The sequence below is a fragment of the Triturus cristatus genome, chromosome 7, assembly GCF_964204655.1.
Source record: "Triturus cristatus chromosome 7, aTriCri1.1, whole genome shotgun sequence".
Taxonomy (NCBI): domain Eukaryota; kingdom Metazoa; phylum Chordata; class Amphibia; order Caudata; family Salamandridae; genus Triturus; species Triturus cristatus.
In genome coordinates this window covers 381,624,864-381,769,042 of record NC_140590.1, presented here as the reverse complement: position 1 = coordinate 381,769,042, position 144,179 = coordinate 381,624,864, and the positions used below count along the sequence as shown (strand labels likewise).

Here is a 144,179-nt window from a genome sequence, read left to right as displayed (position 1 = left end):
AGCCGGTGCAGCATGCAAGCCCGACCGGCATAAGGGAGGTTTGAAGGGATTCTTTCCTTGAAAACATTCTGAAAAAAGAGTGGGCGAAATCTCTTTCTTTCTGTCTATCTGACTGCTGTTCCTGCCATTTGCCTGTTTTTGATCCTGTTATGTTTCATGTAGGTAACCTAATATAGGCCCAGGTAACATCATACCCTTTCACCTACATCACCTCCCCTACATTAAACAGTAACAAGCCTTTTAAGGATTGAACGCGTTTTATGGACTGAACCTTTTACCTAGTTCTAGGCCTGGGTGTAGAAGAAGGGCTTCTCTGAACAATAATGTTCTATGATCTTTAGATAACACATGATGAATGAATATTCATAAGGCTACTTGGAAAACAGGCAGGGGCTATACACCACTTTCCTAATATCTACGCACAAGGTTCATCACATACATCATCCTCATACCCAACAATGGCTAACACAAGAACAAGGGACAAAGGAACTCTATATACTTTTCTGCATAAATAGAGCACCTCTTGCTAACAGTAGCTCGAAGGAACCGAGACTTCCCGGCCGACACACTGACTAGAGATGCTGAGGCTCCTATATGCAAACGCTCCAGCTGACAGTGGTCTGAACTTCCCATGCGGGGTATCCAAATCAGGACCAAGAAGAGCTTCTACATTCTCACACTTCAGGTAATGGGGTTCGACTAAACCTAGAGGAATTCTTGGCTTTCACACCTACTCACATGCTAGGTACACTTAGGTACATCTAGATAGGCATCGTAGGAGTACGCGCACTTTTATCATGCATTTTATATTCATGTATTTATTAATGCTTATTGCAAGATGGTAGAACTGTACTATCCTTTTATATTCATAATACTGCTAATCATATATCTCTGCTACTGTCTAATGGTTGTTACAGCTCATATATTCTACACGAGAATAACAACTGTTCAATAAACCTTTATTGAAACGCCCAGACTGTTTATTCTGTGTATCTCTGAGATGAACTAAATGTGCACGAGTGACTGAGCGAAAAATAGGTAATTGTTTCCACGATCTTGAGGGATCAGGGATGTCATTTTCTGAGGCTGCCAGAAACTAAACTCTCCCCGATAAGAGGAGACACTAGTGGCACTGTGAGCTAACTTATATGCAAACAGGCTAACATTTCTTGGTGGGGGTGTACGGAACCAGTCTGTCACCAATCCCACAGTTTATGTATCCAAAACGCGACGGTCCTGCATGGGTGCTATAGGAACTACACAACAATCCTTCCATCTGCCTTTCGATCCTCTCAAGTCTACTTTTCTTCAACTTAGTTGTAGCATGTTATACTCTTTTCAAAATTATCTGTAATGACTAAATAAGACTTACCATGTAACACTGAGGCCCCTGCTCTCAGCCAATCCAGAGGCTGCTCCTGTGCAGTGTAAAGCACCAGGATTGGCTTGAGTGTGCCATACTCACTGCGAATTAGGAGACTGGTGTTTGCAACTTTGATCAACTCTCTTAATGTGCAGGTGGAGGGAGACCTTAGTGTGCATGTCAGGCTGGCTGGAGAAAGGCAGCCGTCCAACCCCACATGCGCACTTTGTAACCCTAGGCTAGGTGTTGTGCGCTGCGTACTGCGCTGTATACTGGTGTTAGCCCATCCCCCTTCAGAGCGAACGCCACAAACAGAAACCGCCCTCGGCTAAAGGCTGACTGCAGCAGGCACAGGCACAAAAATGTTATAAAGTACTTGGAAATGTAATAGTTTATGATTGACATGTAATGGGGGGGTAATATGAGTAGGGAGATGCCCCAGTGCCCTAATGCAGGAACCGCCCCTGCAAGAAACAATTGGCATCAAAGCCACAAGGCTCACTGTAAAGAGATGGATTACACCTGGAGTTGTATTGAAAGAAAAGCCCAGGACAGAGATAGCTGGAGAGTCCTGGTTGATGGCCTATGCCCTAGTAGGGGTAAGTAAGTGAATTACAGAAAGAGCAAGTGGCAGCATTAAAGTCTGAGGCAGAGGAGTTGTATTATGAACAGACTGCCATGGAGAGTGATTGTGTTGTTGTGATCTAATTTCCATTGGAGTAGGTGGTTGTCAACATCTGTGTGTGGATGAGTGATTTGAAGGTAGTGGATGTAGCATTCAGACTGAAGAGTTGGAGTGTCATGATGCTGTATGTGAACATGATGACATACTTTAGATCACAGGCATGGGTGAGGAGACTAGAGGTAATCAATGAATTGAAACTTCAGGCAATTCAAGACTTCTAGAAGGCAAAGTGGAAAACGATATTTTAACTGCAGTGTAGAAGTTTTATTTTTATCTTATGTTTCTGGTACACACACTTTGTGGCGGCCTTGGAATTCCAAGTTAGATTTAGTCTGTCGGAAAGTGAAAGTCACGTGTCTTTGTGAGCTCCATTCTTTCTGCAATAAACTCTCACTGTTACTCTCCAGAAGATCCTCTCCACGTGCAGTATGTTTGATATATGTTTTATACACTGCCAGAGCACCGCTAAGCTGAGACAATGAAAAGCCTTAGGCACCACAAACCTCACTTTACAAAGCTGCAGTGTGACTGCCTAACACCCCCAACTGCTTTGATGTTGGCAACAACTCGGAATTCTCATTCAGTATCTCATGTATTTTAATAAAATGGGATCAAAGTTTGGGAAATGAAAGGATTTCCCAGAAGGGACGCCTCTAATTTGCTTTTCACCACTTGAACAAGGGCGTCCTGCTTATTGTTGCTTTAAATGTCTTATCAGTCTACAAGAAGAGTGTGATAGGGAGTGTTCTGAAGGAAGACCTTTTGCTCTCCTGTGTTTTTGTGAGACTGGTTTATTGTAAAGTATCACCTTCTTTTTCTTCAATAGGGGATGAGATGTGGCCTAACTGCCAGACCTGAAGTCTTTGGAGCTGGGGAACCAGGTTTGAGTCCTCAACATCCTGTGATTTTAGGCGAATCACTGTGCCTACAAAAAAGGAATCTAACCTTGTTTGATGTAATCTGGTAGTCATGTAAGACGTTCCAATGGCCTTGGGCCACGTTTGTGCTCTATAAAACGACAAGAAAGATGGCGTCGCTCTGTCTTTGTAACATCTGAGCAACAACTGCAGCAGTGGCAGGCGCCATCTTGTGGGAGTAAGAAGTGAATTTCAGAAGCTGATTCCCTTCGCCATCTAGAGTCCTGTACTGAGGATTGGGGAAAACATACAAGTGACAACAACGCCCTGGGGAAAGGCAAAGTGGAAAAAGCACGAGGATGGCGTCCCAGGGTCCCCTCAAGGTAACTGCGTCAATCCATGATAATAGAGATGTTTTCAGTGCTCTAGGTTTGTAATGTGTCTACAAAAAACAAGTATAATAGATGTTTTGGGCCTTCACCTCTAATACATGATTAACTCAAAAATAGCTTCATCTCTTACCTAAAACTTGCCACTCGCATCTAGCGGCAGGAATCCAATGAATGCCGTGTAATCCTAAGAGAAGGAAGTAATATAGGATACTAAGTTAAGGTGAGTACCAAGCATTCTAATTCCAGGAAACCCTCAATATTGCCTAGTATTGCCTAAATGCTTCAAAGGATGGAACTTTAAGGGAGCAACATAGGACCGCAATTACTTCATTTCTTCAACGTCTCTCAAAAATAACCCTAAATCGCGTCAGTGACTGAGAACGTTCTCAGAAATGGCCCAGGAAAAGAGTCTCAGCAAACAATTAATCATGGTATTCAGCAAAAAAAGAAATTGATTAGCAGTCTTTTCCTTAGAAGATCGGTCAGCTATTGGCAAACGCTTTTGTGCTCTTGTCACCACAGGTTTATGGAGAGCAAGAAAACTTACCAAAAACAACAGATACTCAAAACCAGCAACAGCCCAGGAGCAGGCAGCGAAGAGAATGAAGGTAAACCTCCACAGCTGTCAGGACAAGCAGCAGAGTAACTGGAGCTAAAAAGAAGTCAGCAGTAGCAAGGCGGTTGAGAAAACAAGGTAAGTATGGCATAGCAAAAAACAATTGCAGGAACAAATGGATTCCTGAGTGCTGCTTTTATGCCACCATACCCAGAAACCTGACCTCGACTAGCGTGGCTTCTGTCAGGTGGACCGACGACAGAAGTGTGTTAAACCCTGAAGTAACTTGTGCACAAATAATCAAGTGATCAGTTAGATAAATAACATAAAAATAACAACTATTTTAAAAACCATTTGTTACTAATTGTGACCTCAAAAATTGAGTCCTCATTGTATCTTTCTAGAGCACTGACCATCAACAAAAAAACTAATTTCTAAAGGAAATGTTTTCGGTCGTACAGCTTTGATTCAATCAAGATGGCTTCAGGTGTGTTACACTTTTCATAAATAAGAATGTTAGATCTCTGGTTGTTCATTACAACACTGTGAGAGGCTGCAGAAAAACAATGGGAATCAACTGGCAGGCTGTTGCTTCTTTTGATGGCACATGTTTTACTCAACATGTCAGACTTTTTTCTCACATTGCTGACAAAGGTATTGTGAATTTGAAGACCATATGCTCTTTTTTTCATTTCTGGAGCATTTCCATAACCCCATAAGAAAACTATGGGGCATAATATCAAGGACGGCGTTAACATTATCACCGGTTTAGCGGCAGAAAACTGCCGCTAAACCGGCGATAATGGGCTTGATAATATGCCCTGGAGAATTCCCATAGAAGCCCATGTTCACACCAGAACATAGGCTTCTATGGGAATTATATAGAGCATATTATCAAGCTCATTATCGCCGGTTTTGCCGCTAAACCGGCGATAATTTTTAACGCCGTCCTTGATAATATGCCCCCATGAGAGAAAAAAGGTTTTCTCTCAACCATGGTTCATCGAATCCTAGCAGAGGATTAGCATTATAAGCAGCATAAAATGATTTTAGAATACACCACAATTCTTAAAATTAGTATGGAACAACAAATGATTTATATTGTGCCTAAAATATGTCATCGTCCTTTATATGTGCTAATTTTTGTGACTCTCAATAACAGGCTTTCATTACAATGCATTTCAATGGGGGCTATGTTTCAGAGTCCTTTAATATTGTTCATGTTGTGGCCAGCCAGCCCCTGACCCCCACATACGCCTTGCAGTCAGGATGAGCTCACACTGCCCCTTTATATTTTTTACTTCATTTTCAGGATGCAGGAACCATGTCCCTGTGTCCTGTAATTGCTGCCAGAACATACTGTTCAGGTCATTACCTTTCAACCACATACATGCCAACAGACTAGATTTAGGAGGGAGACTCATGATTTTCTAACAATAAAATTGGTTTATTTTAGCAATGTTCTGCCTAAAATTGCATCTGCTCCCATGCAAAATCTCCTTTTTTGCAGCTTGAAAATGGCATGGATGCAGCTAGGATATATTAGTCCCAAATCAGAGCATATTTGATATCACTATAATTTGAATGCTAATTTCTCAAAAACAGCTGAAGGGATTTACACCACACCACAAAAAGCACACTTTTTGAGAAAAGATCTAGCTTTCTGCCAAATTTGATGTAATTCTATTTAGCCATTTTTCCTTTATCACTTTCATGCTTGGCTATGATTTTACCTTAAAAAATTAAAAGACAAGAGGTGTTTGGCAAAACAAGAATCAGATGGTTTAATTAACCGCTGCGGCCGGTCGAGCCTGGACAAAGTGCGTCCGATCAAAATCTCTACCGGCATCAGCATTTAATTGAACCCACTTATTCCTGTTTTGCCAAACGCCTCTGCTCTTTTCATTTAATTAAGGTACAATACTATTTATTTGCAAAATTTTATATAGCGCTGGCTAGACCCGGAGGTATCAGAGCACTTAACATGAGGATCAGCGAGTTAAAGGTTACATAATTACATCAATTAAAGGATCCAAGTATAGACATAGGAGAAAACAAAAAGCATGAGATTACACAATAATACGAGGTATTAGCACATAGAGTAGCCAAGATGCACGTCTTATGGGGAAAGGAAGGTAAGGTAGAGGGGGAACGATAAACGGGTAAGGAATGCAGATAGAGTCAGCCAGACCAGCAAGGGGGAAAGGTACAACAGGGAGAACAAAGCAGTTAAGGCAGTCAAAATGAAAGACAGTATACGAGGAGAGGGGTGTGGAAGGCCAAAGGTGGGGGGGGGGGGTAGACTAGAAGAAAAGGACAAACAGGTGATAGGTTAAAACCGCCAAGATGGAGGATCCACAGACGCCGATAGCCATTATCCCAGAGTGGAAGGATATACAAAATCAAATCAAGGTAGCTGACTCCACAGCTCCACGCAGGGCTGGAAAAGAGGAGGCAGCCAAAGAATCATGGTGGGAGGAGGCGGGGAAGGGAAGGAAACACAACAGGGGAAGAGGAGAACAATGTCAGATGTCCGGCTGGGTAGGTGACGGCTGCGGGGGTGAACCAGCACCAAATTCCTCTATTGCTGCATAGGACAGCTTCACTGGGCATCGGCCAAGGTTGCTCGGGCAGTAAGTACAAAACAGTTATGATAACCGCCCAGTAGGCCTCGTCATAGTTCCATCGAAAAGAAAACTAGTAACAGTGAATAGGAAGGCTCCAGCTTGTCTGTAATGCTCTGCTCCTGCTGCGAGCTGCAGCGAGGGCGGAGCAGCCCAGGCTGAAAGCAGCTCGAAGACCCGGAGGAGCACTTCATGTTCTAGATTCCGCGGTCATCATGGCAGTCTTTGGCGGCCCCCTTCATTCCAGTCTCCTTGCGTCCAGGCGGCGGGCATCTATTGCGGCGTCTCTCATCCCCTGGGCCTCACCGGATAATCAGGGGAGTGAAGTGGAACAGTATCTTCAGGGCTGCCTGATTGTGACCCTTCTTGTGGGTATTTCTGCGTCTGGACCTCCTGCAAGAGAAAATACAGAACCACAGCTAAAGAATCAGACGCTCTAGTAATGGCGGTAACGCGCTTGCGCTGGCATGCACATCTATTTGTTTAAATGAAGCTATACTTATCTGATAAAGTCCCCACAGCATTCTGGAAAGTATCCATATCCTTTCTGGACATTGATAAGACTGTAACACCATCAGTAGAAGCCCATTAATAGTTTCCTGCATGTAAGGAGACACATGATTAGCCTGCATAGTTTTGCATCTTTTATGTTACATAAATTTGAATATACATATATTGTTCTGGTTATTGGTTTTATGTATAAGACCTATTTTTTGGGCTTTACTTTACCTTTTCTTTTTATCTACATTGATGGTGAGAGATTTACCATGTATTCTTAATTAAATAGGTATTCTATACCCACAATGGCCTATCTCTATCCTTGTCTTTGTTTTCCTTGATTATAGAAATATTCTGATTCCTTGGGGAATTCTTTTTGGATTAAAGTGGAAGAGGGGAGTGAAACAGGTAGTGAAGATAGCTACTTACCTTATTGATATACACACCATTCTACACTCTCACCCCTATTGATTCTCAATCTTGTTCTCTAATTCCAGGGACACACACATCTTACGTTGATGATTACCTGCTGCACTGGTCATGCAGAGGGACATTTCTTCAGTTTCTTTCCCTTGTTTACCCTCTCCCCCCTATACACCAGTTTTGCTTTGAGTACGTTGGGCATACTTGGTGGTTAAGGGAAGGGGGGACCTGCTCTTCAGCCTCTTTCATCTCGTTCCTGCGGAAACTTCAGGGGAGCCCTGATACAGCAGCTCTGAGTCCGACAGCAAAGGCGAAAGCCTAGAATGGGGCCTACCAACTCAGGGGGCAGATAGGGAGCACTTGCCAAAGACCACCTAGGCACGTAAGAACATGCTCAACCCCCTTGCAGCCCCAGACAGCCTTGAGGAGGGCCGTTGGTCACAATGCTCATAACAAAACACCATACCACTTATTGGTGGATACAAGGGTGGCTAGGTCATGCCTATGGGAAGGAGCAGCCCCTATATCAAAGGCCACAATACAGGGCATTTCAAGCTGGAAATAGGAGGTAGCAAGATCAGGGAACAGTTGTTGTACTATCCGTCCTCCCCAATCAATATATTGGGACCGGACCTATTGTCCAAATTGAGAATGTCTATCCAGTTCACTGAGAATGAATCTATAGCCTGCTCCTCCCCTGGACTCTCCCCGCTCGACTGCTGACCAACAACACCCACCCACTACTCGGGGATGCTAGCCAGAGCAACCCCAGACCATTGAGCGCTCCTCATAGGAGCAGCCTGGATTTTTTTGGAAATTTTTTAGAATTGTATGCCTAGCATGACAGTGGACTGGCTGCGCACACCATCGCTTGGTAGAAACAGCCAAAGCAATAGTATGTAGGGAACGCAAGGACCGGGGACCCCGGATTACGACATGCACAGGACCATCACATCCCCCAAGGCTAAGGAGGACGCAGTCTCAGGGCTACCCCATTCAGCCTCTGCCACAACCTGGCGCCTTTTTGAAGGAGGAGGCGGCCTAGAGGAAGCGGCAACCAGCCATAGGGTGCCTTGACTGCATTGGGGGCCCTCTTTCTGTCACCCGATACAGGGCCGAGACAAATTACTGCGGCAGGGAAGGTAACATGTCCAACCATCAGGACATCGTCTCAAGGAATTGTTCTTGCCGTTCGCATGGGAGAAATCCCTGGCCTTAGAGTGGCCAGACTACCTCCTACATCCCCCACCCTTGGTTCCATTGGAGTAACCAAGAAACTGGCATAAGCAACCCCAAAGGAGTTGGTGTTACCACAAACATACAGGTGGTGCCTGACTGGGAGAGAACTCAGCCACAGGACCCCAGGGGAATCCAACTGAGTGCTCGCACCGGAGAGCCAAAAGGCAGGTGGCCTCAAACTGTGATAGAGTGCCACTGCTGTCTCCAAAGAAACCACAAGGCTACCTATTGTCACATAAAAGTATACCACGAGTGGAATTGGATATCATCAGGGCCGCCCCCACAGAACTCCTATATACAGAGCCAGCTACAGAACACGTTGAATATACAGGGAATCCAGAACATCAGCACAAGTATACCTCTTAAACCCTGCAGGAAGCCCCCCCACAAAAGTAATAAGGAAACATCACAACAGTAAGGATAATTCAATACCTTTAATTTAACAACAACAATAGGGCTCACTCAAAACCTTTAATTTAACAACAACAGTAGGGATAGCCCAAAACCTTTAATTTAACACCAGTCAGCCGGGATAAATCAAAACCTTTAAGTTCACAGAGGAAACCCTCAGGGCGGCTGTACTATGTCGTTTGGGAATCCACGCTAGAGTCCTCCATCTGGATGCCCACAGGAGGCCCAGGGCCTCCTTGGCTTTTGATCCCCTGAGGCGGATTGGCTGACCACACCCCCAGAGAGCAGGACAGCCCCCACTGGTGCATGAAAGCAGGCACCCAGATCCTTGTGCCCATACCACCAGGGTATGCCGCAGACCAAAAGGACCCCACTTTCCAATGTCTTTCAGGTTGCATCCAAATGGAGGCGCACCTATAGTTCCAAAACTGGGCGAATGCTCCTATGGTGGAAGCCAGACCTTCAAGGCATTTGGAGAAGGGGGTTGAAAAAATCCTAGAGCTCTAAGAGCCTCAGACTAATATAGCACTGAGTCAGTAGATAAATCCACCAGTAAGCTGCCATTTCAGTTTGGCTACCCACCATGCAATAAGCTCCCACCTTCACACCTGACCCCTCCCTCTGGGGGCAGAGCATTCGGCTCCATCCTCTTCTCCCCCAAAATGCTTCCAAAAACTTCTAAGGTCGACCCATTGGCTCCCACCTCACGAAAAGCAATACATCCAGAACATCCAGTGTCTGGGAAAGAGGGGAGTGGCGGGAGGTAGAGGGTCTCCTTACATAACCATCTCAGCCTGCATCCGGGGTATGGGGAAGGGCACGTCAACCATGACTAGCTGGTTAAAATGACACTCACGGGCCCCATTAGGCAGCATTAAAAGAAATGGATGGCCTGATCCCAGCCATAGTCGCATTCAAGACACAGCGTCCACTGTACAAAGTCCCAGCGACAGATCCTTAAAGGCCCGGAAAAAAAAAACAGCTCAAGTTCCACCAAGTTTATTTATGCCACCTCCATCAGGTCCCCATGGGACCCTTGACTCTTGCTGAGAAAACACTGCAAGCAAGCATAGTCCCAGACATTTTGCAACTGCAGGTCCCCAACAAAGGGTCCATACATTACCTTCCAACCACCTCTAGTATTCTTTGTTAGTAGTGGCAACGCCCAAGAACAGGGAACTGCCCATTGGGACCCACACAAAAGAGCCCAAAGGCTCTTGACTCTTCCAGAAAAAGGGCAGCACTTGGGAATTCAGCTTAAATTTGAGAAACCTCATTCCATGACATGTGCTAAGACTCAAGGGGCACGCACGTTTCAACGGAAACTTAAACCTAAAAACTAAACATCCGCCTCTCCTCACAATTGCACACAGCCCAGATAGGTCAAAAGAACCCTCAGCACCTGATAAAACATTGCACTCTGAAGAGAATAGCCTGCAGAGAAATACTGTCCCTGCTGAAGCAAGGATAGCGGGAAATACCCATAATACGAATTGCATTCAAATTAGTTTTAAAAATCCCCTGTCATTCCCAAAATTCTTACGTTCACTGAAATGTGCTTAAAACTCTCATCTTTGCCATTAGGTAACTGCTTATTCAGTATAACCGCAGAGCTTCATAACAGACTTTGAGATACAATAAATTTCTGAGTACCTCACTCACAGATGTTTTTTATTTAACACACAACTAAACTGGTCACAAAGTAGCAGCATTCAACATTTTTACTTTTTGTAAATTAAATCAGCACGTCTCTCTTTAAGAGCAGCAAACTTGTCAATAACTTTAATGTTAAAGTCCGGGATTTTCTGAACTAGCTTGCTCTCTACAGAGAGCATTGCCAAAGCATTGAGTCTTTCCTCAAGCATGGTGTTCCTGAGGAATGTCTTAATCCTCTTTAAGGCTAAAAAAACATCGTTAAGACTTGGATGTTGTCATAGGAGTGGTTATGACAATTTTGAGTAAAGTCACTGTCTCTGTAAGTGACTTTTCCATATGAAGTTTATGTATTAAAGCCAGCAAAGTAAAGGCACTTGTGGCCTTCCGGTACACAGGCATTGCGTACAGTACAGTCAACTCAGTTCTCAGCTGCTCTTTTTTGAGCATAGGATAAGCTTCCACAGCCTCATTCAGAGCACGCTCCGGGAAGGATTCATCATATTTTGCAAACTCTTCAGTTTGCAATAATGTGGCACTCACCAAATGTTTAGTGAAAGAAAAACTTTCTTGTGCCTGCACAATTACAATGTCACATATCTCCTTTGCAATTCGGACCAGAGTGGTGCTGTTTTGCCTGTGGTTTGAAAAAGTAGAATGCTCTGGCAGTTTGCGGTCTAAATTGTCAACCCCATCTCTCACTTTTCTTATGCGTTGTACAAACATAGCGGTACATACTCGCACTTTGACAGTATCTATCTCTCGTGCTTGTAACTGATGGTATAACAGGTCGACAGCAACCATTATATCATGAAATAAAAACAGTAAGAACTAAAACTCTCTGTCTTGTAGTGTTCTAGCAAAGCCACGGGCTTCAGTCTGACTTTTGTAATCAAACTCAATATTCTATGGCGGCAAAACATTTCTCAAGGTCCTCCCTATGTTCATATATTAGGTTGACTGTACGGATGTTCAAGTTCCAACGAGTTGAGGTTCCCCTTGGAACGCTTTTGTCCACAATGTCATGAAGTGCTTCTGTTCTTTTGGGGGAACGTGAGAAGAATGCAGCCATGCCTCCTACATCCTGAAAGAAAATTTGTGTCTCTGTGATCTTTGATACTGCCTGTTGCATTATAAGATTAAGTTGGTGGGCGTAACAGTGCACATAATGAGCATTAGGGTCCACATCTCAAATTCTTTTCTGTACTCCACTAAGGCTTCCACTCATTACGGACGCACCATCATAGCTTTGTGCGATAAGTTTTTGTTTTTGAGGCAGCTCTGGAAAAATTAAGTTCAGTTGACACAGTATAGCTGCAGTAATGGTTTCTGCACTAGAATCTCTTAAATGTGTGAAACCATAGAACCTCTCCACAACTTCTCTGTCATTGTCAATGTACCAAAACACTAATACGGACTGTGTTTTAGTGGCTACATCAGTGGTGTCATCAGCCTGAATAGCCACAAAGTCCGTGGGCCCGATTCACAGAATTACCTTAAGACAAAATCCTAAACTTACTACTTTTGGTATTCACAGAATGCACTTACTACTTTTGGTATTCACAGAATGCACTTACTACTTTTGGTATTCACAGAATGGATTTACAACTACTAACTTTACGTCCGCACTCGGGCCGGAAATTCCGGAGGCGGAGCTTCCGGCCCGGAGGCGGAGGCGGGGCTTCTGGCCCGGAGGCAGGGCTTCCGGCCCAGAGGCGGAGCTTCCAGCCCGGAGGTGGAGATTTTGGCCATGGCTAAATCTCTGCCACCGGCTGAAATCCCCACCTCTGGGCCAGAAGCTCCGCCTCTGGGCCAGAAGCTCCGCCTCTGGGCCAGAAGCTCCGCCTCCGGGCCAGAAGCTCCGCCTCCGGGCCAGAAGCTCCGCCTCCGGGCCAGAAGCTCCGCCTCCGGGCCGGAATTTCCGGCCCGAGTGCGGACGTAAAGTTAGTAGTCGTAAATCCATTCTGTGAATACCAAAAGTAGTAAGTGCATTCTGTGAATACCAAAAGTAGTAAGTGTCTTCTGTGAATACCAAAATGGTAGTAAGTTTAGGATTTTGTCTTAAGTTAGTTCTGTGAATCGGGCCCGTGTTTTGCAACTCTTGCACAATATGGCTTCTCATAATTTCGAGCATACACTCAAGGAGTTCATTTTGTATTGTTTTAGAGGTGCCCTTAAACACTGTAGCACTTGCTAAATGTGTTTCCAATTCCTTGTCTATGCTTGCCATTAAATCCACTAGGCCTCTGAAGATCCCAGGTTTTGAGGAACTTTCTGATTCATCATGGCCTCGCAATGCCAGTTCAAAAGCACCACAGAAACGAATGCAATCAATTATTTTGGATAGAATCTGTCTGTTCCTATCAACGGCTTCATTGTGTTTCTGTATTGTTTTGTGGTATGCATCGTTTATCTGCTGCTGAATCGGTGCGTCTTCCCCCAACATTCCCAGTCTCGTCAGGTTTTCCATATGCTTTCTTGTGTAGGCATGCCTCTTTATTTTTTCTGACAAATGCTACAAGTCTGTTATTCCTTGATTTGTCCAAGAAAACTCACCACCAAACAGCATGCAGGGGAAGCAGAACAGAGAATTTCTTAAAGGGCACCCTGTAAGCCAATCAGCTGTTGTGTACCAGGCGTTTGAGAATGTACGTTTGGACATTTTTCCTCTGTCCTGGGAAGTTTTCTGTAGGTTTATGTCAGGCTGATGTGGTCCTAATTGCTTTAAATGTAGTTTCTCTTCAAGTGGCCGTGCCTGGAATGACCTTGTAATCAGCTCTTGTACTGTATTCATGATGCCGATGCGGACCTTACCAATATATATTAAAGAAACCTGTCAATAATCAAAGTACAATGTATAAGGTGCGGTGCAATAATATCAAATTTCAGTATAAATACATATATCTTGTGCAGTACCGCAATAAATCTCCAACAGCTCCCCTTTGCACAACATGACTGCTAAAAATACAGCCTTACTGCCTGCTGCCTCTCTGTGCCATAGTGGTTGCTGGAGGCACTGAAACAGACACTGCTTGAAAGCCTTGAGAGTGACCACATACATAGCCCTAACTCCCATGTAAAAAAATATAGCATCAGTTTCCTTACCTTTAACACTGGTGTTTGCTGGGTCGTAGCCAGGGGGAAAGAGAAGCAAAGGAGGTTGGGGCCTCTTGTTCTTCGCCGAAAAATTACCCCAAAATTTGGTGATGTTTCAGGTTGTCAGGCTTTACCAGGTGCTGAAAATAAAAAGACAACAATTTATTTTTGAAACACTAGGGTAATCTGAGACTGGGGGAAAAAACATAACGCTCCAATTTTTTCCTTGTAGTTTGCATGCAGCTCTTAGATGACAGTTAATAGCTCACTGTTGTATGTTAGGATTTTAACTTACAAACTGCAAGTAACAAAAGGATCTCTCTGACAAAAGCAATGACTCACTGATGTATTTACATCATGTGCATTTTGTGATCAGGTGCATGTTCTTTGCAGCAGGCACATTAACCTTCTGCGCTACCTTTCCATGAGTCAAAACTTCCACTAGACAAAACTCTGATCTCTCTCTAGGAAGAACATTAACCATCAGCATTAACATAACATTTTTATTGTCTCTCACTAGGAGGTCGCTTGCTAAAACGCTTTGCTTCCCTCAGCCCCACGCTGTTTAACACCACATGGCATCTCTCGCTAACATCACCCAGATCCAAAGAAGCAACATCATCTCCTATGCCAATGAAACTTAGCTCATACTTTCCCTCTCTAACAAAACATCCAGCATCCGGACCACCCTCACTGGTAGCTGGGGTAAAGACCCGACCGGCTTAACTTGGGAGAGGGGAAAGGAGAGGGGAGAGGGAAAGGGGTGAGGGAGAGGGGAAGCTGAAAGAGAGAGGGGAAGGAAAAGGGGGAATGGAGAGGGGGTTCAGAGGGAGAGAGGTGGAGGGAGAGGGGAAAGGGTGAGGAAAAGGGAGACTGAGGGTGAGAGGGAGAGGGGAAGAGAGAGGGTGAGGGAATGGATGAGGGTGAGGGTGAGGGAGAGGGGAAGGGAGAGGGAAAGGGTGAGGGTGAGGGTGAGGGAAAGGGAAGGGAGAGGTTTAGGATGAAGGGGAGGGAGAGTAAGAGGGCAAGGGTAAGGATGAGGGAGTTAGTTAGAAGGGAAGGTGGAGGGGGATGGGAGATTGGAAGGTGGAGGGTCGAGGGAGAGGGGAACGAGGAGGCTGAGGTAGAGAGGGAAGGGGAAGAGAGGTTAGGGGAAGGGTGGGGGTAAGGGAAGGGTGAGGGGAAAATGGGAGGAGGGGGTGAGGGGAAGAAGGCAGAGGGAAGGGGGAAGAGAAGGGGAGGGGAAAGAGAGCAGGGAGGCGGGAAGGGATGGAAGATGAGGAGGGAGAGGTGAGAAGGGAAGGGTAGGCTAGGGTAGGGGAGAAGATCGGGGAAGAAAAGGAAGAGGGATGGAAGCGAAGGGAACGGAACGGAAGTTGATCGGAAGTGAAGGAAGTGAAGGGAAGGAAAATTGAGTTTCAAGCCAATTTCAAGTTCGGTTTTCGTTTGGTTTATAACTCGCCGTGTCCCTTTAGACCCATCCCCACCCACTTCTTTTTTGGAGCCTGATAGGCCCCTGCTGCTTCCGCCTCACGCGGGCCTCAGCTCCAGCCGCCAGCAGTGGTCCTCTCTGTCCGGTGCTCATGAGTGCAGTGCTGCGGCTGCCTGGCAGCCTTTTATACCAAGGACACGTCACTTTCATTCAGCAAGTGAGGAGGAGCGAGACAGAGACAGAAGAGAGGGACGAAGAGGAAGAATGATGGGGGCAGTTCACAGCGGCAGATGAGGAGAAGTGGACACTGTGCTTGTCAGAGCAGAAGGCGGAAGTGCATCTTTCTGGCCAGACATGCCCAGGCATGGTCTGTGTGTTGACCGGTGCGTAAGTCCGACCTTCACAATAGAGACTTTTCAACGTGCCATGTGGAAGTGTGTAATGCATATGTATGATTTTCATCATATCAGTGATTTTCATATAATATGATTATGACAGTCCAGACTCAGTATAACACGTTTTGTACGATTACATTATTAATAAAATAATACACGATTATTGTGTATAATACAATATATAATCAAATAATTCCATAAAATCATACATACATATGAAAATATCATACATATGTTCAGTGATTCCAAGAGATCGTGTATTATGCCAGGTCTGATACTCTGCTCGCTCTGCCTCTTACGCATTAAAGTGTGTTTGTGTGAATTAATTCAGCAGCTCTGTGCGGGCTGCATTCACTGTGGAATTAAATCTCGTGTGTGCAGGTGCAACAAATCGCAGCCTTCAAGGGAGATGGCTGTGGTGAAAAGTGCAGCAATGCCACGTGCACTTAGCACCTTATGTGTGCAGTGTTCATGTGAGTGCCGTATGCACACCTCACCCTATGTTGGCAGTGTTCAACACCTAACTAGATGCATTCCTGTAAATACCACTGCACAGACGTGCAGTGGTAATTCACAAATTACGTTCAGCCAATTCTAGGATATAGAAAATGTTCATTAAACATAAGGAAAGCGTGTGGTAAAAAGGTTTCACCTTTGTTTGCATCATGGCATCTTTGCTTATTCTGGCTACCTCCAACTGCCAATGATCATCCCTGGAGATTACGTAACGTGTCACAGTAATTTATTGACAATGTAATAATTGAGCAAAGTGGTAAGGCTCGCTGGTTGCCTGATTTAGGGAACCGAAAAGGTTCTGGCAGTGCTAATTGCGTGCCTCTTTGGGACCCGTGTGCATAGAACCCTACAGGTACGCAGAGCTGCGAAGAGCCGCGGGATGTGACATCACATTAGAGGGCCTGGCCTGTCATAGGTGTTCGGAACACTTATGACAGGCCAGGCCCTCCAATGTGATGTCACAAGGTCAGAGACGTTTTAAGGCATGGGCAAAGTGGGCTCTGGCCCCAGGCCCCAGACTTTCAGGGGGGCCCCCTTATGGAGCCAGCTATGTTCTGCAGAGAGCAATACCTTGGTGACCATGGGTAATTTTTAAACAAATTCTTTCAAATACTGTTTTACTTTAACTTATTTTTAATGTGGGTGATGTGAGAGAGTGTATAAGGGGCATTTTGAAGAGAAATGCTGTGTTTACCTTTTGTGCAACATCCATAAAAAGGTTATTTTAGCTGAAAACTGGACCTCACATATTCGAATTGGGAGGGCGTCACAGAGATTATTTGCAGTTATATTAGTGAGCTGCTGCTGTGTTAAATATTGAAAACACGTCACTATCCCTAAATATTAGATGTAAACACATTTGAAAACTTGGACGAGTGTGCTTGCGCTCAGTGACCTGGCTAAAGAGATCATGAAAAATCTGAAATTGGATCTTAAATTCAAAGTTGTTCTGAACAGGGGCCACCAAAATTCGTTTGGCCCAGGGCCCCCAAGATCCTTAAGATGTCCCTGCACAAGGTCCGCGCTATCCCCAACTACAGAATCCTGTGAATGGAACACTGTGTTCTATTCACAGGATTCTGCAGTTGGGGCTAGTGCGGACCTCGTGACATCACATTGGAGGGCACGGCCTGTCACAGCAGAAGCACAGTGGAATTTAGAATCCTGCCGCTAATTGGAGACAAGAGGAGGGGATAAAAGGAGGCCCTGTTTTGAGTTGTTTTACACCCTCTTGTTTTACAAGTTTTAAAACATAGCTATAAGCATCGGCACAATTTGATGCAATATATATGTATATTCATATATTCAACGTTATCCAAATTCGTAGGATCTCATATCCACTGGTACACAGCAAATCGTGAGTGCAGTGTAACATAAACCATCACTCTCACAGAAGAATGCCTATTTTTTATTTCACATTCCATCCATTCCCTTCATCTCATTGTAAGTCATGTTACCAACAATTCAATATGCGGCTTCTCAACAATGGATTTTGTTACCGAAGAGTGAAAGGGTATCCGAGGCTGGTATCTGTATTCCTGTCATTTTTTTCGCCTGCCGAATTAATATGTAAAGATGACTTCAGGGTTCTGCAGCTGGTGCTAGCGCGGACCTCGTGCCATCACATTGGAGGACCTTGCCTGTCTCAGGGATTCCATTCACAGGATTCTGCAGCTGGTGCTAGCGCGGACCTCGTGACATCACATTGGAGGGCCTGGCCGAACACCTATGACAGGCCAGGCCCTCCAATGTGATGTCACGAGGTCCGCGCTAGCCCCAACTACAGAATCAGTGAATGGAACACCGTGTTCCATGCTAGCGCCGCGCGGACCTCGTGACATCACATTGGAGGGCCCCGCCTGTCACAGGGGTTCCATTCACAGGCGCGGACCTTGTGAGTCGTGACATGACATGCTCAAACTCCCCTGGTTCCCCGTGGTAGCTGGGGTAAAGGACCCGACCCGACCGGCTTAACTTGGGACAGACTGGGGATGGGGACAGGCCTGGTCTGATGGGGAACAAGTTACAACATGAACTTAACTTTATTATAAAAGGTTTGCGGGACTAAAAACACAGCAACAACAGATTACCTGCTAGGCTGCAGTGGCCTGTCATAGGTTCGGAACACCTAGGCTATGACAGGCCAGGCCCGCCAATGTGATGTTACGAGGTCCGCGCTAGCCCCAACTACAGAATCCTGTGAATGGAACACTGTGTTCCATGCTAGTGCGGACCTCGTGACATCACATTGGAGGGCCCCGCCTGTCACAGGGGTTCCATTCACCGGCGAGGACCACGTGACATCACATGCTCAACTCCCCCGGTCCCACCTGGTAGCTGGGGTAAAAGACCCTACCCGACCGGCTTAACTTGGGGCAGACTGGGGATGGGGACAGGCCTGGATGGGAACAAGTTACAACATGAACTGTTAACTTTATTATAAAAAGTTTGCGGGACTAAAAACACAGCAACAACAGATTACCTGTTAGGCTGCTATATGAGCATAGGTCCGACTCGAGGAGACACAAGCTGGCTGGAAATCCGAGATTGAGATTCAGAGGCAACAAGTAGTAGGGCTTCAATCACGAATTGTCGACGTTGCGCTGCGAGCCTCAGCCTGGATGTGACGTCACCACCCGAAAATGGCCAATCCCTGCATGGCTTCACATGAAGTCACACAGTGATTGGCCATACATAAGTTCGGCTGCGGCAGTGCCACCACCCCGCGGCGCGGCACCCAATAAATGCATTGCCTCATTTTGCCTGCCCTTCTGCGCGGTGGACCAGCCAATACTGCCGCTGTATGCAGCGCCAGGATTGGCTAGGGGGGCACAGTTACTATTCGCCCAAATGAGACCCGGGGGCTGCTGTATGAAGCAGCACCCCCTGTGGTCCCTGACTCCCTGATAATGGAAAATTGTTGCGCGCATATTCGGGCTGGTCCTAGCCCAAAAATGCACATGCGCACTGTCTCTACTGCTGCAGGCAGCTGAGTCTGGACTGTCACTGAGGCTCAGCTGCTGCGCAGTGCAGCCCAGCCCCTGCCCCATCCCCTGGCTTCAGCAGGCGCAACACATTTTCAGTCGGGCGTGTCCCGGTACAACTAGGTACCGGGACACGCGTATAATATAATAATAATCAGCTACAGCGAGATTGCGGGTCATTGACGGTGCATCCATGTGGCTTAGTGGGGCTACGCCCCAACGCCCCGATGGACGCACCGCGCCTGGTGAAACCATATAGCAGGATCATCTTACAGATGAAACAGGAATGTTCCAATAAATTGCCTAACAACTGTATTCCAAGTTAATCTACGACCCACAGCTCTTACCCTACAACTCAGTGATCGAACTGTAAGTGCACCAATGATGCCGCAGCCTGCCATTCCCTTAATCAGGAATCTCAAAAGACTTTCAAAAGACTAGTTGCTCAAGTACTTCAGAGTTCAACTGAATTTGTAACTTCATTTTTAAGAGACATTCTTTCTGCACTGCACCAAGATGAAAACACCCCTGGGTGACCAGACAACAGCCACCACACACCAGAGCACAAACAACTGATACCGGACCAAAGACAATGAACAACAAAAGACGGACTCATATGACAGTCATCTCTCTTGAAGACGGTCCTACGTTTTACAAATGCTTTCTAAGTTATGTACACATATTTGTGTACACGCTCTCCATAGTTGGGGTGCTTTCGAGCCCCTTCGGAACCACAAATGTACATGATATTGTAAGCTCTACTGCTACATTATTGCAACGCATGCGCAGAGACTTCTCTCACCTCACATACACCTACGCTGAATCAATCTTTAGTATTCCTTCCGCAATACACAGCGCACTACTGTACAACACCTGGTATCAACATATGTCTGATGTAGGCATACAAACTGAAAAAATCATGATACATCTCTTAATTGATACCTCAACCCATAGGGGCAGACAGAGGTTTTTTTAGCGCAGGAGATAGTCCCTGAAAAAGCAAAAATGCCTCATCCATCTGTGCCTATGTAGGATCAGGGCAAAAATCCAACCCAATAGAGTAGAACACCGTAGGACACTAGTAAACATCGCCCGGTATAAGACCAACCTTAGTGCACTATATCTCTTCACTGAGCTGAGTGACATCCAATCTGGAGGAGACAGGATGCGCAGAAAGGGTACCATAGGGGAGGACACTGTTAGGCCCCGGGACTTCGTAGAAAAAAGGTTCTTGGAGGTAGCACAACCACTACGCCAGTGCACTAATATGTCCACTCCCACCTCCGTCTGCAGTCCCAGGGCAGCCTTTAACATCTTTGGTGCCACCTTCTTTAGCGATCAATTGACCCCAGACATGGAATTCCAGTGCAGGGCCGCTTATCTCAATAACTTGGGGGAAATGAGTCGCATAGGATTGGGTGCAAAGCAAACCCCAGCATAGACACCCCATGCCAGGAAATATGGGATAGCAAGATCAATAGGTACACATGGTACAGTGTACAGGGGTCTGTAATGGGTCTTTTAGGATGGTGAATGGGCTCCAGGGACGGTTTCAGAGGCACTCTCCAGAGGGTAGCGGGTGGCATAGCCTATATTTTTACTTTCTACCGGGTCATATATGGTCTTAGGTGTGCCATGCCTTGTATATGCTTTGTCTATATATCATGTGAGATTCTTGTATCTGAAGCTTGTTTTGATTTAATAAAAAAGAATTATAAAAAAAATTGGTACACATGGTTGGAGGGCAACCCCTAATTGTACGGAAACGTATGCTGTACTCTTTATGTTTCACATGCAAAAGAATCATACCATTGGGCAGCAACGAGAATTGCGGCATGATACTGCAAGTACCAGACCTTCAATGGTGCACCTCCACATTGATGGATTTCTACTGGCATTGCGGTGACCTTGCCTACACCCAGCTCATCCCTGGATGGTGGTGCTACTGTGCCCTCATGACCATACACTTCCCAACACTGGTCATCCCTGGAGAAGATCTATCAGAGTTGTCTCAACATCCGTTACAGAAGAAAACAACTCTGTTGCATCAGGCTCGAAGGAAAAGAACTGCTGATTATTTCAGCTGGGCTCAGTACAAGGACATTCTAGAAGAATTCAGACTGTTCACAGAAGCTCAAGTAAACACCGGAAGGTCAATACCTTTTTCACCTTGCAAACAAAAGCAAACGCCTGCTGGTTACTAATAACCAGATGGGAGCTGATGCGAATGATTAACAATACTGAGCTCGGCCTAAACGCTATCAATGAAGAACTGCGACCCATCCCCCTTATGGTGATGCAACATCGGCACGTATTGGATTTGATTACTTCGATGGAGGGTGGAGTGTGTGCCAAGATTGGTGCTTCCTGTTGTACTTGTATTTCCAGAATTACATGAACAATGGGACATTAGCCCCCCGTGCTATCCAAGATCTGCATAATCTACAAGCCGATATGAAGAAGGAGGGAGGTTCCCCAGGCCAGGACTGTTTGCATACTATCTTTTTGTGGATCCCCTTATGGGTGTCTAAGTTACTGACATCCATGATGTCAAATATCCTTGCTGTACTTCTGTTATGTGGTTTCCTACAAGTCAGGGTTTTTTGCTGTAAAAAAGCAGTCCTTAAATTAAGGCAGTATGCACTTAGCTAGGGAAAAAGCTACCAACACTACATACATACACACATTTTCAAATAACATACCTGTCATGACATACAGGAGGATAGAGTAGTTGATGAATCAACCAGAGGGGGGAATGTTGGAATGGGTGAACAAGATGTTGAGGAATGTCATTGTTTGTGCTGCCCGACAACAGTAATGTCAGTAAATGCAATATGAATGTATACCATAGCCTGTGCCCGTATAACCACATCAATGCCCGTCAATGCAATGTTTATGTATACCGTAACTCGTGTCCACACAGCAGCAATAATGATACCAATGTATGTCATAATCCATGCTCGTACAATAATATTATTGTTGCCAAAAAGAACAATGTCAGTGGGAGTTCAGACCAAAGCAAACATAACTTTGTCAATACAAGTAAGAACTATGTCAATGTACAAGATGACAACTGTATGCGCAATGTTGATAATGTCAACAAAAATGATACTAGTGGATGCCATATTATTCTTAGGAGTTAGAAATGAACTCACATCATTGCTGTCAGATTCACCCAAGGTGACCTCCCCGTCAACCTCGAGTCAGAGATATGTGGCCAGGCAGGTCCTGCATCCCATGCCTATCGAGCAACAGGTCACAGGTGGGGGTCCTCCATAAACTAAAGGCAAACGCATCCAGGGAAAACCCTGATTGAGTCCACAGATAGATAGTTGCACCACAGACAAGTCTGAAGTAATTGGCCCCAATAAAACACTTTTGGCCAAAGGCTCGCGTTCCCCAGAAATACCACAAAGCTAGATACCACATATAGTATAGGTACACTCAACCATTCAGGACACGACATGCACACCACATGTATTGATCACATGCTCCTCATACCCTCATACCGGACATCTGGACACATACACACTGGCCCACATTATCTCACCCCGATGTCGAGAGCCTTCTGTGTCCTTATCAGATGCACATATTTCATTGATTTACGACTAAGATGCACTTTAGGAATGTAGAGATCATTTTATTGTTCTTCATGAAGTGTATAAATTTACGCCCAAAACTTTGTACATCGAGAGATTGAGCAACAGCAAAGCCATAGGTCAATTGCAGCAGTTTTAAGATCTTCTTAAAGTTTTTCATTGCTCAAGTGGGTGCGATTTCTGATATTTATATGCTTCTCTCATCTTCATTGCTTGATTTTGTTCGCGAGAAAGTGCCACTCATAATTTCACTGACATTATGAACATCACACATAAGCAATCTGAAACCTTGGCAGCTATACACTCTGTCTCTGAGCGCGAGTTCGGTTCAGTGGTGGCCAGTAATATGCGCAGGCAGCAGCGCACTTATTATGCCGTGTCGCCAGGACGCGGACAGCACTCAGCACACCACTCCAGTCGCGTCCCCTGCCGCTTCTTGAATCCGACCTCCCTTCCTGACAGCCGTGGCACGGGTGGGAATTTCTAAGGCCAGAGGCAACAGGGCTAAAAGAAGTAACATTGTAGCAGGCAGCAGTGTTGAAGATTAGTAACTGTTTACTGAGCCTGCTGGCAAGTCTCTGCAGGGAGCAGCAGAGCCGGCACGCGTTAGCAGCCTGGCCTAACCAGTTTTAGTGCTGGTACAGCAGAGTGAGACAGTGGCATTTAATTGCGTGACAATGCATTTCAGTGCGATGATGCGGAACACCACACTGAAATGCGTTAGAGTCACGTCTGATGCTTGATACTTGGCAGGCCTGTGCCAAGGGTCACTCGGCAGGGGCTAAACTAATGCATCTTTAGTATCGTTATGGCATTCGCTCAATAAAATATTTTGTCACGCAATTCAGAGGGCCAGTACTGTGCCGGTAATGTGCTTTGTACGGATACTAACGCAGTGTGTTTCTGTTCTTCTGAGGCTCTGTGAGCATGCACAGGGCCCAGGAGAGGTCAGGGGTTATAATCAGCCGTTTACAAGTCACAGACGTTCGTGGCTGGCAAGTTTTTAAAAGCCTCATTCTGTCTAGAGCACTGCCAGTCAGGATTAGTTCTGAGTCCTGACACACGGCACTTGTCAGCTTGCAGTGAATGACCTAAGAGCATCGCAGAGTGACTTGGTTGTTTACATTCACCCCTGATTCAGGGGCTACCACTGATAGCTCTTGCTGAGGAACCACCAACACGTCGGACCCTGGGACTGAAGCTGCTGTCTGAAAGGGGATCCACTTTTTTATGCAGTAGGTGGGCAGGCAGTATGTGTTTTTCCAGCTTCCCCTTTCTGCAAAGGGCCCGTTTATGAATGAAATATGTCTCAACTATAGGATTTCAGGAAGCTGGTCAATATAAATTATTCTTATGAACATTTGCAGCACTTTAAAATGTTTTTGTTTTTCTGCATGCATTATTGTAAATGATGCTAGACGTTTTACATACCAGAGGCCTGCAAAACGATATTGGTGTATTGCTCATGGGAACTTTTCACAAATGGCAATGCTAGCATTGCATCAGAAATAAAGAGGGAGTGAGAGAATGAGTTGGGTCCGTCCTCCACACACCCCCACTCCTAGATTATCCTTTTTGTCATTGCATAGGCACTCAAACTGCTCCTGCGTAACCCATAGGTCGCTGCACGCCCTGTTTCGACCCAATGATGAAGCAAGGACTCTAAACAGGCAGTTCTGCATTTTGTGTCATCGCCATGCTGGAACTTGGAAATCCATGCTTTGAATGGAAAAACAAAGCTGAGTGACCACTCCTATGCACAAAGGGGTGCAAAGGGTGCAGGATGCCGTATGAACTCAGGGTACTTTGCAGGATATGGTTGAAAATATTGTTGATTCTAACATTGTACTCTCTGCCGATCGTACTAGAGTGCAGGATAATAAATGTGTTCAAAGTATGCAGCAAGTTACTGTAGTAACAAGTGTTGATTCTAACACTGACCTTTTTTCCAATATTTCCAGAATACGAGATAGAAAAGGTTCCCAGGAATGCAGCATGATATTGTCGAAAAGGTTATTGGTTCCAATGTTCCATCTGTTACCAAGTTCTTGCAGGAGCGTGCTTCTGTGAAAATAAGGAGTATCCAAAATACTTGTATGTTTAGAGATTTTGCTTTAGCTTAATTAATTTTTTCTTTAAGGCGGAAGGTGTTGTATAATTCTATGTCAGGACCGGAGGCTCCGATTATGCTTCTCATTTTCTTTACTGAAAATTCTCAGCAGCCAATCAAATGAAAGTAAAATAAATAAACACTACAATACCCATGAACACTCACTGGGTATCACATGACAACCATAGAGTAACCCCTATATAAAGAGTGCAAGAGAATACCATATCCTCTTTCTTTGCTGCTCCGCAGCCAGTTAAGTGCTTTTGACTTACATGTATTCCTCTTGCATATTGTTTGCTTTATTGTGATTGTGCGTTTCTAGCTTACTGCTGGTGCGCTTAATTTTGCTATTGCATACTTATTATTGTTCCCGTCTGTTCGGACGCCTCTATTGCTGTCTGCCGTGCGCGCGTGTCGCGCCTCTCTTGTTCTCCGTGTGTGCGTCTTTCCCAACATTAATGTGCACGCAGGGGGCTTGGGAGCGCTGACAGCCTCCCCGGACCGGGCGCTCGGTGCCCGCCTCTTTGATTGTGGAGCGGGAGATATGGGGTGAGGACGCGCGTCGTTTCGACGTGCAGTCCTCTTTCTGGCTTTACGGGCGGCTCGTACAGCGCATGCGCGGCGGCCATTTTACCCGTTTGTTGTGTTTTTACCGGGTTTGAGTGAGCGCGGGAGCAGCGCTGAACCTGCTCGTTACCCACTAGCCTGTGCCAGTCCCCAGCGACGCCCAATTCTTGCATTTTGGTGAATTTGGGCTGTACAATATTAGCATAGGCATTGCCTAGAGTGGTTATTTCTGGGCAAGCCCTCCCTCCACGTTTTATTTCTTTTGCACACACTGTGCCTTCAGTACTTGTTGTGCATAGGCTTGTCTGGGGTTCACCACTCCCCCCTATTGCATCACTGTCATTCTCCTCACGTATTTCCTGTGGTTTTCAACACAGACAGTGCATATTGGCTCCACGTTCTCCTTCAGTGTGGATAACTGTCACTTTTCCAGTGTCGCCATGTCTGAATTTTATTATGATGAGGAGTATTTTGATGAAGGCCCTTCTGGGTCACTGGAGCATGAGCTTGTCGAAGCTCTTGATGTAGGGGTTCAACACTCCATTAATAAAGCCATGGTCAGGGCTATTGAACCTTTGAATCACCATTTATGTAATTACGCCCTACAGCAAGGATGGCATCCAGGTTCTACACACCGTTCTACCTCTGGCGGGAAGGGTTCTGAAAATCCTCATTCTTCTGACTTTGCCAAGTTAGCCCAAGCCTTGTCTAATGACCATTCTTATGGTTCTTCGTCTAAGAACGTTAATTCTGGTTCACCTCAAGGGCATGATGCTGATACCTCTTCTGATACTGCTTCTGAACCGGAGACTTCTCCTCCGCCTGCTAAAAAACAGCATAAGGAGCGTTATGTAGATGCACCCTCCCATCCTAACTTACTCACCTTTGACCCCACAGATTGTTCACCCTAATTCCTCATCATGGCTTCCCCCTCCTGAGGTTGCTGACTATGTGCAGTCCCATCTTCGCCAGGCATTTGATAAAGATGTAAGGGCGCGTTTGCGCTCGGAATGTCCTACGCCGGACTTGGCTGACAAGGTGGCAGACACACCGGAGGTGGATCCCTCCAAGCTCACTTACCTCAAAAAATACTCTAAAGACCCTAAGAAAGGAATTGATCGAGCATGGAGGTCTTGTCAGGATAAGTTACTTGATTTGACAGCTCCCCTTATGAAAATATTGGACCTGGGTTTCAGAGCAAAGAAATCGGCATCCGTAGTTGATCCTGATGAACTGATGGGATGAGCTCAACAGGCCATTTGTCAATTGGGCAACGCAAACTGCGCCATGTCTTGCGAGTGCCGTCGCTCTGTTCTTTTGAAGCTCAACCCAAAATTAGCGGAGTAATCTACATCTGAATCTGGTCCTTTGGCTCAGGGTCTGCTTTTCGGTCAGCCTTTTCTAAAGGAACTGACAAAGTTTGTTGCCCCTTTCAGTGGTCTCGACAAAGTGCAGGGTTCCCTCAAGCAGGCTTTTCGTCCGGTTTTTGGCCGGGCCGGACGATATCGTGGGCGGTCATTCGGCCGTGGTTTCCAGCAAGGCGCCCAGCATGGCTATAACTCCCAGCGTGGAGGATATCAGGATTCCAACTCTAACTCCTCCTACTCCTTTTATCCAACACGTAGAGCTAGGAACAAGTTCAGGAAAGGCCGTTATGGTGGTAACCAGGGAGGTCAACAGGATGCCGCATCTTCAGGTGAGCTTGATTTCCTTTTCGGAAGTGATATTGGGGGGTAGGATAAAATATTTTCTCCACAATTGGCAAACAATCTCGCAGGATGCATGCATCCTGGACACAGTGCAGGGTTCCAAAATAGAGGTTTACCATTCTCCCTCTCAAACTCTCCCTCCACGACCAATGCTTTTTTCCCTTCAAGATCAGACCTTCATTTCCAGTGAGATAGAATCTCCACTTCAAAAAGGGGCCTTAGTGCGGACATTGCATCCCCCCAGGGTTTCGTCAGCAACATCTTCCTCGTACAGAAGAAGGGGGGTGGATCCAGGCTAGTTTTAAATCTCAAGGAGTTCAATGGATGGGTTGTATATCAACACTTCAAGATGGAGGGGATTCATCTTCTTCACGATCTTCTTCAGGAAGGGGACTGGATGGTCCGCCTGGATCTGAAAGATGCGTATCTGTCTGTGCCCATTTACAAACCTCATCGTCGTTTTCTTCAATTCCAATGGCAGGGAGTCTGGTACGAGTACAAAGTCCTTCCCTTCGGCTTCTCGTCAGCACCTTGGTGCTTCACTAAAATTCTGAGGCCTGTGGTAGAATCTCTTCGAGCCCGGGGCATTCGCCTCATTACTTACTTGGACGACATTCTCATCATGGGTCATTGTGCTCGCCTGGTAATGCAACATCTATCTTGGACCATAGATTTTTTGCACACTCTAGGTTTTCTGGTCAATCCACAGAAGTCTGTCTTGATTCCATCTCCATCGGTCGAGTTCCTGGGGTTTCTGATCAACTCCCTCACTTGTCAGCTCCTCTTACCAAATCAGAAAATCAGATCTATCAAGAGAGAGTTGAGATTGATTTTGCACAAGCAGATTGTATCGTCGAGATCTGTAGACCGGATCGTCGGCTTGTTAGCTTCCTCCATCCAAGCGATGTTCCTGGGTCCCCTTCATTACCGAGCGCTTCAACAGCTCAAAATCCGACATCTCCAAAAAAGGCCTCAAGTATTCTGATCAGATTCCTCTCACGGAGGAGGCGAGGTGGGAGATGTTGTGGTGGTTAGAGCACAAGGAGTCTTGGAATGGTCGAGCCCTCTTCGGATCCACTCCGGAAGTGGTGATAGAATCCGATGCCAGTCGGTGGGGTTGGGGAGCCCGTTGCGGTCAAAAATCTAAAGGCGGCCGTTAGTCTCAGGAGGAATTGAATCTCCACATCAATTGCCTCGAACTTCTGGTGGGCTCCTTTGCCATTGGCTGCCTATCACCCCGCCAGGCGAATTGTTGCATTCTTCTCCGCATGGACAACGTGTCAGCGGTTCGTTATGTGAACAAATTGGGTGGGACAAGGTCCCAAATTCTAGCGGAAATTACCAAGGATTTCTGGCACTTTTGCCTTCAACACAAACTGTTTGTGGTGGCGGAATATCTTCCGGGGTGCAACAACCAGATTGCCGATTGGCATTCCTGTCATCTCCGGGATTTCAGCGACTGAAGACTTCACCCTCGAGTGTTCCGGTCGCTGAATCAGATATGGGGTCCTTGTCAGATCGATCTGTTTGCCTCTCGACTCAACAAGCAAATTCCAGCATTTTCCAGCTGGCGTCCGGATCCGGAGGCTCTGGCCATGGATGCCTTTCTTCAGGAGTGGCCGCCAACTCTGTGTCATGCCTTTCCTCCGTTTGTAATGATTCCCAGGGTCCTGGCCCGGACCAAAAGTTATCAGTCAGAATTGCTTCTGATCACTCCTCTTTGGAGGGCTCAGGCGTGGTTCCCAGTACTTCTGGAAATTCTGTGTGCAGTACCGATCCTTCTACCCCAGCAGTGGAATTTGTTGCTGGACACTCTCAAATCTCCACATCCTTTGATAGCCTCAGGTCAACTCATGCTGGTTGCTTGGCGAATTTCGGGGATCGCTGGCAAAATCCCAGACCTTTTGCCATACGCTTCCAGATTTATCAGCGAGGCTTGGTCTCCCAACACACACAAGCGTTATTCTGCAGCCTGGAAACGATGGTGTGGTTGGTGCTCTCAATGGGAGGTGGATCCCGCTACAGCGGATGTCTCCTTGATGGTGAATTTTCTTGCGTCCATCGCCTCTTCAGGTCTTGCCTATCGCACAATCAATCATTTTCGGTCAGCCATCTCTGCGTGTCACGTGGCGGTTGATGGCAAACCGGCTGGTGAACATCCTTTGATATGCAAAGTGCTCAGAGGTATCCGGTTGATAAAACCACCTTGTCCTAAATATTCTGAGTTATTGGGATGTTTCCACTGTCTTACGGTTCTTGGACGCCTGGCCTTCCAATACGTTTCTGTCCCATAAGCAACTTTCTGCAAAGCTGGCTATGCTACTTTGTCTAGTGTCTTGTAAGCGGGTTTCAGATATCTGTGCGCTAGATCTAGCGGGTCGTCGCTTTTCTCCAGAGGGTGTTACTTTCGTAATCACCAGACGCATTAAATGTAACACCACTACTATTACTTATCCTGTTTTTCCTGATAATCCTAAACTATGTGTGGTACAATGTATCCGGGATTATGAGGTAAGTACTGCGGAATTTCGGCAGGATATGGGAGGTCAATTATTGATTGCTCTACAGAAACCATTTCGCCCAGTGACCCTGCTGGAGCGGGTTATGCAAAAATGTGTATACCCACCCCATTTTGCATGATATTTTATTAATTAGATTAATTAATTAATAATTATCGAACTAACGGATTGGAGTGATGTGGAAAATATTTACCAACCTTACTAATATATGAATTACACGTGGGATCTGCATCTGCATGGCTTAATTAAAACGTGAACTAAATTTCGTACGCATACTAATGATAAACAATTAGAATAATGCATGATATATGTTGCTTCTGTGATGTAATTGTGATTCGTGCTTTATTTAGTAAGTATAAACCGCATTGAGTGTTGCTTTTGGCTAGATACATATACACACATATGGGTATTAGTGAGGGAATAACATTTGCATAGCCATTTTTATGTATTAATTACGTTTTGTGTTTCTTTGCTTAAGTTGTCCATTTTGGCCTATCGAACGATGGCTGCCTTTGGTGCCTAACCCAACTGCCAACGCTGAACAAGGCTTGGGTGAAGTGCGCCTGCGCTAAGATGAGCAACAATGGCCTCGTCCTGACCCCAGGCAAGCTGTACTTATCAAGGTCGCACTGGGAATAGTGCCAACATTACAGACAAAAGACTTTCTTAAAGAACCGGAACCAGCAAGTATGATGACACCTTATGAGAACTTTGTAGGACGACCCCTGACCAGCCAATCAGAACAGTTTAAAACTCATTTTTGTTACATTTTGTTATTGAAATTATTATAAAAACCCATAGAATAGAGAGGTTGAGAGCCACTCCTTCGATTTCCTGATGATATGCTGACGGAGAGGACGGTGACACTGCAGGACAGCTGTTAGCCTGAATCTTTGACGGACTGAATTAATGCCCAAACTCCTGATGAACTGAACCTACTAAAATTGATGGGCATAGATTTGCGAGACTGCCAGATTTGACATAGAGGACGACTTTGGCCAGAATAGGTAAATATGAATGGCAACTTGATCAAATGAATGATTTGATTTGCAATATTAATATAAATTTGGATTTGAACATCTACAGAAATGAGTTGGGTGGTTTATTCATTGAAATGTGTTAATGAAAAGGTTAATTAGAGTATTAGAAATTCACTTAAACCTACAACTAACTGATCCATCCCGTTTATGAGGGGAATACCAAAGGTGAAATTCAGGGCCTAATGAGTATAAGAAGGTTGTGTAGATTTGTTACTCATTTGGGTAAAAGTGGTATTTTCCCCCTCATTTCCAGAACTTGGAAGGATAATCGCCTCTCGCACGGACTGATGGTGAGTGAATGTTGGTGTTATGGGCCCCACCAGTGAATGTATGGATACCGTGTGTATGTGAGATCTTTTGGTCCGTGACGGTAGGGAGGGATTTTGCACTCCGCGCTGGAGCAACCCCAGCTACCTTAGCAAGATGGGTGCGCTGGCTCATGGACGAGGCAGGAATTAATGTTTCAAAATTTGGTGCACATTCAGCTCGTGGGGCTATGGCCTCTAAAGCTTTTTCTGTGGGAGTCAGTTTAATCGATACTATGAATGCAGCTGATTGGTCTTCTGACTCTACGTTTAAGTCTTTTTATTATAACCCTATTGTGAATATTGCATCTGTTGTGGTGGCACAGCTTTAAACAAGCATAATCGGAGCCTCCAGTCCTGACATAGAATTCAAAATTTGCGAACATACATGACAAGAATTTTCAATTCTATTAAGGACACGGAGGCGAGGATTATCCCACCCATGATTCTGTATTGTGATTTATGCTTTGCCTTAACTGCCTTGAGTATATATTTTATACTGTGTATATCTTCTGTTTTTTACCCTTCCCTTTCTGATGTATGACACTCTTGGAGGGAGTAAGGTATTACGACTCTGTCTATGCCTTTCAGGCTTAGATCTCAAATAAGGTTAGCTGATCTTCGTCTTTGGAGAATTCTTTATGGTCTCTACATGATTGAAGAGTTTCGTTGGAGCAAGTTTCAAATCTACTGTTTGCTGCCCGTTGGCCTGATGGTTTTCATTCAGAAGACTTGTTTTTAATTTCAAGTTGGTTCACAGCTGTCGGACTGTGTTTCATGGACTTAACTGTTTCTTTAAAACAAACAATACGCAAGAGGAATACATGTAAGTCAAAAGCACTTAACTGGCTGAAGAGCAGCAAAGAAAGAGGATATGGTCTTCTCTTGCACTCTTTATATAGGGGTGACTCTATGGTTGTCATGTGATATCCAGTGAGTGTTCATGGGTATTGTAGTGTTTATTTATTTTACTTTCATTTGATTGGCTGCTGAGAATTTTCAGTAAAGAAAATGAGAAGTGGTGGAGCAGGTAAAACGAAATTTTGTATACCTTCTCTATTTTGCATGCAAATATTAATTACGTAACCATCATTCTAATTACTAACCTGTACTAATTGAGTGGAGTGTCGGTACTAACCAACATTACACCTTAATAAACACGAATTACACGTGGGACTAAATTGCTAATTGCATGGCTGATAATTCCTATTAATAACTGTGGTACGCAAATTAACTGTCGAATGTGTTAAAATAGAGAATTGCATGATTTATGTTGCTTTTGTGATGGTTTGTGCTCCTGGTATAGCGGAATGGTGAGTATTATTGCTTTAAATGTTGCTATGGCCTAGGAAAATACTACAAATATTGGGATTAGTGTGGGTTTAAACCTTAGAATCTTCATTTCTGTGTATTAATTATCTTTTGTGTTTGTTTTGCTTCAGTTGGCATTCGGGCCTACTAGACCGTAATATCCAAAATGGAGTTCGGAAGTGGCCACCGTCGTGTGAGCGTGATGTCTAGTGCGCAGACTCGGATGGCTCTGAAGATCTCCAGGCGACCTCCAAAAGCGGGCACTGTGTTCCTTGTCAAGGATAGGACTGTGGAGGACTGCCAGAATTCAGCGAGTGTGAATGACAGAAAGACAATGGCAACCTGTATCGAGGGGTCTACATGTTGATACTTCGGAACTCTTCGCATGAGAACTGCATAAACTAAAAGATGACATATTCAATTCCCTGGGAACCAAGGGAAGCTGGGAACAGAGTCCAATATTTCAAATTTTAGGGGTCCAGCCAATCAGGACCCTTCAGCTCTTGGAAAATGTTACGTATTATCCTAGAATTTACTATATATGGTGAACTTTAGAAGAGGGTGGGGAGATGTGCATTCCGAATTTCCGTGGGTGACTGCTAGTGAGGAGGATCGATTTCCTAGCTGATTTCATGGTCCTTTGGATATTGTTGGGACTGTGTTGAGCCGATCGAAAGAACTTTTCCTGAATGTTTGGGTCTTAACCTGCATGTGACTGAAAGAGATTATTGATCCTTGCAGGGCTGATGAGTTTTCGGGAAATGGTCGCCGATGTAAGAATTTAGGTAAATATAATTGTATCCAAATTTAAGCCAAAATTATTAATTGAAGTTGTGATTTGATTGACCATGCCAATGAACGTGAATTAATTAGATAAACTAAACATTGATTTACAAATGAGTCTGTAATTCTTTAATGAGGCATTGATTGATCAAAGGTTCTAAAGCTTTAATGTGTTTTAGCTGGTTCTAAAGAACCATCAACCAGTCCAACTAATTGGTCCATCGACCAAGTGGTAGATTGCCTTGATGTTAAAGTGAGGATCCTTGAGGTGCAGAGATATATGTATATATAGTGTACAAAATGTATATAATTTAAAGAATCTTCTTCCTATAGGTAATAAGGTACCCCCACATGTCCAGCGCTTCTCTTCCTCCTGTGTGCAGATTCGAGTGAGACGTATGAGTGTTGGTGCTATGGGCCCCACCAATGAATGCATGAGTGAATGAGTAAGTGTGATGACGGGTCTGTGACGCAGGGAGGATAGGTACATTTGCCCTTTTCCGCTGGAGCAGTTTTTCTGGTAGCAGATTGGTGGTTTTATTGTATTGGTTTGGTGATTATTGATTATTGATGATTGATTGATTGATTGATTGATTGTTGATGTCGTGTTGCGTTCTATGTTGGTTTGAAGACTTCCGGGATGTAGGAAGTTGGATGCCCTGTAGGTACACGGGGAAAACGTGTGGCAAGTGAAGTTGCAAGGTGTATTGTCTGGTTGCCCTGTAGGTACACGGCAAAAACGTGTGGCGATTGGAGTCGCACGACGCATTGTCTGGTTTCGAGTTGGTAACATTGTAGTGTTTTGCCGTTAGGGACATTTCTGGGTGAAAATGCAACAGGTTCTCTTGTGAAACTCTGGCCTTAATTCTCAGGAGCATTGTAGTCTCCACATGTGTTTTATCCCCAGAGAAACGGTTACCCTTTTTGCTTGGTAGAAGGGTAAGGTAGAGGGACGTGCTACTTTATCGGTGAAATGAAATAATTCTGTGGTAGGGTAGAGGTAAGCGCTGCCTACTGGAAATACAGAATTCTTGTGTAAATGATTAAAACTAGATCTTTGGTTTAGCGAAACAGGCAATGATGGCTTTTTTATGTCGTTACTAACAGATGTTTGATTGAAGAGAACGTAAGAGAAAGATTGCCGATAAATGTTTGTAAAGGAGGGGTGAGAAGAAGCCGGAGTAGCGAGAAAAGCTGACGTCAGAGAGACTGCGCTAGGATTGGCCAGCGGTAGAGAAACAAGGCGTTCACAGATTAGCGCAGAGGTCGGAGCCGCGCTAGGAGTGGAGAATTGCCAGTGTGACGTAGACGCACAGGATTGGTGCATTAGTGTGAGTCGCGCTGGGATTGGAGAATTTTAGAGTGACGTAGACGCTCCGTATTGGTGTGTTAGTGTGAGCCGCGCTGGGATTGGACAACAAACAGAATAGTCATAGAAAAAGCGATTTGGGATGTCTAGTATGGGACTAAGAGAAAGAAAATGATGTATTACGATCCACCAGAGAAGGAGAAAAAGTCATGGTTTGGGAAAATTAAAAGCTTATTCAAAAAAGATAAACCAATTGTGACTAGGGAAGGACAGATACTTCCTCCACCACAATTACCTGCATCCTTCCTGGTAGCAAAATATGGATACCATACGTGTATTTGGCTAGATAATTGGGTGAAGTATACAAAAGAGGATGGAGTCTTAGCGTTTCCAGAAAGTGGTTAATTCAGCTTGGCTGTATTGAGGAATTTAAGAGAAAGAATGATGAGGTTAGAACCAAGACCTAGGCCCACTCAGTTTGAGGCTTTGACGGAATGGGAATAAGAGATGTATGAAAGAGAACGACATCGGAGTGGCAGAAGGTATAAATATATGTTTGGTAGACCATGTGGGCAGGAAAGTCATGAGGACAGGATGAGGAGATGGCGGAGTGCAAACATGACGGATGGGATGTTTCCATTGAGGAATACTGAAGAGACAAGTGGTAGAAAATGTACAGAGAAGAACAATCATAGAGGGTCAGAAAGCTACAAGTATGGAGTGAATGAGTCGGTGGATGATGTGCTAGAGGACATGTTTTATAAAAATCCTCCCCCGTATCAACCAAATTCTCCGTTGTTGACGCCGAGTGCGCCAGTAAAAGAAACCTTGCAAAATAAAAGTGTTGAGCGGACGCCACCTGATTTAGGGAAAAATAATCCATTTAGAGACTCTGAGATAGCCCAGCCTGTCAGGATTGAAAATGAAAATTTGGCTGAATTAGCTAGGACTACCCTGGAACTAACTGAGACAATTAGGGAGTTAACTAAAAACATGGAAGCCGTAACTGTACCCGTAACAATAGGGCCAGTGATGCTTGTTTTTGATAAACAGAAAGATAGTGAACATTGTTTAACAGTTCCCTCCCATAGCAATAAACAATTTGAGACAGAAAGAAGCGGACCTGGAGAGAATCCATGGGGAAAATTGGTAGGTGCATCGGTTTTAAGTACACCTAAAAATTTGACGATAAATCGAAGTTCAGTAATTAAGACGCTGATGACAACTGAATCAGCACCAGAGACCCCAGAAAGAAATGTGGAGCGAGTTAGAAATGAAACAATCCCTGTAGGTCCCACTTCCGATTAACTGAGTGATTGGTTAAGGGGTTTACAGCGAAAAGATACAGAACCTCAACCTCTAGATGTGGCAAAATTAAAGATAACATTGGCGGAATTAATAGTAGGGACTATTCCAACTGAAAAATTAAAGGCATATCAGGATGAAGAGCTAATGTTTCTTTGCAAAAGTATAACATGGAGAGCGAGGAGTTTGCATGAGAAACTTGAAGAAACAGCGGGAGAAATGGGCATTGATGTTGAGAAAATAAAATCATTACAGAAGCCATATAGAGTAGATTTTTCTGAAAAAGATATTGAAAATCTGAATACTGCAGGAAGATTCACCCAAATTAAAGAATTAATTGCCTTATTGAGGAAAAGGGGTGACGTAGACAGATGGAATAGTAGGTGGTTTCGGAAGAGAGAGGACACAACAGATAAGACCTTTTCGGCATTTCCAGTAAGAGAAAAGGAGACAGTAGTCACGGAATGCCCTATGAGGGAGATTCCAGGAGGAAGTTATGTACATGTTCCATGGACTAGACAGGACATTCTATCATTTACAAATGACTTTCCCAGGCTTAGGGAAAAGCCTGTGGAATGGTATCGACAGGTAGAAAGGTTTGTTAAATTATCAAAAGTATTGTGGATTGATTTGAATGGTCTTTTTGAGATAATTGTACCGGCAGATCTATGGGCAGAACGTAAAATTACCGTAGGTTGGCCCACTCAAGAATATCCTAGGGATCCCAAGACAGGGGTCCCTGATCCAGAAGTAATGAGAAAGTATGAACAGTTAATTACTTTTCTGAAAAACAAGGTGCCACCAAAAGAAACTGATTGGGTAAAAATAGATAGAACTCACCAAGAAATTAAGGAATCTGTCCATGCCTATTATGAAAGATTGCTGTTGGCTTTTAAACAATACAGTGGTGATGAGAAATTGAGTGAGAAGGATCTAAGTCACTTTGTGTATCGATTTGTTTACGGTCTATGGCCTGAAGTACGTGAAATGATTAAACAGCATACAGTTGATTGGCAAAATAAAAAGATAGATGAAGTATTGAGACATGCAAAATATTTTAGTGATGAAATTGAGGCAAAACAACGTAAGCTGAAAGAAAAGGCCATGTGGGCACAGGTTAAGGTAGCAGAGAGGCAAGAGGCTCAGCTGATTGAACAGGCAAATGGCATGGGCCAGGTGAGACCAAAACCTAATATTTTAAAGGGAAAAGGACAAATTAGTTTAGACGAAGCCAAGAAGAAATGGCCATGTCATAATTGTGGAAAATTAGGACATTGGAAATCCGAGTGTATATTGCCCCCGAGTGCTAATGGTGATAATGCATCATTGAATCCCCAGGTGCAGAATGAGGTGAGTTGTCAACCGCCGCAACAGCAGCAGGTTGTTACCCAACAGTGTCAGGTGCCAAAGCCACCTTTTCCACAGAACGTAAATCAGACAGGATTCTACACCGAGAAACAGGTAACCAAGCTACTGCATGCTAGTGCTGTTTCGCAGTATTGGCTGCAGCGCGAAGAGAGTGAGACAGAGGAGAGTTATTGACGGGGCCCAAGAGAGGAAGGGGAGTGCATACTTGGCGCAATTCTAGAAGTAGACCAGACAGGACCTTTTGTGGACGGAAGGGTAAATGATGAAAACATTACTTTCCTGGTAGATACTGGTGCTACTCGTTCAACTGTTAGATCAGCTGATGTCAAAAATCTTCCTCTCTTGGGTGACACAGTCCAAGTAGTTGGAGTTTCGAATAGACAGATAAAGACCTATCTTACTGATCCTGTAAAGGTTAAAATAGGGAAATTCATCGATATGCATCGATTTGTGGTGTGCGGCACTAGTCCTGTGAATCTATTGGGGAGAGACTTATTGTGTAAGATGAATTGCACGATTTTCTGCACCCTAGACGGCATAGCTTTTGAAACCCCTGATGAGGATGTACTGTATAGAATGACAATGGCTAATATGGAACCCGAAATCACTGAGGTATTTGCTGTATTTGACCCAGAAGAATTGCCTCGGGAATTAAACAGTGAGACCTGAAGTGTGGGATTTCACAGGAGAAGACATGGGATTGATGAAAAGAGTAGATCCTGTGAAAATAACCGTAAAAGAAGGAGTAAGCTACCCCAACATTCCCCAGTATAAATTAACACCGGAGATAATCGCAGGAATGACTCCGGTGATAGACAGAATGATTGAACAGGGAATTTTGAGGGAAATAATGAGCAGTCCATGTAATTCACCAATTATGGGTTTGAAGAAGCCTAACGGGACTTTCAGAATAGTACAAGATTTGAGAAAAGAGAATAAAATTGTTGTATCTCGTTGTCCCATTGTACCAAATCATTCAGTGATCCTATATCAAATTCCCCATGATGCAGAATGGTAAACATTTATTGACTTGTGTCATGCTTTCTTTTCTATCCCATTACACCCTGACAGCCAACAGATTTTTGCGTTCAGGTTCGGTGAACGTACCTTGGCAGGGTGCCGAATCCCACAGGGGTATACGGAGAGCCCCTCGATATTTAATCAGATTCTAAAGAAATCTTTGGAAGATTTAAAAATGCCCGAAAGGTCAGTACTGGTGCAATACATCGATGACCTATTGGTGGCTTCGAAGATGCGAGAAGCATGTGTGGTGGACACAGTTGCATTGTTGAATCATTTGGCGGATGGCAGACTTAAAGTATCCCCATCGAAATTACAATTTTGTAAGAAAGAAGTACAATACTTAGGTCATAAGATTGAGAAAGGCCTGAGGAAAGTGACTGCAGACAGAATCAGAATAATCAAGGGAATGAGAGCACCAATGACTCAGAGAGAAGCGAGAATGTTTCTTGGAATGGTGGGATATTGTCGTCAATGGATCAGCAATTTTTCGCTGATTGCAAAACCTCTGGTACGCTTTACAAAGAGTGATGTGAAAGACCCCCTTGAACTGAACAAAGAGGAGATGAAGGCATTTAGACAATTGAGAGACAGTTTGTGTGAAGCACCAGCACTAGGAATGCCTGACTATGAGAAGGAGTTTGAGCTCTATTGCAGCGAAAGAGATGGGTGTGCACTTTCTCTGTTAGTACAAAAGCATGGAAAACTGAGACGACCGATTGCATGCTTTCTGCGGTGTTGGACCCTGTAGCTGTAGCATTCCCTGGTTGTTTGAAAGCAGTGGCTGCTACTTGCAAGAGTTTGGAACAGAGTGAGGGAATTGTGATGGGATACCCTGTGAGAGTGTTTGTACCTCATGACGTTGCGATCCTTTTAACAAGGAGCCGCACGCAGTTTTTGACGCATAGTCGTCTAACGAAATATGAGAAAGTCATTCTGGGTGCTACGAATGTGTCTTGTGAGGTGCCTTAATGTAAATCTCTCAACATTGCTACCTGATGCTGTGAATGTGGAAGTGAGGGATGAAGTAGATCATGATTGTCTGGAAGTACTTGATTTTTGTACTAAGCCCTGACCAGATATAAACGACGTGCCTCTGAAAGAAATTGATTATGTGATGTTTGTGGATGGGTCGTGTCTGAGAACAGAAGAAGGAATTTTGAGTGCAGCATATGCGGTCTGTACTGTAGCGGCTGCATTGGAGGCGTCTTGCCTGAAAGAAGTGAGATCGGCTCAAGTTTCTGAATTGTTTGCATTAACGAGAGCATGCAAGTTGGGAAAGAATCTGCAATTAACTGTGATTACTGATCGTCAGTCTGGATTTGGGGTGGTGCATGATTTCTGGCAAACATGGTCCCAAAGAGGGTTCCTGACGTCAAGTGGAACTCCTATAAGGAATGCGGAAGTGGTTGGAAAATTGCTTGAGGCGATACAGCTGCCTAAACGGATTGCTGTTGTGAAATGCGCAGCCCACTCGAAGGGGGGTGATTATGTGTCGTCTGGGAATGCATTTGCAAATGACATGGCGCAGTACTGTGCGCAAAACCAAAATTCAGTAAATCGGAACAGGGAAAAGTAATTGAACTCATGTCCCTTACTTTTTACTAACACTGTGAATACTTGGGAGAAAGTGAGACAGTTGCAGGAAGAGGCAGGAGAAGAGGAAAGGAAACAGTGGATAAAGTCAGGATATGCACCACGAGAGGCAGACAGAGTTTGGGTTTATCGGGATGGAAGACCAGTAATGCCTGATAGCATGATCTCTACCATGGCACGGATGTACCATGGACAAGCACATGTGGGTAGGGATGCTATGATCAGACTTTTCAAACAGACCTGGTATAATGCAAAATTCCGGCTTGTAGCTCAGAGCCTTTGTCAGAGATGCCTTATATGTCAACAATACAATCCGGGAAGGACAACAGTGGTGAGTTTGGGAACCATAGGATGAGAGGGAGGTCCTTTCACCTGAATGCAGATTGATTTCATTGAGATGCCCCCATGTAATCGGTTAAGGTATGTTCTAGTAGTTGTTTGCTTGTTCTCACGCTGGGTGGAGGCGTACCCGACCAGAAGGAGTGACGGGGTTACAGTAGCAAAAACTCCTATTGAGAGAATTCATTCCTAGGTTTGGTTTCCCAGTTACGATTGAGTTAGATAGAGGAAAGCATTTTGAGAATGAAATCATAAAATTGATTTGTGAAGCATTGACTGTACAACAGAAACTACATTGTGCCTATCGCCCAGAGGCTTCTGGAGTGGTGGAACAAATGAATGGCACCATTAAAAACAGAGTGGGAAAAATGTGTTTAGCCACCGGGTTAAAATGGCCTGATGTCTTGCCTCTAGTGCTCATGACTATTAGATTGATTCCTGATAGGAACGCTGACCTGAGTTCCCATGAAATTGTTATGGGTAGAGCAATGAGACATGTTTTAATTCCTGTCAACAAACTACTGCTTATATCTGATGACTTTGTGTTGGATTATTGCAAGGGGTTGGCTGATTCCGTTCATTTTGTATTTCATCAGGTTGGATCAGATGCAATCACCCTTGAAAAGAAGCCAGCTCATGATTTAAGTCCAGGAGACTGGGTAAGGATTAAAGTACATAGAAGAAGAAATTGCCTGGTCCCACGGTGGGGAAACCACGTCAAGTGATTCTGACCACGACGACTGCTGTAAAATGTGCCAGAGTAAAGAATTAGATTTATGCTAGCCATACTCTTCGAATCCCTAGTCCTGTAAACATACCTGAGGAAGAATTTGGGAGAATCGGATACCAGTTATAGTCAGTATCAGAAGAAACAAGAGCGAGACAAACTTCAAGAAGAGGAGAATTGGAGTCGAATCAGATTTCTGAGCCAGAGAATTTACCATTGAGTAGACGGCTCGAAATCTCTGATACTAGCTCCGAATCAGATACTGAGCAGGTGTGATTACAAGAGACGGTAAAGGAGAATATTGAGGAAACTGACGAAGAGACTCTTGATAAAGAAGCACCTCATGCGAGCACGAGAGAAAACTGTAGCTAGGGAACCTGAAGTCCTACAGTAGAAAACCACCGAAGAGAAAGATCATCCAAAGCTGAACAAGTGAACGAAGTGTCCAGTCAAGAGAGATCAGAAGATACTGATCAGACACATTTGAAGAAAGAAAAGATAGTCAAGAAAACCAACCAGAAGTACAAGTCGCCGGAATGGACGTATGTGGCACTTCCTGAGATACAAAAGGAAGCAGACAGTCAAGAAAGTCTAGGAGTGACTGTACCGGAAGTGGTTGGAGAAGAAGAAGATTCGGAAATCCTGAGAGTTATCTTGTCCGATATCGGAGAAGAGACGGATGTTCAGGAAATTCTGAATCAAGATTGTGAAAATAAGGTAAAAGACGATCAAATGCCAGACTGAAGCAACAAGAGGAAGTTGCAGAGAGATTGAATCACCAGATAAGACATATAACCGAAAAAGGAACCAAGTAGGCGCCTAGAGCCTTGGGTTTAGACAAAAGTTAGTTGTGAATAAAAGAGGCTAAGTAAAAGACACTGATCATTTCCGAAATGGCAAACACTGAAGGTAGAAAACCTACATGTGGGTTCCTTCGAAGATGGTGAAAAGTGTGTTGTTTTTGTACAGGGTTACTAATACTTTTATGGATTAAATTAGCTACTATAATTTTGTTCAAAGTAACGTTTGAAAGGGTAGAGAATCACACTGAGAACAAGACTAATATAGAAGGGGGTTATGATACTCGTGCAACTAGATTGGTAGACAGAACTGACTTACATACGGTTAGGTCTATAACTGATTTTTCTAACAATGTTTTTTCAAAATTATTGTATGAATATGTAAAGACTATGGATGTTAGGGATTGCTATGTTTGTATGCAGCTACCTGCATCGGTGTCAGACGGTGTTACCTATCACCACCTTCCTGTGACATATGGAATAACATGTAGTGTCTTACCGAGTTTGTTTTATAAAACAGGGAAATTAGACTACTATTACTCTGATGTAGACAATATTTTCTCACAAGTACCTGTAGTTCCGGAACTAAATAAAATAAAACCTGGTAAAGTTTTAGGTGAATATTTCTTGGAAACTAGAGAATTAACGTTAGAAGAAGTGTTTAAGAATAATCTTACTTTAGTCTGAGGAAGGAAGAAAAGACATTCTTGGACATGGTTGAAGAGAGGAGAATTAAGATGCAAAGAAAGATACCTGAGGGAAAAAGAGAGACAACAGTTTGGGATGTTGAAAAGGAGAAACATTTGAAGGGAGAAACTAGTCCGGCTATGGCCTTAGATTGGCCTCAGAGAGGGAAATTATGCATTAGACGAAACAAGACCGTTTATGACAATTATTTTGTAGGTGCGGGTGACTGCCATGATGTCTATAGAATCATGGGAGGATGGGGATTTAAAGGAGGAAACAATCCGGTATTCCCTGAATTATATTTCATCTGGTGGAACAAAGCTTATTATCGGTTGCTGGACCATTGGTATGGCACATGTTACCTAGGCCTGATCTTCCCAAAACTATTTCATGTGGGAAGGGGGGAAGATGGTGTGCACGAGATAGGTAGACAATTTACACGTAGAAGGAGGGAAAATTGGTCAGAAATTGTAGGGGATATCTTTGGAGCACTGATACCAGCAGTTGGAATATCTCTGAATGCACATAAAATTAGAAAATTGGCGACAGTAGTGGATCGCTTATTGACAAGCACTGCTGGAGGATTCTTACTTGTAAATACTGAGATGGTTGCTATGCGTGCCATGATTATGCAAAATCGACTTGCCCTTGATATTATTTTGGCAAAGGAGGGAGGAGTCTGTAGAATGCTGAAGGTGCAGCACTGTTGTACTTACATTCCTGACGAGAGTCAAAATATAAAGAAATATATTAAGAACATAACTGAGCTGCAAGAGGAAATTGTTCCACTGGAGGTTGAAAGTGTTTTGGAAAAGATTGGTAAAGGATTTTCTAACATAAAAGGTTTCTTAGCAAAATTAGGTAGTTCTTTTGTAGGGAAAGTGTTGATACCTTACCAAGTGCTGGGGCTGACGGGGAGCCGGAAGGGATACTTGGATCGGGTATAAGTGGCTCCTTATGTGACACAGGAGATGTGCTACTGAGGCGGGTACCGTGTAGGTAAGCCACGCAGGCACTGAGATACGGCACGAGGCAGGGTGGCCCTCTGCTGCGACATTCTCTCGGGGCTACGGCTGGAGGGGTTACTCAGAGGCGCGTGGCTTGCCGGCCTCAGGGACCTGAGCTGTGGGGTACTAGGGTTGTTTGCCCATCGTGATTGTGAAACTTATGGACTGTTGTAGGGTGTTGTGCTCCTGGATATCCAAATCCCATGATTGATGTCGGCACACGGAGCAGATGTGCTTCCTGGATAGTAGAGTCATCTCGTTGCCCCGGATCGTAATGCATTACGCAGGTCTAACATCACGACAGATATGCAGGTATTTGTCGCCGGACCTCCGGGTTGTCGGTCAATTGGCTGTGTACAGGGTGGATGGTGTCATCGGGGATGTATCCTCTGTAGCCGGCCCGTGAGGTTGTAGGCGGGAGTTTGTCTGACTGTGAAATGCTATAATAAAGGTTTTGGAACTTTAAAAAAAAAAAAAAGGGAAAGTGTTGATACCAGAAACTTGCGTAGCAATACTAATATTGATTATAAAACTGGGATGTGTTTGCATAAAAAGAAGAAAATAACAAAATAAAATAAAAAGGGAAGTTGTGAAAAGAGGTAGAAAAGAGATAAAGGAAAGAGAATTAGGAGATATAGAATTAGAAGAATGGAAAGAAAGTATGTATAAGAAAACAAGAGAGGGTGAAACGGGGGAAACAATGATGTAACGTAACTAAGTAAGAGAACTGAGAATTCATTTCCATTTAAAATTTTGTAACATTTATTGGCATTTGTGGTGATGTTAAGAAATCACCAAAGGGGGGATTGGTGGAGCAGATAAAACAAAATGTAGTATACCTTCTCTATTTTGCATGCAAATATTAATTACGCAATCATTCTAATTACTAACCTGTACTAATTGAGTGGAGTGTCGGTACTAACTAACATTACACCTTAATAAACACGAATTACACGTGGGACTAAGTTGCTAATTGCATGGCTGATAATTCCTATTAATAACTGTGGTACGCAAATTAACTGTAGAATGTGTTAAAATAGAGAATTGCATGATTTATGTTGCTTTTGTGATGGTTTGTGCTCCTGGTATAGCATGGTGAGTATTATTGCTTTAAATGTTGCTATGGCCTAGGAAAATACTAAAAATATTGGGATTAGTGTGGGTTTAAACCTTAGAATCTTCATTTCTGTGTATTAATTATCTTTTGTGTTTGTTTTGCTTAAGTTGGCATTCGGGACTACTAGGCCGCAATATCCAAAATGGAGTTCGGAAGTGGCCACTGTCGTGTGAGCGCGATGTCTACTGCGCAGACTCGGATGGCTCTGAAGATCTCCAGGCGACCTCCAAAAGCGGGCACTGTGTTCCTTGTCAAGGATAGGAACGTGGAGGATGTTATGATCTACTGTTTGCCTTTCCCCTTTGCCTATGTATCTCTTCCCTACTGCTCAGCCAGAATGAGAGTTAGTGTGCTTGGAGATGTCTGGAATGTTGGATGATTGATGATGTCGTGAAATGCAAATGGTGCCTGGTGAGGTTGTGAGTGTCAGTTGGAGTGAGCAGGCTGAGCAGCATGGAGGCTGCTCCTGGTGGGGCATCACCTGGACTTTACATCTTCCAGTAACTTATCTGAAGCTGTACCAATGAATAAACCTACAATGTACTTATACTTAACCTGGATACAGGAGATCTTTTATTTACAACACTGGCGACGATTTAAAAGAACCTGCGTCCTGCTGAAGGAATACCCTGCTACTGGAACCTCAAGAAAAAGAATTCCCAAGAAAAAGGATTACTAGAGATACGCTCTGGTCAGCCCCACCAGTGTCCTTTGTCACCAGGACAGCCTGCAGACCAGGGTATTTGACTTTCGTTTGACTTTCCTGTGACCTGTGATCTGAAGTTCTGTTTTCTTTTTCACTGTCTTGCACGTTGCCTGCCTCACACACCTATGGCTGCTCTGCCCATGCACTGCTAGTGACTGTCATAACAGTGATCTCACATTTAGAAGCTTCAAAGAGCTGCAGTTGGCCTGATTACCCTGCTGTGTCCCTCTGATGTGGTTGGACCCTGACAGCACGCTTTGGCTGCATCCTCGGTAGAACAGCTCTGAACTTTCTGCAGTGTGAGCACGGTTTCTTTCCTGTGAGAGCACCTTTTGTGTTTGTGTTCAAGAAGGTGCTCTGAGCACAGGCAGTGCCCCGTACTTCATGAGAGCCGACATTCAGTGGCACTTGGTTTGATGTCCCCTGCGCATTTGCAAAAGCACCCTAGTTTTTATTATGGTGTACGAGTATTGTTCAGTGAGTTGGGGCCAATGTGTCTTCTCTTGACTGTGTCCATACATGACGATTTTGGATGTAAAAGTGGCCTTGCTATCACAAGTAAGTGGTTTTGCCTATATTACAGTTAGAAGAAAACCGCCTTGCAGCCATTCAAATTTTCATACAGGGCGCATGAGAGTTAGTGTGCTTGGAGATGTCTGGAATGTTGGATGATTGATGATGTCGTGGAATGCATGGGTGCCTGATGAGGTTGTGAGTGTCAGTTGGAGTGAGCAGGCTGAGCAGCAGGGAGGCTGCTCCTGGTGGGGCATCACCTGGACTTTACATCTTCCAGTAACTTATCTGAAGCTGTACCAATGAATAAAGCTACAACGTACTTATACTTAACCTGGCTACAGGAGATCTTTTATTTACAACAGAGGACTGCCAGAATTCAGCTAGTGTGAATGACAGAAAGACAATGGCAATCTGTATCGAGGGGTCTACATGTTGATACTCCGGAACGCTTTGCATGAGAACTGCATAAACTAAAAGATGACATATTCAATTCCCTGGGAACCAAGGGAACCTGGGAACAGAGTCCAATATTTAAAATTTTAGGGGTCCAGCCAATCAGGACCCTTCAGCTCTTGGAAAATGTTACGTATTATCCTAGAATTTACTATATAAGGGGAACTTTAGATGAGGGTGGGGAGATGTGCATTCCGAATTTCCTTGGGTGACTGCTAGTGAGGAGGATCGATTTGCTAGCTGATTTCATGGTCCTTTGGCTATTGTTGGGACTGTGTTGAGTCGATCGAAAAACCTTTTCCTGAACGTTTGGGTCTTAACCTGCATATGACTGAACGATTTTACCAGAAGGGATTATTGATTTGTGCATGGCTGATGAGTTTTCGGGAAATGGTTGCTGCTGTAAGAATTTAGGTAAATATAATTGTATCCAAATTTATGCCAAAAATATTCATTGAAATTCTGATTTGATTGACCATGCCAATGAACGTGAATTAATTAGATAAACTAAACATTGATTAACAAATGAGTCTGTAATTCTTTAATGAGGTATTGATTGATCAAAGGTTCTAAAGCTTTAATGTGTTTTAGCTGGTTCTAAATCACCATCAACCAGTCCATCTAATTGGTCCATCGACCAAGTGGTGGAGGGCCTTGATGTTAAAGTGAGGATCCTTGAGGTGCAGAGATATATGTATATATAGTGTACAAAATGTATATAATTTAAAGAATCTTCTTCCTATAGGTAATAAGGTACCCCCACATATCCAGCGCTTCTCTTCCTCCTGTGTGCAGATTCGAGTGAGACGTATGAGTGTTGGTGTTATGGGCCCCATAAATGAATGCGTGAGTGAATGAGTAAGTGTGATGACGGGTCTGTGACGCAGGGAGGATATGTACATTTGCACTTTTCCGCTGGAGCAGAAGCATAATCCTCGCGTCCGTGTCCTTGATAGAATTGAAAATTCTTGTCACGTATGTTCGCAAATTTTGAATTCTGGTGTTTACTGTTTTTAGGATGTATGCTTTACATTTATGCAATGTCCGTTTTGGGTTAGTTTGACTACATCATAGAACTGGAATTCTAAGACGTGGTCATTCCATGTCTTTTAGAGTGCTCACCTTTGGTTGTTAGGTGAGGAACAGTTGTTAGCTGGCTTCTCATCCTGACAGGCAGAGGTCATCAAACAGGTTTGAGGTGCAGATCCCAGCCTCAATAAGCGTTGGCCAGTTGTTCATGAAAGCACCAAGAAATATGTTGGTTAACCCCACTCCTGGTACCAATAAGTAGTATTGGGGATAATCAACAAATAAGACGTTTCCAGGTTGTTTTAGTCGAAGGAACAAAAAGGTTTATTTAAAATAAATTAATTTCCAGAGAAAAAAGTACAGCATTGAACCACAGCCACCTCAGCAACCAAAGGTGAACCACCTCCACATCATAGAATCCAATTCTATAATGTAGTCAAAGTAACCCCAACCGTACATTGCACAAAAGTAGAGCGTAAATCATAAAAAGAGTAAACCTCAGCATACTAAAATAACATAACTGCTAACACTGTCTTCAAGTCAGACTGCCTGAGAACGCAGGATTCATCTTTATAACCTATCATTCTGTTAAATTCCCTATAACGAAAAATAATGATTGTTTCAATTCTGGGAATATTTACCGTATTTATTTTGAAACAGAGTGTGTTATCATACTACTTTGTATTATGCAAGATGAAAAGTTGACATCTCCAAGAATGGCCGCCATACTTGAGTTGGCGTGAAGGGCTTTACGCACTTTTAGTCCGTCCTTTATGTTCAATCCTTTTGTGGCAATTTGGCTGATCGTCTCCATGGGGACGCATGGCGTATCCTGTACGTAGCGAAAGGAAGAGGAGGTCAGGGAGCAGCAAGATGGCCACGCTGGAGGGAGCTGAGAGGTCAGGGTGTGTGTCCCCTGCTTTTGTTTGATAATGTTATCCAGGACGCTGGCAGTGGCAGATATCATTGAAATATATAAATATGTAAAATCTTTTATGTATGGAAACACTTAATGTTAAATACTTTCGTTCTCACATTAACAAGTTATCGTTGTAAACCTTTATTGTGTGCACGATGGTGTTATAAAATGATTAACCAAAATATACATATTTAATATAAATGTAATTCATAACCGTATTAGTGTTTTCTTTGAAGATACGCTGCTGTTACTACGCGTTGCCCTCTATGCGCTATTTTCTTCCCCATGCGAGCAACGAAACTAACATTGCTTTATGATTTGATATTCTTATTTTGATTAGTGTTTCTGAATCTTTGATTTCCAGTAAACACAGCTTCGTTGTAGCATACAAGGCTAGCAAACCGCCTGGCGCTAAGAAGTAAAATGGTCTCAGAGTGCTGCCAGATTATTTCCAGTCAGTGCTCGTTGTCTCTTTCAGCTGCCAGTGAATCTGTTATCATCCAGTTTAGGCGTTACAGAATGCTGATACTAGGACGCTCGCATTCTTTGGGGACGCCTGCATCCGGAGCGGCGACTCTACGTTTCCTTTATAATTATTATATAACTTGCAGGTAATCTGTAATTCATCTCTGTAACGAGTCTTGTAGAAAGTCTGATATTTTGAAGGTGACCGGAGATGTCAACAGACATAGGTTCTCAACCGTAGGCCACCATATGGCCCAAGGTTAAATAATGCGCCATCATTGTGTGAACACTTTTTTTGCCAATTGTCTCTCCTCGCCAGTGGTGTGATAGTGTTGTCTGCCCACCTATTATTTTGTCCTTTGCCTTTTCCATCTATCACTTGGCTGTGGATACAACTATGGAAATCCAGTGTGAAAAGCGTTGTGTATAAGGTATTCTAATCCTGTCAAATGAGCTAAGTACAGGCTGTCCTGGCTTGTTATGCTTGCAGGCAGCACTTGATCGGCAGGAAATTTGGAACCCATTTTTATAACGAAGAAAGCCGAACTACAAATCTTCGAAGGCAGAGTTGGCTAAAAGGCCTGGCCTGACTGAAGTTTTCTTTGCCATTCGCAACTTGACAATGCTCAATCACCCTGAAAGATGGGCAGCATTGGAAGCAGAGTCCATCACGTTAGCCTAATATTGGCAGAGAAAGAAATAGTCACTTATGCCAGGATAACCCCTAAAAATCCAATAGGGCTGGGTAAGGGTTATTCACATGACAGATTTGCCATAAGAGTGACAAGATTCAGTCACATGTCAGGCCAGTGACTCAAAGATTAGTAATCCCGGATAGGACTCCACAAAGGCAGACTAGGGCAGAATCAGTCCTAAGTCCGCTTTACTTTTGAAAGGGTCATAGAGTTTGGACAGTCAGTCACACTCAAGCTCCCTCGCACATCTGCACCCACCACTACTTCTCCATCACATCATGTACAGCAAGTATTAATTCAGACTAGGGGAGTAGCTTGTAACTAAAATATATATTTTACAAAACATAAGGCTGAGTAGAAACTATGTGGGTCTTGGTGTATTTCTTTTTTTTTTTCTTGGCCTTTTGATCTACTGGCCCTCTACTTACTTTTTAGGTCGAGCCCACAGCGGCAGCGCACATGCGCTGCTCGCTTTGAGAGGCATGCAGTATTCAGTATGGCGTGGAAGCTCCGCCCATCTTTTTCATTGGCTTAGGTCCTAAATGCTGCCTTTCCGATTGGTTTTAGGCTTGCTAGTCCCTCCTCATGACGGCCATGTATCCTTCCATGGCTACTGGCCCCTTTACTTCGAAAACAATTTTCTTTTCATGCCTCCCCCCTTCCAGCAGTCCGTGACTTCTTGACCCCTGCAACCGCCGCACTCCCGTTCGTGCCTTCTCGCCCTGCCTGCACTCACGTTTCCAATGCAATAGGTCTCGCGTAAATGCGAGTCCTATTGCATTGCAAATGCTTGTTTCTTTTGCCTCTGCTTTCCTGTTCCGAGCATTGCTGCTATCATGGAGGCCATCTGTGTTTACTTTGTTTGTTGCTGCTCCCCTCCCGCCGTAGATTGTGTTGCCTTTAGTCCCTGACCTGTTGTCAGTGTTCAGTTTCTTCGTTGTCCGTGTTAACTTTTTTCCTGCCCCCCTCCCGTTGTCCATGTTAACTTTGTTCCCACACCCCTCCCGTTCTCCATATTAAGTCCCGGGCCGTTCGCTTCAACGGGTCTGCCAGCTTGCGTAGCTGGCTAACTGGAAGACGCCGAAGCCATGCAGCAGGGCGAAAGCGACGTACTAAACGCCACCAACATTTATGGCATCGGCGCACTTCATCAGGTAAGGGACATCATGACCTGAAAAACCGAGTGACAGTCCACCACAGATGCGAAATCATTCCCTGAGCAACTATTTTCCTGTTCTCCTGCACATATGGAAGTATGATAAAGTTAGCTCGAACCATCCCCGCTCCCGTTGTGTTCTATGGTCTTTACTGTCTTGCAGGCAAGCATTTTAGTTTTAGGGTCCAAGTGACGTGGCCATGCCCCTGGGCTCCTTCGTTATTTACCAACACTAGTGAGCGCGGGAGAGGCATAGGTCACAGAAATTGTGCTTCATCGATCTTTCGAACTGGGAATACTTTTTGATGTTTTTATTTTATCCTTTTGTTATTTTGATGCCCGCAATTTGTCCCGAGAAGTGCATTGTCCCAATTTGCGGGGAAATATAAATAAACCAAGCTTCTACTTATTTTACTCTTAACAAAAATACTCTCGGTGTGTATGTGCAGAGGAATCCACAACCATTTTACTGTCCTGGTAGGCTCAGTCTCTGCATGGGTTGGTCGCCTGCTGAGTTAAGCTACCACACATCATGCAATTGATGATTTTTTTTTTTCTAAAGTGTCTACAGAAAGTTTTTATCTAGGAACAATAGTCGTTCCGATTACTTTCTTTTGATCCTTGAGGGGGTTCCTTGCAAGCTACTTGCACCAACGGTGCGTCACTTTCAATATGGTAAAAAGTGATGTACTGGTGGTGCTAGGGGCTTGTAAATAAGCCCCTGAATGTTTTTGAGGTTCTGAACGCCGAATCTCCTGAGGTGCAGCGCCATAACGTTAATGTTTTCTCAAGCACCTTGCCTTGTTCAGACTTTTCTATTATTTTTCTCTCTACATTTTCAATTTCATTTCTGAAGACGTCTGGACGCCATAGATGACATCCCAGCAGCAAATGTGCGCACAATTTAAACGCAATATTGTTTCTAAAACAGTGTGGTGAAACCCTTATTTCCTTAGTATTATAATATAACTACCATTGTTTTACCATTCATGCACTGTGGCAAGGCCTTCTGTTCTCTGTCCTGTTACAAATAAAGCTAGATGGTGGAAAAAAGGGAGCATGATTTCAGGCAAGTACGGTTCTCCATCACTCTTTTATTGTTTATTGTTCAGTTGTAAGTTCCAGTGGGATACCCTAGGCTATAGGCGGGAGCGTTGGAATTATGCAGCAGGAGATGACCACATTATGCAGGAGGGTTGACAATATTATGCAGCAAGAAAAGCAAACAATACCTCATATTTCGTTAGTAGTACTTAGCTATTTTATTATTTTTGCACATGTTGACACTTTGTGAGTAAAGACTTCACCTAATTAATACCAACTTAACAACCAAGTACATTAACAAGCTACGGAAAGGTGACCAGTTAACCTTTGTGAAGGGCCTTCCACTGTGCGGAAACACTACGTTTGAACTAGAAACAAAACATTTATTGTCATAATCTGCAGATGGTTTGTGTGGCAAATACAGCAAATCTATAACTGTGCAGGAAAACACATTGGCTGCAGAGTTGCTATAGGTAATGAACGAAGGCATTCTCACTATTGTGGAGAAAATAGCCCAAGGGTAGGCCTGCAACCTCAATCACATTTTAGGGCTTTCTATTTGCTGGCTCTATTTGTATCCCTAAATCAGACTACATGACCCAGTGTATAGTAATTGTATAGCTATTCAAACCCTGCAGGTACAGCACCCAGGATAGTGTGCTGCATAGCTAAAAGCTTATAAGGTCCCAAAGGCGAGACCTATTGGCTATGCCAATGCTTGTTAAGCTGTGCTATCTGGTCTCCTCAACCCATTTCTTGCATGTCGCTCTGTTGATCAATTTCCTTTTTTCCCATGTACAAAGCTACTGTGCAGATTTTTGTCCTGATTACATGCTTCATCCTCCATAGCTTATTTTTCTTGCATTTCCTTTCTCTGCTCTCCATTGCTCTTTCTTTCGTAGTCCATTTTCTCTCTCCATGACCCTATTGTCTACCGAGTAACCATCCTCTGATTTTGCCAATTGTACAGTTAACTGGTTCACATTTTGCACACGACAGTTCTTTACTCATCTGGCACGTTTGTCTTCCTCTCATCCTATTTTCTTGTCCAGTTTTCACTTGCACCCTCTCTTTTCAGTACCTTGCATTTTTACTTGTCCTGGTTCTCCAGGCTCTTTTCTCTTCACTGATGCCTTATTCCAGTTTCCCAATAATTATTTTTCTTTGGTGTTGCAGGTTCATGAGACCTTCCACTGTACTTGCATTGCTCCACATTCCCACTTCGGTTTACAGCTTAGGAGGCCAATGCCTAGACCAGTGTTGTCTGGTCTGATAACCTAAACAAGCACACCACCTTTGAAAAGAAGCTCAAAGCAATCACGCATCTGAAGCACTGTCAGGAATTAGGGAAGAGAAAAATACTTATTTTATTACAGAACAAATAGCTAGAACCAGAGAGTGTGGGGAATCGCCTACCAGCTGAAATAGATGTAACCTCTACTTAGTTCTACGAGGTAAGGTTCCCATCTACATTGTCATAGTCTCCTACTATTACACCTCTGCTAGAATGGACTACACATCCCCACCCTCTAAAACAATAAGCCTCTCTACTTGAAAAGGTTTGGGGGGGGCGGTGGAATTGGATAATGGGTCACAGTTTACATTTATGCACGGTGCTTCATGTCAGTTTCAGGAAACACTAATGGTATAGGGCTAGGAATAGGCAATGGAAGCTAAGGTTTGTCTCACCGGGACGTGACAACTAGGAGTTTGACCATGGATTGCAGAGAACAATCCAGACATGTGCATCGCTTTCAGAGTTTTAAGTGGGTACTTGTTGATCATCAAAGTGGCGGTTATACGCGAGAATCTGTGACTGGGAGTGTCTCTAGTTGTTGTGGCTTGCCCTCATTTCACACCTGGCTCTTCTATTCCTGCATCTTTGTTCTCCACTCCAGCTCGCTTTGCGGTTTTCCAAAGTTCTTAGGACTGATTTGGGGTTTTGTAACTCATTTGGGCCTACAATTCTTTCATGGAATATAGGTTATATTCCTGCTGAGCTGTTTTCCTTTTTGTTTTTTTTATGTACTTGCATACATGTGTTCTATTGCCTTCCTCACACATAATTAACTGTAAACATTTAAAAACCCAAGTCTAGCTTTTCTCCAGGCCATTTCTTTGGGCTTAATAAACTGATGTGGAAAGGTCTATAATTCCCTCTTGTATCAAACACTTTTATTTTCCTAGAAACCATATGGACTATGTTGTTAGAAATGAATTTCCTAAGAAACCTTCCTCAAATAAACCACTCCTTCAAAAAATTAATTCTATATATTTTGGCTTGCATCTCAAACTTTATCTGGCCAACAGGAATAATAAAGTCCTAAATATCGCACTAGGGACCACCCTAAAGTGCCATATTTTCAACAAAAAAATGCCTAACACGATATTCTTCCATGGCGGTTCGATCCCCTCGACATTATTGATGGAATACACCATTTTCTTTTGTGTTTCATCACTGTAAGATCTTGAAATGGAGGTACTCTCGTTTTTTTCCTATTCTACAATCTAATCCAGTCTCCAAAAATAAAGTTTGATTTTAATTCTTCTTCTTGTCACACTAATTTCTGGTGCACCTACATGTGCCATCAACCCATCTGCTACCACCACTACTTATTTTCTGTGGAACATGCCACTGTGGCCTGATAAATCATTGTCTATCCCATAAAAATGAAAAAGCTGCACACAGTTCTTTCCTGTTTCTCATAAATGTTGCCACCATTCCCTGCATTTCATCCTCTTGTATGGCCTTAGCCATCTCCTCTTCGTAAATACTAGGCCTGTGCCATCATTTACACTTGTCGCCATACTTCCATACTCTTCCCAGTCTCAAGCAGGTGCTTACATTGACAGGCTGGATACAACAATCATCAGTTCCTCACATCCAAAACATAATTAAAACTGAAATAAAACTCCTAAAATTTGATTGTTCATCTAGCTATCCTGGGGAGTAGCCTTCTCTTCTCCTGTGGTTGTCAGCAAATCAGCCAGAGGCCTGTGATTAGTTCTAACCCTAAACTTAAGACACCCCACACATATTGTCTGAGATAGGCCACAACTCACCAACAGGCCAGTGCATCATTTTCAGTGGTAGAGTAATTTGGCTCTTTTCCACTTTGAGGTCTCAGACACATATGCCAGTCATGTCGTTATCTTTTTCCATGAATCAGTGCAGCTTAAATACCATTGTTGCTAGTGAAAGTAACTATGACAGTCCTGATCTCCTGTCAAAAACTTTAATTCTGGCATGGAAGGTAGTCTCATTTTTATCCACACCAATTCCACCTCACACCCTTCAACCCCCCCATAAAATCCTGTAATTTCTTCCGTCTTTTCATTCGTAGTGCGTAGCTGAACTTTAAGTAATCATCAGCTAGACTAAAAAGAGATCCAAGGTAATGCAGATTACAGAGGCGAGTAATCTCCTCCTCCTCTTAGTTATGCATGGATTATATGGGACAGAGTGCCCTTTCTCTTCATAAACAGATCTGTAGTTTGGACTCTGACATAGTGTCATTTAGTAGTACCAATAGGCACATGCATCAGTTGACATTTGATGTCTTTTTGGACAATACTGCTAAGGGTCTACTTAGGTAGAGGTCTTGGGGCCTTATTAAGAGTGTGGTGGACAGGATACTCTGTTAAAACAGGTCAGATGTTCTTGTGCGTGCAATGGAGCCGCTGGCTGAAGCGATACGCGCCACGTTAGGGGACGGCATACCTCTGGGAGACACGGTACATCAAGTCTCCCTTTATGCAGATGATCTCCTTGTGTATGTCAAAGACGTTGAGAGGGTCCCTGACCATTTGCCGCGTCTGTTACAGGAGTTTTCTTTAGTCTCTGGACTACAGGTGAATGTTGAGAAATCATGTATATATGCATTTTCCGAAGGAGGCCAGGATCCACATTTTACTATTCATGGCAGAGAGGTGCAGTGGAGGGAGGGCACCTTCTGCTGCCTGGGTATCCAAATCTATTGCCAACCGAAAGATCTCTTCGATGGGAACCTGGGCAGAGCCTTAACAGCAATTCGGTCACAGATGCGATTTCCTTTAGCAGTAACGGGCAGGGTAGCATTAGCTAAGATGGTCATTCTCCCCAGACTTTTATACTACTTTGCTAACCTGCCACTATATATCCCTGCGTCCTTTTTTGCTACATTGACTAAGCTAGTTAGAGACTTCATATGGGTCAACGCACGACACAGAATGGCACTGGCAAAACTATACTTACCTACAGATCAAGGAGGCCTTGCAGCGCCGTGCTTCGAACATTATTATCTGGCAGCCCAACTGCAATGGATAGCCCACTGGCTCGCAGACAGGAATCGCGCAGACACAGCCACCACACAACCACCATACTCCCTAGCACAAATAGCCAGGCTCTTTCATCCTGCAGTTAAGTCAAAGACTCCAAAGCCATTGCTGTTAGCGGTGGCACACAAAATGCTTTCGCAGATCCATCTACATCATCAAAAGCATTGTTCCCTATGCACCGGCGATACCGCTGGAGGGGGTCTCCAAGCGGGCTCACAGTACTCTCATCACAGTCAATCGCGGAATGGTTAGAGAGGGACATTCAGACACTAGGGGATCTATACCGCGACGGAACACTGATATCATATACAACCCTGGTGGACGATGAAGGGTTGCAACCGGGCCAATTCCTTACACACCGCTTGCTGCTGGCTAACCTAGCGGCATGACTACTGAGCCGCACTCCCACCTTACCATGCAATATCTTCATGTCATGGGGCGTGGCAGGCACCTTATACGATGGTTTGCCGCCTCTCTCAGGATGCATGCAGCGATAAATCTTGACCCTCTTCGTCGCAAATGGGAGCTAGATCTGGGGCGACAACTAGTAGATAAGTAGTGGACACGGATACTTAGCCCGATACGAATACCCCGGAATATGAGATTTAGGCAAATTCAATTGTATATTATTCACAGGGCCTACTTCACATCTGCCATGATCAATTGATATTTTAACCGCACTGACGCGGCATGCCCGAAATGTGCTTCACCAGGAGTTGAACTAGTCCACATGTTATGGAGCTGCATCCGGATAGGAGTGTACTGGAACACGATAACTAGAATACTACATACATGCACATGGCGAAAGCTGCCTTTTGAATGGTCCGTATACCTACTACATCAATTCAGGAGGACGCCTGCCACCAAAGTAGTGTCTAGTTTACTAGACCTGGGGATAATATTAGCTAAAAGGCTCCTGACTAGACAGTGGAAGGCAGCGAACCCACCACATGCACGGGCGTGGCGACACTCGTTGTTAGCATGGGCCAAGGCAGAAAGCATCTCTATCAAACGTGAAGAAACGTTAGGTTTGTGTCGTGAACCCATAGCAGCTAGTTGGGACAACCTCTTAAAAAAAACTGCAATATATACAGGAGGGAGACCCTAAAGATCCGCCTGACCGAGACGTGGGTGAATAGAAGCAGTGAGCTATACATTGTGCTAACGGGTGCGCCATGATATTCCGTGGGTATACACAGACCTCTTCAGAATGTAAATAAACATGGGCACTACACATGGGTGACGTTGAGTAGCACACTAACAAGGACGCGCTACGCAAGCTTGCGCGAAAATGGAAAATTATGACATTGTGGGCAGGTCATTGTTTTTTTTTGTGCTTGTTCATTTTTGATTCATCTGTTCACAGACCCAATGTGTCGGAGCTGGAAGAGCTCTTCCAAAGCACTGCATTTGTTTAATTTCTAACCCATCATACGCTGTTGTAACTTTGCATAGTGCCTAGAAATAACTGTAGGTCAGGAAATGTATATGCATATTTTCCTCAAAAGGAGCAACTGTCACGACTCGCTAGGCATTCATGTTGCAAAAGGTTAGATAGTCTGATGTTATACCAAAGAGATAAGTACCATATATGTATGCACTGCTTCAGAAACCTTAACTGTATGAGAAAAGTGTTACAAATAATTGCTTCCTTATATACCGCTACATAAAATCAATAAAACAGATTTGAACAAAAAAACCATGTCAGATGTTCCAACATCTATATTTCACATGCCATATGCTAGAATGTACTTACAATCCGGCGAATGGAACATCTGCCATGTTTGTGACGGAGTTTCCGGTCTGCCAAATGCTTAATAAGGCCCTTAGTTTTGAGACCGCACATCACCATTCTATTCAGTGGGACACAGTGTTTTTAGAAACCAGTGTTATTGAAAGTGCAACGATTGTGGAACTATTAAATTGTGTGTATATATGGTGGCAATAGTCCCTATGATAACAAAAATGGACGATGCTTGTGCCTGGTGGATTCCATCTCCGGTCATGAAGTTCCCTAAATTTCAAAATCAAATGTTTATTCTGTTGGTGGCGAAGAACATGCAAATTTAGTGTCATTTAAAGACCAAGATGTAGTCCATTAAGGATTACTTTAATCCTTAATCTGGGTTATATCCCTCTTGATATAAGCAGGAATAGTTAACATCAGTACATCATCATACACAAGCAGTCTGGTTTTGTTGGAGTCATGTACCTGTGCCTTTGTCTCTGGATAGTTCCCTCTCATGTGACATCACTTCTCTGCACGCTTCGGAGAAGCCTGCCCCAAAGTGTAAATCCTATGAGCTTCCTTGTTTTGCCCACTTAGCTCTCACCCAGCTCAAGTTTCCACACCTGGCATGTTTTTGCTCTGTTAACTTTCATTGCCTGCACGGCCTCCCCTCTTACCTCCATTCTCAATATGAACCTGTTCTATTTTCTCTCTCACTCTCTCTCCTCCCCCCATTCACCACCTTCTACATTTCTGTTTTGTGCTTGGTCGGGTCCTTGGTGCCGGTTTCCTCCTCTTCCATTGTATTCACTTAGCTGGTCCCCATCTCTCCTTGCCCTCCTTACCACTTTCTACCACCTCCGCTGTCTGATCCTGCTCCTTTTGGAGGCGTGGTGTTCTATCGTAATTGGTCCTTTTCCCTTATTCTCATCCCTGTATTTTCTTGCCTGGAGACCCTTGGCCGCTCTTCATGTATTGACTGTACGGCAGGGTTGGTTGTTTTTTTTCAAAAGACAGTGAAGTGGGTTGATTCAAGGGAGACAGTCATTCTCTGGTCCTTGGTCACTACTTTCTGACTGAACTGTCCAGCTCCCACTCAAATTCCAGTCTCATGATGGAAAGTTTCAAAGGTTAGGGTTGTGTGTGCATGCATTGTTGGGAAGATGCATGGAGCTGCCACTAATGTTACTGGACCTCTTGGTTCCCTTAAACCATTCCATTATCATTCAAAGAATTATGATAGTGGCACGGTTGTCAGCAACAATTAAACAATGGTTTCATACATTTCTGAGAGATTGCAGGCAAAGGTTTTAATTAGGTAAGTGCTGTCACTTCTAGCTCGAGGGGGCCAGATCTCAAAATATATCCCCTCAATGTTTAGAGGATTTATTAGTAGTTGACCTGGTTGGACCTCTTTGCTCACCCGTAAATAGTAAACAAAAATTATTTTGCCTGGGATACTATCCTGTTGGACGTCTTTGATTTCTGTAGGCCTGACATCTTTTAGAGCCAGCTTTTAGGGATGTGGTGTTGTCTGTTTTTAATTTTTATATTCATGGACACATTCAAATATCTCCCAGTAGAAAAGTGCCTGAAATTAAAACTTGTCATTAGTGTAAACTTTTAGCAATTTTCTTACAAAATAGTAATCAGACTTGTGTTGCAAATAGCATATTTTGTTTGTCATTTTATGTATGACTGCTCCTCCCTGGCCTGCCTCTGAAAGGCTGGTATGCTTGATGAGCAGTCAGGTCTCATCTCAAATTCAAGTTCTTTATTGGTCTTTTAGGCTTAAAACGTATTACAGAACCATCACAAAGTTGAATACATATAAAATATTAGGGAAAGAAACATGTTAAAATTTAAAGACAGTTATAATATGTAATCATCCATTTACTCCACACTTCTCGTTCGTAAAAATATCAAAGGTAACTCTTTAACTTATTACTGTTACATGCTCTCATTCCCAAAACTAAAATACCCAGACCCTGTCATTTACAATCTTTTTGCTACCATGTGACATTCAAGTTGATCCAAAGATGATGGCCAAGAAACCATGTTATGTAACTGATCACCATTTAAAGTCAGAATTAGTATTTAAATGCCATGTTTACAAAATGCATCAAATGCAGAAAACTTATTTTATACCCCAGAATCCTACTTCCATCTCTTCAGGAAGTGACATCACTTAATTTCTGACCTGATTCTCCTCTACTTCTCTCGAAAGGCCAGATCCACTCCCCCTAAGAAACCCATGCCCACCAACTGTCTACCCATCATTCATCAACACTACAGTGCAAGTTGATCGAAAGTGCAATCTTTGCAGAAATCTTAAGATCACATCAGGGTCAATCATCTACTACATGACCACTAGTCTGACTTCTAATGATTGCTGTATATAGGTGCCATAATGACCACAGATAAATATGACCCCTGCCTCCTTATATTGCTGTACCACTCAGTTGCCTTCAACACGGTCTACCATCCCGTCCCTGTCCACACCCAAGAGTCTTGATCATGATTCACTGATGTCTCTAGCTGGTTGTCCTCCTAACTATCCAACCAACACCAATTTATTCAAATGAGCACCTCCATATCGCAGAAGATCCCTATAACTTGCGTAGTCCATCAGGATCCTGTCTTGCACCTTGTCATCTTAACCGCTACATGGGAGACCCATGGGACTCTGCTAATTGATTCCAGGACCAAAATGCACAGGCAACCACACATATCCACTTGAAAGTCTACTCTACTACAAACATAACACCGCCTAAGGTTAACCCAGACCTGAATGTCCAAAACCAACCTAAATCATAGCCAGAGCAAAACAGAATTATTTATGTTCGCCAAGAACAAGCTTGTGAGTCCAAACCTGGGTCTGTGATATGAACCTTGATGAACTTTCACATAGTATCAAGTCACTCAGATAATACACTTACGTCATACCCTGAGAAACACATTGCCAAGAAAACCTGAACTGCTCTCTAGAAAGTGAAACAGTTTCTTCCAGATAGTGACTTCAGAGCTGCCTTTGAAGCCCTTTTACGCTTGCAACTGGATGGGGGTAATTAACTGCTCCATGGCACCCCAGAGTTAAGGGCTTCCTACATACATCAGCATGCTTCTCCAAAGTCCTGAAGACATAAGACCGCATACCCCTATGCCTCTCCCCTGACAAAACTCCACTGGCTCTCCTTCCTGTGCACATATTTAAAAGCAGCTCCATTGTTTACAAAGTCATCGCAACCCTCATCTCTGCCTATCTGGCTCAGCTCATCCTTTTTGGTGTGCTATAGGCTTTTTTTTTTCTTTAATCTGTGTGCGCCCGGGATCTGAAACAACTTCATATATCTAATAGGACCACCCACCCTCCTTCAGTTGTAGTTAGAGTTAAAGAGACAGCACTTTAAAGAACACATTATCATTGCACAGTAATAGCCCACATCTGCCCTCAGAATGCAGCTACTCATCTTTTCACTGGTTGACTGTGATCTTGCCTTGAACCCTATAAAGCACATAACTGTTTTTGGTTAAATTTGCACTACCACGTATCACCTAAATAGGAATATGTCTCCTTATTACGCATGCCTTCACTCCGCATGCAATTACAACACGGTCGTTACGACGACTACGTTGTAACAATGAATACCATTACCCCGCAAGTTGTAACAACGACTTGTGGAGGGAGGCTCTGGATGTTGGAATAGCATAATTTAATATTCCAACTCCAGTCTGTGCAACAGTAGAGAAGGTGTTGGATTTTAAATCCAACACCTTCTCTCCCCTCGTTGTTACGACTTGCGGGGTAATGGTATATGTTGTTACAGCGCGGTCGTTGTAACCACCACATTATAATTGCATGCGGAGTTAAGGATTCGTTGTAAGGGCTGTTTACCCATAAATAGTCATGCCCCCACTTAGACTGTTCTGATGCCACGTGCAAGCAGTTTCATTCTTAAATGTATAATTTCATTTCAAGTCTATAAGCCCGGGACACAGAAATACTAGATGGCCTAAGCTATTATAGTAATGACTGTAGATCACTTGGGCAAGGAAGTTGATTATCCGAGTACTGGCCATGCTAAGCCTAGTTGCGAAAAGAAAAAAACTGGGATAAAATACAAGTGGAAACTCATACCATTTATCTCTGAGTCACAGGCTCAATAGTTGTCAAGTCTCTCGGGGGATTTATACATAACAGCTGTGGCCTGAATAGGTTTAAATCACTCAGATGTAATCAGCCTGTAAACTGCATTTACAGATTTTCAGCTTTATCATAGCTTTTTTGTTTATTCTAAAAATGGGTACATCTGACCATTGGGTCCATAGTATACATACAGCTAATACCACCACCATCAAGTTTGACAGATTTATTACAATCGGCCCCTAGGAAGTTCCCATTAAGCTACATTATTGGATAATGAACAGACGTGATGCTGAAATAGGAGATGTTTACGGACTAGAAAATAACCGTCTTAGGAGGAGGGGACCACTGCAACTGACACTCCTTGAATCTCACCCCTGCTTTCCAGTTTCTAGTTTTATCCCTAATGATGTCTTTCAATTACTCATGATATCACTCGTCTAGTACTTATCATAAACCTCCTGTAAAATCAATTCCTTCACTGTAACTCATAGAAAAATATCTAAAATATTGTCTTGGCTTAGACCCCATAAATAACAGTAAGGAAATATTATTAAATTCAAGAGAAATCTACAGGTCAATGAACTATGGACAAAAAAACAAGATGAGAAAACTTTGCATCGTCATACTTTTCGTCAAGCTCAACAAGGTTGAGACAGGAACATCAATTGTATGATTGTTACAGGATAGTATTCGCAACTACAATCTGACATCCACGCAGCTCTCTGTGTAAATTAACTCTCTGAATTTGATTTCCAGCCATTTCTCTTCAGAGCCTTCATTTACCATTTTGTCTTGCATCACATACTCTAGCAACTTTACTACTGTACCAGTCCAAATGTTATCACTCAATTCAGCTACTACCTGGTCACCCCTTCTCACTTGCAACAGCTGCGAAACTAGTGTAGCTCTTTATTCTCCAAACCGCTCCTTTTTGCTCTCACCTATTCACTTGTGAAAAATGCTACACACCAGTCCTTTAATTTTTCAAATCCACTTTTGCACCAACCAGCCATCCTAGCAGAAATAAAGAGCCCACTTTGCTTCCTCCCATGATTTCGAATTGAGTACTGGTCTCTGAACTATGAATTATGCTACAATAAGCCCACACAATAAGCCGCATCCTCACCACTGCCTTCCACTGTATGCCTACCTCATTCAAAGCCACCTTGAACCCTTTCTTCAAAATCCTATCCCATCTCTCCATCATTCTTTGCTGTAGGGATAAAATGCTATATAATTTGCCTAATACCATATTCTGTCAAACACTAAGCCTCTTGAAACACAGAGTGGACTCAATTGTTAGTTTCTTTTGGCTTCCCTCACAAGCAACTCAGTCTTCACTGGGAATTCACCTGAATTGCAAATGTAATTTCTGGCCATTGGGGAACAGTAATCTGTGACCACCAATGTGTATTTGAGTCTGCTACCCAAAATCCAAAGCTTGTGTAGACTTTCTACCTTCTTAGCAGAGTATACCGCAGGTGCTGCGATTTGGCACTCCACGCTTACGGAACAGTTATGTACCTTTTGTCTCTGCTTTCTGGTCCAAACCCAGCAACCAATGATTCAACCGTGATCACCTTTTTGTGGCACTCATGCTAGAAAGTCCTTTGTGTGCTTAATCTAACACATGCACCTGCAATCTCAAAAGCACAAAACCCTCTCCCTCCAAATAAAGCGCACCACGATCCATTCTTGCCTGATATGCTTCACATCAGCACTGTTTTCCCTTCTTACCCATTTGCCTTCTCTTAGGCCACCCCTACTTCATAAAATTCACTATCATTCTTAAGACTTAATCATCGCCTTATCCCATTCATCCATTGTATCCTTACCATTGACAACTTCCATAAGTCTGGTGACCGCACATTTATCCATGATCACCGGTCTCTCCTCCTCACAGACCAGCAATCATGGCAATCTGCAGTGGTGGTAGTTTTAAAACCTGGCACACACACATGCTGTAAGAATACTCTTGTAACCTCATTTGGTAATTCTAGGCATTGCCCTACTTGAACGCTTAGTGGAAAACAAATTCACCAACTGTTTATGATCTGTTCTCACAGTAAGCATCCGTTGTCCACACATACTATTATAACATAACCGTAGACAAGTGCTTCTTGCTCAATTAATTATCTACACACTCCTAAGTGGCCTTCATGCATCTTTGCCACTGGTCAGCTGGGCACTTCTGGAGAAAGAGCTCTTGCAGCTAGTTGCCTTCATGTAACCACGCAGGTCAGCCAGCTGACACTGAGTCCTCTTTTTTTTTTTTTTTTATCCATTCTACAAGAGGGAACAGATCCGGTCTTTAAGGGCTATACTCGGATCACAAACAGCAGGCCCAATCCTGTACTGTTCTTCCGCAGGTCCAGAATGTGTGCCACGTGTATGGTTAGCTCTAGCTTATGGGAGGGAGTCGACTTCTTACCACTCCCTAACCTATGGGGTAAAAGTTTCCATGTCCTGACCTAGCTACCTTTTCAGCAGTTCCTGTGCGCCTTACTTCAAGCAGGCTTAAAATACAGGGCATCAGGGCAATTCGAAATGGCCAAAGTCTTCAGTAAAACTAATCTTTGATTCTGAGAGTTCAGGGTGTGTAGGATAGTGTACAATGGAAATTACTAGTGTCCTCCCGCATCTAATACTGAAATCCAGTTTGAAGCAGTGCCTGGACCCACAACAAAACAAGCATCTAAAATGCAATAGGTCTCGCATTAGGAAAGTTTGAGCTTTTTGTATTGTAAATTGACCAATTTTTTATTCACGTGTTGGTATTAAAAATATTGAAATTACTAGCTTTCTCATGTACAATGTCAATAGTTTTAACTGTTGCAAATGTGACACCTATAGCATTTGTAATGCAATATGTGTTGTATTTACGTGACTTAGATGTATTGATATTACAAATAACAATGGCTTTTGATTTTTGCAAATAATTAATACTTAAATAAAAGTTAATGTAAATTATAATGGCAATCGTTTAAACTTTTGTTAATAACTCTTGTGAAGATTATGTTTAGTGTATTTAATTGCGCCTAAAATCCAAGAACAGAAGTTAAATATTATAAAAAAAAATTTGTGCCATTTCCTAAATATTGAGAGAACATATTAGAGCCAGTTGTTGTTGAATGGTTGTACAGATTGATACTGTGGTGGCGGTGAGTGATGTTGTGGTGGTGTCGAGTAATGCTGTGGCGTTAATTGATGCTGTGGTAGCGCATAGTGATGTAGTGTTGCCCTTGAGTGATGCTGTGGTGGTGCTAAGTGATTCTGTGGTGATGCAATAGATAGAGTGCAATAGCCCGAAAGATAGATAAGAATAGATAAGATAAGAATAGATAAGATAAGAATAGATAAGATAAGAATAGATAAGATAGCAAGTGAGGGCGATAGAGTGTAATTATGTAGAATATAATTATGTGGCACTGAGTGGTTTTGTGTGGAGTGTATGTTAATTTTAGTGGCGTGTAATTATGTGGCTTTGAGTGTTTGAGTGTATCTTGCATTGTAATTAATTGGCACTGAGCGTTATTTGGAGTGCATGTGGCATTGAGTGTAGTGTAATTATGTGGTGTGTAACTATGTGGCACTGATTGGTTTTTGGAGTGTCTATTGTATTGAGTGCATTGTTGTTATGTGGCATGTAATTATGTGGCTCTGAGTGGCATTCGGAGTGTGTTGCCTTGCCTTGTATTTCTATGGTTCCTTAAACCCTTAAAGGCAATTCTTTTATTTTAACTAAAAGGATGGTAGTTAAATGGTGGCTACGGAGAAGCTGTGTGCTGAAATGCAAAGAGAACACGGGCCAAAGCTGGAAGAAAACACGAGATGCGAGAGGCATGTGTGCGTGGCAAACACTGGTGGGGCTCAGAGCATTCTGTTGCTGCCTTGATGCCCGTGTGTGTGAGCAGTGGGGCTGTGTGTGTGTGAAGTGCCTAAAGTTGCAAGAAAACATATGGTTATTTAAATCCTTAGACGCAGAATTAATGGAGCTAATGTTATCGACCTTAGAAGGATGAAAATGGAATGAGCGCGGCATGTGTTAACTTTGTAAGCGCAGAAAGCGTGCTGGGCAAACTTATTAATTTGGTTGTTTGAGACTCAAATCTGGGCAAAGCTGCAAGAAAACACGGAGGGGGGAGGGCGGGCTGTATGCTGAAAGGCAAAGAGAACACGGGCATGAAAGTGAAATCGATGGATGGCAATGCGTCCGTGAGACTAGCCCTGTGGTGGGGGAGGGACAGTTGTGAGAAGCGCCATGAGGAAACAATCTCTCGGCATGCTGTGGCGGGGGCGCGCATTGCAGGCGGGGGAGCGGACCCTTTGAAGTATGATGCCGAGGCTGTGGCTACACGTGCACGCGCTAGTGGGCTGAAGCGCTTCCCCCAAATGGATTGCATGGCAGCACGATGCACGTGATTGTGCGCGAGCTCGCCATGCAATCCACTTTTGGGAGCACTTTGAAATGCCCCTCTTACTAGAGTCTCGCATAGCGATTGCGTAAACGCAATAGCTAGGCGAGACCTAAAAATGAGACAGAAGTCTGGTAAGACAAACCAGGTCCTTCAACAGCCAAACGAGGGGTACTTAGAATTGTTTTCTAGTCATATTTGACCCCTTTCAAGGATGCAAACATTTTACATGTGTCTCAGACAAGTCTTTCATGCAGGATTTGACACTATTGTGCATACAGAAGGAGCAGCAGCCCGTACCCTGAATGTCCAGCTGAGCACGGAAGAGTCATCCCTAGCCATTGTGGTTGATCTTTCAATCAAAGTGGTCTATTGTATGGCCCCTGGAGGAATTTCACTACTCATCAGATGCTAAGTACAGGCTGAGCTAGTACTAGAGAGCTAATGCAAATTAGCCTTCAGGAGCTTTAGGTAGAGTAATGGTAACTTTCTAAAAGATAATTTTCCGTAATTTAAAAAAGAAATCTGATGTCACAATTGGATTTGAGTTTTACTTACTGTTAAAAATAGTGGTTTCATTATTTTTCTATTTGGACCCAAACTAGAGATAGCAATTTTACTTTTTAAACTGCACTCTGTGTTTCTGTTAATGACAGCTAGGCCTGCCACAGTGAAAATAGCTTCTGGACCCATGTCACTGTATGGACTTGGTAACATTAATTTTCTTCATGTGCCACTTTTAAGTACAATGCAACCTACCTTGAGGGCTACAGAGCCTACATAGGGGTGACTTATTAATATTTAAAAGGGATGTCTGTCAAAAAGGGTTACATGGACATGTCTCACTACAGGTTTTACTCTGCAGCAGTTAGGTTACAGTTGGCCCGAATACATATTTTATAGGCCCAATCTGTGGATGCCACAATAGGAACTTCAGTTCACAGGCATTTAAATTCCAGGCCCTGCATGCATGTTCTACACAATATACTAGGGACCTATAGGCAAGACAATTGTGACAATTAGGAATAAGAACATTTAACCATGTTTAAAAGGGTGGGTTGAGCACTGGCCCTTACTCCTCGTTAGCAGCGGTGAAGTGTAAAGAGTTATAAAGCCAGCAAGAATAAGGTCCTGAAAAAAAGATGAAACATCTGGGGTGACTTTTCAGAAAAGGCAGGTTTCCTACAGAGCCTTTTATGGTAATCTACACTTAGCAAAGGACTTCCCAGAGTTGGAGATCAAAATCTACATTAAAAGCTCACCCGTGCAGCTCATAACAAAATCCCAGCCAGAAAGCATGGATAAGCTTATTAGACTGAAAAAGATAATTACCTGTAGAATATGGTGTACATAATGGAAAAGCTCATGGCCCTGATTTTAGTCCCTCTGTTCTAAAAGTCCTGCTGCTTATTGATTGCATTATTGACAAGATTATTCTTTGCCGTTAGCCAGCAGAGTATAGTTACTAACTCCATGCCAGAAGCTAAAATTATCATGATCGGAGACAGGCAAGAATCCTATAAAATGTAGCTCCTTCAATACCATTTCGCTGCTAAACACAGATGCCAAAATATTCACAAGGGTTCTGGCAGCTAGACTAGCCCTCTGCTTCCGGGTTTAATCGAACCAGATTGGTGTGGTTTTATATCTGGTTGCATATGTGGCAACAGCATGTAAATGAACTTCCACATTGACAGTGTGCACTGCACACTAAAGGATGGCTCCCTCCTCTCATTAGATGTAGAGAAGGTATTTGATAAGTTAAATTGGAAATATCTAGCCTTTGTCTTAAACAGGTTTGGATTTGGCCCCATATTCTCTTCTTTGGGCTTTGTGGCTACAAGACCCCAATACACGAAAGAAAGTCTGTGAAGCAGTTCATCTTAGTAGAGGTACGAGGAAGGGGTGTGCCATTTTGTCCCCTATCTTCTCCCTCACACTATAATTATTGTCAGGTAAAATGCCCTGTAATGAGGATATACAGACAGTAAATATATACAAACTCTCAATGTTCATTAACGTCCTGTTAACCTTGACAAACCCGGATGGATCCATACCCACACTCATGAAGCACCTACATGACTGTGGTCAGATCTCAGGTTTCAAAATAATCTTCAGTAAGTCGCAGGTACTGAATTTATAACACAATGTTCCCTTCACGCGGGTGAAACAACTCACTGAGTACAAGGGGATTAAAATAGTCTGATCCTTAAACAACTTAGCAGAAACTAATTAATTCCCTCTCTTTAGGGAGATCTGGAAGGACCTCCAAACCTGACCCTCATAAGGCTTATTGAAGATGGGCAGCATAGCAGTAATAACAAGCATTGAAAATGCGATAGGTCTCGCCTTTGATTAAGTTAGTCATTTGCTTTGGTAATGGTATTGTATAGTAAAGCAAATGGCTTTAACTTAATGAATGGCCAGACCTATTGCATTTTTAATGCTTGTTTTTTTTCAGTTGGATGTAGCGTGAACTCTACTCGAAGGTATCAGAGCGTTTTTACATGATCACAAGGAGCATTACAGATGGATGCATTCATTGTAGGCATGGGTAGATTAAGTGATTTGCCGTGAATCACAGGTTGATTTAGCTTCCAGCCAGACTTGAGGCTGGTTCCACGGCTTTAAAGTCGTCCGCTGTAGCCATTAAGCCACACACTCTCTAGTTCTTACTCTCCCTCTATTCTTCTCACTTACTCTATCTCGGTTTGTCTCCCTCTCTATCAGTGTCCTTGTCGCTCTCCTGTGCTTAATCTTCCTTTGACACTCTCCTCTCTCTGATTTTCTTTCTAATGTTCACTCTTTTCTTTCCACTACCTTCGTGCCCTCTCTTTCTCAGTCTGTCGCTCTCTTATATAGTGTCTCTCTGCATGGACTCTCTCTTCCCTGGTTTTGATCTCTACCATGTCTCTCGTTCTCTCTCTCCTCTCCTGCTCTCTCGACCCCCACCCCGTTCTATTTTATGTGTGAATTTTGTTGTTTCTCTCCAGTATCAGGTAAGGCTTCTGTTTCATATGCAATTGTATTTATGGCCCGCTCTTCGAGATATTTTAATGGAGTAAGCCACGCATAGTTGGGGAGTAAAATTAACCCGCAAAATAAAGGTAAATTCATGTTCCGGAGTCACTGCACATTGGCTCCTGCAAACTTTTTCTACTGATTGTAAACGTTCATAATCACTGATCATACTTTGAAGCGCTTAGATTATCACACCACTATGCGAAGCGCTCCCATAGGTAAACCCAAGTAAGAAATTCGTTCCTGTTAAATAACGTCCTGCAGGCTAGGTTCCCTGTTAGATTACTGTACAAAACCACACGCTGAACAGATAGCACGGTTTGTTGCGCACTTGCTGCACAGATCTACTGACTGCACCCCGTGTCACGTCTGAGCCGGCTACCCTTTCAGTGTTTGATACAACTAACAACATTCAATTGTGTATTAACAACGCACACTAGTAAAGCACGCACAGGCAATTGTGCATGTGGTGTCACTACATAAAATATCCCCGTTGTTGTTATTATTATTATTACACGCACAAGACTTGTTTTTTGGGGGGTTGATTTTGATGCAAAGTAAAAAATAGCTCAATGGTGTAGTGTCTGGGGCAGGGGGTTGAAGGGGGGGGGATCTTGCAGTTAAAACCAGATTACAGCGAACAGCAACCTGTATAGTTGGGGGGGCCACATTGAACTTACATATATTTAGAATCACAGACCTATTACTTCGGACCGTGCGCAATCCTTTAGGACACCAGTGTGCACTAGGCAGAATGATGACCCTGGTAGACAAGCTGAACATGAAGCCCCTCAAGCACGGTGGGGGAAGTAAGTTGAGGTATAAAGGGGACGAGACTTCCAGACACACACATTAATGCATGTGGAGGCTGGCTTTCGGTCCAATGGAAGATCTGTATCTCTGATCACCATCTCAAGTGGATGGATTGTCTCTTGGGTGCAAGGAACGACTGAGGAAAATGGCGCGTGCCCCCGGGGGCCCTGGATTGTTTGCAACAACGGGGTGTTTCTGCATTTTATGTTAGCAGGCACACCTTTATAAACGGCGCGTTTGGAATGAGCGACGAATGTCTGACCTGACCGACGTCTGGAGCTAAGGGGTTTAAACCCAGATTGATAGGCAGGGGTGTGGGAGGAAGCCAACCGCCCCCAGGTCCGTGGGCTGCTCTGGCAGCCCACCCCAATGTCCTTTAGGCTCCTCTGATGGGCGGGTGTGCTCGTGTTCAGACTGAGGTGCCCCAACGGAACTGCACTGAACGCGGTTCAGGTGCCCCGGATACCCCCTTCAGGCCAAGGGAGGGCAGGAAGTGGGTTAGTAGTTGGGGGGCTCAGCGGGAAATATGTTTGCAGCCCGGGATGGGAGGGTGGCGAGTGTTGCGTTGCCTAATAACATCCGCACTCTTCGTTGTGAAACGGCTCCCAACAGTATCAGGTTACGGCACAGACACAAACGCACTGACGGGGCTGGGGAGGGGGCGGCCTGCCTGCAGGACCCTCTCTCTGCCCCCAGTCCAAGGGTCTTCATGTTCTGCTGCTCGGCGTGGGTGCTATTATACATTCTATACCTTCCAGGACGTTTTACACAAATATATACAGACTTTAAACCATACTGCACCCTGCGCAGAGTGCGATGTGCATTTATCAGCAGTGGTGTCTGGGGGTGACTGAAAAAACAAGCTGCGCCAGTCAGAGAAATGCCCTCGATAAACGCATGCGATGGCTTAAAAAAAGTGCAACAAGTTAATGAATAAGCTTACTGTGTCACGCTGCCGGTAAGAGATCCAATCCCGGTGGGCGTGGCTAAAAGGAGGCAGGGTGGCAACAAGGAGGGATTGACATGCCTTTGGTGCAATCATTGCACTGCCTTTGGCATAATTTGTGATGCCAAACCACGTGCACGAATGAAAGCTGAAGGCGGAGCTGGGACACGGCTTCTGGAATCGTATCTTTCCAAGAAGCCCTCGTATGACAAGAGCAGTGCATGCGCTGCTTACGTCAGGCCGAGACCTAAAAATGACAATCCTGTCAAAAGCTTGTCTTCTTATACAGACCTTTTCTCTCCTGGTGCCTCGATCTGCGCTCACAAAACTGCAAAGATCTATAAGAGACTTCATATGGCAAGGAAAGAGGCCCAGTATTCCTAAAGAGGCACATTAAATCTGCAAAACGGGCAGTCTTGGGGTCCCAAACATCTGTTAATACTACCGAGTATCCCAGCTTCAAGAGTGATAGATGACTAGCAAGCAGTCTGGCTGCACACTCGTGAAGCTTGTGCTGTCTGAGGCACCTATCCGGAAGATTTTTCTCCACCCAGTGCATCCATGCAACTAATAATGTTACAGCCCTGACATTACCATTTTCACTGGTACCTATGTAGATCCTTTCTGGTACAGAGGATGCTGCTGATGAAGAGAGAAGACGATGCACAAACAAAATTAGAGCCTCACTGACAACATAGCAGCTGCGAGTATGTGCATGCCGTAGCCTTGCGTAGCAGGAGACAGGAAGAGGAGCTGTGGTACCTGTGCCACAGAGTTACCTCAAACTACCGTCCTGCCAATCCATTAGCTTGCAATGGAATTTTTGTTTTGTGTCTTTAAGGTGGATAGTGTCTAGGTTGCCGTGTGAAGTGAACAGACTGCATCATTGTGCCAGGGCTACTATAGTAGAGGCCTATTGTCTGTGTTGTAGGGATATCCTTACAGGGCCCTGAATAACACGTGCATTTTTGGACGTAGCTGTGAGGCAGAGCAGTGCTTTCCCTGGGGGAATATGAGATGTTATTTCGCATGCCATTACTTCGCATGCTTTTACTACGCGGTTATTGCTTAGCAATAACCATTACTACGCAAGTTTTTACTTTGCATACCATTACATTGCAAGTGTTATGGTATGCGAAGTAAAAACTTACCTAGTAAAAATAATGGTATGCGGAATAACGTGTCATACTACACTTAACCCTAAAACTCTACACTACACTTCACTAACACACAACACTACCCTTAACCCTAAAACACTAACCCCCGACACTACACTAAATCCTAAAACCCTACCCTAGACTTCACTAACCCACAACACTACCCTAAACCCTAAATCACTAACCCCACGACACTACACTAAACCCTAAAACACTAACCCCACGACACTACACTCAACCCTAAAACACAACCCTAGACTACACTAACCCACAACACTACCCTAAACCCTAAAACAATAACCCCCGACACTACACTAAACCCTAAAACACTAACCTAGACTTCAATAACCCACAACACTACCCTAAACCCTAAAACACTAACCCAACGACACTTCACTAAACCATAATACACTACACAATCCTGCACTACCCTACACAGCCCCTTCACAGCCCCACTTACCTCTTAACACACGTGGTTCAAAACTTCTCCCCCTTTATGCTTCCACCGGCTTCCTCCGTCAGACTCTCTTTGCAAATGTCTGCCGTGACTAGTACCCTCCCCCTACGCATGCGTTGTACAACGCATGCGATGTAACAGCATGCGTACTAAAGGGACGCGTTGTTACATCGCATGCGTACTAACGCTTGCGTAGTAACGGTACGCGAAGAAATGTCCGCGTACTAGTGGATGTTTCCCTTCCTGGGGTGATGGGGCTGTCGGCCAGCATGGAGTCGAACATCTGTTTACCTTGGATGAAGTGGAATTTGCTTTTTACCCCCCTCCCCCACCCTCCCACTCATACAGTTAAATGGGGCAGGACTATTCTGTGGGGGTTCCGCTCCTCTTCCCTCGCATACCGTCCTGACACAAATGGGATCTCAGCTTGTCCGGCCTTAATGCATAAGAGCCCTGCGATGTGCTGTACGTGAGGCGACTTGTGGATACCACACCACCACCTCACAGCGAATTTAAGCAGAGCGCTTTTTTAATGTGGGACTGGCCTCCTGGGCTGCACTCTACCTGTTGTAACCATTGTTTTTTTTACTGTGTGTGCTGGCTCGCTGGTAGCAGCGTGAGGGCACTAGTAACTACGATATTGGTCAGTCAGTCTACTTGTGGATCTAGTCTATCCTACTATGCCCCCTTATTATAGGTGGAATTATTATGCCTCTTCACAGTAGATAGTCATGGAATTGTCTTGTTGTTGCTCTGTACCTTACCCTCTAGACCTTAGACTCCATGGCAGTTGCGGCTCCTCCGCTAAGGTGGAGGAGCGTCATCCCACTGCCCACAGAGCACTAGTTCAAGAAAACTGAAATAACTAGTTCACTATCATTTTAGTTTTCCTTTCCTTGTGGTTGCGGGCTGGACTGCCAGGGCAGGGAAGGAGCGGTTTGCCCACTCTTAAGTTGCGCATCGACGATTTGACCGGTCCTCTCTGGCCGGCCAAACCGTCATGCACACCTTGCATGTTCTGCACCCAGGCTGCATTACAGCCTGTGTGCAGAACATGCCCCAGGCTCCCATTCCTTGTCTGAGCGCCGATCCACGGTGCTCAGACCAATCACATCGCTGTGATTGGCTAGAAGAGTCGGGAGCCTGGATGGTTTCTGTTCCTGCTTACAGGAGCGGGAGGCAGCGGCGAGCGGATGGTGAGGTGGCGGGTGGCCGGCCTTCAGGTAAGTAGTTAGGTCGAGCCTAGTGCAGCGCACATGCGCTGCTTAGGAGAAGCCCTCTTTGAATTGGTCTGTACTTTTTCGCAAACTCGTGCATGTACTGCACTGTTTCCAAGGAGTACTCGTGCATGTACGGCATCCACCTTGCGGGAGCGAGCAGCGGTGCCATCTGTTTCCAATTACCGGAGTCTGCGCTTGTTTACATTTGCCCGTTGCGCAGTCGCCTTCATTGGAAACAGATGGCGGTCACTTTTGCGGCTGCCTCATGTTCTCCCTCACACTTTAACAGGCGACGCACGCAGGGACAAGCATGTATAAACCCTGCCCCTCTGAGCTGACACTCTGCTCTGCTCCATGTACTCTATGAATCTTCGCTTGTACGTTGTACCCAATAAGTTGCGTTTCCCCAACGAGCCCTCAATTATGTCTCACTCACTGCTTTAACACGCATCTACCCTTTGCTGCCACACAATCCCCCAACCCCCCCAAAAACAGAAAGGGCCCGACGCCGACTAAAGACCATTGCCTCCGGTTGGGAGCTTTTGGTGATGTGTGTTGATCTGCATGTGCCCTGCTTGCCAGCCGCAGTCCTCCCTCCCCCCCCCCCCCCCCCCACACCCCTCCATCGTATGCACCCGCATGCTCGCTATGCTCTGTCAAACCCATTATGATCTCAGACTTCCTGTACTAATGGCAGACTGTGGGCCATGCAATCGGCAATTACCTGAGATACGACACGTGCATCATGCCCTCTCTTACCCGCTACTACGTTACACACACTGCGTCTCCCCCTCACTCTTAGGTTATCTCACACAATGAGCTCATGCTTAGTATGCCTTGTGACCTTGTGACACACACTACGCTTTCACACTTTCCGTGTTCTTGCGCCCATTATATCCTCAAAGTGCAGATCAAAGGAGCGAACTATGTTATGTGCTTGTTGTATGGCTAAAAACATATAAGGTCCCAAAGGCGAGACCTATTGGCTATGTCACTGCTTGTTTTGTCTTGTTCCCCCCACCCCCCCACCCCCCCCATTTACAAGCACCCTCGGTAAACTGCAGCCGCCACTCCTCCCTGGTTGTATACTTCTGCCTGAGATCCATATCCGCTCCATTAGCATAGGAAAATCTGATGCAAACAAAACTACAGTTTGTGCCCCTAAGCGGCACTAGAATGAAAGGAACTGTGAGACTTGTGCTGAAGAGGGACATGACCATGAGGCAGATCAGGGAATAGTTTCTAAAAGCTATGCAGGAGAGCCTGGCACGGATAGACTCAAAACTTGACACGCTCCATTTTAGAATGGTGTAATCTCAAACAAGTTTGATAAACATGATAAACACGGTGGCTTTCCCTGACCAGAAAGGATTTATCCCGAACAGCTTCACCGCCTATAACCTAAGCATCCTTTCACGCTAATATTTGGGCTTGAACCATGACTAGAAGCTTTAGCCATTTTTCTGGTTGCCACTTAATTGTTTGATTCCATCAAATGAGATGCTCTATTAGGACTGTATCCAATGATTATGCATAGCGTTAATAAACTCCAGCAGCCTTATGTATTCAAGTAATCTGTTAACTACATTTCCCAAGAAATATTGAGAAAGGTCAGTATCCTGTGCGATGTATCCCATGAAGAGAACAAGTGGCTTCCTGTTCCGCCTCCTTAAAACTTTTTTTTTTTTTTAATGTATGTGCTGTTCCAGGCACTAAAGTGCACTCTTAATTACTTCATTGTTTTAATGTGTAGCAATTCTTGGTTCTAATGCAGTTTTGTTTCTAGTACTGCATTCAATGCACAGGTCAGAATGTTTCTAACTGACCTTTTCTTTTACAGCAGTGGGGAGCTGTGGGATTGGCCCTGCTGAATTGCTGAGCAATTCCTATTAATCGCAGGTCTCGCTATTGCAACACGGTCCACTGACCTCCAGATGGCACCTTCACTGCGCTGGCTCCACTCCTGTCTCTGCTCACTCGGTCACTCCGAAACAGTGTGCTCTAATGAACTCCGAGTCGCCACATGGGGAACAAAACACAAATATATATGTAGGATTACCAAAGAACACGCCAGAGTCACACCCCAATACTCCGTAACCCTGGAGCAGGCATAGATCCACTGGCCTGGGGCACGGCTTCTCAATGGGGTCCGTACTAATCAGTTTAGGAGCCTGCAAGGGGGCAGCCCAGGCCTAGCCCATTAATAGATCCAAGTGCGTATTAAACCTCCTATTACAGGCCTCGAAAAATCTACTTGCCCACTTGCTATGGTGAGTCAGATTTTATCAGGTCGAGCTATATTTACGACCTAACTTATTTGGCCTATTTACAGGTATTCTGTTCAGTCAGAGTGAAGGAGCAATAAAGGTGCTTTCAAATCTCGTTTTTATCTTGTCACACTTGCTCTGTTTTCAGAGACAGCACAGCAGGTTAGAGAGTTCACTTTACAAAATCCTGGAACTCTGCAGTCAGGGAAGGAAAAGTAATTGTAAACTTACTTCTGACCTCTAAGTGTGAAACGAAAGCTGTAGGGTCTATATAGCTTTTCCTAACATACATTTAAATGAGTCAACTGTACAAACATTTCAAAATATATTTCAGTAGTTGTGAAAGACCATTTTTTGTACTTCTGAGTGATGAAAAAAATATTTTAATAGGGTGAAAATCTAATCAGAACACTTTACTTGGTGATGTGCAAACGATGTGTTCTGAAACTCGATTTTCACAGATTGTTAATACACTATTATTTTTTCAGTGACGCTTGAAGGTAGTGGGAAGGTTTTTGGCCATTCCTTGGAAATCGTCTGTCTGTAAATGACAGTGTGCTACCACACCCTGCTTTAGTAATGTATTTGGTAAAATGTTAGTGTTTAAATATGAACTAAGAAACACCTTTGCTCCAGACTGATGGCAATGCTATAAGTAAACTGAGATGCAAGTTAGGGATTATGTGTACCCTATATATGTGGGCTAGATTCGTATTACACATGGAGAAAATGTTTAGTCTATTTAACCAAACCTAAGTTTTGTTTTGTACAGCAGTAGTGATGAACTCGCATAAGAATAATGGAAAAAGGCGACTCTGTAAAATAAAATATTTGCCAATGATCACACAATTTGAGACCAGTTTACGAGTCAAGAACAGTACAGTTAGGTCGAGTAGATTATTCAAGTTACTTGCCCTGCAGGTCTAGTAAACATTTCAGGATTTTTCAAGGCCTGATTTTAGCCCCTGGTTCATCGTTCCTCCAAAACACTAGCTCATGCTGCCTAATACATCCCTTCTGGTAACACATACAGGGCCTGCATCTTCACCCTCCAGTTGCCTTACGCTATCATTAATTTTGTCCTTCTTGACCGTTCGAAACATGCAAAGGGGAGACTCATCATATGTTGATGGAATTCATCCCATGGAATGACTTCCTATCGGAGGCTGTTACCGCTTCTATACAGAAATCCGTTATCCAAGTTTTAGCACCACTGGTGAAGATCCTCTAACTATCGCCTAGCCGTACTGAACCGTTCCTATGAACCTTCTTTATCTGTATGACCTCTGAAGTTGCTGCTAACCATTGAAAAAGCAAAATCAAAGCTCCCCAAAAAGTCCATCCTGCTTAGGTCGATTTTGATCGCCTCAAGAAGGCTTTTTTGACCAGAGATTTCCCACTCTTAAAGGTGGAGAACCCGGAGAGCTTCCTCATGAGGCCCAACCCCCATTCCCTTAACTATGTCATGGGGAATGACCCCCTCACTCCTCCATACAATTTAGATGTCTAATCGGACCTGGCCTGCGCCTGACACCCCAAGCCTCTCTCTGATGGGACCTGAAGAAAGCTGCTGCCCCTAGATTCAACATGCTGGACCCTGAGAATATGTGTCATACAAGCCCCCAGAATGGGTCCCAGTAGATAAAGTACCAGCCTATGTGGCTTCCCCCATCTGCAAACCTCACAATAAGGTCTGTAACAGACTGAGGGCAGAATGCCTCCATTCCTTTCTTTGAAAGGAAGATTTTGCTTGCCTCTGAAATCTACACCAAACTCAAAGGCAATTGACTGTTCCTGGTGCTCATTCTAGGGCAAATTACTTACCATTACAGGCCTCCTAACAAAAATCCCTGATCTGGTAGAAGAATCCAAACAATCTGAATCCCTTATCTTGCCGATATTCTTTCTGGATCGGCACAGTGTGCCATCATATTTCTTGGCATCGTCAATTGTGCGCTTTCCATGTAACTCCACTGGTCCCTTTTAGTAAAATGGATCCCAAATTTGGGATTCCGCTTCATTCAAAGCAGGAGTAGCAGCTCTGTGAGGGTTCTCTTCATTGTAAAGGAATTGGGCAAATGTCGAGATTAATCTCCCTCAACAAGGCCCAGGCCTTGTTTAAAAAAAATTCTTTGCTACTAAGATTTTCCCTGGGGCCAGTCGAGGAAGAGGGAACTTGTCTGGCCCATGTATATTGCCCAAAGAGAACACCTTTCCACCTGGGCCAATGGCAGTACGAATCAAGATTTGGTGGCTTCTTCCCCTCTTGGGGTTCTGGGAGATCACAGGAAAACAGAGGCATATCACAAGGCACAGCCACCACAAGTTGTTTTTCTGGTAAGTACATATACTTCGCCTACCAGAGACAGGCCGGGTGAAATTCTTCACTGCAGGCGGCGAGGAGTAGCGGTTGCGCCCTGACTCCGGGTGGTGCCACCTAGATAGGAAGCATGGCCACCGGACGCGCGAACCGAGGGTCAGCCCAGTTCAAGCTGGAGAAATTCGCTTGGCAGAAACACCAGACCGAGGATCGGACGGAGGCAGCGGCCCCTGGGGATGCGAAAGAACCCTCGAACAGAGTTCTCCTCGAGTCAATTACAGCGATACGGACCTCCCTCGAGGTTAGAATCGACAGTCGCCACAGATGTAGCAATGATCCAGGAAGACATGAAGAAAGTGGTAGAGAGGGTTGCCACGGTCGAGAACACTGCTAAGGACCTGGTCAGTGACACTGCCCTTCTCAAGAGCCACATAACCGAACTGCGAGCCTCCCATGAGGCGATGGCCCTGCAGTTGGACGACTACGAAGGGAGAATGCGGCGCATCAACATCCGCATTATTGGGGCGCCAGAACGCACAGAGGGACAATCTGCAGACCTTTTTGTTGAGGAACTGGTCCTCACACACCTCCAACCTAGGGGCCTCTCTAAATGCTTTGATTGAAAGAGCTCACCGGGTGCCGGGGGGCCGTCCAAAGCAGAGTGCACACCCTCATCCCCTTCTTGCTCGAGTATTTAACTTTCGAGACTGTGATGTTATACTTCAAACAGCTAGAGCTGCCCTACCGCTGACCCTAGAGAATAGCAAGATCATGTTCTTTCTGGATTGCACTCTGAGAGTACAGAAACAGCTTCATAGCTTCCTGGACGTGAAGCGGGCCCTCCGAGATCAAGAAGTTAAATACGCCATGATGTTTCCCGCCAAGTTGAGGGTGGAAGCCAATGGGAAAACGTGGTTCTTCACTCGCCCAGAGGATGCTTGGGACTGGCTCGAGGGCTAGCGCACGGTCGAGAGGAAGACGAAGAAAGGGTTCTCGGCAGCTGATGATGCAGCAGACTGGCGCCAGCAGAGACGCTTTCCTTCGCACTCTGATTCCCAGGGACATATAGGCAAGCGATAAGCTGTGGTACGGTAAGGTTGTGTGGGGTTGGCCCTTGCCCGTCGGAGTCTCTTCTACGTGTGGACTTTGGGACATGCCCTCCAGACAGAGATTGCTGAGGCGCTGCTTTGGGTGGGGGAGGAGGGTGAATCCTGAGCCATAAGGGATGTTACTGACCCTGATCCGAGGTATTGACTCTGGCAACTGATTGGCCTACCCGTGATTTGGATTGATATGCTCGCCCACAATTTTTTTGCAATATGTTGCTTGTTGTTTTCTTCCGGGGTTTGCTGACGCGCTGCTCCAGACCATGGGCACATTGAACTGACTGTTTTAGGGCCCCTTTGAACCTCAATATTTCATAAGATTTTGGGGGTGGAGATCTGGCCGAGGGAAGACTCATCCCCTGATTGATTATGGATGATGGGGAGGGGGGTGGTGCACGCTCTGAAAGTTGTGTATGGGTGGGCGACAGGCACTCTACATGTTGGGGGTGGCGGGCGGTTCCAGTCCCGCTGAGCAGGGTGGCAGGGAGGGGGGTGTGTTCAGGGTTGGGGCAAGGTTTTTTTTTTTTTTTTCTTTTTTTTTCTTTTTTTCTTTTCAGTGGTGTTTACTGGGCAGTCTAATTTTCTTGCTTACTAATTTCTTAATGTGGCAATGGTGTGATGGTCATTGGTACTATATCCCGAGTCGGGAACAGAGTGGAGGATCGCCTTGGGACGCCCCTCGTGGGTGGCATCGGTGCTGGGGTGCAGTTTTCCAGTCTATCTTGTGCAAGGGACGTTTTCTATGTCTTGGTGGCTCCTCGACAGGGACTGGAGTGTCTACCTGCAATGTGAATGGCCTGGGAGACAAAATTAAACGAGGTATAGTCCTGCCATATATTCACCGCCAGGCCCTCGACATAGTGCTGTTGAAAGAGACCCACTTGATTGGAAATACGTGCATGGCACTGAATAGGAAAGGATGTCGTATGATCGTGCATTCGGGGTTCACTTCGGGCTCCAGGGGAGTGGGGATACTCCTGTGTAGGGGTTGTCCATACTTGATACAAAACACTTGGACGGATGTGCAGCTGCCACGGGTCTCTGGGAAGGGAGAGTAGTCACTGTTGTGTCAGTCTTATGCGCCTCCTGGCTTGTAGCGCCCAACCTTGCAGGAGTTGGGGATGTTGGTATTGGCCCTACCGGTGGGCTCTTTGATACTAGGGGGGGACTTCAACCGTACTATGGATGGCCTTCGAGATCGACTTCCACCCAGACCAGACACACCACAGGGCTCAACTACATGGGTTTGCCGACTCTCTGGGGTCCGTTGATGTATAGCGATGGTCGAACCCTCAGCACACGCACTATACACACCAGTCGGGAGTCCATGGAAGCCAATCCCGGCTCGACTATTTGTTCACGCATGCACAAGACATATGAGATTTCAGGGAGCCTACGACTCTGGCATGTGGCATATCTGATCACTCCCCGGTGGTGGCAGTCTTTGGCGTGCGGCTGATCAGGTGTCCTGGTTCAATTAGTACACAACCGTGGGCATTGAAAGTTCCCCACATCAGGGAAGGTCTCCGGCAAGACACGTACTTCTATTTTGAAGAAAACGTGGGGTCGGTCGAGTCGGCGATCACACTTTGGGAGGCATATGGCACGGTGATTAAAGGCAGGGCGTTGTCGATTATGGTAGGACACAAAACTGAGCGCAACAAGAGAGTGGTTGAATTGGAAACGGATATTCTGCACTTGGAGAGTGCCCACGCCCAAGACCCAAATCCTGATACACAACACCGTATCAGCCTTAAGAGGCATGATTGGAAACCACTCCTGCTAGAGGATGCTACTCTGCGTTCTCTGGCCACGCGACACCGTATATATGAGCGAGGCAAACGCACCGGTAAGCTCCAGGCGTGGCTGGAACGTAAGGAACAGGCAGCAAGATGGGTCAGAGCGATAACGGGGCCCAAATGGCCTGTTGATCACAGACCCCCTGGGGATCACAGACGCGTTTGCTGCTCATTTTAAAGACGTCTATCGGGTCCCACAGTGCTTGTAGTCCCAGTGGGCATCAGATCTTCTGGCCACTATCGAAGTTGCAAGCATTTCGCCACAAGATAGGGAAGCACTTGACGCTGATCTCTCGGTGGAAGAAGTCCAAAAAGCTATATCGGACGTTCGGTCGGGTAAAGCGATGGGTCCAAATGGAATGCCCATCGAACTCCTTAAACCCATGGCTGTGAAATTGGCACCCCACCTGTTAAATTTATATAATGAGTGCTAAGAATTGGGCCTCCTATCAACCGATATTCGTACTGCTGCTATCGTGGTGATCCACAAGCCTGGCAAACCGGCTGAGGAGTGCAAATCGTACCGCCCTAGCTCGCTGTTGCCGGAGGAAGCGAAAATCCTTGCCAAACTTGTGGCCAACCGTTTGCTCCCTTATCTACCTGATTTGATCCATCCTGATGAGTCGGGCTTTATGCCTGGTAGGAATACTGCTAGGAATCTGTCGCGTCCATGGGGTGCTGGGGCCGATTGACCCAATCGAGGAGGAAGCAGTCTTATTGTCGCTTGACGCCACCATGGTGTTTGATACGGTTGAATGGGAATACCTCTTCGCGGTGCTGGCCTGTATGGGGATGGGTCCCAAACTAATTGGCTGGATCCGGTTGTTATACGAGCAACCCACGGCGCATGTCCTGTTCAATAACCACTGCTCTGCCTCTTTCCCCCCTCCAACGGGGCACACGACAAGGCTGCCCGCTATCGCCACTTCTCTTTGCCATGGTATTGGAACCCTTGGCAGTCTGGGTGCGGGGTGACCCCGAAATCAAGGGCCTCATGAGGACCGCATATCGCTCTATGCGGACGATATTTTATTGTATTTGGCCTCACTGGCATGATCTCTGCGCCGGGCCCTTCATATTTTTCACATATTCGGTGCTCACTCGGGAGATCAGATCAACTGGTCCAAATCGCAAATGTATGCCCTCTGAGGTGAACCCCCCCCCCATCCAGCCCTAGAGGCTATGACATCCCGGTTGTACATAAGGGCATTAGTTACTTAGGCATATTTCTCACACCCGACGTGCATCTTTTCTATGAACGGAATCTTCAGAAGCCCCTGCAACGACTGAGATCGGACGTCACACATTGGAGGTCATTGCCCCTGACTCTGCTGGGACGCGCCTCCCTGTTTAAAATGCTCGCTCTCCCGTGCTTTCTCTATGCCCTGGAGAACGCCCCCCCACCCGATCCCCGACTCCTATTTCTCGCAAATTAAAGGGGTGCTGCGGGGCTGCTCTGGGACGGTCGGCCCCCAAGAATTGCAGTAGCCGAACTCACCCATGGGGTGGTATGACGGGGGTGAAGGTCTGCCAGATTTACGCCTCTACTACCAGGCTTTGCAGTTGACATCCATCAACAGATGGGCATTCGGTCCACACGACAACCCCAACTTCCGGACAGATCGCTGACTGATGGGGAAGGTGGGATACAACAGGGCACTCTACACATAATCGTCGACTGCGGTTGACCGGGCCCCACAGCTTGCACGGTTGAGGTATGGCACACAGTCCAGCGTAAGCTGGGGTGGCATAACAGTCTTACTAAGGCGACTCCGCTGTGGGAACCAGATATCTAAGGTCACCTTAGTGTGTGTCCGTGGTTTGACAAGTGGGACTTGATCGGGATTTCCAGGGTTGGGGACCTTTGGGTCAAAGGGAAAAATGCCACGTTTGCAGACCTACAAGCAAAATATCACCTCACCCCTTCGGAGACATTTTAGATATTTACAAATCAGCCACGCTATGGACTCGGCCCTCCCCCGGGATGCCCCCCTTCCAGACTCCTCCCCCTTGGAAGACCAACTGCTGCTAGATCCCATGGAACACAAAGCTATATCTCTTATGTACAAAAAATTAGTGAACAACCGGATGGACCCGTTGTTGAAACTAAGAGTGAGCTGGGAGCGAGACCTGGGAGTGATGGAAGATGACTGGTGGGAGGCGCTCGCTTCCCTTAGGGAGGTGGCGATTCCCCTGAGACGCCGACTGGTTCAGCTGAAGGTGCTCCACAGGGTCTATTTCGATGCACCGCTATTGTTCCAGTTGGGTAGAGACCAGACGCGCACTGTCTGCAACGATGCAACCAGACTGGCACATTCACACACATACTCTGGGACTGCCCCCACATCCAGCTCTATTGGACGGATGTCACTCGGCAACTCACCAAGGCCTGCGGTAAACCCATTCATCTTTCCTCCAAGGCTTGCCTCCTTAACATTTGGGACGCAACAGACCTCACCCAGTCGGAGCAATCGTGGGCGACTATGGGGTGGACCATAGCCAAACGTAATATTGTAATATTGCCCAAAAGTGGGGATCCGATGTGCTGCCACAGGTGAGAGACTGGGCGACCGATATGGACTATGCTATGGTGGCTGAAAAGACTGTGTTCAAGGGGCGAGGGTGCCCCCAAAAATGGGACAGTAAATGGGGAAAGTGGAATAAATATCGAGGGGCCATGTGTATCTCTCCCACGGTGGAACTGAGAAGGAAGAGTCGGACACTGATGGACCTGAGGGATGGGGCGGAGGGGACCTTATTACTGGGTAGCCACCACTAGCACCCCGCAGTGTGAATGGAGCATGCCTGTCCTCCGTTGTTTCTTACCTCTGTTAAGATGTAACCACTGTTCTGACTACTTTAGGTACCGTCCGAGATAATGTGTTAAGTATCCTCTTACTCTGTATGACTGGTAGTTTATCCTATCGATTTCTCTGCCTTGCCACCTATGACTTTGTAATGCCTGGAAGGTTGTTGTTTATTATCAATAAAAATTGTTTGAAAAAAAAAATGGAACAAATAGTGGGAGATATTCTTAAGATGTCTCTCGGATCACAGTTTTGTCCCCGCCCAGACAGCCATCCAGATATACAACCACCAGACCGTGGGGGCAGCCTCTTATGGTGCAGACTGTGGGCACATGTGGGTGTGACTACACTAGCTATGGTGGAAAATCGTTCCATGCGACAACGGGTAGGTCTGCCTGCAAGCACTTCTCTGCTTCTACTTAGGCTGGATCTCAGGCTAATAGTATTACCTGATAGAATAGGCCTGCGCCCCCGCTGTACTGGAGGGGGGTCTGGGTTACCCCGGAGTTCCTACCGTATCGGCAGGGGTTGGAGGGATCTTCCTGCAGGCTCCAGGAAGATCCCTTGGATTAAGTATATGAAAGCCTAACTAATAGAGATTGGGATACTATGGAATACCCCTGAAGCAGCTGGTGTTGGCGCAAAGTCTTTCATTAAAACCACCTACTGGCAAGAGAGAGAGACAATTCTATATACCCAGACGAATCATGGTTCCTTGACAGATGCCTTTCTCGCAGTCGAGGAGTACTTTCTTGATGAGCTAGAGCCCCCATCAGCTAATCGACTTTACCTGCAATTTCGATACGGGACCTTGCCACTCCATTCCTTTACTGCTAAGTGAGCTCAAGCAAGAGGGCTGTTGAACGGCAATGCCCGGCCTGTGGAACTTTAAATGAAACTGTTGAACATGTTACGTTCTTTTGCCTGGCTTATACGAGCAATGAGAGGTGCTGGATCATTCCTCTAACTTGGAACCGGGGCACAAGGGAGCACAAAGAGGCTCTTAGGATATTGAGATATGATACTAGCAAATCATGGGTCTTTTCTCTCTCTCAATATTTACTGGGAGTGTAGAGAGCAAGGCAAAAAGTGTGTATCACCATGAAAACCCAGATAGTGGGGGACCATTAGTTGTTTATTGTAACCAGTATGAGTTAACGGGATTGGCAATATTTTGCATAAAGATCTAGCAATCGTAACCCAGAGTGACTATGGCTTTTAAATGTTAGCTAATGCTTAACTACCCATTCATGTATGTTTTGACCTATTTACTGCTTGAAGACTTGTGTAGCGACCTAATGGATGTGCAACATCAATAAACCGGTTAATATGCCCAGCCTGAATGGCAAATAATGTGGCATCGATGTTGGAGTTTATATATTAGTTTATGATGTACATCTCTATTGACGGATGTCCATTGGGGAATGTATTGCATGGAAAGCAATATCTGCTGACCATCAGTGTTTTTTGAGCAATCTGTGCCATCTGTTTTTACTTATGTTTTATTCATTTTAAGTGCTTTTTATGGCATTGTGCCAAAGTAAAGATCTTTGAAATGAATACTTATGAGTGTATGACTGAAGAGTTCATACTGACAGGAGAAATCAAACTTCTTTAAATTCTCTCAGGAAACCTTTCAATGTGGTTTCTCCATGCTGAACTATGCAGGAAACCGTCCTAGACAAAATTAGTTTTGAAGCTCACTCAGAAGGGTCACAGTGCCCTTTAGTGCTTTTCCCTGAGAGCAAGGCTAGAGGACATCATGAAGAAAGCAGATTTGTCCTCCGATTCCATATTCAAATGGTTTTACTTTACGCCTGTTGTGGATGTAGGTTGATTAGTGGTAAGTAAGCTTTGAACTTGCATAATCCTTGTCTCTGGTCCTGACATAGATTGAAACATATCTTAGCTATCGTAAAGCAAAATGTATTTTCTATTTATAAGGACTAGGATGTAAGGATTTTCCCCCTCAAGGATCACTTTGTGTTCCACTTTCCGCCCACACTGAAATTACAGTTCAGAGGATAGCAAGCATGATGTTCAATAACAAATGCCCACACGTGTTGTACATACACATTGCAGTAAGTAAACAAACTCTTTACTCATGAGGTTATTAAAAAGTTTGAAGTATTTATTTCAACTCTCGTTTCGTTATTTTGGAGGAGATGTTTTAATGTTCATACAGTGGCAGGACTTTTTACCTTTATTGTCCACTTGTCAAGAAGACTGATTAAAAACTGCATGATACTATTATGGCGACTGTTGTGTAAAGAAAGATGGGAAAACAAGCCCTCGGTTCTCTTCATGGAATGTATTACATAGGATTGGCTAAAACACAAGTTGACTTTTCCCTTTGTTTCATGATAAATATAGTTTACTGATTATTTGAATATATAAGACTGCTGGAGTTAAATGAAGAAAAAAGTTGTGCATAATCCTCGTCTCTGTGTCCCTTATAGAATTGAAATTTTCTTTTACGATAGCTATACTTTTTAAAAAATGATTTATTCACTATTCTGTGCAGACCTGGCTTGCCCACTGGCTTCGTAGAGTGGTTTGAGCCTCTTTACTCCTCCCTAGTGGCTCGGGTACACATCAACAACCTGACATCTTCCCCACTATATCCCCAGGTACCCGACAAGTTTCTTCCTAGTCACCGATTTTTATTTGCAGTAGCTCTGAAACAGTTGGCATCGAAGCTTCGCCAACACTAATCAGACCACCCATTTAGATTAACTTGTAGGTTTCTTCTAAATTATCTTTATGCAGATGGCATCACCCTGTACTTGAGGAAGCCAGGAGACTGCCTCAGCTCGGTAATGCAGGAGTTTTTAGGCTTTGGCGAACTGTCGGGAGTTACCTTTAATTGATTGTAAATCCCAGATCTCCCTCACTGACGATACTATTCCCATCAAAGTGCCCGCTGAAATGGTAGGAGGGGGTCACTCAAATACCTGAGAATATTGGTCAGCCGAAATGTTGAACTTGTGATTAGAGAAAGCTATGGGAAGACAATGTGCAAGCTGACAGAGCAGATCATTCACTGGATATTGCTCCTGCTGTCTTTGACTGGATGCCTGTCACTCATGAAAATGGTAATTCTCAAGAAATGTCTTTATTTATTTGTGATTACACTATCCCTCTCACAAACCTTTCTTTTTTTAATTCTTAAAACCCAATTGCTTCGATCAGCATGGGCAGGTAACCAGCCCAGAATTGTTTGGGAAACAGTGGCATTGCCCCTCTGTGGTGGTGGTTTGCGGTGCTGGACCTCCAGTTATATTTTTTTGTATACGCAGGCATACTTTTCCAATTACTGGTTCAATCCTACAGCTTATCTTCCACATGTCGCGTTGGAAAACAATAATTCTGCTCCAATACCGCTGCAGTTGTTGTTGGGGAGGAGGCCTAGCTGACGAGGAAGAGTCATTGATCCTATTGCCTGCACAACTGGGGCCTGGGACCAACTACGAGAAGAAGTTTTCCACTGTGCTATAGTTTGCGGGGTGCATGCAGAGCAGGGTTCCCTAAGTTACCATCGGAGACAGATGTAGTATCGGCTATCCCAACAAAGCACCTTACATCCTCTTTTATTGTGCTGCGAAAAATAAGATTCCAGTCATTAGAACCCAGGTTTAAATGGGAGATGAAGCTGAAGGAGGACATTTTAAATGAGATTTGAAGATTTTGTTGCTCACCGACAGAGGCTCCCGCATTAAGCACTGGCTCCGTGTAATCGGGGCCACTGGAATTGTAGCAGGAAAGCGTAAAATTTGCGGCAGGATTGAGAATATTATGTGTCAGGACAAGGCAAATTATGCAGCACATTTTGTGGTAGTATGACCTCATTATTTAGTAATTTTTAAACTTAACACGGTCTGGGCATTAGTTGTAGATCATTTTCAGTTTCAAACCCAAATATACAGAAAGACAGCCAGTCAACCTTTGCAAAAGTCCTTCCACTGCGCGGCAACACGTGTCACTGCGTTTTTACTAACTTTTGAACCTTTTGAGCTAGAAACAAAAAAAAAAAAAATATTTGTTAAAATCTGCAGATCATGTGGCAGATGATGGATTATTTGGCAAATGCGGCAAATTTAAAATTATGCGAAAATCACCATGGTAGCTAGAACTCTTTCACAGTATGAGTAAAAGTAAAGGGCACTTAACTGGCTGCGGAGCAGCAAAGAAAGAGGACTCTATGTTCATGCAGGGACCTTGTATACCCTGGGACTCTATGGTTAATCACATGGTTTTTCTGCCTGTATTTTCATTGGCTGCTGGAGCTTCTAGTAAAGAAATGAGAAGCATAATCGGAGCCACCGGTCCTGACATAGAATTCATTTTAAGTTTTTTTCAATGAGTGTATTACATCCATATAAAACTGGGAATACGCCTTAAGTTCAGACACAAAGTGCAATGCTGTAGAATCCTGGAAGCGGACTTATTGCATCCAGCCTGGGCCTGTCATACTGTACAATTACATTGGAATTAGGTTTTGGTCACACTTCCTAATATGATAGGCCATATGTTGCTGATACTCCAAATTTCATTGTTAGGTTGGAGGGGGGAGAGGGTGGAGATCACTGGCTGCTCGAAAAAGATTAATTGTTCTGATGCTCCTGCTGGATAAGCGTTGGTGGCATACCATCGGGGCAGAGTAAGAGTTCAGAAAAAAAGATTGCATGACCTCTCTGACATGCTGTAATGCTAAACCTTGACTTGTATGCGGAGCTCCTGTCTCCCACATACAGATCTAGAAGGGTATGGGAGTGACTGAAAACATACCTCTTGACCGCCTGTGTGGAGGCATCTGCTTGTGATTGATGCCTGACATATGCATGTATGCTTGTTTAATCTGTTTTAGACACTTGTAAATGTATGTTCTCCAATACATGACTAGCAATTGTCGCATAAAAGGGGTGTGGCGGTAGACAGAGGTTTTTTCATGTTTTCAAGGATGCAGGGAAAACGTTATTTTTGATGTATGATTATATCTCCAATTATATGGTGTAACTTGTGGAGTGTTGATGCATATATTTAGCTAACTGTACCCTCTTTCTCATGGCTTGGATGTTAATTTAATTTTGTATGTTAGTGGTCTAATAACATTAATAAAAAATAAAGACATCCTTGCTGTGGTTTATCTTAGAATGGAGCTACAAAGAATCTGAGAGATTGGTGTTTTATTGACCATCCCGTCTCTGGTACGCACATCTGGAACAAAGTCTGAGGGCATGGGCCCTTTACTCTTCTTCAGTAATAAGTGCAACCTTAGTGGATCAGAAGACACAGAAGAACAAGTTACTTGCCTTCTGTACCCATGTATCTGTAAGAGACATATATTAGTTATAGATTCCTTACCTTAGAATTACCCCCAGGCGTCAGACTGGATCCAGAGAATTTTTCTTCAGCAATACCCCTGCGTGTCGGTAGATGACGTCAGTCGACTCTGCGTACGTCGTCAGTGTCGTGATCGCCGGGATGGCGCTTCTGTGCCTACTTAAACACCGCCCCTGCTCGCTGACGTCCGTTCTGACACGACTTTCCATGCCAGAAGCGCAGATCCATGAAAGACACTGACCACTGGTGCCCCACACAAGGGCCCTAAAAGGGTGTCCCTAACCCTAGAAGTCAGTTCGCAGAGCGGGGAGGATGGGTGGGTCGGTAGGGTATCTAGAACTAATATGTCTCTTAAAGATACATTGTTACTGAACGTAAGTAACTTGTTTATCTGAAAGACTATTAGTTATAGATTCCTTACCTTAGAATAGATAGCCCAGCAATACCAACCCCGGAGGAGGGTCTGCACACCAAGTTCACACCAGAAAGTCCTGGAGGACAGAACAAGCAAAATAGCCGTCTGTCCAGGCAGCAATGCCGGGTAAACGTGTGTATAGAAGCCCTCGTGGCCGCCTTCCAGATATCGATGAGGGGAACTCCATGCAAGAGAGCAGTGGTTGCTGCTGTAGCTCTAGTGGAATAAGTGTGCAGCCCCACTGGAGGTTCCTTTTTAGCCAAAGCGTAACAAATCTTGATACAAAGGACTACCCGTCAAGAGATGGTATGCTTTTGCACAGCCCGGCCTTTTTTGACACCCACATAGCCAACAAAGAGTTGATCGTCCACCCGGAACTCTTTTTGTGCGGTCAAGGTAGAAAGACCACGCACAATTTCTGTCCTGACGGAGTCTCTCCGCCTCCTTGGAAGGGTGCGGATGCTGGGAAAAGGTGGGCAGAGTAATAGTCGGCCAGATGTGTAAGGGAGTGACTACTTTAGGCAAGAACAATGATCTTGTTCGAAACACCACCTTGTCAGCATGGACTGAAAGGAAAGGAGGCTTAGAAGAAAGAGACTGAAGCTCACTAACTCTGCGAGCAGATGTGATGGCAACAAGAAAGGCAGTCTTCAGAGTGAGAAGACTGAGAGGACAGTTGTGAAGAGACTCCAAGGGAGCGCACGTAAGCGAAGTCAAGACCAGATTCAAGTCCCACTGAGGCATTATGAAAGGAGATGGAGGAAAGAGATGAATAATGTCCTCAAAGAAATGACTTACAATAGGGGGCATAAACAAAGAGGACTGATCTAGCAGCCGAAGAAAAGCAGAAATGTTAGTCGGGTAGCTTTTAAGAGTGCCCAGAGCAGAGCCCTTCTGGGCCAAATAAAGAAGGAATAAAAGAACCTCCGAAAGAGGGGCAGAAAAGGGATCCACCGCATTTGCTGTGCACCAGGCCACAAACTTATTCCATCGGCAGGTGTATACCGTCTTAATGGAGGAACGCCTGGCTGCCAAGATAATGTTACAGACTTCAGGAGGAAGGTCAAAAGCTGTCAACTGTCGCCTTTCAATCTCCACGCAAGGAGGTGGAGGCTGGACAGGTTCGGGTGGTAGTCCGTCCCCTGCTGTTGCCACAGAAGATCCTCTAGAAGGGACAGTCTGATTGGAGGATCGATGGCCATACTCAAGAGCTCCAGGTACCAAACTCTTCATGCCCAGTCCAGTGCCACAAGAATTATTTTTCCCGGTGGCGCTTGATCTTCATGAGCACTCTGGGCAGAAGTGGTACAGGTGCAAAGGCGTATAGGAGGCCGCAGCTCCACTCACGACGAAAACCGCAGCTGAGCGAGTGCCACCTTGGAAACTCCAACGCGCAGAACTGCTCACATTGCGCGTTCTCTTCGATGGCAAACAGATCTAATCAAGGCTCTCCCCACTGCTGAAAGAGACCTTGCACCACCTCCTAGTGAATGCACCATTTGCGATCCACCAGGCACCAGCTGCTTAGTTCATCCGCCCTGGTGTTCAGAGAACCTGCCAGGTGTTGAACCACCAGGGTAATGCCCTGATGTTCCAGCCATGCCAAAAGGCGAAGAGCCTCTTGAGAAAGGGTCCATGACCTTGTTTGTAGCAGTTCCACATGACGTCCGTGAACACCTGCATTGCCTCCCCCTTGAGGGAGGGAAGGAATACCTTCAGTGCCAAGTGAATCGCCCGGAGCCCCTTCAGGTTGATATGGAGACTCCTCTGATCTCCGCCCATCCTAGAAGTGACGCATCTGTTACCACCGTGTGGTCTGGTTGGGGAAGGGAGAGGGATCTGCCTCCGACCCAATCCTGGTTCGTTAATCATCACTGCAGTTGTTGTGCAGTCTCCCCTGAGATCTGGACATAGTCAGAAAGATTCTCCTGATGCTGCACCCACTGGAACTTCAGGTCCCACTGCAGAGCCCGAATATGCCATCTGGCTTGCTCTACCAGCAGGATGCAGGAGGCCATGGGCTCAGCAGCCTTCGAGTCCTTGTCACCGAATTCCGGGATAGAGGCTGTAACATCTATATCATAGCCCGAATATCCCAGACTCGCTGCTCGGGGGGATAGGCCCAAAACTGCACTGTGTCCAGAACCGCTCCGATGAAAGGGAGCATCTGAGAGAGAGTCAGTGTGAATTTGGTACGTTGATAGTGAACCCCAGCAAATGCAGGAGGTCCGCCGTAGTCTGGAGACGACTGCCTGGGGAAAACCCGCCTTCAACAGTCAATCGTCGAGATAGGGTAAGACTGGAACCCCCGATCTGTGCAGATGAGCTGGAACCACCTTCATCACTTTCGTGAACACCCGAGGGGCACTGGTAAGGCCGAAGGGGAGCACGGTGTACTGAAAATGCCCATGGCCTACCGTGAACCGTAGGTAACGTCTGTGGGATGGCAGGACGGGGATGTGAAAATAAGCGTACTGCAAGTTCAACGCTACCATCCAGTCTCCAGGGTTTAGGGCAGACAGGACTTGAGGCAAGGTTAGCATTTTGAACGTCTCCTTCCGGAGGAAGCTGTTGAGGGCCCTGAGGTCTAAGATAGGACGCAGGTCTTTGTCCTTCTTGGACACCAGAAAGTAGCGGGAATAGCAATCACAACCTACTTCTGGCTCAGTTACCCTCTCGATAGCTCCCTTGGCCAAGAGAGCTGAAACATCCTGGCAGAGAAGCGCCAAATGATCCTCCGACTTGCGATCGAGAGACGGTGGCCTGGAGGGAGGGTTAGTCTCAAAGGGGAGGGAGTAGCCCCTTCGGACGATCTGCAAAACCCACCTGTATGAAGTGATGTATTGCCAGTGGGAGAGGTTATGGTGAATCCTGCCTCCCACTGGCAGCTGATGGCCCTGAAAGGTCAGACTATGAGGGTTTGGAGGCTGCTGCAGGGGGAGAAAGGGTGGACTGGCCCGCCCGCTGGTTCTGAGACCTGCGTTGGCTGGTCCCAAGTCCATGGCCACGCAGAGGCTGGGCAGCTTGCGTGGGCCTGTGACTGTACTGGGTCGGATGTGGTAGGGTGCCCCTTCTGTAGCCACAACAGAGACGAAAGGCAGACTGGGGGACTGGAGGACATAGTGAGTCCCAATGATCTGGCCGTAGCCCGAGAATCCTTGAAACGTTCGAGGGCCTAGTCCGCCTTGTCACCAGAAAGGTGATGGCCATCGAAGGGCATGTCCAACAAAGTTGCCTGCACGTCCCCTGAAAAACCAGACGTCCTCAACCAGGCATAGCCTCAAAGGGCTACCAACGTGACAATCGTTCTACCCAGAGAGTCTGCGGTGTCCAGTCCACAGCAAATTGTGAATTTTGCTGCCTCTCCCCCATTTGCCACTGCCTGGGAGAGAATGGCCCGGGCCTCCTCCGGGCACTGAGGCTGCACCTGCGCAACCGTATCCCAAACTTTATGGGTATAGCGGCCCAAGAGGCATGCGGTATTCACGGACCGCAGCGCCAAGCTGGAGGAAGAGAACATACGCTTCCAAGATGACCCAGCTTCTTGGATTCCATATCCGGGGGGTGCGGAAGGGAATGTGCCCTTGGAAGAGGAGGCTTGGACCACCAAGGTCTTGGGGGAAGGGTGTTGGGAGAGGAAAATGGGATCTCCCGGAGCCGGGCCTTGGCGGCGGGCAATCATCTGTGACACAGGCCTTGGAGCAACACGCTCCGGTTACAGTATCTCAACAGTGCTGCTTTGCCGCCTTCTTGTGCTTCGACTTATCCGATAAGTGCGAAGACTTGGACGAGGTGTGGTGACTCGGCGACCGGTCTCGAGACCTTCACCTTGAGCGAGACCTGGAGCAACGTGGAGCTGACTGACGGGCCTCTGAAAGCTTTCAGGACCTCTCCCGCAAAGACTTTGGATTCATGGCCAGACAGTCGGAGCACTATTACGGGTTGTGCTCCAGGCACGAGAGACAAACTAGGTGCGGATGCTTCACGGACATCAGTTTGTGACAGGAGTCACAAGGCTTGAATCCGGTCCAACGATGGGACATCCCTTGTGCACCAGGAGTAGAAGACTCGAAAAAAGATGTCGACATAAGTCGAAATAAGTTTCGTTAAAAAAAAAAAAAAGGACTAAGGGCCAAGCTCTCTCCGGATCTGCGCTAGTCTGGCACTGAAAGAAAACTGACGTCAGTGTGCAGGGGCGTGTCTAAGTAGGCACTGTGACCTCATCCTGGCGATCACAACTCCGACGATGGTTCCAGAGTTGACCGACGCCACCTACCGACGCTCGGGGGTATTACTGAAAAATAATTCTCCGGGTCCAGTCTGTCGCCTGGGGGTAATTCTAAGGTAAGGAATTTATAACTAATAGTCTCTTTCAGATAAAGGGGTTGGCCACCTTTCCATCTTCCTTCACCCTCAATAAATATAACTCATATTCAAGGTATTTCAGTATTCGTAGCATATATGGAAGCCAGTTGCAAGAGTACAGGAGGCCAAGTCAATGAGTCATGCATAAAGGACTTTGATATCTTAAAAGGGACATGGCATCCTAAAAAATCAAACAATACAGTTAATGGCAAATTAGGCACTGAATGATGCACCCAACAATTAAAAAAGCTGCAACCTGCAATTTGACTGCTTATGAAAAATGGATTTTTATGGTAAATGGGGACACTAGGCTTATATCAGAACAATTCAAGCTGCTATTAGAGTTCAACAATATTTATTGATAGGTCTTCAGGGAAACTATGGTGGGAAACTATGGTGGGAGAAAGAGTTGGAGCGGAAAATACCAGATGAAAATTGTACTAAAATACACATAAGGTCACCCGGTTTACATTGCCTCATTTTACATCCATTAAAGAAATTACAGTAGGGATGAGCCACTATTGGATTCTCACACCCTCTAAATTGACAACCTTGGACTCTTAATAGGACCAACATGTGATGGAGGTGTTGTGGCCTTGAGGCACACTACTCCACCTGCTTTGGGCATTGTCAAGAGTTCAGGCATATTGGAAAGCGGTTCTGGACACCATTCTTACCATATGCCATGTAGAGCTCCACAGACTTACACCATCTATTATGCTAGGCTTGCCAGACAGGCTCAACTTCCCACTATACACCATAAAAGGTAAACAAATCACCCTAGCGTTTCTGGTGGCCAGGCAGGCACTCCTAGATAGGTGAAGAAAAATAGAAGCGAGCTACACCTCTTTGCTTGCTTCATAGAAATTATCATGTGATGGGGATAGAGAAGCCTGCCATTTTGTGACGAAAGACCAAATCAAAATACAGCATCCTCTAGGGAGCCCTTTTTGGTTTTCCATGCATATGAATTAGAGAGCTCTCCTGCCCTTATTTTCTGAGGGTATGGAACATAAGGCCAAAGAACATCTTCAAATGCAGCCAAAGACCATATGACTTCAGACTGCTGTTTTAAATTAATTAGTTGAGACCTTGCAACCTCACACAGATTAACAAATTAATTTGGCATAGCACTAAGTCTGCCAATCGGACTTAGTGAAGGGGCAGGTAGGGTGGTGGGTGTGACACCTAACCTTCGGGTGTCTGGAATTTAGGGTCTAGTTGGGGTCCTTTTTATAATTGTTTTTTTTCTGTTAACACATTACACTTCCACACCAGTCTCTGAGTTGTGATATTGGTAGATAAAATGTAATAAGATTTAAACTACAAACTATCCTAATAGCTCTCTAGTTTTTTACTAAATGCTTTCAAACCTATATATCTGGAGACTTCAAGGATACACCTCCCAAATATTGGCAGCTAAACCTCTCCTGTTAATATATAAATGGTACCTGACTTTACTAATACCTGCACATTTTCCCCTTCAGTTTGCTGGATACATTGTCATCACTGTTCTTCACTTACATCGCATTTCTGCAACATATTTTCCACTTAATGTGTCTGATTACTTTCTCGGTTGTTAAACCCTTCAGGGTCACTCTTGGTTGTCCCCTGAATATTCTCACAAATTGACCCCCATAGGTTTGCATCATGTCAAGGCATATTTTATTCTTGACCAAGTGGTATGTTATTCCATAACAATAAAACAATATGGCTTTAGTCCCTCTATTCAGTTCTTTGTTCTTCATTTCTCATTTAATGTTGGTCTTCACCGAGCTACTGCGTTTTTCTCTTTATACTTTAATTCTCGTACACTTCTGCATTTTCTATTTCCCATCCTATAATTCCTTTTCAAATTTTTTATTTTATGTATTCGTTATAACAGTAGCATGACATATAATCTTACAGGAGTTATCTTCTATGGCAGTTCTAGTACATTGAATACAACCAAAAACATGGGTTGTACATGAACATGGTAAGCACAATCAGGTAGGCTATATCTCACATAATCAACCTGACCCATCATGTATAGAGGTATCTTGCATACTTTTATTATTATTTACAATACACACAGCCAAAAAAGTGAGACGCAACCTTTAGTGTAAACAGTCAGTCTGGCACCTTTTCACCATCCTGTTTCCTTACCTACTAGTTAATGCTGGTATAGTCCCCAGAAACATTTGGGTCGACGCTGAGGGGGTAGGAGCTCAATATAGAAGTCTGATAGTGTGTTGCAGTATAACATTGTTGACCCATCCATCTATCATTGGTACTGGTCATTTCGCCCATCGCATTGCCACTCTAGGTTTAGCCAGTAGCAGCCCAATCGCTACCAATTTCCTGATACTTTTATCCACCACTGTATCTAGCACTAGCATGGCCAGTAAATGGTTTGGCTTAAGGGTATGACCTGTAATTTCACTCAGTTTTTGATAGATTCCCTCCCAATATCTCAGGCAGTACTGTGCAGCATGTGCATATCCAGCTATCTATCCTGAGCAGCGGTGACATTCATCGAAGTCCCGCAGGCCATATTTGCAAAGCTTTTCTGGCATGTAATACACTCTACTTATGTTTTACAGTGAATCAATCTGGGTCTACTATTTAGTGATATACATTTGGTGACTGTTTAACAGTATTGCCAGCTCTTGTCATTAATCATTAAGTCTTTTTGCCGGTCCTGTCGTGTTTTTATTAATTGCATTTTCTTAATTTCCTTATCATTAACTTTTGTGGGGGGGTACTTGCTTGTATAATGGAAGTGAGTATCTGTATCTCCGCAGCCTCCTGCAACTAGTCACCCAGTAGTTCATGCTACGCATGTCTGGTCCTGTGATATTGAAATTGGTCTGTCGGCGATGTAACTATCCCCTCTTTTGGTATATCTTCCCATTTGCGAACCATTCCATTGCAAAAAACAAATCCACTAGCTTCAATATGCCCATTTTTCTCAGTGCACTAGCTACTTCTTTTGCCTTACCCGTTGGGAACCACGCACACCACTCCAGTGGGATAGTTGGTGAATATAGCAGCGCACCAGCCTGCTTTTCTATGCATGGGTTGTGGCGTTTAAGGAGTATAAAATTCCATACCGCCTTTTGTTAGAGTTAAAAATCACTTGTCGGAGGATGTCGGGTCAGCTGCCTCTTTCTCTATGCGTGTGTGGTACTGCCTCTGGTCCGCGCCTCCAGATCTATACATGTGAGGCTTGAGCTACCCTATAGTATAGTTCTAAGTCTGGTGCGTTTAGGCCCCACATTGAGTAAGGTAACATCAACGTCTTCCACTTAACCCTCGGCTGTTTTCCAGCCCATGCTAGCTTAATAATTAGGGATCTCAGTGTGGTTAATATGTGACCTGGGAGTGTCATAGGTATATTAGGAATAGAAAAAGGAATTTAGGCAGAGCGACCATTTTCATTATGGAAAGGCGTCCCACTTGCAAGAGGGGCAGTTTGATCCATCGATCTATGTCGTCCTCTAATTTAGAGATAGCCATCCCAAAATTCTCCGTAAGCACTATGCCACGGTCTGTGTGAATATTTACTCCCAGGTAGCGTATTGAGTCCGTGGACCATTCATGGGAAAGTCAAGCTGTATCGGGATAATGCAAGGAGTTCGAATTAATTGATCGAAATCCATCATTTTCCTTCTGAGTCCCAACACCTGCCCAAATTGTGCAACTTCTGAAAGAACAGGACTGAGATTTCTCTCCGGCTCGCGGACATATATCAAGGTGTTGTCCGCATATGCAGACACTATTAATCAGTATCCAGGATATCACACTGCCCTGTGTCCATGGTATTCCCATAATGCACTCAGGAGTGGTTCCGCTACTTGTGCATATAGCAGTGGGCATAGCGGAAACCCCTGTCTGGTTCCTCGTGAAATGATTATGGGGCTAGTGACGGCGCTGCCCACCCGCACTCTTACCCGCGGTGCAGTGTGAAGCATCGTGACCAGTCGAAGGAACACCTCCCCTACTCTATTCAGGACTCCCTTCATGAATGCCACCTCCACTGAATCAAATGCCTTTTCGGCATCCAGGAACACTGCTGCGGCTTTGACTGCTGGGACTATCCTTTGAATGGTTCCAAATATAGTGTGCAGATTATAAGTAATGTTTCGTCCGGGGACAAAGCCAGCCTGTTCCGGTTTTACTACCAGAGGGGCAGGCGGTTTGCCAGAAATTTGGCAAAAATCTTAGTGTCTACATTTAAAAGTGACAATGGTCTGTATGAAGAGCAGGCATCTGGGGGCTTACCAGGCTTTGAGTGTAATGATCAGTGCCTCCCTCGTGGTGGGAGGCATCTCCCCTTTCTGATCCATCTCCTCATACAGGGTCATTAAATGAGGAATGAGTAATTCCTGAATGGCTTTATAGAACGTGACTGTGAGGCCGTCCATCCCTGGGGCGCTACCTGTTTGCATCACTTTAGGAGCACCTCAGATTTCACTAGGATGAAGAGGTGCCATAAGATGTTCCCTATGTGCATTGGTGAGCCACGTCTTGTGTGTGCTCTAAATAATGTTAGATTGCCTCATTGTCAGCAATAGTCTTAGTGGAATATAATTCGGGATGATATCTATGGAACCTGGGGGCCACCGCATTGGGGGTGGTAAGTTTGTATCTTGCCTCGTCAGTAACTTCTAAAGTCATTGCTGCCTCTCCTTTAGGTTGTATAAGTCTTGCTAGCGTAGCCCCTGAGCGTTTTCCCTCCTTGTAGACTCTAGCTGAAGAGTACTTACCCAGGTGTTTCACGAGTATTCCTCGAAGCTTTTTAATGTCTTCTAGGAGTTTAGTATCCTCAGTTCACTGATGGGCTTGTCGTAGTCATGCTATCTCTTGCTCAATCCTTGATAACCTGTCTCTTAATGCCCAGAGCACCCCGCGTGTTTGGATATTGTCATGCCCCTGACATAGACCTTAGATGTCTCCCACACCGGGGTAAACCTGTCTACTGAATTTATATTTGTTTCAATAAACACTTCTTTCTATCAATTGTGTCATTTCTGATTTAAAAATCGGGTCCATCATGGAACATGGGTGGAATCTCCAGAGGAAGGGAGCGGCCTTCCCTGCACAAGTCTATGTTTAACATAAACGGCCAGTGATCGGAATATGTTCTAGGCAGTTGGTCGCAGGCAGCAACTAGTAGGTACAGGCTCCTGGAGATCAACCAATAATCTATTTGAGTGTGTATCGTAACTTTCTGAGTAATGAGTGAATCCTGCAATATCTGGGGAACGTTATCTCCAGACGTCCATGAGGCCCAATTGGTCCGCTATCTTTATTATCGCACCAGCTGCCGCAGCTGGGTGGCAACGAGGGCCATTTGATCCATCTTTTTCTGGGTTTAGTATGCAATTAGAATCTCCCCAACCTCCATATTTTTAGGGAACCTTCTTATGGCATTATTAGTGAGCCCAAAGTCTAGTAAAATTTCAGGTCGTCATAGTTCGGGCCATATACATTGACTAATGTGACTGCCTGTCATGCTTTGTGGCATTTAGCTATGATGTACCTCCCATTTGGATCTAGTTTTATACATTGCAGCGTAACACCAGATCTCGGATTAAGCCATATAAGAACTCCACTAACGTGTGATGTAAAGCCTGCCGAGTAAACCATACCTGGAAAGTATCTATATGAAAGCGTTTTGCTATTAGGGGCAAGGTGAGTCTCTTGTAGCAGTGCTATATCGACCCTATGCCGTTTTAATTATGCTACAACTTTCTGAGTTTTCCTATGCTCATTTAACCTCTTAACATTCCAGGTCAGGAACCGTACTCCATTACCTGTCTTCTGTTTTGGCCATCCCTCGGGTATCTCTTGCTATGTGGCTATGTGCCCTTCAGGATGTGCAGCCAAGTAACTGGCTACCATGCCAAAACATAACCACTTTTGTCACCATCACCCACAATCTCCCATCCCACACTATGCAGCCCCAAACTTTGCATAATCCGCTATTTTCTCCTCCCCTCCGCAGCAAAACTTCAATTAAAACATTAAACAACAAGATCATTACTGACCCAATCTGGATCACACTCCAGGGCAGATGTTGCCGCCGTCAGAAAACTCCCCAACCCGGCCATACCTTTTAGTGTATACAAGAAAATGCTTCCCGCATTATGTTGGGTGTAAAGTCTGGGTAGATGGTGATATTTTTGCCACAGTTCCTGTGATTCTCTGGCTCTACGGAGGGTCATGTCCCGGTCCCTGTAATTAAGGAGCTTCGTCTGACAGGTTGGGACACCATCCCCTGGATACTGGGCGGTGACTGCAATGCTGTTCTCGATACGGATTTAGACAGGTCCCACCCCCCTCTCCACAGCGCTGGCGCTCGCAAACAAGCTGATCTCCTCAGCCTATGGATGGTTGGCTGGGGGCTGCGAGATATTTGGAGACCGCTACACCCCACACATAGAGAATACTCTTTTTACTCACCATTTCACCGACTCCACACCCGGATTGATAGGTTCATCTGTTCCCACACCCTCACCACGCAAATACACCAATCCACTTATTTAGCTAAAACCTTCTCGGATCACAACCCCTTAGAGATGACGCTCTCCTGGGGCAGAGTCCCCACCCCAGATGCCCCATTCTATGCCACATTATCTACAACCATTACAAACTATTTCTCCGACAATTGGAACACAGCCTCCTCCTACCTCATTGAGGTAAGGTGGTGATACGCGGCTCTGCCATTGGAGCTATAGTCAGGGCTAGACCGGAAATACACAAAAGCCTCATTCATATAGAGGGCCAAATGACCGATCTCGAACAAGCAGCAGTGGCAGATCCAGACAAGCGGGACTCCCTGTGTGACGCTCGTATCAGACATGCCGGGACATTGGAGACTCTCCGAGTAATTGACCACCCGGCCTACACGCAAAGGAAGCATGCTGAGGCCAACAAATCTGGTACGTTGCTAGCCCAGATATTGCGAGATAGCCCGAAAACACCAGTCATTCCTTGTATACATGCCCGACCAAGGGCTTAGTACACACGCAAATTGAAATCAATGTGGCCTTTTGTACTTATTTCAATAATTTATATGCTGCGCCGACTTGTGCCACTGACACATTAATGGCCGATTTCTTCAATAGTATAACATTCCTTGGTATTCGAGCAGATGCAAAGCGCGCTTTGTCTGACCCCATTACCCAACATGAAATACGTGCCGCGATAAAAGGCCTCAACCGCAACAAAGCCCCAGGCCTAGATGGCCTCCCCGCGGAATTCTATGCCACCTACTCGGATAGCCTCGTCCCCAAGCTGCAGGAACTCTATAAGATGGCACTGTTATCGGGTCACCTACCGCTCTCTATTATGCAAGCCCTGGTTGTCTTCCTCCCCAAACCGGGACGCGATGGTAAGGTCGTATCTAACTATCAGCCCTTGTCCTTGTTAGCGACCGAATACAAGATACTTAGCAAGGCCCTAGCCAATCGATTGCTCCACGTCCTCAACACACTCATACTTGGAGACCAGTGTGGGTTTCTACCAGCACGCAGCACCTCCTTAAACACCAGACGCCTACACCACATTATGATGGCAACCCCAGGGGTATATGAGCATGCCAGATGCTTGGCATTGGACCTAGGTTAGGCCTTTGACTCTATTACATGGACTTACATGTTCGCAGCCCTACAACGCTTCGGTCTCCCACCAGAGTACCTCCAATGGGTGAGGCTACTCCATACAGCCCCCACCGCCAGAGCACGCACTGGGAATTATATTTCCCGTGAATATACCATACACAGGGTCACGAGGCAGGGATTCCTCCCCTCTCCCCCACATATACCGGTTACCGACCAATCAATTGGACGGGAACCTCATGAGGGCAGTCACGGCTCTAAGGTAGAGTGTCGCTTTCTGGATATCTCTATCCTTATCAGCAATGGGACAAATTGCCATCTCTAAGATGGTGATGCTTCCCTGCCTCTTATACTTCTTTGTCAATTTGCCCGGGATAGTCCCACAATCCGTCTTCCGCACCCTAGACACACTCCTCTCGGAGCTTATCTGGGGCAAGGGTCGACATAGGATTAGCCTCAAGAAGCTGCAATTAGAGCCTTGTAAAGGCGGACTGGGAGTCCCCGACTTCTGAGCGTATTATTATGCAAGCCAGCTACAGTGGCTATCATTCTGGACAGCAGGCAGAAACCTGCAGGAAATAGGGTACGACCTCGCGACCTAGATCGCGGAGCCCTGCACAGTCTCTTGCTTCCTCAAGCAAAAATTCCAGCAGATGGGGCCCCACTTCTCAAAACTGCACTCCAGTGCTGGAGGAGGACCTTGCGGTATACCGCTAGCGCGGTCCCCTATGCGAGCATTATACCCCCGTGGGCCTGCCAACTCCAGGAGGTAGGCTCACGAAGACCCGGCTCCAGGATTGGGAGGAGGTTGGAGTGGACGAGGTCGGGTCTTTCTTCACCGATGGCACCCTAATGAATCCTGACACGTTCGTACAGACTACGGGTGCACCAGACCGCCTGTATCTATTACATGCAATGATAGCCCACTACATCCGGGTGACATGGGCACCCCAACGTGCAGAACCCCCACAACACGAGTTAGTGCGCATGCTCTATTACATGGGAGAGAGTGGCCACCTGGTTAAGTGGCTATACCCTGGCATACGGGCACAAGCTTCTACTACACTGAGGGAGCTTTGCGCAAAATGGGCGGAAACTGTGGATTCAGAGATTACTGACAAAGCATGGGCAAGTATCCTAAAACACCCCAAACGAGTTTCTTATAATGCTAAATTTAGATTCATGCAAGCCATGATACTTCATCGATCCTACCTAACCCCAAAGAGAATTCAGCGCATGTTTCCGGAGGCCCAACATTGCTACCCGCACTGCAAGGCAGACGAGGAGGGATTCCTCCATATGATCTGGGCCTGCCCTCACCTTACTGACTATTGGGGTAAGATCCGTGTTGCGCACAGAACGATTCAGGACCATGCCCTGGAGTGTCTGCTGGGTCTCCGTAGGCGCACTAGCGCCCTGAGGGTCCAGCTACGTTTCCTTGACCTTGCCCTCATATTGGCTGTCAGGGCGATAACCATGAGATGGAAATCGCCCTGGTCCCCCCACCCCCATCCGAAAGTGCGTCAATTAGATGGGAGGAGGAGAGAGGGCTGCGTAAACATCCCATATCGATGGACTGGGACATCATGCCGGAGGAATTTCGTCAGATAGACCTCCTACCCCTACCCCCCTCTCCATGACTTCCCCAGCGGCACGTACAGGAATAGATCAGCGGACGCTCCACCGAGCCTAGTAGTTCTATAATGGCACGTTAACACTACGCACTAAGCAGTAGACACCGATGATGCAAGAACATATTGGGTTTTAAGGTATCTAGGACAGGGCAGACTGGGAGGGAGGGGGGGGGGAGAGGTAGGTACGGTTTATGTTATTGGATTTGTTTGCAATTGAATACTGCAGTAGCACTTCGAGATATGATGACAGACCAACAAATGTGAATCATCTGTTTAATAGTCTACACTACGTGGTTAGATATGGACATAGGACCCTTAATGCTTAGTCTGTATTACGAAATGATGTGTGCACGATTGAAAAATACAAAATGTCGATATTGCAACATCCTCGTTGAGACGCATGGGCGTCATGATATACTGCTCAATAAAGTTTGTTTTTAAAAAGATAAGGGGCTTCGCAATGATGTGACGCGGTGGCGCGCCCCGGGCTGGTCTCTGTGCCAATGACTGATGTACACGCTCCACCACAAACATGTTTGAAAATTCTCCCTGCTTAATAGCGTGGCCAATAATTGTTCCACATATTGCTCCATGTTTGGGATATTTGTGGATTCTGATATCCCAACTATGCGGATATTATTGCGCCCTGAGCGCGCCTCCAAGTCCTCCGCCTTGTCTTTGACACTCTGTAGAAGCTTCTCTGTTTTGATTTGTGCTTGTGAGCCCATGCTTAGAGCATCCTCAGCATCCAACACCCTTTGCTCGACTGCGTCCAGGCGCTCCATATGCTTGTCGAGCCATTCAGACATTGTATCCATATGGTATGAAAGCGCGTTGATTTTCCTGTCTTTTTTTGTTCAGACTGTGTTGCATGGCAGCCAGGATTTGCTTCAGATCTGTGTCCCCTGGTAAGTCGCCAGCCTCCGATCAAGATTCTGACTTTTTTTTTCAGCATCTTGGTGTCTGGGTGTTTTCCACTGTTCAAATTGCAGCTTAGATTGTGATTTTTCAGTTCTGCCCATTGTCAATACTTTGTGCTGCTGGCTGCTTTCAATTAGAAGTTGTTGGGTAGCAAGGTTGGGTTTGAGGCAGATCGCTCAAATTCGATTTTACTCCCTAGACTGCAATGATTTTGTAGTTCTGATGCATACAGACTGACACCCTACAGCGTGTTGCTGGCTGCTTTCAGTACAGTGGCATTGAGTGACAAGGTTGCATGTGAAGTGATACATTCAGATGCAACTATTCCTCTAAGGTAGCAGGGATTGTGCATTTCAGATATTTACAGAGCGAAGGCTGCTCTCAGTAAGGGGCAGTTGGGCTGCCAGGTTACGCAGGAGAAGTCACAACCAAGATGCGGCCGTTCCCTCTGGATTGCATTGATCTTCTGTCTCCCCGCTGCACTTCGGTGGCAGTTGTTAATGATATTCAGTCAAAGGGTACCAATCTCAGCAGGGGAGGGGGGGGGGATGAACCAGCGGGGCAGTCTGGCCCACTATCCTTGAAGGGTCTCGCTGTGACCATTCACCCACTGCCTGAGGGGTATGACGTGTTCCCTACGCTGCTAATTGCAGGCAGAAAACTCCAAGGCCCACGATGCTCCGAGGCCCACCACGGCACCTCCGCGCGGTTCAGTCACCACTTCAGCACCCCCTCCAATCGGATCAGGCTGCAGTCCGGGTTCTCCCTTCACACAATACATTAAATGCCTGGGAAGGCCTGAGTCCGATTCTAATATCCTCCCTGAGTTGGCTGGCCCTACGATGCCCGGAGTTATAATCCTGTTCGCTTTAATTAATGCTGTGCAGTTCTTTAAAAGTCCCCGGGGCCTGAATGTGCCACACTTGAGGGCCCAGTAGCACGTAAATGAAGCGTAGTAGGCCTTACAGCACCCCAGGTCCCGGCGGCTCTGCTCTCACCTCACCCCTCTCATTGGTTATCTGCTGCAGGATGCTACCTTACCGCTGCAGCCGCCCCAGCCCCTCGCTGCTGCTCCTAAGCCACTCACTGCCGCAGGGCTCAGTTGTGCCAGTCTTTGAGTGGGTGTGGGAGAGGCCCCGGAGCTCCCTGGCAGGCTGCAGCGCGCAGAAGGCTGTGTCTTGTCCAGGATGCGCGGACCTCCCTCTCCTGTCGGGATAAGAGTACTTCGGTGTCTGCTCTGTAGGGGCAGAGCCAGCACCTCCTGATGCCGTCGCGGGAGTGTACAAGACTCGCACAGCCTAGGCTAGGCAGCGAAGTCACCCACCGGGCAGCCAACCAGCGACAGGGCTCCCTGTCCGTCCCACCACAGTCTCAGATGTTGGCCACTGACCAGCAAAATTAACAAAAAACACCTCGCCAGGTTCTGTAGGCACATTGGGAGAGCCTGCTAAGCGACCATAGGATGAGTTATCCCCTATTGGGAATCCGGATGCTGCAGGCTTGTTGCTGGGCTTGTGGAGCTCTGCCAACTTGCGGCCATCTTGGAGCCAAGCAAACTCAATAACATAGCATAACACAATCGCCCTTGGGAAAGAGGCCAGGAACACACCACAGCTTCTCAGCTCTTTTTTATAGCATTACCCACCAGTCCACTCCATACACTGTTTAAATGAGGCTGCATATTAGGAATAGAATTGAAAATGTGCACAGTAAAAAAACCGACCTCTCTAGCTCCTAGTAAACTAAAGATCTGTGTAAGAAGGCCTGTGTTAAGTAATCTAAAGATCCAACTATTGCGTTGACAATGCAAAACCTCCTCCTATAGCATGTGTCGGATATCACAATTAAAACTCTTACTTACTGTACTTGTCAGATTCCCATTGTAAAATCTGTTTGTTATATTTGCCAAGGAGTTAAGGTTGGCAAAGCCCATTCCTACTTTATTTGACACAGGATGTGTGCTAACGTGTCTGTTATGAGCAATGATGTTACTTTAAAGTCCGTCTAATACAACTGCTTCTAAATCAAATGTTTGTAACATGATGATCAACATGGGTGTGGAGCCAACTTCCTCACCACTCCCCTCACCACTGCCCAAACTACTTTTTAATTCTATTTTTGTAATTACATAGGCTATGGCAGGCATCTAGGCTGTATCGAGCCAGACCTAAATGATGCCCTAAAATCATTATATGCATATTGTTTTGAAAAATTCATGACCTGTATCTGTTCTCTTTCCTCTGGCAGCTTTTTCCTTTTGGCTGTTTTGCTCCCAAGTCATTTATTGTGCTATCCAATGGATTTTACCATTTTTGTAATCTTTCCCAGTGAGTATGCTTAATTGACTCACACTCTGACGTAAAGACAGATACACCCTGAACATGGACTGTTTGGGATAATGTACATGTGCCGATAACCTTTCTTTCCTCTTTGCTTGTAGGGCTCAAGTGCCACCCATGGATTTTTTTGTGATCCATGAAATATATGATGGGGACTTCACGCAAGCAGAGTTTGAGGCACAACTAGAAGCGGCATTGGAGCAGCAGTATCGCTACATTGTGATTGAGCCAGCCCGTTTAGGTGATGAAACTGCTCGATGGATTGCTGTGGGGAACTGCTTGCACCGTACCTCCATGCTGACTGGTGCCATCTGTCTCCTCTCTCCATTGGGCCTGCCAGCTGACTTCTCTCACTACCTGAGTCTGCCTGCTGGGGCAGTTAGTGTGGCATGTGCTGCTCTATATGGGGTCTCCTGGCAGTTTGATCCATGCTGCAAGTACCAGGTAGACCGAAGTGGACGGCAACTAGCCCGTATTCCCCCAGGAGCTCTGAGGACTACTTCACCAGTAATTCTGGTGCGTAGAGACGACACACAGCGTAAGCGATTGCACAATGTCATTGCTATGACAGCCCTTGTGTACTGTGCCCAGAAGCTGTTTGAACTTTGCACAGACTGAGGTTTACAGACAGAACTGATATTGCACCTTTAAATAGATTAACTATGCTCAAGGAGATGAACCAGTGCCAGAAAGATCTGAAAGTGACACAGCCGAAGTCCTTTTAGAAGCTCAAGTTTATAGACCTCTTAAACGACAAACTAGCACCTAGTTTGTTCTTGCAAATTGAACTTGGCCTCTTTAAAAGAAGGATGTACAAAAAAAGATGAGAAATCTACAGTATTATTGAGAAAATTATTTAGAGGTCTTTTCTACATGCCATCAAGGTCAATGTTGCAGTCTCCCTGTGCATAGAACACAATCTATAAAATGCATTAGAATGATAAGTCTTTGAAGTGACAGTCGTCTGATACTTATCTCAAATTCAGTGTTTGCGAATCACAGATTGCCCATTCAGTTTTGAAAATCTTCTTGGATGCCATCCTATTTGCTTCCTGTGGAAGTAAAACAAAGTCACAGCAGAAGAAAAGATGTTTCTCTAAAATAATTATACCAAACTGTCACCTGGCCCTTCCCGTGAAATAAATTTCTGCCACAAAACCACTCTGCTCAAATATTTTAATACTTGGGCACCTATTGTAAAATGGATGAATTGCAGGATAGTACTTAGCAGATTTAGAGGAGGAGGTACTCTTTGTTACTCCGGATCAAGCACAGCCCTAGCAATAGCATCTTGCCACACTGCTCCATCACGCTTGTCATATGAGACCATATTGTACTGTTGAAGGATGTCCATATTCCAGATTAAGGATACCTCAAGATATCTATTTAAGCCCATCAGTTAAGTAAGTGGAACATCTCCTGAAGAAAAGATTGTGTAGTGCACCTTTTCATTTTTTAGACCTTGAATTAACGTAAAATATGCCTTTAACTTGGGGGTTAGGCAGTGATTTAGAAGGGATGGAGTATCTGCAGTTTCGTACTTTATTAAAAAATATTTGCTGCAGTTACCGATCCCAATGTCCCCTAATCTTTGGAAACACTGGCTAGTGAACATTTTCTCATAAATTAAGACTGAAATTGAAACTTTATTCTGTGTTCAGTGGCGTAATTCTCAACTCCAGGTGGTTGTGTCAAGGTGTTTTGTATCCTGAGCCTGATCAATCACATTTTCTGTTAATTTGCTTTCAATTAATCTCTGGCAAAACACATCTTGCTGAAACATGTAAAATCTTTTCCCCTTGGTTGTATGCAAAGGGTTTGCTCTATGACTATATAAATACTGTTCACTTCTCTGATTCTGAGACCATGTACTGCCCCCCCCCCCCCCCCCCCCTCACATTCTCCCGTATCTTGTTGACCAAACCAATACTTATTGTGATAATCTGAAGTGGCCATATATATTCTTGAAGGTTTTTCTGTCAAGATATTGAAGTCTTCACTTTGGGAACATCTCTACGTCTTAGCTGGTATTTAATTATAGAAATTGTTGACTTTCTCCTTTGCAAACCTCTAGTTATGTTTTTGTTCATAAAGAAGGACATTGATGAATACAGTTTTTAATTTTTTTTTTAAACTTTACTACTGTGAGAACCGTACTGATTTCTGAGTTTCTAGATTGCTGTTTATGGAAGAGGTTCATGCAACAAATTTGAAGGCTATTTACACTAGTGGTCAAAATATTTTTGAACAATTACGAGCATGCAAATTTTCTTTTTTCTTCTTTGGTGATTTTAGAGGGAGAAAGAGCCTATTGCACCAAAATAGAAAGTACCTAAACATACATCACCATAAAAACTCTGGGGCAGATTTACACAAGCCCATTGCGACAACTCTACGCTGCCGTTGCGTCACTTCTGTGATGCAGCGGCGTTGTAAACAATGTGCCACGATGCAACATATTTACGCAACGCATCTAGGGAGATGCGTCACGTTGTAAAGCCCTGTGCTACATTATACCTGCGTCGGGTATAATGTATGCAGGGTGGGCGTTCCGTCGCAAGGAAGCCTCGTAAAAGTGCCACTGCTTCGAAACCTTGCGCCTGCTTGAAGCAGGCGTAAGGAGTGACGCAGCATGGTGGGAATAGGCATTTCTGACCATTGCAGGAGTTGCGTCGTGCTTACGACAAAATTCCAGCAATGCGCTGCCTTTCCGCCAAAAGATGCATCACGCGTCTGTCTATCCTTGCACCACGGTGCACCGCATTGTAAATGCGACGCATCCATGGTGGCGCAAGGCTTTTTTCCATCAGGCAATTTAGCTGACGCATCTCTGCTAATATGCAGAGATGCGCCAGTTCTTGTAAATTTGCACCACTGTTTCTGGGTCTGATGTCTCCAGACTTGGAATTATCGGGTCTGATTTGAGGATGTTGTAATCCTCAGCCTCTGAGACATTAGAAAACTTAGCTGCTAACGTGGTCTTCCCCGGGAAGGGGGATGGGGAATATACTCTTGGCAACTTGTAATGAGGGCCTTTGTAATGATACAGGAACAAACCTAGAAGGAGAACAACCTGGCTATTATTTTTCCAAATCAGCATCCCCTGCGCCCCTCACCAACTATATATTAGCTTCAGGCCTTGACTGATCCTTGGCGCACAAAAACTTTGAAGTTTTCTCTGCATTTCATTCCCAAGCTTATCCAGGATAGTTCTAGCACCTTCGCTCCTTGGTGAATCTGTTTTTGTGTCCACCGTAAGCGCCTCCACGATACTCCATTCTATGGCAGCGTCCAAACATTAGCAACGATTTCTGCATTTGTTTCATATCCCAACCTTTTCCAGGTATCTGCACTGTATTCCTTCACAGTATTTCACTTTGCGGCCTTGTCGTGACTCATGAAAATTTAAAGACTCAAGCCCTCAAAAGAAGCTGAAGGAAAAAGCAGCCATTTTTGGGTTTGCACAGCTCCCTGCTCAGATTAGTACTTTTTTAAGCAATGATTCAGACTTGACGGGGGTTTTGAAGGGTAAATGCAATTAATAATCCTATTCAGTTAGTTTTTTTTCTGTAACATTATTGCAAGCTAGCAATATCACTTCTGGAGTATCCTCAAGCTTGTTTTGCCATCAATGCGTTCATTTTGAGCGATGACCACTGCATGCAGGATCCCTCAGGTGCATCATTTATAAATTTAGTCGGGTAACATTTTGAAAGATGATTCCACTCCTTGATAGTTTGCGTGCCCCGGGGTTTGATAGTCTGCCACAGTGCAGTACATTGCATGGAGCAATCTTATTTAAACAGACCACATACTGGGCAGTAGTTTTGTTTGCTATATTAAGTGTTATTCTTCCTGTTTCCTTGGTTCATATTCCCACTGAGATGGTATTGCTAGTGTCCCTTCTTTTCAGAATGCTCTTTAACTGTGAAGTACCAGGATGGTGGTGTCTAAACCTTGTCTGTGGAATACCAGTTAACTCTCAAAGTAACATCCAGTTTGCACACTGTCTCACCATCTAGTGTTGAGTTTGAATTATTAACCATTGTATACGCCAAGATATGCGTTCAAGGCATATGAACTGCAGTTTGTACACTATGCATAGATCGCCATCTGGTGTTGTGCTTGAAATCTTGCACTTTGTTATCTTGGAAGAGTCTTTTGTAGTCATGAGATAGGTGACTCCTCCCTTGGACGATAGTGCGCATGGGCATCGACTCCATCCTCCAATTTTTTTTTTTTCTGCCATCGGGTTCGGGTGTAACTTTTGCACTCCAATTCGGCACCATATTCTCCAAACCTTTTCGACGCGCAAACTATCTACAACTCGACAGTATTGTTTTCGATTGCATGATCATCGCGCATCCCAACTACTCGATTCCAATCGCTGGGCCTATCGACGCCGTTCGGGCCTACAGCTCATGGACAGGACGCCACTTAAAAAATGCCCCCTGTGTGGAGCGAAATTCCCAAACAGTGACCACCACAAGGTCTGTAACCTGTGTCTCTCGCCCAAGCATGACGAGAACAATTGCCAGGCCTGCGCCTCTTTTCGATCCAAAAAGACCATCCGTGATCGCCGGCCCCGAAGACACGTCATGGCGCAGCGAGCAGCTCCGGCACCAGTGGACATCTTCGATGAAGGCCCCGATGTCCCGGAGGAGGATTCTGAGGACCTGGAAATTGTGTCCGAATCAGACGACTCCAACTCAGACGACACCATCACTCCTGGTCAACGAGTGAGTACAATTGCCCCTACCCCAACTCCACCCGAAAAAAGAAGGCCCTGGTCAAGACTTCGCCAGCTGGTCCCAGTCGCGACCGAAAACAAGTTTCAGAAGCTCCGCCCCCGGCTCCAAAGACAAGGGACAAGCCTTCCGGTAGCTCGGGACCGAGCAAACCACATCTCAGTGTCCCGCAGGCGCCTTCGGCACCGAAGACAGGAGTGCAACCTACTCCCAAAAAGAAGCCGGCACCGACCACCTCGACGCCAAAAGAAAAGACATCGGATCCTAAACCAAAGCATTTGGAACCGAAAAAGATTTCAGTCTCCATAGCCAAGCCAAAGGACCCCAAACCACCTCCCAAGGCCTCGGAGCAGAAATCCAAACCCCGCTCAGCACCAAAAGCGGTTACCGAGGAGGAAGAACTTTTTCGAACGGATCCGGTCGATCCGAAACAGGAAATTCGCCACATAGACCCCAAAACAGGACATGTGGCTGCTGTTCCACACAAGAAGAGGAAGCTGGACACACCAGACACTCCTGCAGTGCCTGTGAAGAAAAAAGACTGTGCCACTTTACCTATACGACCCTCTTTTCCTGTTCTTCCTCCTGAGCCTGTCTCTCCTCCACAGCCTCCAAAACTTCCACTACACTCACCACCACCACAGGAAGATGATGATGATGATGATGATGGGGGTGGGGGAGGCAACAATGACCCTTTCACTGACCCTGATGACGACACGGACGTACCACAGGACGATTGGGACGATTATGATGACTCAATAGATCCCCCCAGACCTCCCTGATCCCCAGGCATATCCAACAAAGCCATCTCCCCCAGATGAGAATATTTGCTTTGGTCAGCTTGTAAATAGAGCTGCTCTCTATCATGGTGTACAGATGCATTCTGACCCTGCAGACGAGGACTTTCTTCTAGACTCCTTCAAACAGTCGCAGAAGACTGTCCAAATCCTGCCAATGCTAAAGGGGGTCATTAAACATGCCCCCGACATATTCAAGGACACTGAGAGCTAGAATTCTCAATCCCAGGATTGACAAAAAATATAAATCCGCTCCCGATGATCCCACCTACATCAAGGGGCAACTACCTTTAGACTCACTAGTGGTTAATGCTAGGAAACGTGCCAACTCTCAGACCTCCGGTGATGCACCACCTCCGGATAAAGAATCTAAGTTGTTAGATGCCTCTGGCAAGAGAGTTGCTGCCCAAGCATCTAATCACAGGCGCATAGCCAACACACAAGCATTACTCGCTTGGTACGGTAGGGCTCACTAAGACCAACTAGAAACCCTATTACAACATTTACCTGATCAATATAAAACCCAGGCAAATGATTTAATTCAGGAGGGCAAATTAATAACCAACGCATCAATCAAGTGTGCCCTTGATGCAGCTGACACAGCCTTTAGGTCCATTAACACTAGTGTGTTACTCAGATGACATGCCTGGTTACGCATCTCAGGCTTCAAACAGGAGGCACAAACAACTATCCTCAATCAGCCGTTCAATCAGTCAATCAGGAACAACGATTTGGACCGGCTGTAGACGCCACTCTAGAGAAAATGAAAAAGGACACAGACTGCTAAATCCATGGGGGCATTACTGTCTCCATCCACACGTGGTCCCTTTCGTCGCTCCTTCTATAGAGGAGCATCCAAAAATATTGGAACGGACACTGCCTCTTCTTCCTACAAACACTCCACGCAAACACCCCCAATAGAGGATATTTTAGAGTCGGATACAGGGGAAATAACAAAGGGAGAGGCCGAGGTAACAACAACATTCGCGCCTCTCCCACTAATAAGCAGTGACTTCCCTCCAGACCATTCCACTCCGGTCGGAGGGAGACTCTCACAGTTCCTACCTGTCTGGAATTTCATCACTGCAGACAAGTGGGTAAGACAAATTATCCAGTTTGGTTACTGCCTGGAACTTACAGCAACCCCTCCCACCATACCACCCAAACAGCGTCCAATGTCCACAGAACATCTCACACTCTTAAAACAAGAGGTTCTCGCACTGCTTCAAAAGCAGGCAATAGGACTAGTTCCCTTATAGCATCAAGGAACAGGGGTTTACTCCCTCTATTTCCTAATCCCCCAAAAAGGACGGCACCCTAAGGCCAATACTCGACCTCAGACCCCTCAATCTCTACATACAGTCAGATCATTTTCATATGATCACTCTTCAACATGTCCTCCCACTACTTCAACAAGGCGACTTCCATGCCACACTAGATCTCAAGGACGCCTACGTCCACATTCCCATACACCCTGCTCACAGGAAGTATCTAAGGTTCATAGTGGTTGGACAACACTATCAGTTCAAAGTTCTTCCATATTAGGGTGACCACCACACCCAGGGTGTTCACAAAGTGCCTTGCAGTAGTAGCAGCACACTTGAGAAGACAACAGATCTATTTCTTTCAATAGCTCGACGACTGGCTGATAAAAGCCAAGTCATTCAACCAGTGTGTTCATCACACTCCTCAAACCATCCAGCTGCTACACGACTTGGGATTCACAGTAAACTACACCAAGTCAAATTTTCAGCCCTCCCACATACATCTGTAACTAGGGGCCACATTAGACACCTCCAGAGCTCTGGCATATCCCAATCCAGCCAGGATAACCAGTATACAAACACTAATCGCCAAATTTCAGCCACAGCATTCCCTCCAGCAAGGGTATTCATGCAACTCATAGGAATGATGGCCTCTTGCATTTTTACAGGCGCGGTGCGTCCATTGGGGGCGTTGCCCCCCCCCCTCCCCCCCCCCCGCCTGCAGCTCCCTCGGCGTCTCTGAACTTAGCTTACTTAAGTTCAGAGACGCCGAGTGAGAACTGACAATGCATGTCAGTCAGCATGACGTCGGACCGTGGGCCGTCCGGTGTCATGTTGACTGACATGCATTGTCAGACCAGCCAGGGACAGGCAGCACTGCAGCACGAGTGCGCATGAGTGGGCAAGGCGAGCTAATTTTTAGCCCGTGCCCAGTCATGCGCACTTGTGTTTTCACTGACTTGCGCATGCCCATTAGGAGCCCCTCGGTCTCCTAATGGGCAGGCGGCGGGCGAAGAGTAAGCTGTGCTCTCAGCCAATCCTGTTCTGTTTCAACTCAAGAGGCGCCATTGCCAACGCTGAGCAGAGGCGGTCAGGTAAGTTTTCGTCTTAATTTTATTCTCACTCGGCCCCCCACCCCCTTGCACTCCGCCCCCCTCCCCCCCCCCCACACACAACTGCCTCCTCGCTCTTTGAAGAATGTTTTTGTGTGCATTGGAAAACAAAATGCATACTGCGCGCGCGGCTCTGTATATTCACAAACGTGGTCTTTTTAAACCATTCTGCTTTCCTTTTGTAATGATATAAGCAATGGGCATTAGGTCATCTCCGTTACTCACACGTTCCTTTCTGCACCCTCGTTCCCTTATGTCACTGTTTCCTTCTCTTTCTATTCCCCGGTTAACTGACTTTTCTCTCTTGCTCTGGGGGGGGAAGGCCGATTATGAGAAATACGCCCCGGACGGGACGCCGGACCTTAAGAGTGGCAGCGCTAAGCGCCCACCACCTGCAATCACCGGTACATATTAGGCGCTATAGTAGTCTAGAGATAGTTCATCCGAATGATCCGATCCTTGTGTGAGATGTGCTCTGTCGTTACTACTTGTCATTTGCTAGGACGGGGGAATGGAGGTGTGGAGACAGAGAAAGAGACGAGGGAGGAAGGGATTCTGAGATGTAGGGAGGGATAGCAAGCAAAATGGGTGTGACAGCAATAAGCTAGGAAGAGATAGCAAGATAGGGAGAGAGGAGAGCATCGGGTGTTGGGAGACGATGGAAGGGGCAGCAAGAGACGGTCACCGGGCAGTGTCAGCAGCACCCAGCCAGTGCGAGAGGTGGGAGATGCTGAGATAGCGAAAGAGATAAGGTAGGAAGGGATACTTAAATGATGGGAAAGTGAGTGTGTCACTGGAAGAGAGTGACGCCGATAGAGCAGCTCGCAGCCACTTACAGGTGAAGGTGGTGAATTCTGGGAAAGAGATGGGTAAAGAGAAAAGTGACAGTTCTCAAAGGCACTTTCACAATTGCTTTATTCACCTTCCTGCTTTCTCAAATTTGCACCATTTTTCTTCTCTTTTTTCAAAATTTTCGTGGCAAGAGAGTCGCAACAAACCCCCTTTATGGTGGTTCGGGCTCGCTACGCTCACTCGCAATGGTGCAGTATGCCAATCATTTTATGCCTCACCACTTTCAAAATGTCACCAGCCGCCCCTGCATTTTTATCGTACTTCATGCCAGACTTCAGATGCGCCCCTTACAGGAATGCCTAGCATGTCAGTGGAACCAGGCTCAAGGACAACTTACAGATCTGGTGTTGGTGGACAGCCGCACACATCGCTCTCTGCAGTGGTAGAACACACGAAACCTCCTCACTCACCGGCTGGGCAGCCCATCTCCTAAACCACACAATTCAAGGACCACTCAACAGAAAGTTTTCCACATCAATCACCTAGAATTACTGGCAATTTTTTCTAGCATTAAAAACATTTCAAGTACATCTCCATCACAAGACTGTCCTAGTCCGGACGGACAACCTGACAGCCATGTATTACATACAAAAACAAGGAGGCACACATTCTTTGCAGCTGTCTCAACTGGCACAAAACATTTTGAGATGGGCCATTCCACAAAACATTTACCTTCTGGCAGAACATCTTCCAAGAGTTCACAATCCGATTGCGGATCTGCTAAGTTGACAGACACAGCAGATACACGAATGGGAACTTCATCCCCAAGTTCTTCAACCATTTTTCCAAATGTGGGGTAAACCAGACATAGATCTGTTCGCCACACACGCAAATGCAAAATGCCCAACCTTCTCCGCCAGGTTTCCACACCCATTGTCCAAAGGCAATGCGATATGGATGAACTGGTCAGGCAGATTTCGTATGCTTTTCCGCCACTCCCACTGATTCCCCTAGTAGTACGCAAGCTAAGAAACAGTCTCTCAAGATGATCCTGGTAGCTCCCACATGGGCATGGCACCGTGGTTCACAACACTACTGGAACTTTCAGTAGTTCCACACCAAAAACTACTCCTCTCCCTAGCATTGCTAACGCAGAACCATGGAGATCTGGCTCCTGAAGTCCTAGAGTTCGGTTATCTTAACCTTCCGCCGGACTGTATGAACATCATTAAAGAAGCCAGACGCCCTACTACTAGAGCTTGCTATGCAGCAAAATGGAAAAGATTTGTCATCTACTGCAATAACAATAAAATTGGCTGGATGCTTCAATCCAGGACATTATTTGCTACACTTACAAAGGTTTAATCTAGCATATTCATCCATACGATTACATCTAGCAGCACTTGCCGCTTATTTACAAAACAGACAACACTTGTCACTATTTAGAGTACCTGCAATTAAAGCCTTTATGGAGGGCCTTAAAAGAATAATTCCCCCCAGACTGCCACCCTCTCTGGTGTGGAATTTAAACATTGTTCTTACCAGGCTCATGGGTCCCAAATTTGAACCTTTACATAAATATGAACTGCAGTTTCTCACATGGAAAGTAGCTTTCCTTGTCGCATTTACCTCCCTCAGACGGGTAAGTGAGATCCAGGCTTTAACCATACAAGAACCATTCTTACAAATACATCGTAACAAGGTGGTTGTTAGAACAAATCCAAAATTCCTTCCCAAAGTAATCTCTGCTTTTCATCTTAACCAGTCAGTTGAGTTACTGGTGTTTTTCTAAATCCCAGACTCTGTAGCAGAGAGAACTCTTCCCACACTGGACGTCAAAGCAGCCCTACTTTATTACATTGACCGGACTAAGCCCTTTAGAAAGACAAAACAACTGTTTGTAGTCTTCTCACCACCTCATAAAGGTAACCCCATCTCCAAAGCTGGAATCGCAAGGTGGATAATAAAATTCATTCAAATATGTTACCAAAAGGCTAAACGCACATTAACAATTCCCCCTAGAGCGCACTCAACACGCAAACTAGGGGCTTACATGGCATTCTTAGGGAACATTCCATTAGATGACATTTGTAAAGCAGCAACATGGTCTACCCCACACACCTTCACCAAACACTCTTGTGTTGACGTGCAGGCTAAGCAACAAGCTTCTGTAGGCCAAGCTGTTCTTAAAACACTTTTTCAAACTACTGCAACAGATAGAGGTGACCACCGCTAGGGGAGACACTGCTGTACAGTCTATGCATAGTGTACAATCTGCAGCTCATATGCCTCGAACGGAAAATGCTACTTACCAGTATGCATCTGTTCTTGGCATGTAGAGCTGCAGAGTTGTACACGCCCATCCGCCTCCCCGGAACCTGCATCTGTTCCAGTATGATCTTAATTGGATACATTCACATGGACATCTCTTATTTCGTACTAACTCCATTTCCCATCATGGCGAAAAACAATCTGAGGATGGAGTCGATGCCCATGCGCACTATCGTCCAAAGGAGGAGTAACCGATCTTGTGACTACAAAAGACTCTTCCAAGACAACAACAAAGTGCAAGCATCCAAGCCCAACACAGATGGCGATCTATGCATAGTGTACAACTCTGCAGCTCTACATGCCGAGACCAGATGCATACTGGCAAGTAGCATTTTCCTTCAGTTTCGATAATGACTTAATTACAACCTGGAAATCACAGTTCATCTGTATCTAGATTTGGGGGTGGGGTGAGGTTTACCAAGATTCCACCTCATGTTAAAGAACTGATCTGAAAGAGACACGTTAGTGATAGATTCCTTACCTTAGAATATCCCCAGGCGTCAGACTGGATCCGAAAAGTTTTCGTCAGCAGTACCCCTGCATGTCGGTAGGCGTCGTCGTACGGCTCCGCGTACGTCGCTGGCATCGTAGCCGCCGAGATGACGTCATCAGAGCTACTTAGACGCGCCCACGCGCGCGGACGTCAGTTCTTTCTTTTTCTGCGCAGCAGCGCAGATCCGAGAGAAAGCGGTACTCCTAGTTACAAGTTTTAACTTGGTTTCTGACAACTTGTTTTGTCGTGTTCTTGACTCCTGGTGAAATAGAGATACCCAGGTTTAAGTCCTGTTGGGCCTGTCGTCGAAACCTGTCGGTATTGGACCATCAGGACGTGTGTCTCTTCTGCTTGGGGCACGCCCATGACTCCAAGGCTTGCCCCGATTGTCGGACCATGGCGCCAAAAGCTTTCAGGGAGCATTCCCGAAAGTTGTTAGAGGTCCGGCAATCTGTTCCGCGCCGATCAAGGTCCTGATCCCGTGGGAGGTGAAGGGACTGATCGCGGAGCCATCAGCATCGCTCGTCGGAATCCGGGACCGGTTAGTCTAGGCGACTCTGGCATCGGCTACACCGGCACCATACCCTGCGGCGCCGCCGACCCTGGATCCGGCGCCGGGTGCACCGCCGCCGCTGACACCGGACGGCGCCGACTCGGGAATGGTATCTTACTCTCCCATTCCATTTCTTGGAGGGGAGTTTATCCCGTTTCCCAGGGCACCTCGTCCTTACCGGGCTCTTCAGCAACTGGTGGATGAAGGGGAATACTGGGAGGGGTCTGAGGACCCTCTTGCAGCTCAATGCGAAGATGAGCCTGAGTGGGAAGGCGATGTGGAGGGTCCAGTGGATCTGGATTTCTCTCCACACCCTGGTACTCTGTCCCCTTCTTCCGTGGCCACGGAGGAGGTTGGGACTTTTTCGGTGGTTATGCGTCGGGCAGCTGAGGCTCTTAACCTTGAGCTCCCTTCTGTACCTATCAGGACCAATATCCTGACTGGTCCTGTAGCTGCAGTCCTCCTCTGTGGAGCAGTTACTGCCTTTTAATGAAGGACTTACTGATATCCTGTTGGGCACCTGGATTAAACCTAACACAGGAGTCCCTGTAGACCAGGGTGTGGCGCGCCACCGGCGCCGGGCGATCCCAGCTTTCTCACACAACACCAGACGCCTGAGAGTCTGGTTGTGCAGGCTTCTGCCTCACCAAGTGCGTTCCCTTCTGCTCCTGACAAAGAATCTAGGAAACAGGAGCAATTTGGGAAAAAGATTTTCACATCTGCCAGCTCTGGGTTGCGGGCGGTGAATACTGCGTGCCTGCTAGGCCGCTATTCCCATTCTGTGTGGGACACTGTGGCACAGGTGCTACCTCGGTGCCCTGTGGAAGCATGGGCGGTTCTCTCCCAGGCCATTACCGAAGGGAGAGATGCTGCAAAATGTACTATTGTTGTGGACTTAACAAGGCTGATTCTCTCGGTAGGGCACTTTCCACAACTGTGGCGCTCCGTCGTTATGCTTGGCTCCGAACTACTGGCTTTTCTGTTGGACAAGCCCTTTGATGGTACACGCCTCTTTGGTGATAAGGCGGATAGCACCCTAGAACGCTTTAAGGACTCTCGGGCTACGGCCCAGTCCTTGGGTCTTGCCACCACGCGTACTCCCTCTGGGTCTACTTTTCAGTCCTTTTAAGGTCCGGGCACCCAGGCACGTTCTTTTCAGACCTGCAAGGCTGCGCAGGCACCATCTCAGCGCAGCCCCGGACTTGGGACCCGCTGTTATGGGTCCAGAGGACGGTAGATGGGTCATTCCACCACCTTTCCTGCCACTGACTCTAAACCTTCCTAGTCCAGTGTTTCAGACTCCTGACGCCAGTGGGTGGCAGGATTCGCCATCACATTCCCACTGGCGCTCCATAACCTCGGAGAGGTGGGTTCTGCAAATAGTCTGCAGGGGCTATTTCCTCCCCTTCAAATCTACCCCTCCAGTCATACCACCTCAGTACCACCGCATGTCGGGGGAACACTTGCTGCTTCTCCAGCAGGAAGTTACGACCCTCTTGGCCAAGGAGGCCATCGAGTGCGTTCCGACGCCAGAAGTAGGTCATGGTTGTTATTCCCACTACTTCTTGGTTCCGAAGAAGGACAAAGGTCTGCGCCCTATCTTAGACCTCCGGAACGTCAAGCGCTTCCTCCGGAAGGAGAAGTTCAAGATGCTCACACTAGCTCAGGTCTTTTCTGCTCTAGACCCACAAGGCTGGCTGGTAGCGTTGGACCTGCAGGATGCTTATTTTCATATCCCCATCCTGCCAGCTCACCGGCGTTACCTACGCTTCACGGTGGGCCACGAGCACTTTCAGTTCACCGTGCTCCCTTTCGGCCTCACTAGCGCCCCTTGGGTGTTCACGAAAGTGATGGCGGTGGTCACAGCTCATCTGCGCAGATCAGGGGTTTCAGTCTTCCCCCTATCTCGACGACTGGCTGTTGAAGGTAGGCTCGCCCCAGGCAGTTGTATCCCATCTCCAGACTACGGCCGACCTCCTGCATTTGCTGGGGTTTTCCATCAACGTGCCGAAGTTGCACCTGATTGCCTTTCAGAAGCTCCTCTTCATCGGAGCAGTTCTGGATACGGCGCAGTTTCAGATACGGCGCAGTTTCGGGTTTATCCTCCCGAACAGCGAGTCTGGGACATTCACGCTATGATTCCGATCTTTTGGCCCTGGTCCTGGGATTTAGTCAGGAAGACACTGAGGCTGCTGGGCCTCATGGCCTCCTGCATCCTGCTGTTGGATCATGCCAGATGTCATATGCGGGCTCGGCAGTGGGACCTGAAGTTCCAGTGGACGCAGCATCAGGAGAACCTGTCCGACTACGTCCAGATCTCTGAGAGCACTGCACAGGACTTTCAGTGGTGGCTCAAGAACCAGCGTTGGGTCAGTGGCAGATCCCTCTCCCTTCCCCAACCGGAGCACACAGTGGTGACGGACTCGTCCCTCCTGGGATGGTGCGGCCACATGGGAGAGGCGGAGATCATGGAATCTGATAGTGAGGTAGGATCGGAGCTTAGCGACCCGCACAACACACCCTCCTCTGGGCCTGGTTAGAATGACTCTGGGGTGAATGGATGGTTGCTCTGCTCAGCTTGTTAGTAGTCCTGAGCTGGGGAAGTTTGAAGTGCACCTTACAACTGTGGAAGATGCAAGTATGAGCAAAACTAAAGACCTTATGATGTATTCGCTCAACAGGTCATGCCAGGGGAGTTATGGGAAGGGGGGTAAGAGGGAGGAGAGAAGTTAACAAGGGGTAGGTTTTAGGATACTGCGTACTTTTCTTTGCTTGCGAAATGGACCTTCCGAGTGGACTTACTGATATAAGCATTGTTATGTGCCGCTTTGCTATGAAAAGACGATGGTACAGTTAGTGGGTGGTATGTTGCAGGCTGTTACAATGTGTTAGGACGACAATGGCTCTATTCCATAGACCACGAAAAGGCTGGAGTGTACAAGGAGTATTGTATCTTAGAGTACTGCTATGTATGCGGAAGGTCCTGATTGATGTATTCCGGAAGTATTGTACAAGGTTAATCAAATATTTTTTACAAAAAAAAAAAAAATGGGAGAGGCGGAGATCAGAAGCTTCTGGTCTCTGGCGGAGTCCAAGCTCCTTATCAACCTTTTGGAGCTAAGGGCAATCCTACTTCCACTCAAAGCTTTCCTTCCCTCGGTCAAGGGTAGAGTAGTGCAGGTGTTCACAGACAATACCACCGCCACGTGGTACTGCAACAAGCAGGGCGGGGTGGGGTCGTGGACCCTATGTCAGGAGGCTCTACGGCTCTACGGCTCTGGACGTGGCTGGATGTCAAGGCATTTCCTTGGTGGTTCAACACCTGGCAGGTACCCTGAACGCCAGGGTGGACGAACTCAGCCGAAGGTGTATGTTGGATTACCTTGGTTAGATCTATTCGCCACCGAAGAGAACGTGCAATGTCAGCAGTTCTGCGCGTTGGAGTTTCCTGGGCAGCACTCGCTAGGCGCCGCTTTACGCCGCGAGTGGAGTTGCGGTCTGTTGTACGCCTTTCCGCCTATACCATTTCTGCCCAGAGTGCTGAAGAAGATTTGGCACGACTGGGCCCAAGTCATTCCTGTGGCACCGGACTGGGCTCGAAGAGTTTGGTATCCCAAGCTACTTAGTATGAGTGTGGACCCCCCGAATCCGACTGCCTCTTCAGGAGGATCTCCTGTCGCAGCAACAGGGGACGGTCCTCCACCCGAACCTGTCCAGCCTCCACCTTCTTGCGTGGAGATTGAGCGGCGACAGCTGATTCCATTTGACTTGCCTCCCGAAGTCTGTAATGTGATTCTAGCAGCCAGGTGTCCCTCCACTAAAACGGTATACTTAGGCTTTCCTGTTTTCAGCTTCTATTTTTGGTGAATTCTGGTGGTGTTTTTTCAGTGTTTTCCAGTGATTTCAATACCTCAAAAAAACAGTGCTTTTCAGTGGTTACTCATTTTCGCGCCATAAAAAACAACAAACGGTGTTTTACTGGTGTTTATGGAACGCTTTGCTTTTATTATTGCTTGCTTTCTTCTTGATGCATGGTATATAGACAGTGTACGTACAGTGTATATGAGGGTGTTGGGCGTTGTAGGCAAGGCAGGCAGGTCTCATAGTTCATTTAGAATCAATGTGTTGTCATTTGAAGAAAGTGAGAGCTGGGTGACATGTTCATGGTTTTGGGCACTCCTCACAAATCATGTAGCATGATGGCACAGCTCTGAGTAAAGGTAGGCTGGTTTTCACTGCTGTTTTTTCCCACTCTGAGATTTATATAGTGCTAACTCGACCTGAAAGTATTGAAGCGCTTCACATGAGCACCTATTGCGTTACACAAGGGCACATTCATTTTTGTTAGGGACGGGTAGATTACATGATTTGCCCAGAATCAGGATGTTGAGCGCCACTGCCAAGACTCGATCTCCGTTCGCCAGATTTGAGGTCCACCGCCCTAATCATTAGACTACATCCTCTCCTGCTGTTATTTTCAAGGTTTATGGAAGAGTCTATGCTTTAAGTGTTTGAGTTTGTGAAGTTGAAATCTTGCCATTGCAGTATCGCAATGATTACAAAAACACGTTTTGTAAAAGAATAATAACTGGCTTGCTATTTCAGCTGTAGGTGCCTATCAACATGATCAGTTAAATACAACCAAAGAGTGCCAACAAAGTGCGAGCAGAAAGAAGCACTACCACAAATCAAACTCCTACTCCCCTCATCTACCCCAGCCCCCGCCTGCTGGACATCAGCACCACTCTCGGCGTGAAGGATGGCCGGGTTGCACCACTTCCAGACACCGGACTGGTCTTGCTGCATCCTGAAAACCCCATTAAGATCCTGGTGTATCCGGGAGGTTGTCCCTTAAGAGCACATGATTCAGTTCTCTTAACCATCTACATCCATATGGCTCCACAGGACAGAGTTCGGTGTCAAAATGCAGACAAACCTGCTGTTCTCTGCTGGGAATTGAGAGCAGATTCCGTCAGACACACGTGCCCTAGTCCCCACACCCTGTCCTAGGTGATCTAATGATGTCCAAAGTGGTCCACCAGTTTAATTAAACCAATTTATCTTGTCTCCTCTATCTGTCAGATAAAGCTGCTTCTCCTGTGCTCATTGACTCCGTTTTAGTTCTTCTATAGAGAGGAAACTCAGAATGAAAATCTGACGGGAGTGTGCTTTCTATTAATCTTCTATCTGAACATTAGCTTCAACTTCCACATTTTCTTAAATGTGTAGAAGGGAAAATATTGGTCTATGAAGATGGCAAAATGGGGCTCGATGCGGAAAGGTGGGGGGTGGCGTGCGGTGGCAGGGTGGGAAAGGGGCACGCACGGACTGGAATGAAGCGAGTTTGACAGCTCCATTGTTGGGCTGTCCCATTGTCAGGCGCAGAGATTAATTCAAAGCTATGCTTCCGCTGCCGGATCGACAACAGGCTACATTTTCAAAGCACGGAGCCAAACTGGCAGAGTTCCCCATCACCCTCTCTCCACCCTAAAAAGATGGGCGTGTGCCACTCCCCCCGCTGCACACTTCAGGACGCCGCGCTGGCCCACGTGAGGCCACTTCGACCCCCACAGAAGGGATCCTGGGCAGTGGTAGCGCCGAGAGGCTCTATTTAGGGAGGATAAATCCAGATAAAAGCACCGTTGGCAGTGGCAGCTGCCACCCTGGCGCGCGGGCGGCTTTAGACCGGATTAGGAAAAGGATGGAGGCTGTTCCTAGAGAAGGCTGTTTTCGTAGTGGGCACGGAAAACAGACAAAAAAATAAATCCGGAACAAAGAAACAAAGAGAGACCCAAACTAACAGCAATAGGCATGGCGGACGGTCACACCACCACCCCCCCCTCTCTTCCCACCGGAGCGCGCACGTGTTTTCCTTTCACGGGAGCGAGAACTATCTGCTCCCCGGCTCTGGCCCCAGCGATAAAACAAGACGCGGGAGAAGCGCGGTGGGGGCTTGGGAGGAAACTCCACCTACCTCAGAAGCAGCTCCTCATGTCTCATAGTAACCGCCAGTTTGGGACAGCGCATGCTTTCTGCACAGATACTCTCAACAAAAGCCAGTTCACAAGTGCGCTCAAACATCAGTGCCAGTGTCGCTGCTCGCTAATGGCCACTCTCTCCCCTCTCCCTCTCTCTCTCCGGCGCGCTCACCCCCCCCTCTCTCGTCGGCGCAGAGTGCTCGAGTGAAGGGCCCCTGCAGAGCCAGTAAGCGGGAGTAATCCTCTGTGACAAGTTACGTTGTCTGGTCATATTTCACATTAATGCACTGCGCTGCCTATAGGGACTTTGTTTGCAGTCTGCCTAGCCTGCCTGTTGCTGGCTCTCCTAATTGCCAACCGAAATGGCTCTAAAATTAAGAGGGACTCAATTAGTGAAATCTGAACTTTTGTTCTTTTTTTCTTCATAATAGAATTTGAGGGAAAGGCGGGTCTCAGTATGTTTTTTGCTGCTCGGCCTGATCGCCCAAGCATCATCTTTCGGCCAGCACGAGCTCTGTTCCTCAGCACTGTGTGCTGTTTTTAAAGCGGTATATGAGCAATTTAACAGCCGTGCATTTTTTAATCAAACATTTCTTTTGCAAATATTTATTTATTTATCACTATATTATACACTTTTGGTGTCGCTGCTCTGCAAAACATGGTAACACCGTGGGTAGATATGCAATATGAGACCTTGCTGATGACAACTGCGCGCAAAGTTCAAGCCTGAGCATCAAATCCCGACTCAGTCTTTCATCCTTGAGCGGTCGATAAAATGACTAATGTTCATTGTGACAATTATGACATTTGTTCTGTAAAGTGGTACGAAACAGCAAAGCAATGGAAGCAGGTGCTAAACAATGGTATATAAAAAAGTATTAATTTCGCTTACAAATAAAAGCACTTTGGTTCGGAACAATTTACCAAAACAGAATGTCACACAAATGAGCCCTTAAAGGGCACCGACCTAGCTACTCATATAAGACAGCAGAGCAAATTGCTGGCAACCGCCCCCACCCCCCAAAAAAAATATGTTATCAAGCACTGGGCGTGGAAAATAAACATCTCCCTGGTGCAGGGCCGGCTGCCAGACGAGCCAAAACAGCAAGCAACGAAGACTGTTTCTGCGCTCAACCCTGCCCCCAGAGGCTCTGAGAAGAGGCGAAAGAACAACAAAGCCTCGTTATGTAAATGGTCTTTTTAAAGACCTGTGAATTACTCTGGTGCGGCCGCAGTCAGACAGACGGCAGACCACAACAGCTCCTCTCCCCCGTCAACTATGAAAATCAGTGACACTCGGTTTAAGCCGGGTCAGCTGATTTTCATCCTGTGGGGTACTGTCGGTCAGAGTCGGTTTAAACCGAATTCCGGACAGCCTAGGTATACGCCTGTCGGTGGAAAAAATGTGTGGCATGGTGCACAGCAAAATCTGTTGATCCTCTTGCTGCCCCTCTTTCTGAGGGCCTATTGTTCCTCCTTACTTTGGCCCAGCAGGGCTCTGCTTTGGGCACTATCCAGGGCTACCTTTCTGCTCTTTCAGCCTTTCTTAGGTTGCCTGATCAGCCCTCTCTTTTCAAGTCCCCGGTTGTCAATAGATTTCTCAAAGGCATTACTCACCTTTTCCCTCCTATTCCTTTTGTGATGCCTCAATGGGACTTGAATCTGGTTCTCACATATCTGATGTGCGCTCCATTTGAGCCTCTTCATAACTGTCCTTTGAGGTTATTGACTTTGAAAACTGTCTTCCTGATGGCCATCACCTCTGCTCGGTGGGTGGGTGAGTGAGCTCCAGGCTCTTTCCTGCAAACCTCCTTTCCTGGCGCTTCATCTGGACAAGGTTGTACTTCGATCGCATCCCTCCTTTCTACCAAAAGTAGTCTCTGCCTTTCATCTCGGGCAAACTGTAACTCTGCCCACTTTCTTTCCTCCTCCGCACCCTTCAAGAGGAGAGGCTCCACCGTCTGAACCCAAAAGATGCGCTCTTGTTCTATCTCAAGCGCACACAACAGTTCCGGGTGGATGACCAGCTCTTTGTTGGCTACGTGGGTGCCAAGAAAGGCCAGGCTGTGCACACGCGAACTATCTCCCGATGGGCTGTCTTGTGCATTAAAGCCTGTTACTCTCTGGCTAAAAAGGAACCTCCGGTTGGGCTGCGCGCCAATTCTACCAGGGCGACAGCAGCTACCACAGCATTGGGACGCGGTGTTCCCCTGCCAGACATCTGTCAGGCGGCCACTTGGGCCTCGTTGCATACTTTCACTAAGCACTATTACCTTGACAGTCAGGTCCAGAGAGACCGCTTCTTTGGCCGTTCAGTTCTCCGAGACTTTCTAGTGTTATCTCACTTCGCAGACCCACCACCGGGATTGGTATTGCTTGGGTATGTATGCTAAGGTAAGGAATCTATCACTAACGTGTCTCTTTCAGATGCACAAGTTACTTACTTGTGTAACGATATATCTGTAAGAGACATTAGTTAGTGATAGATTCCTTACCGCCTGCCCATCCTCCCCGTTCTGCGAACTATTCTCTAGAGTTCAGGTCATCCCTTTCAGGGCCCTAGTTCTATTGCACAAGTAGTCGGTCTCTGGCATGGCTCTGCGCTTCTGGCGCGGAAATGTTGTGTACAGAACTGACGTCAGCGCGCATGGGCGCGTCTAAGTAGCTCTGACGATGTCATCTTGGCAGCTACAACGCCAGCGACGTACGTGGAGCGGTACGACTACTGACGCGCGGGGGTACTGCTGACGCAAACTTTCCGAATCGAGTCTGACACCTGGGGATATTCTAAGGTAAGGAATCTATCACTAACTAATGTCTCTTACAGATATATCGTTACAGAAGTACGTAACTTGTGCATACAGCTGAAAAATGATAGAACAAGGGGTAGACTCCTTAAAATCTGGTGAGGTCGGGCATCCAATATACTACTATAAACAAAACCAAATATGTACATATACCTATTTGATCTTTTTTTTTTAGCAACTTATATTCATCAAGACAGTTAATTTCATGATCTGTAAGAAAAACTATTTTCTTCCACGACTTGATGGTCTTATCCATTGTGACAGCCCATCGTCGTTGTAAAAAACAGCTATAAGAGATTCCCCAGTTAGAACAGGAAATCAAAGACACCAAAGCTTTTACTGAAGGCAAAATATTATTAGAAAAGATTGAGAAAATATTCAGTGACTTCAAAGATTTTACAAAAAATTCACTCAAGTGGAAAAAGATCCAAAAACGTCAACACTGAAGAGTTTATATTCATGGTCCGAAGCACAACATGCACTACCTGATTACCAAGCTAGATCAAAGCACAGGTTTATTACCTTCTCAGACGACACCTCTTCTGATTCCTCTGGTGAACAAGACCTAGAGAAAGGACATCCAACCAGGCTTTTCCTCTGAAACAACAACAACCTTTTTAGGAAGAGGCCAACAAAAAGGCAGAGGAAGATACAAACAGACGAACCACCCATTGGAGATGTGCATCCGACGACAGACTTACAAGAACTAGTGAAAACTTGGGGCGTGGCTGCGATGCTGAAGCAAGATGACACGAGGCACTTTGTCTCTGGCTGATGATCGGCTCTGTCATTTCCCCTGCAACCCTCTAAGGCACGGCGAACACTAACAGGCAGCAAAAGGTGTCTGGAACCGTGGCCCGTGCTGGATGCCCCTAGGGGGAGGCCAGTGCTCTGGTAGCAGACACACGGCCAGAGACTACTACCAAGATGGGGGGACGATTCCTAGTGAGTGCGCCCACAGTGAAAAGAACAACCAAGTGGGAGGGGGGGGGGGGGCTCACTGTCACCTGTGGGTCCCCGGTCCTGCCAGCCACACCCAGATACTACCCAGGTCGGGAAGCCAATCCCCATCCAGTGGAGAGCTGCAGTCCAGAGGAGGGTAAAACTCTGAAGGCGAAGAGAGTTGCTGACCTTTACAGTGAAGGCAAATAACCTAACCCTAATCTTTGAAATAGAATGGGCGCAAAGTCTACCAGGCAACAAGGAATGCAACCTTGGCCCATCCACTGCCTCCTGAACTTTAATTACTCCATCCTACGGGCTGCTTGTCTGCATAACTCCCTTCAATTAGAAGATCATACCATCGTGGTCTTTCCAGACTATACCCAGGAAGTGCTAGCCAGGCGTAGATCCTTCAACAGGAACTCAGTAACCTTAACTTGTAATATGTTATTTCCATCCAAGCTCAAGGGCCTGGCTGACGGTAAATCCCGGCTCTTCACAACACCAGATGAGGCAGTGGAGTGGTGGAAGGGTTGTAGGTTGGGTGGGGAAGAGCCTCGATGACACTGCCAAGAGGTCTGGATCGTGAAGAGACACCTATGACTAAAGTGCAGCATAGGAAATGGGCACAGGATCTCACACTCCATGAGGCCTACCATGGGCCCCACGGGGACATTCAGTCTGATGAAACGGTGATTAAGGCCATCGGGAGCAGTTCACCCAGAGCGATCTGAGACCGAAGTCACTCTTAAGTGACGTATCGGTGTAGAATTTCTGTTAGTAGAGCTTGAGTTGTTAAGGAGCTGAAGTAGGAATACAACCAGGTTTGATAATACAAAGGGATGGGCAACAGGTATCCCGGGCATTGGGATGGCCGATAGTTTCAAACTCCCAGTCCAGGTATGGGGGAGTTATTTAGAGGAGAGGGAGTTGCCTGACTTAGCAAGCAGAGGGCAGAAGGGGGAGAGGGGTCCTTCACCATACTACAACCCAGCACTCTTAGGAAGCAGGATAGCCCAAGACTGTAGGGAACAAGTCTCTTTTAGTTCTTTTGTGGAATGTGAACGAGCTGGACAAAAAGTTGAACAGAGGGGTGGTGTCCTAGTTTTTTACAGGCAAAACCGAGAACTTATTCTGTTACAAGAGACCCACCTGGTAGGGAAACTGCTGTAGATTCCTTGTTCAGTTCATGCCCGTCTCTTGTCTCTTGGTGCACTTTAGTTTTACCACTTACTTCCCAGGAGGGGGGGGGGGGGGTCAGGGGTTGGGGGTCGGGAGCGGGGGGGGGGGGGGGTTCTGCATCCTGACATGCAAATCACTTCTTCTAATTGTCACAGACTCATAGACCTACCTGGGATGCTGTTTCGCAGCACTGACCGCTGAATGGAATGCAGAGACTCACAGTGGCGTCATAATACGTGTCCCCAAGACTGCAAACCAATACATTAGAACAACTGGGAGACGGGCTAACCAGACTGCAAAACTCCATAATTCTCATAGAGGAGACTTTACCTCGCTATGAGGGAGACTTGGGCAAAATAACCCCCTTGTGGGGGGAGGCGATAAAAGACAGCTGTCCTTCTCCACAGCCTGGAGCCTTTTGGACCTATGAAGGGCTGAGCATCTAGGGGGTCTGGCAATGCCTTTACATGTCAGGAAACTCCAGTTCGCTGTCCAGGTTGGACTGTTTCCTAAGAATTGAGAGAGAAACCTCTAAACTGACCTATCTAATTACAATATTGGCTAAAAATTCATACATAAGACATGTATGTCCCGTCATACAAAGTCTTAGTACATGTGTTTATTTGATAAAATATTATTTTATTGTTTATCAAAAATATATTCTTTTAATACTTTTTTATGTATATCATTTTTTACTTTTTTGGTGCTCATAATGTCATCATATAGAAACACATATATAACAAAATCATATAGATTGTGTACATTAGAGATAAAAATCTCAAACACTTTTTAAATATTTTTTAAATAACCCCACATACAACCACCATGCCTGCATTCTCACCTCTCACTCTGTCCAACCATACTGTCATACATACATACAATACATAAATAACAAAAAAAAATACAAAAATTCTCTGGGAGCTTGCAAACCTTACCTGTTCTTTTGGTGCCGCCACCACCGCCACAGTCATTTGCGGCCACTCATAGATTCCCTATTCCCTGTCCAGGGAGCTGACTGGGAACTACTCGCCCCAGCAGCCCTTGCAGCGCGCACGCCGCCCACGCGATCGGAGAGCACCAGGAGGCGTTCAAAGGGGCAACAGGGCTCACGCAGCGCGGGAGCTTACAAACCTTACCTGTTCTGTTGGTGCTGCCACCGCCGCCAGAGTCTTTTGCAGCAACTCATCGATTTCTGATTCCCGGTCCAGGCTTAGTACTGCAAAAGACCTTAAGCTTGTGTGGTCCACGGTGTACTTCTGGAGTAACACAAGATGACGCTGATGGATTTGGTCGCGGCCAAAACCACCTAAGTAAGTAAACCTCTGGGAACCCCGTGGACCACACAAGCATATGGTCTTTTGCAGTACCAAGTTAAAAAATATTGAAGCACGAGTTATGAGTGCTCTGCTTTTCTGGATGGAACCAGCTGGATTATCTCCATTTTAGATACACAAATAATTCATCCTATGGATACGATCCACCAACCTGCTGGCTACTAATTGGGACAGAACCAATTTGACATTTACGACTGTTTTCAAAACATGATATAGACTTATCAGAGCCACAGATATACTTGCTGTGAACCACACAGATCCATTCAGATAACCTCCGTCCACCTTTTGTTGTGTTATGTATTGTAATCTGTATTTGGTCCTGAAGAAGGTGGTATAATCTCCCACCGAAACGTGCGTAGACCGTTTCCAGACATGTGGGAATCCTACCAGAGACACAGATAAAAGAAAAGTTGGATGATTAAATTATCAAGTGTCTGTAGAAATCAAATCTATATAGGATCCCAGAGAATTATTGTATTTTTATTGTTATTTATGTATTGTGTGTATGTATGACAGTATGGTTGGACAGAGTGAGCGGCGAGAATGCAGGCATGATGGTTATTTAAAAAATATTTCAAAAGTTTTTGAGATTTGTATCTTTAATGTACACAATCTATATGATTTTGTTATAAATGTCTGTTTCTATAAGATGAATTTATGAGCACCAAAAAATTTAAAAATAATATACATAAAGTATTAATAAAATATATTTTTGATAAATAAAATATTTTATCAAATAAACACATGTAATAAGACTTTGTATGTGGGGACATGTTGATGTATGAGCTTGTAGCCAATATTGTAATTAAATAGATCAGTTTAGAGGTTTTGAATTCTTGTTATTGCCCCTTCCTCTTGGACCTGAAAGTACGTAGGGGGTACCTTTCTCTCTCATGGACTGTTTCCTAATAACGGATGCACAGATTCTGCGACATCCGGTACTTGGCCAGGAGGATATCGGATCACACCACTGTCGGCACAAGCATCGTCTCTCCAAAGCCCCAACAGCATTTTAAGTGGAGACATGACCCATGGGAGCTTACTGACTGAAATACCAAGGAGTCCATCTCCTCGGTCACACAGCTGTATTTTAAAGAACACGTCTTGTCAGTCTCATCCAAAATAGTGGTTTGGGAAGCATACAAGTGGTATGGAGAGGGAAGTTGATCGTAAACACCACGGGGATGAAGAGGGACAGGATACAAGGGGTGGAGGCTCTTGAGGACCGACTGAACGCATAGGAAACTCAATGTGCAGAGACTCCCGCCTGCTGTTGGTTGGCGATGTTGGTTCGCCCAGGCACAGGTCTGGAACGCCTTCTGCTTTGTTTGGATTGCCCCAGGAGGAGGCCAGAAAAGCAAATTCAAAAATATGTATAATATTCTAGGGACGGTTGTCATTTTTAAAGCTGCCACCCGCCCCAACCAAACTAACGAGTACGGTTGCCAGCGGAGTAGGTCTGATTTGACTCTGTCCACCAATTCTCTGTAGTTAAATGCCTCGGTCTCTTGGATTGTTGGAGAGAGCTGAATGCCCAGATAGATACTTGGCCTCCAGCTGATCGAGAATGTCTGCAAGAGGTAAAACTCAGTGCTTGTGATTTAGAGATATTAATTTGGAGGCCCGACACTGCACTAAAACTCTCGACCTCTTGTAGGAAGCTCGGAAGCGAAGACCGGGGGTCGTCCAGGGAAACTATGATGTCATCCGTGTAAAGAGTGGTCAAATGTTCTTCGCCTCCAAAATGCACCCCCTTCACCTCTGGTAAGTCCGCTCTCTGTGCAAAAGGCTCAATGTAGAGCACAAACAGGAGAGGGGAAAGAGGGTAGCCCTGCCGGGTACCGCGGCGGATTGGAAAACTATCAGAATTCCTGTTGTTCACTCTTACCGATGCTCTTGGCCTCTCATAGCCACTAAGGATCCAAGATCAAAATCTCTCTCCCATCCCGAAGCGGTCTAAGACTCTCTTTAGGTAGGGCCAATGCACTCTGTTGAATGCTTTCTCAGCATCTATTGACAAAAAAACATTATCTCCCACTGTGACCGTGACACATTATCTGTGAGGTGGAGTAACAGCTTGGTGTTTTCAGAGTATTGTCTATTGGATATGAAACCGGACTGGTCGGGCTCAACCAGCCGAGCCATCAGTGGGCCCAGCTGTGCACTAGTATCCCTGTAAACAACTTTGCATCAACATTTAAGATGGAGATTGGTATATAGAACCCGCACACTTTCCTGGCTTTGCCCGGTTTCGCAATTATCATAATTGAGGCCTCCAGCATTGACGGGGGGAGCGTTGACAAGTCTGTGATTGCGTTAAACACCTTAGTGAGGAGAGGGGCCAGCAACCCACAATACATTTTTTAAAAATGGCCGAGAAGCCGTCTGGGCCTGAGGACTTATTAGATTGTAACCTGGCTATCCCAGATATGACCTCTTCGATTCTGATGGGTGCATCTTGTTCAGTCACCTGGTCTGCCGTGAGGTTATAAACATTAGCTCCCTCTGGGTACTCCATAATTGGCCCAGGAGAGAGATCCTGTGCCGTATATAGGGCCATATAGAATGTGCCGTACCGTGCTGCCGCTGCCTTATCCCCAAGTATCTCCTCACCTGTTTCCGAGATCAGAGCCTTTACTGTGTTAAACTGGAGATGCCCATTCAATTTATTTGCTGACATCCTTCCACACTTGTTTCCCCCTGTGTCGAATGCGTGTTTGAGGCATGGGATCAAATATTCCGCTTGATCAAAGTCCAGGGCAGCCAGCTGTTTTCAGGCTACCTCTAGTTGCCTCCATACCCTGGGAGCCCCGGTACAGTGGAGGATGCGCTCCAGTTCCTGTACTTGTTCCTGGAGCTTTGCCCTGGTGGTGCACCTTGCCCTATTGTCTGCTGCTGATATTGCTATCCACACGCCTCTGATGACTGCCTTCAAGGCATCGCATATCATCGTGGGGGAGGACTCTGGTGTTCTTTGTTGTTAGGTAGTCCCTTATAGCTTTCCCCACCTGCTGGGTGGCGCAACGTAGTCTTCCTCAGCTTCCAAGTTCTGGGTGTTTGGCTCTGGAGCAGAAGCAAGAGGTCTAGAACGACCGCGGAATGATCAAAGAGGGTCCGGGGACTGATCTCCACCGATATTAATGCCTCCTGCACTCTGCAGAATCCAGAAATTAGTCTAATCTTGCATAGGTTCCACGGGCATGAAAGTAGAACGTCTAATCTCTCGAGGCTGGGTGATGGTCTCTCCACAAGTCCCTCAGCCCCAGATCTCGCACCCAAATGAGGCCCCCAGCGCTAAGACCCCCGCTGTCCCCTGACGGTGGGTAGAGAGGTCTATGTCCTTATGAAAGACCAGGTTTAAGTTGCCTCCCAGAATCACCCGCCTATCTGGTGTCGCCATCAGGACCCCAATAGCTTTGTCAATAAACTGCTCTTGTTTCTCATTTGGGGCATAAATAGAACCCAAAATTATGGATTGTGAACCTGTGTGTATTCGATACCCCAAGGGATGTCCCTTAATCTCTGCCACCTTCATCCCCACCTTCCCCTGAAAGGTACGTGAAAACAGGAGGACTACGCCCGCTGTCTTATGTGTCATGGAGGAGAAACATTGTTGTGGGAAGGTTTGAGATTTAGGCCTATTCCAGTCTCTGCGTAGGACGTGTGTTTCTTGTAAGAAACATATGTCTGCCTGTGTGTGTTCAAGATAGGACAATATCGCTTTCCTCTTTGCTGAAATATTTAGAAGCTTAACGTTGAGGGTCAACACCCTCAGGCTCCCAGGCCCTGTGGTCATATCCAGGACCTGTGGGACTCCTAGGTGCACCAGTCAGATTCCCACCCCCAAACCCACGTATGTTGCTGCCGTATCCAAGGATGCTGGAAGAGAATAAGAGGACAGCAGGCACCCATGAACAATCCCCTGAACAATAAAAAAAAAAACAGGGTCCCTGGTGTGGAGATAGAGCAATATCCGTCATCTCATTGCCTGTGGAAAAGTTCCTTCGTGGGGTCTGTGCTGCTTCCTGGTTAGGTTGCGCCATCTCATGGTCCCTTAATCTCCTCGCCGCTGGCTCTTCTATCTTTGACTGTGACCTCAGGCTGATTCGCCTGTCGTGTTGCCTTCAGTGAACCTGTCCAGTACTGCTTTCCGCTAAGCTGCCATGGTCTCCCGATCTGGGCCAAGCTCTTGCGCACCTTGGGGGTTTTCTGCCATTTTCACTCTTCCCTCTTGTTTCTGTCTGGTGGTTTGTGTGTGCAATCATGGTTCTTCTGGTTGTTCTAGTTGTAGTAGTTCACATGCTTCAGAGAGAGAGCGCAACTGTCTGAGTTGTCCCTGCCACCGACACACCATGCAGAAGGGATGGCCCCACGAGTAGGGCACATTCTTATCCCGCAGGAACATAGTGACTTGCTGGAATTCTCCCCGTTTTTGAAGTGTGGAAGCAGTAAGATCTTGAAAGAGATGTGCCGTCTGGCCTTGGAATTCTGTTGATTGTGCTTCTATCGCCCTTTTGAGAATCTGTTCCTTTAGGGGGAAGCTACGAACGCACGTTAAGATGTCTAGTGGACGAGACTTCCCAGGCTCACTCTATGGGTCCTGTCGGATCTCTTCTGGTGACGTGTTGCCCAGGATATGTCTGAACATATCTATTGCATATGCTTCGATGTTCCCTCTCTCTGCTTCTAGTGCCACTTCACGTATTTGGATGTTGTTCCTCCTAGACCGATTCTCCAAATCTTCTGCATGGACCTGCAGGTCCAGTTGTTGCTCTGAAAGGCGGATGAGCCCCTGCCTCATTTGTTCTATTTCTTCATCTCGAGACATGTCCTTTTCTTTTAGAGTGTTTACCCTGTCTCCGATGTCCGTAACTTCCTTCTGGATGGCCTGCAGTTCTCCTGTGAGATCCTTCTTGACAGCGAGGAGGTCTTCCCTTAGCCCTGGGAACAAGGCTTCTAGATTGGGATGTGTGACCGGTGCCTCTGGGTCTTTTGTAGTTGGGGAGGGCGCTCTGCTCAATCGGCTCTTGTTCTCCCCCTCCTGCGGGCACCCCGCTTTCAGGAGCTTATCTTTAATAGAGCCCCTGTTTTTTGACTGGTGGACGCCATTCGCTCTGTGACCGTTGCACTGATTTAGATGCGGTGCACCTTCCCTGCTGCTCTGACTCTCCGGGGAGAATCACCCATCCGATCTGACCTCGTGTCCTGGATGAGCTCCTGCTATTATAGATCAGTGTACGTGTGACCTCATGCTGCAGGGTGTTGTAGTCCAAGGGCCTACATTCCTTCGTGCTAACTCCAGCTTGCCTGGCCAAGCACACTCTTGTCTCAGGGCCGACGACGTGCTCCTCTTCTCTGGATTCTCTTAAGTAGGCTTCTCTGGTCTGGGGAGCTCTCCTGATGTATCCGCTGTTCCTCTAACCGGGCCTGCCCTAGGGCTTCCTCTCCGCTGGCCTGGTGGTATCTAGTATGTCTGGTCGTCTTGGAGGACGTGCTGGGATGAGGAAAATGCTGCCTCCACAAAGAGCTCTCTGTCCAACTCAGCCCTCACCCAAAAGCTCTGCCTTCCACTGTGTCTGGCTCTGGGGCTGCTTGCTCGTCCTGTGCCTGATGTCTCTATGCGCGTTTTAAGCCTGCGGGCTTTGTGAGGCCCGCGCATTCACCCCAGATCGCCTGACTCTTTTCGGGGCCTGCTCAGACTGCGGCCCTGTCAGTTGGCTGTCTCTTCATTCAACAGGCGTACACTGCTTCTATCTGCGCCTCCGCTACTGCCTCGCTCAACTGGACCCATGTGTAGCTATTTTAGGCAGGGGCCTGCGGCATCGGCGTTTAGCTGGCTCCCTCCATCTCCGGGCTGCCTGTTCTCTTCACCTGCCGCCGCAAGGGGCATGGATTCACTCCGATCCGCGCTCGCCCCCGGCAGAATCCTGTGACCTCCCCTTGTCACCGGATCTGCCCCCAGCCACAGCGATCTCTTGCTTTGCTGCCTTGACCAGCCGTCTCCAGCCGCTTCGCCCTCATGCCCGTTGACATCTCGACCTCAACTGCAGCTTCCGGACGCTGACCGTGCCCTCCGGGCTCCGTGTTTGGACACCGGCCACAGTTTCTCCGGCAGACGCGCCTGCTTCATTGGTCACCTCAGGTCAGTGCACTGCTTTTACAGCCTGGGCCAGCGTTTCCCCGGCCAATTTAGAGGTCTGTCACTGCTAGTTATCTTTAGGTCGGCAGCGAGCAGGAGAGACGGTGAGAAGCGTCTTACTCCACCACCATCTTGGCCATGCCCCTGGGTCAGAAAGTTAGAAACCATGGGAAGATGTGGGTAGGGGAAAGTTAGTGGGGCAGCAGAGATAGCCCACTTAGTTGTGATAGATCTTGCCACTTTGTATTCACTCTGGAGCAGGGAGGCTCCAGAGGAGTTAGAGAGATTCATTACAGATATTCCCACATCTTTACAGGAGGAGGATGATCGAGCGATTCTTGACTGAGACCTCTAGGAGTAAGTGCTAGGAAAAGCAGCATGACAGTTTATGAGGGTTAAGACCACAGGCCCAAACAAGTCCCCCCCCCCAGTATTTTAAAAGTGTAGGGGGTCAAGTTGGCACACTCCAAGATATATATATATATATATATATATAAATTCACTGAAAAAAACCATAGGTTTCACACACGTTATAGTTAGGAATTAGCATTTAAAAAACCTTGCAAATTCAGTGAAAAAACCATAGGTTTCACACATGTTATAGTTAGCTGGACATTTTACTGATAAAAAACCAATGAAATTCCCCCGTTATAGTTAGTGCAGGCAACTATAACTCACGCGACCGCAATCCTCTGCTGATGCTAATACTGTATTTAGACACTTATTTGCCCATGTCTTCTTCCATTAAATTTTAGCTATACATATATTACAAATATTTTTTTTTCATAAAGACACATATGTCATCAGCAGAGGATTGCGGTCGCGTGAGTTATAGTTGCCTGCACTAACTATAACGGGGGAATTTCATTGGTTTTTTATCAGTAAAATGTCCAGCTAACTATAACATGTGTGAAACCTATGGTTTTTTCACTGAATTTGCAAGGTTTTTTAAATGCTAATTCCTAACTATAACGTGTGTGAAACCTATGGTTTTTTCAGTGAATTTGTACGGTTTTTTAAATGCTAAGTTACTTTACGCCATTTGTGGCGTGCGCGCCCACTTAACGCAGTTCATTCCGTGCGCGCACGGTGCGCTTTGCGCACCGTGCGCGCATAGTGAGCACGCGGTGCGCTTCGCGCACCGCGCGTCCACTTTACGCAGTTAGTGGCGTGCACGCACGGTGGGCACGCGATGCGCTACGCGCACCGCGTACCCACGTTACGCTGGATGGGCCATGTACGCACGATGCGCTTCGCGCACCGTGCGCACATGGAGGACATATTATGCGCTTCGTGGTGAAAGGTGAGCTTTGACATTTTAATTTTTGGAATGCATAAAGACATGTGCGATGCACACATGGTGCCCTTCGGGCACCATTTGCACACGGGGTGGGGAGATTGTGGATGATTTGTTTTTTTAAAAATAATTTTTACCGTACGCGTACGGTAAGCGTAATCGGCGATTTTTCGGAAAAAATGAAAAATGAATTTTTGGCCTTGGGGGTTCTTGGGGGACACATTCACAAAGGCTAGGTGGTTAGGACTTGTCTAACCGCTCTCTTTACATGTTTTTTCCCTTTGTTTTTACTCCCCCCCCCCCCCCCCCCCCCCCCTCAGAGTGCGAGAGAGAAAATGGCGGGCGCCGCTTCCTGGTTTCGAACGATTCGAATGTTTACTAAGATCTAACAGCCAATCAGAATCGCGCACGGCACCGTACGCGTACGGTAAGCGCACGGTAAGCGCACGGTAAGCTGGCTCAGATATATATATTGATTTAAATGCTATTTTCTCAGGAACTACTGAACAGATTTACACCAGACCTACAAAAGGCACTTCCTTGACCTGAGGACTACCTCTCTGCCAAATTTCAAGTAACTCTGTTCAGCCGTTCGGGCTGTAGCTGTGTCTAAAGGTCCTATGGAAAAATGCATGGGAAAAACGCGTTTTGGGACCCCCCTTTTTTCTCAGCCCCCGCTTGACGAATCCCCCCGAGACTTTCAGGGAAGGAGCGGAGCGTAGCGCCCCACCTATTTTGAAAATTTTGCGAGGATTCGTCGACCGGCGCAAAAGTTATTCCAAATAGAATGTTGCGGATTTCCTATGGAAACGTGGTCCTAACTATAACTACCTACTGGCGACCGCCAGTAGGTAATATATATATATATTTATTTTTTTAAGTCAAAGTCAGGGGCATCTTCATCGGAACCTACAATCTGTGACACTGGCCCTTATAAACAATCGGGGAAAGTCAGCATAGCAGTGCTCCTCATACAGGCCTATCGTGCAGCTCAACCCAGATGTTAAGATACTTGTGAAAGTCCTAGTGAACTGTCTTGTACAAGTTATTGATAAACTAGTAGCCCATGCCGAGTCTGGCTTTATGCCCCTACGGTCGACCCGCCACGACCTTCAATGACTATTTGGTTGCTGCCCATAGATGCTGAAAAGGCTTTTGACTCCATGAAGGTGTTGCTCGCCCTTGCGCAGGAGCCATTGACCTGCTAGGTGAGGATCAACGCTCAGATTAGAGGCCTCCGGTGGGACCCAGACTGGGAAGATGTGATCTTCCTATACATTGATCGTATGCTGCTCTACCTGACCGACCCTGAGCAATCATTACAGCAGGTTTTAGGAATAATCGAGATCTTCAGGGTATACTCCGGGCTCTTGGTCAACTGGCATAATTTTGTGGTGTTCTTGATCACCCAGTGTAAGCAGCTGACTGACTGGGAGGATCCCTTGATATGGGCACAGATGGGGTTTAGGTATCTGAGGGTCCATTAGGTATCTGAGGGTCCATGTAACACTCAACCTGCCCGGGTCCTACAAGCAAAACCGGGGGCGGATACTAGAGGAGTACATGAGAGACGTGGAACATTGGTGAGGCCTCCCATTTTTGCTACCAGGTAGGGTCGCCTTATACAAAGTGGTGACGTTGCCCAAGTCCTCTATGGTCAGCAAAACACGATGTTTGAGGTCCCCGATGCTTTTTGCAGTACGTTGACATGGTGACCTGCACCCTGCTGTGCAACTGCGGGGGTTCCTGAATAGCTCAGTTGACCCTTGCGAGGGATCGATGCAAGGGAAAAATCCTACTCCCAGACCTGCGGCTCGTTTACTGATCGGTCCAATTACAAGTGGTTAATGAATGGACATTGACTGCCCAGCAGTAGAGCATTGGACCAGGGGTGTGGGGGGGAGGAGGGAAATACATCCACAGGTTGTACAGAACAAAGGGAGTTACCAGACCTCTCGCCCCCCCTCCCCTCCCTCCCAAGGACTTAATAATTGCTACATGTAAAACAGCAACACACCGCTTAGGAGGGGAAGAAAGGGTGACACTGAAGACTCCCATACGGGACTTGGATGAGCCGAAGGAGCTCAAGTTCCTGGAGCGTCTGAAACAATGAGATATGCCGGGTGTAGGAAATTACCCTTTGTTTTGGCGTTGTCACCCCACTTTGTGCCTGGTATTTGATGGGATTTTGGCTGGAAGTGTACTGGGTTCCTGCTAACCAGATCACCAGTGCCAGATCTCTTTCTCAAAACTCGGCAATTGTTTTCTCCAATTGTCTATACTGATTTAATACCCTCTGTAAGTCTGTAGTAAATGGTACCTCCGGTACCGAAGGCCTGAGGTACTAAAGAGGGCCCACAAGAGTTGCTCCACGAATTGGGCCACCGTAAGGGACCACTCACCAAGCTCATGCAAACTGCCACTGTAGGCTGCATGTCTTGATGCAGACAAAAGTGAAAACATGACATGGCACACAGCCTGTGTGCCTTGCCTGCTGACACTGCATGCAGTATAAGTAAGTTGCCCCTGCAGCAGGTCTTACCGCCCTAAGGCAGGGTGCACAATACTGCATGAGCAGATACGCCCCCATACTGCTCAGTTCCATTACTGCTAGTACAAGTGATCATGGAAGCCAATTTAAAAGCATGTGATGGACCCTGGTGAAAACGAGTGCTCCAGTTACATGATGGCTTCACTGAAAATAGGGATATTTGGTATCAAACATCTCTTATTAATAAACCCACACTGATGCCAGTGTCGAATTTAGTTATACATGCACCCAGAGGGCACCTTCGAGGTGCCCCCTAAAAAACCTACCTGTGCTGACTGTTTTTCACCAGCCTGCCAGGAGAGTTCTGTTTCTCACCCCCCCAGGGTGAGGACCTTTGCTCTTGGAGGGGCAATTAACCAAGCCTGCTTGGGTAGTGGGGGCTTTGCACCTGGCCCGCTTCTCCCCCCCCCCCCCCCCCCCCCCCATATGCAGCATGACCTGTGGATAAGCATTCCAGGGCTGGGGAGCTTCAAAAAGGTCCACCGCTTTTGTTATGCAAATCTAGCTTCTCTCACAAGGGAGGAAACCAGCCCCCTTTGTCCAGAGCCTGTGGCACCTGGACAGCAATACAGGCGTGTCCCCCACCAGGCGAGTGCCATCCCTGAACTGGGCTACCTGAAGTGGTTGCAACTTTTCAGAAGTGACCATCTTGGTGATGGCAAATTTAGGATCTCTGGGACAGGGTTTGACAACTTCCTCCAGGAAGTGGTCATATAGGGGGTGCACCGACCCCAAGGGTAAGTAGCCTATTGGCTACTACCCTATACTCCCCTAACACCCTTAAATCCAGTATTTAGGGGAGCCCTGACTCCAGGGAATCAGATCCTGCTTACCAAAAGAAGAAGGACCGAAGAGCTGCGAATGCAAGAACTTCAGTAGAAGCAACTGACTTGGCAGCATCCCTGCCGGCCTGTTTGCCTATTCTTGACAATTGCTCCACAGTCATCTTGCCCTCCATGCTGCTGATCCTCCAAAGCATGGGAAGACTGTCATAATTACTCCAAAGACTCAGAAACTCCAGTGGAACAGCAGAGCTGTTCCTCTGCATCGTGCAGGTACCATAGACTGAGTCGTGAGGCTCAAAGACAGCGAAAACCTGACACCGGAAAGCACCACTGCACCCAAGCTGCCTAGCCCAAGCTGAAGTGGGCCAACGGGTTCCCCAGATCCGGAGGACCTACAAAGGACACTGAAGAGCTGCGAAAGCAGAAGACTGAAGACCACATGACTTTGCACCAGTCCTGCCAGCCTGTTTGCTATTCCCCATCGAAACTGTGCCAGAGACGCCTTGTCCTGCAGCTGTTGTGCCTCCAAAGCCTGGGAGGACTGCCTGCCTTCAGTAAAGACTCAAGACCTCCTGTGGAGCAGCAGAGCTACTTCCCTGCATCTTGCAGACACCCCAATGAAGATTGTGAGTGATCGAGACTGCAAAAACATGATGCTACAAAACACCCCTGTACCCGTGCTTTCTAGCCCTACAGAAACAAAGCCCACTGTGGACTTCCTAGCACCACCTGCAGCCTCTGTTTGCAGGCCCTCTCTACCGCAAGTGCTCGCGGTGACGAAAACCCGACGTCTAAAGACACCTCTCCGCCCGTCGCCCCTGGCCTGTGGAGAAGAGGACCAAAGGTGTCCCCACTTCTCCGAGCATTGTGAGACCTTAGCTACCCTGTTGGTTCAGCCCAACTGACCTCCCAGTCAAAATCTGCAACCTCTTTTTCACAAAGACTGATTCCCCCATTGACTTACATTCGGCATTTAACGCTGTTTTAAACGCCTGCAACTCACCGCACTAGTGCTGCTAATGGTGTCTTGCTGCTTTGAACCTTGCCCTACATTCACCTTAAGTCCAGGAGATTAGGCTTGTAAGTCACTCTACTGTACCTGAATGCCATACTTGTTTTTTCCTCCCATAGGCTAACATTGCAGCTTCTGAAAAATGCACCAAGGGTCGACCTTTTCAACACTATATATATATATATATATTTATATATATGTCTTCTTTTTATAAATTGGTGTGGATAGCCTTATTGAGTTGTGTGCATCATTTATTGACTATTGTGTGTATTTGCAGATATCTTACAGTCCTCTCTGATAATCCGAAGGCTGCTTGACTACACTAACCACTAGAAGAGCACCTTGAGATTGCTGGATCATGCCCCTATCAACTGATAAAGGAACCCCTGAACTCTTTGCACGATATATCCAAGTTTTATATATAAAGAGCCGGCTTCCTCCACTGGGCATCTCGTGGGTGGGGTGTGTGTGGGGTCCTAAGGAATACTGTCATTCTGGAGACTCCAGGGACAATAAGAACCGTCGGACAATCAAACTGCGCAACATACAATTGTGCCACAAACTCACGAGATATATAGAGTTAAATTGCAGGACATAGTGGAGAAAACACTCTTTGAATATAGATTTCTTGCAGGACATAGCGGAGGACATGTGTGGTATCCCAGATATACAAGAAACTCATTGCACACATTGAAGCATTGGTGGTAGAACTGAAGGAGAGGTGGGAAAAGGATCTAGGGACCTTAGGGGAGGGGTGCTGCGTTTAGCCATGCTGATACCCCATTGAAGTGGTCATTAGAGACTGGTTCCGCCTGGTCCAGTTCAAGGTTCCTCACAGGGCCTATTTTACTAGAACTAGGCTGCTGCATGTAGGGAACATAGGCAATGGTGGGTGTCTGAGAGGCTGTGTTCATTGTGCTCCACATAATGAGATTGTCCAAAGATGCGATTATTCTGGGCGCAAGTTGGGGGGACTGTTCACGTGTGTAGCGGAGAAAAATATTACTATGACCCCAGTGACTGGGGTGAGCAGGCTTTGTAAAGATACACATTGTTATTCTGCAACGTGGCCCTGATCGTGGCCAAAAGGGACATACCCAGGCTGCGGGGCATTCCAGAGATGCCGAGTTGAGAGGACTGGGTACAGAACATGGACTGGTGCATGAGGGCAGACGAAAACGTCTATGCTGCTTGCAGATTCCCACACAAGCTTGAGAAAGTCAGGGGTCCCAGGAGGGTATTTCACAATATGGACTGAGGCCATATCGTGAAACCTGGACAGGGCTTGGAAAGACCCAAGCATGGAAAATTATATATGGGCTGATGGACCCACAGGAGTGAGGAGGGATACCTTTTCTAAAGGTGCATCAGACAGCCACCAAGGATGCCCTGAACCCGCCTATAGTGTATTTTTTTATTACAGATTATGGGATAAGGCTGCTGGAACTATATCCGACCAATCTTTTGGTTTCTCTTACGTCTTTATTGCTATGCAACGTCTACATTATCGATTACAGTTTTTGAAAAACATTTTGTTTGAAAACAAGGCCATTCTGAACCTTTATACAAAATCTCTAAGCTGTGACCAACTATT

The 144,179-nt window shown here is 45.9% G+C and overlaps 1 protein-coding gene across 2 annotated transcripts; it reads left to right on the top strand.

The window, feature by feature from the left end:
• Positions 1 to 47,828: 47,828 nt before the first annotated feature.
• LOC146809732 (transmembrane protein 11, mitochondrial-like) lies at positions 47,829 to 108,525 on the top strand. Of its 2 annotated transcripts, none has more exons than XM_085616583.1 (2): positions 47,829 to 47,945; positions 106,569 to 108,525. In XM_085616583.1, exons 1-2 carry the CDS (start codon positions 47,869 to 47,871, stop codon positions 107,083 to 107,085), a joined length of 594 nt encoding a protein of 197 aa, XP_085472709.1. In that variant the 5' UTR covers positions 47,829 to 47,868; the 3' UTR covers positions 107,086 to 108,525. The 2 variants fall into 2 exon arrangements, with proteins under 2 accessions (XP_085472709.1, XP_085472708.1); XM_085616582.1 differs by having other exon boundaries at positions 47,856 to 47,951.
• The last annotated feature ends 35,654 nt before the right edge of the window (positions 108,526 to 144,179 follow it).

What these genes read in the sequence shown, in the direction of transcription:
- LOC146809732 (XM_085616582.1), top strand. Translation starts at nt 47,869, where the DNA reads ATGGCGTATCCTGTACGTAGCGAAAGGAAGAGGAGGTCAGGGAGCAGC. An exon ending in GAGGGAGCTGAGAGGTCAGG is followed by an intron (nt 47,952 to 106,568) that starts GTGTGTGTCCCC and finishes CTTTGCTTGTAG; the next exon opens with GGCTCAAGTGCCACCCATGG.